Here is a 144,179-nt window from a genome sequence, read left to right on the forward strand (position 1 = left end):
CACATTAGTTATGAAGTGGATATGATTCTTCCTAATCATAGCTAGGTAGTAGCTACTAAGTAGCTCATCATATTATACAACCCTAATTATTTAATTAATCGTATAATCTATCTAATTAATTAATTAGTGTCTAAACCATAAAATAATTAACCCCGGTAGTTCCTAACCAGCCCATTGTTTGTTTGGGCGTGCATGAAATACTCCATAGTAGAGCTGTAACCATGGGTGTTTGTGACGTGTGTTGGGAGGTGAGCTGGGGAGTCTATCAAATTTTGTGCAAATCCAACCAAACAACCCCTTAACCCTCTAAACCCTCTAAACTATGATCTCATTGCCGGGTGTTTGTTCCCTTACCACTCTACCTCTCCTTTCTTTTTTATAAACATCTCTCCTTTTCTTATGCCTCCTTTGCCAACTTTCTAATCTTTCTTCCCGAAATTACCATATCAAATAAAACAATAACCTTTCCTCAAATACCCATAATGTAACTTCTTTATATACACTCGGGAATAAGATGCATCTTCTTACACAAAGTTTTTACGTGCTCGTGTGCAAAGCATTTTATCAAGAAAATATCGAAAAGAAAATATATATAAGGGCTACATATATAGTACTTCGAATCTTCGATGCTCTATGAAAATAAATATGTTTTTACTAACCAAGATAAATGACACTAATCCACTATAATATTTTACTAATATAAATTTTAAAAAAGTAGCACAAATATTTATTGGTGAAATGTTATTAAATTACAATTAATATTCAAATTTCATAATATCATTTTTTATAATTTTTAAAAGTACTTGTATATTTAACTACGATATACTCATATACATAGTTTATAGTAGTATTAACGGTCAAATATATCGATAATGTATTGGCAAGAAAACTCAATCAAACTGTGTTTATTAATTATTATTTTGTACTACAAGAGAAATACAAATTACAAACGAGGGAGGAAATTTCAACCATGTGATATATTATAGACAAGACCTTGTTGGTAACTGCGTATATTATTCTGAAACAGAGGGTAGTAAATTATTTTTAAGTTGATGCCCACGTTCACTCCCCCTCCCCCAACTTGAAAACTACGTCGTTGTATTTCTTTACATATCCCACTATTCTCGATACGAGTCATGTTCACCTCCCTTAAATTACCTCATATTTCTTGTCAACTTATTGGCGTATATATATAAGCACCACATTCTCTGTTATTCTCTCATATTTTTTTGTGGAGTAACATACTCTCTTTCCTTCTTGTTCATTCTCTCAACATTATTTTGTTCATCACTTCAAAAAAAAAAAAAATCAATTACTCATGGCTGAAATCCAGCAATACAAGAACATTTCATATGTATCTTCTAAGAGAAAGGGGAGTGGATTCTCAAGGAAGTGTGCCTCTTTGGTTAAAGAGCAACGCGCTCGAATCTATATCCTTAGAAGATGTGCTACAATGCTTCTTTGTTGGTACATTCAGGGTGACGAGTAAAGAATATCCTTCTGTCTTAATCAAGTTCGTGTTCTGATGTAATCCGGTGCATATCAGTATTAGCTAAATATACGTAACTATAACCTTTTTCAAGGGTACTACGGCTGGCCGGGCCCACTGGCTAGCTAGTCGTAGTACCTTTTCTCCACCCCATTTTCAGTGCTCTTTCACTCCAATGTTCTTCACTAGGCGGGTCGAGTTTGATTGCTCAAGTAGTAGTGCCACTTCTTTTTCATCACCTTCTCTTATATCATCCAAGATTTTTGACCCATTTAGCAAAAATTGCATTGGGTTTTTCTGTTTTTTTGTTTTGGATGATGTTGTACAAGAGAGTTTATGGGTGCATTACTGCTTTTTGGCGAACCAGCATTCGAAATTGCTGAAGAGGCTTCCAAACATCAACTCGGCGTTGCTAGCTCGGAGGATTGGATTGAAGATGGCTGAAATAGGGGATAAATATATATATACTCACACTTGTGTTGAATGGATGTAACTTGTAAGAGTTTTGTCCAAGGGACTAATATATTAACTAATATGTATGTATTTCGGTCGTTGTCTGATTCCTTATGTTATGAGATATACTAATACTACATGAAGAAATGAATCTGAGTTTGAATGTTGTGTACTTGTATGTACTTGAACATTCCATTTCATATTCTAATAAAACTTATACAAGAATGAAGTTATAATATTCATGTCAAAGTATTCTAGTTTCTTGTGATAACAAATCGAGTAGTAGGCGTTTTTGGTCACACACTCACAGACTGTCAGCAATAGTGCCTCAATTAGGACAGTTTTTGTTCTATAACCAATTCAGTAGTCAAGAGCGCCATTCGACTAGAAACATGATCAAATTACCCTTTCAATGGAAATTTTTATAACTCAAATGCATCAAGGTTAGGATAATCTTGAAGATTGATGCATTCATTTGAAGATCAATCAAATTCCAATAAAAACAAATTGAGCTGCAAAAGACCAAAATCCGGCAATTGAACCAAATTTGATAGCAAAAGTATAGTACAAAATTTGTCCAAATCTTTTGTTACAACAAACAACCCAAATTAGTAACCCCACCCTAGCAACAATGAGACCAAATGCTATTGCAATTAGAACAATCTCTTGTCAAAATACAATCAAAACTCATGCTTAAATAAATCAAATCAAGCATATGAAAAATCTAACAATTTGATTTTCAATTCGATTCATTAATCACAAAATCAACAATAATTTAAAACCTAAATCAATTAGAACTCACTATAACCTCCAGATTCAGCATCAAGAAGACCACTGTAAGGATCCTGATCTCCAATCGGAACCCTAAGAACGCCGTGCAAACCAACAACTACCGCAGAAATTACAAACGACACCAGCAAATTCATCCACGCGTGAGCAAAAACGAAGGCTACAATCGTAATTACAGAGAGCACGCTGACGACGATTCGATCGTCGACGACGAATCCTAGGATTTCGAGAGGCGAAGTGCGGGAGGCGAAGTAGAGGAAGTACCATCCGAGAGCGGCGGCGAAGACAAGGAGGAGAGAGAGTGGACGTAAAGCGAGGGTAAGAAAGAGGATGATAAGGAAGACGTTGATGTAGTTGACTCGGTAGTGATTTAGGTTTGAGTTGAGCCGAGTTGTGGCGTCGGAGAGGGAAACTGGGAGGGAGAGGGAACGGATGTCAAAGAATTCTGGCCATGGTTGGGAGGTCATTGCGGCGGCGGAGTCACCGGCAAGGGGCGGTGAAGACATTGTTGAGAGTCAGGGCGTTTTGAAGGTGTAAGAAATGGGGCAGATTTAACGTAAATTTGGATCGTGGAATTGGGCGAATTTTTGGTTAACAATTGCTGGTAAAGGAGCGTGTTGCCTTGTTGGAATTCGGCCGTGTCTCAAGTAACATCTTGTTAGAATTGTACGGAAATAGATTTTTTATTACTACCTCCGTCTCGGATTACTTGAACCGATTTGACCGGCATAGAGTTTTATACAAAGTAATTGACTTAATTGATGGTACTCCAGTTGATAGTGGGGCATTTTTTAATATAGATAGGGATATGTGTCCACTTTTTAAATGGAACAAGGGATAGGGATGGTATTGGGTCCAAGACCCGACCCAGATCCGATTAGACCCGGTCCATTTTTAAGGGTATGGGTCCAAAAAAATTAGACCCTGTGGATCTGGGGCGGATCTGGGTCTTTGTTTAATGGGGCGGATCTGGGTCTGGGTCCGGGTCCAAGAATTAAAGATCCAGATCCGGTCCAAATCCGACCCACAGACCCATATATATAATTTTTTTTTTAATTATTCAAATTTAAATATAATTCAATCTTTACGTGCTAAACTTTATTCAGTTCTTATGATACTAAACTATTTAAATATTGTTTGACGTGACATATAAATAATAATATTAGAAACTTTAAATACTTATTGTATTACACTTTACAAGGCTAATATAAATTTTTTTCCTAAACAAAATTAACGAATATTTCATACTTAGTGGTTTTATTGAAGCAACATTACGTTTATATAAAAAAATATGGGCGAAAAAATTATGTAATATAAGAAAAATGAGGGACAATTTTTTTTGGAAAACACGCTTATACCCATTTAAGACCCAGATCCGACCCTAGACCCACTAGACCCAGTGGATCTGGGTCTGGATCTGATTTTTTTGGACCCAACGGATCCGAGTCGGATCTGGATCCACCTCTTAAAAAGCGGGTCTGGGTCTGGATCCTGTCGGACTCGGTCCAGATCCGACCCATTGCCATCCCTAGTAGGGGATGGTGTTTGTGACCACAAAATGATATGTGAAGGGGTAGTTGATATAATATTTATAAAAGTTTACAATTTATAAAAACGGTGTAAGTATTCGGGACGGCTTTATAAAAAAAGCGATGCAAATATTCTGGGACGGAGGGAATAGTTCGATATTCTTGATCTTATTTGATTCGTGTTTTGTACTCTCAATTTATCAATGTTTTATCAAAAAAAAAAAAAAAATTAACAAAATTACACCTTTACACTTTAATAAACATTATGCATTAAACAGTTTAAAAGTAAAACGGAGTATACATGCAATTGTAAATTTTGATAGGTACGACCACCTTTCAAGAAGATTGAACATATGTTACAGAGGAATATTAGTTCAAAGTCAAAGGTAGAGAAATTGAATTTCTACTTGAATTAATCATAATAAGATAGATTTTCTTTTCAAACTTGGAAATATATTTCCAATTTTCAAATAAAATTTTTCAGAATCTCCAGAAGCCTTCATTCTATAGGTATATTTTTCTATTTTATACTTTGGTCGAGTTTCACATTCCCCTTCCGACAAGGACCTCACAAATCCCATTCCATCGAATTAGTGGATACTCTTTTTTCTATTTAAATTTCGAAAGAAATGTTCCTATCACATTTATATGGATTAAATGTTGCTTTTTTCATATTCCCACTAACTTAAAATTCCCAACTTATGTTTTTAGATTCAATGATTTATTATTTAATTATTAAGAAATTAAAATTATAAATGTTTGATAGTTTTGAAGATATATATTGAGAAAATCTAACCATATTCCAATTATAGGGTAGCGGAGATGTAGAGATTAAGATTAAATAAGAAGAAAATATGACAAGATTACAAACATAAAAGGCGTATGTAGAGATTCAGAATATTGAAAATAAGTAATTATAGAAATATCTAGACAAGAAAAAAATTGGACTCAATTAAATATAGGTAAGATAGTTGACATAGAGATTGTGTGTATAACGGTATTCAATCCTTCTTTTCTTAAAGAACCATAGTTCTCAAATAAGGGGCCAATCCGTCAATAGTAACCCCGATGTGGAGTGTGCTTGAGGATTTGTAGTTGGGATATATTTATAAAAGGGAAATGGTGGTTATTGAGGTAGCATTGTGTAGAATTATCTTCATTACATTGTTTCAAATTTGCCAAAATTCTAGAAGTCGCATATGATTCATTATCCACTTCTAGTAGCTTCCAATTTTTGCATATAATTAAATTGCTTCAATATGCACACATAGCCGTGCTTGGGCCATTTGGGCTCGGCCCATAAATGTTTATTCAGACTATCAGGGTCCGCCTCAGTGCGGCGGAGGGGTACGTGATTGAGGATGATGGTTTGTTTGGTGTGTCAACTCTTGTAGTCTTACTTCATTCATTTTTTTTTCTTACACTCATTCGTCTTTTTACACTTTTCTATTACTTTATCCATATTTTATTATATTCAACCTACTTTTTCATTTTTGTCTTAATATCTGTACAAATAGTAACCGTAAAGATATTTATGGAATGGAGTAGTAAGTGGGCAGCGGAGATATAGAGACTAAGAATATTAAATAAAAAGGAGATATGAAAAAACTTCAAATATAAAAGAGGTAGAGATAGAGAAGATTAAATAAGTGGAAACCAGTGGCGGATCTAGGAATTGTGAGATGGGATGCGATTCTACTAATGTAAGTTTCAATATGCTATTAAAAAAAAATTGGTGCAATTAATTTCCCTAAAAAATTGTGTAGTGCATAATTATATCAAAATCATTCGCTTCAATTACATTATTTGACTCTGTACATCTCTGACAACAACGAAGTACTCCATATATCTAACTAGACTATGTAACTGATTAATTTTTTAAGGTTCAATTCATTTATCAATGTTTTAAAAAAAAATTAATCGTACAGTTAGAAAATGTTACATTTTTTAAAAAATGGTTAACTATATTTAACTATACTACTATGAATTTTTCAAATATTAATAGTAAATATTGTGTTTGCAAACAGTGAAACGACTAATTTTTTATAGATATTAATTACTTTTATGTAAAATATATGTAAATTTTGTGAAAAATGGAAAGATACTATATTAAGAATAATTAGAATGGAAAAATACTCGATACATGGCACCAAAACTAAACAAGTGAAGAGGATGAGTTAAAAAAAACAAAACAGGGAATTCTCCTTCTACCAAGGATTGAACCCAAATAATATTTACACAAGTACGAACTGGGACAAACATCATTTCATGACAACATATAATACATTAAATAGATATACGGTTTTTCTGATTATCAGCTTTACATCAACTTCGATTTTCTTTTTCTCGGGGAATGGGGGCAAGTGTACCCCCTTGTACCCCTAAATCCTCCCCTGGTGGAAACACAGTAAGCTGAGAAATAGACAAAATTTAATGTTTATGGAAATATACTCAAAAAGGTAAATATCACACACACTATAAGAGAGAAATGACGGTGATGGAGTAGAATTGTGTTGAATTATCTTCATTACATTGTTTCAAATTTGCCAAAGTGTAGAAATCTCATATGATTCATTAACTTCTAGTAGCTTCCAAATTTTGTCAACAGCGTAATCGAAATGCCAGAGTTTACTTGGCTTCGGCGGTGTTACTTTTAAGAGTTGGGTTTATATTGCCCCCACTTCACATTGTCTCGTTGAGCTCATTGAAGCTTTCTTCCTTGTGATCACTCTACGTGATATCGAAGTAGTCATCTTCGCATTGTTTCGTTGAGCTCATATCACTTTGAGTGAGATCGAGGTAGTAATCCTCGAGAGGATATGACTTAGGAACAACGTAATTGAAATGCCAGAGTTTACTTGGCTTCGGCGGTGTTACTTTTAAGAGTTGGGTTTATATTGCCCCCACTTCACATTGTCTCGTTGAGCTCATTGAAGCTTTCTTCCTTGTGATCACTCTACGTGATATCGAGGTAGTCATCTTCGCATTGTTTCGTTGAGCTCATATGACTTTGAGTGAGATCGAGGTAGTAATCCTCGAGAGGATATGACTTAGGCAGAAGAGCTTCGACTTGACCACTGTATTCAAAGAATTAAACATGTTCCAAATTAATTAATACCATCCCTATTGCTTCTCTAGAAAATATAAAAAAGAATTGTTGGACAGTATTCATATCAAATTTTACGAGAGCAGAGGAATCTACATTGACATACCATTTTGAAGAATAGTTAGTTCAAAATGATTAAAAAGTTAGCCTATATAGATAAAAGTTATCTATTTTTAGTAATAAAAGTTTTCGCTTTAATAAAAATTATTTTTTCAAAATCACTAATAATGTATAAAATTAATCATCTAACCCATTAAAATATTTATCTATCAACTTTTTTTACTAATATAAAAATTAATCAAAATTAAATTAAAGTTACAAAAAAAACTAGGTTACCATTATAAAAAAAAAAAATAAAAAAAAAAAAACTGGGTTAAAATTATCATGGTGTATAATAAATTTATTATACACGGACATGGTGGGTGGGAATTCTTGAATATGGATGCGAAGAAGATGAAGAGAGCAAGAAGAGGGCATCCTTTGAGTGATGTTGGTGGATATGTACAAAAGAATGTCAACTCCACGTATTTATAAAAAGAAAGGGCGGTGATTGAGTTGCGTTGTGTAGAATTATCTTCATTGCATTGTTTCAAATTTGCCAAAGTGTACAAATATCTCATATGATTCATTAATTCCCAGTAGCTTCCAAATTTTGCCACATAATTAAATTGCTTCAATATGCACACACGTTGATTTTCTTGGCTTATAGTGAATAGGTTGTCCCTCGTACGAGCCAAAAGTGGAACATCTTAGGTTATTTTGGTAAATGTACTTTTAGTGTTCCCTATAAAAAAGAACTAATATGTCCCTACTAAACATGAATTATATTACGGAGTAACAAATAAGTATTAAATACAATAAAAAGGAAAAGAGAAAATAGTCAATAGCACAATAAACAACATCATACAGAGAAAAGGTCAAAAATAACACCATTTTTTAAATGGACCCGATCCATATTAAATTTATTGTGAACTATGCCAAGATAAGGTCAACAACTTGTTGTTAATTTATTTTGGCATGTTTATTAGAATTATTATTGGAAAAAAAATATCAATTGGTGCGGTTGATACATGTTGTGTTTGTCACACTTCGATTTTAAAAACATAGGTTACTATGATTGAAAAAATGGTTACTATATCTAAGAATTTTGGTGTTTAATTTATTATAGCCACTATATGAACAATAAAAGTCTCTATGTATGTAAAAACGATGCTAGAGAAAATTATTCGTTTTGGATCTACACTAATATTATTGTGGACCAGGTCCACGCAAGAATAATCCAAAAAATAAATAAGGAAAAATTTATAGTAAAGATCGCGTAGGCCCAACCACAAATTATGACACTAATGAAAAAACAAATAACAACGGGCAAAAAAGTCAAAATTAAAAAAAGATTTTTTTTACCAAATACTTAATTACAACTCACTTAAACCAATAAAATCAGGGCCAAGAATTAAAAAATGATTTTTTTTTTACCAAATACTTACTTACAGCAAACTAACACACGGTAATGACAAAAAAATCCTATAAAAGTAAAAAAGTCAATCAATTACCCCTTTATTTTCTCCTTCATAATGTATGTTTGTTAATGTTCAATTGATAACAACTTGAGAAAAGATGACAATTCCCTTATTTCTCTTCATTTTAATTTATAACCCTTTAATTCTCTCAATTTTAATCCATGTACTACCTCCGTTTCAAAATGATTTTTATAGTTACTGTTACTTTATAAAGTATGGTAGATGGGTAAAAATGTGGGTGGGTGTAAGAAAAAAAATGAATAAAGTAATAGAATGTGAGTGGAAATTAGTAAATGTTGTGGGGTAAGAGGAGTAAAATAGTGAATTTTCATGTCCAAAAATAGAATAAAGCAACGTGTAAAGAACATTATGAAACGGACTAAAACGAAAAGTGTAAAGATCATTTTAAAATGGAGGTAGTAATAAATTGAAAAGCATGTACCTCAATACATGAAAAACCTCTAAGTAGAGGTTGATCATCAGCTAAATATATAGTCCATCAAATTCCAAAGCGGAAGTCGTATTTTATATTCCAATATTTTTTCCATACGTAAATAATTTTAAAAAAGAGGATAGAAAATTAAAAAGAAATAAAGTAGGTATATTTTTAGGTAAATATTTTCGGGGGTAAATTTTTGCATCAGAAAGTGTCACGTGTCACTTCTGGTGTCTATTCTAGTATAATATATATAATAGATTGGACATGAAGTGATGAAATCATGATAAACATGCTTGACAAAATTTATGTGTTTTTTTAATGAAAGAATCTTGATGTGTTACATACTACTTGTATGTATAATCTATAATGTATTAGAACTCTTTGAACAAGAGCATCATGTATAGTGGGACGATTATAACAATCATAAAAGTAGTGCCAACAAGAGGTCATTCCACACATCAATAGGACCAGGCATGCACCAATGCACACAATCATTGAACCCTTTCTTCTTCTTCTTGTCACGCCAGTATGAACCCGGGTGCGCGTCCGGTCTCATCAACATAGCCATAGTGATGTCCATGGCTCGAAATATTGGTTGTCCTTCTTTCTTTGTTGCTTTCTCGATTTCTTCCATTTGAACACCTCTAACATCCCATTCATCATTGTTTTTGCTACTTACCAAAGTGTTTACTACTTGTGTTTTGTTGTAAGGCTTTAATCTTTCACAATGGCCTCCGGTATTCCACGTCCCATTCTCGAAATGTGTTGGTGAGATTGTTCTCACCAATGTCACCATGCCCTTGCATTCCTGGCAACTATTAATGTAGCTACATGTATTTCATGTTCTGGTCAGAATCGATCTCAATTAACTTTACCATTATACAAGTACATAGCGTATTTTGATCTAGCAATATGACAACTAAATCCGGGCAGAGAGAATAAGGAGTTACGTAGTAACTAGTTGTGGTAAAGAACCAATTGCTTGTTGGTTCAGTTGTGAATGAGGCTGAACTTGGTAGGGAGAAACCTGTGTTCGATCCCCCGCGACAACAATTGGGAGGGAACTGAAACCTATCCACTCATCGCCCTAAATCCGGATTAGTCCTATGGCTGAACTTGGTAGGGAGACTAGTGGTTTTTTTTTTTTTTTTTGGTGTGTTAGCACCCGGTTCACCCTTAGGGCTAATCCGGATTCGGGGCGAGTTCTGGGTGGATAGGTTCCAGTCTCATCTCAATTGTTGTTGCGGGGGATCGAACACGGGTCCTTCCTACCAAGTTCAGCATCAATCACCAATGAACCAACAGATAATTGATAGTTGTGGTAAAGTAGTTGATTGCTCCATGTGATTAATTATTCATATTAACCTTAATTATTTAGGTTCTTTTTTCATTAAAAGTGGTAGTTTCGTGCAATCTATCTATCTACAATTATAGTTCATGTCAGATGGTTAATCAATTGTACAAAAATATAAATTCTCAACCAATATCACAGCAATTAAGGACATTAATACATTGTCTAATGACATTCCACTAATTCACATTTCACGATGTTTGGGTATGACAACTAATTTAGTTGGTGTTAAAACCAATGAAGTCTTAGTCTAGTGGTTAACATTGAGGATATGTGCGTGTACATTATGTCTCATGCTCAAATCTCCGCCTCCATTTGTTATTTATTTGCCCTTATGGTTAATTTACACACACAAAAAATCAAATTTTACCTACATCAATATAAGTTCGAAATTGCGCATAACTATATAAAAACGAGCCAATTAATTAATTCTGTAAACATAAGTCGATCTAAAGCTTACCTGAGTGCAGTTTGAAAGGCCTTCCCAATAGCAAAACTCACTTTAAATTGAGTCAAATTGGATTCATTGCAATAGAGACATCCAATTAATTTCCCTCCTTGAAACAAATAATTCTTCCTAAAATACCATTGAGCACTTGAAACAATGGCATAATCAACTAATCCTTGATTAACATTATAACCCCAAATTTCATCCACTTGATCAAGGTGCAAATCATAAACACCACCCTCTCTTTCAACACCCTTAACCAAAAACCTTGTCCATAACACCATTAGGGTGAAATTGTTCCTAGGAAAGAACCATGTTCGAGACCGATCTTTGGCATCCTTGTACACATCAATTGGAGCTTCTTCTTGAGATAAGATGCATAAAAGGGACTCCATTTGGTTTCTAGCAACTGAATCTCCTATAAATGCAAGCCTCTTATCGCGCATTATTTGAAAGAAGGTCTTGGGTTCGAACCTTGGTAGCTCACATTTGTCTGGCTTCCATTTCCAATATAAGAACTCCTTGTCATTCCTCCCATGCAAGAAACAATCTTTTGATATTGGAATTGTGGAGCAAGTTGCATTTGTGTAGGGAGGGTTCTTTGTGTGGTCTTCAACCCATTTCCCCTTAAACAAATCACATTTTCCATAATTACCTGAAAAATCATATACAAATTCTTGTCAAATATTGTCTAATTAAGCAGTTTACTAACTATCAGATCACATGTCATGTCACCCATCTCCTACCCAGTTAATAACACAAAGTGTAAGACATCTAATAGGATACTCTCCTAGCTAGCTTAAAATCATTAAATTAATTGATACCACATAAACACTAGTGGTAGATTAATGATAATTACAACAACACCCTCAAGATTATACATATGATGCGTATATATAGTAATGAAATATAGGTAGATATATACCCTTTGGAGGATGAATAAGATGATATCTTGGATAGTTATAATGTAATGTTTTGGCAATAGTGAAGACAGAAAGAGGAGAGGAGGGAGATAAGATGTTAAAGAGGGTGTAGGTGAAAAGTATAGAGTACACCACCAATGAAGCAAGTCCACTGATTTTGGTATTTTCTTGGACATCTCTCATACTTTTTTTTTTTGTGATTAATTGTAGCAAATATGAGGGGATACATAAAATTAGGAAAAATGAAAGGTTGTCCGAGTTTTCAGAGAAAGATATGTATGGAGTTTCCTCTCTTCACGCCCCCCGCCTCCTTATAATTTGTTGTTAGTGTAACAAACTCTTAGTGTACGTAATCCAATAAAATAATTAATTTTATGGTACGGATGAGGCAGGTCTTGGTCTAATGGTGAAGAGTATGTGAAAGACGTGACTTATACGTTATGCAGTACGTATAAGTCACGCCGTTCTGAATTCACCCTGAAAGATTTAAACCAATTAAACAAGTTGACATCTAAAAAAAGTCTAGGAAATTTTTGTGGTTGATAAAATTAAAGGAAAATGGGGGAAGTGCAACATATGTGATGGAAGTAAATTGTAGCTAGTTACTTGCTCATTGTTGTTAGTTCGGTGTTGCCACATGTTTCATAAATTGTTTCATGCCATACAAATGTTTATCCAAAATTAAAGAAACCTTGCATGCATCACATACTCAATCTTTACACCAATAAATAAAACTTTTTCCAAAAAAATTACAAAAAATCTAGCATATATATATGTAGTTGATGAAGTTATATATGGAGTATCTTGAACATCATCGCAAAATATGATTGATATGATGTGTGTGGGTGTAAATTGGATGGACTGGATTGGACTTTATAAAATAGCGTCGAAGTTGAAAATTTGTCCGTTAAGGGACAGACGGTGTGTAACAATTTGACTCTCATCAGTCATGATCATATCCGCTAGTTGCTGGGATATATAGGCATTGTTTTGGTGGTTGTACTATTTTTTGTTCTGAATTTTTGCATGCAAATGACGGAAAAAAACAACGGAACTTCACGTGATCCTGAGCACCAATTGCTTTCAAAATTTCACGAGATATCATATGATCAGCTTATTACTAGAATTCTACATTTAATTTATAGTACTTCTCCTACTACTAACTAACGTACGTAGTAGAATATTATGAAGTGACTGCTGCTTGAACTCATAACACGTACTCGTGTCCGATTATCCGACCTAAAACTTCCAACTCGTATCAAAATTGTACCCTAACTTAGATAATTCAACTTCGAACCTCAACTTATCTAGTTTATAAATTGATAACTATACTTGTATTATTGTGATTACAAGCTAGTGATATTCGTATCGATCTTGTTCTCTTCGAATTTCTCACCCTGCCAAGCTATCGCCGCTCCCCACTCCTTTCGTTTTCTTGATGTCATCCCTTTCCACGCCGCATTAACTACGATAGTTATATGGTCTAAGGAGATTGGCCTACCATACACCCAGACTAACTTCTTAATCGGTCTGTTATGACTTATGAGCCATGGAGTCCAAAGCTTTTGCTGCCCCTTGGAGAAGCCTCGCTGCATTACTCCGGCCCACTTTTTCTTACCTTCCTCTATCAGTGCCAAAATCCTTGCAGGGGAGCAAGTGACATTCCTAAACACGACCTCATTTCTATGAAGCCAGAGAGCCCATAGGGTAGAAAAGGAAACAAATTGTCACTCGTAGAGGGAAGATAATCAACTCAGTTAAACATTCCCATCAAAAAAAGAGTTCATGCTCTCATAAGCGGAGTGTTTTTTTTTTTTTGGTGTTAGCACCCGATTCACCCTTAGGGCTAATGCGGATTTGGGGCAAGTATTAGGTGGATAAGTTTCAGTCCCCTCCCAATTGTTGTTGAGGGGGATTGAACACGAGTCCTCCCTACCAAGTTCAGCCCCAATCACCACTGAACCAACAGATAATTGGTTCATTGACAATTTTCACAAAATTCATGTCTCATTACAAGGTACTTTTTTGACAAATCTGCCGTATTATAATAATAGCCTTCTTATAGAAAAAACTAAAATGAAAATACTAATAATACTACGGAAATATAAGTTTGTTACAAGCTAAGTACTACTTCAGTACAACAGGAGATGTGCGTTCTTCCACTACAAGAGCGCGCTATACCAGACATTACAAGTTACAACCATTTTAATGTTACATTAATTATTACAACATTCATTCTGGATTTACAGTTAACTCTAACCTTGTAAAAGTTACATGAATATTACAACAAAGCCCCTCACCGGACTGTATCATTGTTCGCCCCAATCTTTGAACAAGAGCATCATGTATAGTGGGACATTCACCACAGCAATTACCAAAACCATCCCAACCACCCGATTACATCGTTGCACCATTACCCTCGTAAATGGTTTGCTTGATCTTGGCAAGTTTTTCACATCAGATTCACCATTAATGTCCACTTTCGTTGCACTCTCTTGCTCCTGAACCATCTGTTTCCTAGCAGCACGTATCACAGCATTGCCTCTGTACAACAACATGCCGTTAGTACGTTGAGTCGTTGAATTACATTTTGACATAAGACCTGTCAAATATCGACCCGACCAGAAAATATTGGGTCTTGAACAAGATTTTTTTGACCTGTAACCCGAACAACCCCAAAAGTAATGGGTCAAAACCCGACCGAACCCGTTTTAGGCCCGACTAATTAGAAAACGTTGTATTTATAGTAATAAATGAGATTACGAAGAATTTCAAACACATTAAACACGTTGTTGTTACTATTGTTGGGTGTAATATGATTTTGATTTGAATTATACATCATTTCATGGTTGAACTTGACTAAACGTAAACTTGTGTGAAAATTTGTTAATTTATACAGATATTTTGTATATTTATTACCCAAACTAATGAAAATATAATACGAGTTTTAAAATCTCTCAGCACTTTGGTCGACCCGAACCCGAAAGTTATGGGTTTTGGACAAACATTTTTAAACCCGAACTCGAAAGTGACCAATCAAACCAACCCGAACCCGAAAGTTTTTTTACAACCCGACCCGTTGACAGGTCTAGGACTAACACATAAAAGGAACGAAAAGCCAATAAGAAAGTCACAAAAGTCAGTGAAATGAAGGTAGAATGATCAACCAACCTTTCTGCAGAACTCATCTCCTTTGACACAACCAAAGGGGCTTTACTATGCTTCTTGATAAGATGCAAGCCTCCTTCTGCATCCCACATCATATCATACTCACAATTTTCGTCTTCATTTTTCTCTTTTCTACCACTTGAAAAAAGATCGTCTTTGACGAATTTATTTATCTTTGTCATCAGATGCCCGAAATGGAACTGAATGTCATACGTAGGCAAAATAGACAAGGCAACGATGGTTACAACAAAAAGTATGATATACCTGGAATCATTAAAATTGGAAGTCAATAACATAACACATTGACTTTTTATTTTAACTATCAGCGAAAGGTACCAAGAATTACCATATATATATGAATAATTGCTTAGGAAGAAAGCACAATTGAGTAAGTACGACTGGTTCCGAAGAAGATCCATTCGTATGTGTAAAATTGCTAACAGATAGAAGCATGAACGATGGATACAAGTTCCCTTGTTGCCAACTTAACGTCCCAAGAGTATGCTGGCGGGAGTAAACATATAATTAGCTTGAAATCATCCAACATATCAACTACGAGAGCGCGAATACGTTTCAGTGATTACCTCCTTGACGGAACCATATTTTGTCTTGTGGTTGACCGTACACTGGTCATGATCATGACCAGAGAGGACAAGTACCTGATAAAACCCCCCAAAAAAAATGAAGTTATTAATAATAGCAAATTAAGTCTAGTTTCATTCTTTTTCTAACAAATTGAGGAAAAGCCAGAGAGCATACAGGCTGAATGGAGTCCAATATATGCTTTGCAGACTCCTCAGTGACATAGTTCTGGTATCTGCAGCATCATTTATACAATAGAATAATAAATATTTACCATTAACAAAATAGTGAGAAAAGAAATGTTCACACATTGATGAGAAATTTGCTGAGATATGAATGAAACTTACAGTATCCTTTGATCATAAGCAGAACGAGTAATCCTCTGAACACAAAGGGAAAAAACCCTGTGAGTTTAATTGCCAAACGGTTAGGTATATATATGATAGTCATACAGGTATTTTAGCACCACAAAACCCAAGTCAAAAGGAAGACATTGATACCTGATTGATGACTTCTGAAGAACGGTACGGGCAAGGAGTCCAATCAGGTCGGTACAGCGGGATATGAGTCAATAGCACCCTTGGATTTGTTCCTACACCTGAGGAAGACCATAACTTAATCTTTTGTCATACAACATAAATTTTTCTCCTAATTTTATACTTTAGGGAATTTTTATAGGTTTTGAACCTATGACCTCTCATTTGGTAAACACATACTTTAACCACTATGCCACAACTCATTTTGATATTCTTTATACGTTCAAAATTATATTAACTCAATATAATTAGAAAAATGGTATGAATCATTTTTTAATAGTCTCACATCACTAATTAGTCATTAATTTTACCAGTTACTAATCCTTACCTAATAAAATCATTTTATGATAAAATTTATTAAAGCATACTCAAAACAAGATATATTGTAATGTAAAAATTAAATAAGACTCAAAACGACTTATATAATAATCTTATTGATCCATATTTCTACTATCCCGGGTCATCGCCCGGGACACTAACTAGTTTTACTTTAAAAAGTTACATATTGTAGGACTCTCCATATATTTTTAATTAATGCTTTTTACAAACATAACAGCCTAATTCATGAATGCTGGAATACTTTATCAATTCATTGCCCCTTCAACTTCTATATCAACGTACACCATTAGGTAGATTTGATTACAACATAAAATCACATCAAAAAAAGGCTTATGAAAATAAATATTGTAATTCAAATTTTTATGGTCAAACAAATGGACGAACAAGATTATTCCTAAATATTTAAACATGAACGAAAATAGAAACAAACACTTTTTTTAGTCTAGAAGTTGCTGGGTTTTTATGCGTTTATTACAGTTGGGTTTTTAAGAAACTTAGATTTTCATTTCTACACACAATTGCAACTCCTTGTCATTGGGATTGAACGAGTGGCTTCTTCCAGGACGGGGAGAAATATCACACAAGTCCAAGTAAGACCAAACTCCTAATAGAGACAAACTGAAATTGACTTACCCGTAGAGACACCATCCAAAAACGACCAAGTAGAGGAAGTTGTATGATCTTCCAAGTTACCTGCAGTAAAAAAAGAATCCCCTTGGTAAAACTGACTCACAAACATATCAAATAAAATGATTTTACAAGTAATTCTGACTCTGTGAACCACCACACCAACATAACATGCGTTTGGGTACTTGGAATTGATTTTGAAAGAAAACTCACTTGGATGTTGAAAAACAGGCAATAGTCTAGAAAACTACAGATTTTTAAACACTACTGCGTAAAATGGGAAACGTGGGAATGTTAGAAAATCTAAAAATTCAGTTGCTAATGCTTGCATCCATTTATACCAACCAATAAATGGAAATTATGTAAATCTCTTACTTTTTATTTCTATAACTCTCAGATTGAACAACCAATCAGGTAAGCAATAGTGATTTCACAATTTTTTCCTTGGTTTTACTTTGTGCAAATACACTCATAGATAGGATTTCAAAAGTATGAATCACGACTAACAAGGAACCAAATATTTTCAAAGAATCAAACAGCTTACAACTGACCCTATATGCAATACAAGGCCACATCAAACATAACAAGAAAACATGTGACTTTGAAAAGAAAATTTTACGAGAACTAAAAATATCCAACGAGAATTTGAACAACCACCCTAAAACCAAATCGAATCTCTTTGCAACCAGATACTGTGGTAAATGATGTTTACTTTACCATCAATGGTTTGGGCATCAATAGCAACAAAGTCTACTTTTCCAATAGTAAAATTATAATTTCTTTTGCCAAAGGTGCCTTCATAACGTTCCATAACCTGCAGCAAAAGGGAAATTAAAATAAAATGAAGGCATAACCAGAGACATTAATTATGTGTTTCCCTTCCCTGTTCGTTTTACAGACCATGCAACAACATGATCAGATTTGGTCATAGGGTGAAGCATAGTAAGTACGAAAAATAAAATAAAAATTGCAATACAACCCTTTGTGGAAGAACATATTTTCAGTGTATATAGAACAATGAATAAACTTCTGCTAGCAAGGTTGTAATTTGATTGAGAAATGTTGAAGGCTATAAGAAAACAAATTCACCCAAGTACAATAGGTAACAGCTGTAACCCGCTATATACCTCTGGCTTATGGAAAATATGACCTGCATAGCCAACGTCGTGATTTCCAGGAATGTAGTAAACTGGAATATCTTTGGTTTTTCCTCGTTCGCCCAGATCAAAGATATGCTTGAACCGGCTCAAAGATTCCTGCCATCTATTGGCTAAGAGAATGTAAGTGGTTCTTGAACATGAATCTATACTATATATTAAAAGGCGTCTATAAGAAAGTATGTGTCTGTTTTTGGGTGGTTTGTGTAAGGTTTGAACCCTTAACCTTGAGTTTAAACAATAAATCTTTTACCACTAAGCTATTACATGTTTCATGTTATCATTGCAAAAAAAAAAAAAAAGTAAATGTGAATGTTATTAATGTAGTAACCCGGGGCATCGCCCGGGCCTAAAAACTAGTTTATAATTAAGAAAAGCTTTAACATATTACATTTGATGATTCATCTACACTACTACCCAGAGTTGGACAACGGCATCTATCTACAGATTCGGTTAGAAAGTTGCATAAGACTCCAGAGTTATGAGACTCATGACTGTGATATTCATGATTCAGAGTGATGGAAATTTGAACAACCATTCGAGATGATTTCTCTTGAAGAAAGTAAGAATACGGTCTCAGCAGAGAATTTCTGCCACAATGATCATAACTCATACGTATATTATTTATAAAATCACATGAAGATCAAGCAGAATAAAGAATTAATAGGCTGCACAAGGATTCAATTGTGAATGGAACACTAGCATTTTGAAGTCCATAATAAATTTTAGAAATGCATCCAGAAACATGAAATCACTCAACAGATGACATTATCATCTCTCTTCCAAATCCTTTTTTCTCAAATAAACGGGTGGCTAAATTCTCTCATTAGCCACACTATACACTATCCTTACTATCATGACCCTATGGACCCAAACCAAACTCTACACATCAAACATCCAAAGTGAAACTCTCTCCCCTCTATTTCTCTTACGATAATGTACTACATGATCAGTTTTCTTCCAGTCTTTCCGATGGTGAGTTTAAAAAAAATATGGCAAAGGATGAAAGCATTTAATAAGGTTTCAATGAAGATTTCACGATGGCCAAGTCAAGAGATGTTGAATTTGTGAGTTTAAGAGGAAAGAAGAAAGCAAGAACAGAGAAGGAAAGCCATTGACGAGCTTGGAGCTCGTGGCTTGGAGAGATAAAACAAGAGTCTACATTTTATTAATGTTGTAATAATGTGAGATAGTACAAAACTAAAGTATTTATACCAAGTATTTACAAGCTAGTTACAAGCTAATGTTCTATACTCCAATAAGAGATAAGCGGAATTTAGAGACTGACTAGGACTCTAACATAGAACAGGAGCCAAGAAGTTTAGATGATTAAAAGCATTAAATTATCTTGTGAAGGATGAAAAATATATTTTGGAGGTCACCAATTGATAATAGGTGATACTCAAGGTACCAAGAACAAAAAATAATGCGTTCGGTGACAATGCCTATGAAGTCATTGTGAATGCCTTGATGATGATTAACTCGTCAGCTTTTTGAACAATTGAGGTCAAGGGAGGTTTGTTAGGTGTAAACCAAGATTTGGGCTCTAAGAATCCAGCAACTCGGCAAGCAAGGTTGGACAACACTAAATGGTTGGACTTTGCACCACTAAATGGATTAATTTATTCAAAGGAGGAACATTGACACATTGATCACAGAAACAGGCTGCAGCACATAGTCAAATTTCCGTGTTTGATTCAGGCAATACTGTTGGTAGATTTGCTATATACTTTTCTAGGAAATAATAGTTAGAATAATTATTTAAGTAAGAGTTGTATTCAGAAATAAGTTGTAAACAACTAGCATTTCTTAGCTATTTAATTTTCTCCTTAATTGTATGCAAACAATATCGTACATCCTCAACTAATAGAACCCGGTTAAGAAGATTAAGATCTAAAAAAGTATAACCCTTTGTCTGCATGAGCATGACCATTATTAGTGTGATATATACATATATTTCAGACTTCAAACTGATATAATTTGAGACAAACAGCAATGAGGTTGGACTGTATTGTTAAAATTATTATGTGTGTTATGCTAGTTTGAAAATTGATTTAACTTCCACATCTATAACCAGATAGTTAAATGCATAAAGATATCTTGTAAGGAACATGTAGTACACCAGTAACAACATGAATCCCCGTTGACATCAATGACATGTAACTGTGCCTATTTACAAGAATTAAATATTAGATAGCAGGAATATTAATTCAACATTTTATTGTGCTTCAATCTATTAGCAATCACCATGTCTGCAGTAACTATCTAGCTTTTTGACATTTCCTAAGTTCAATAAGATATCGTCAAAAAAAAGGTTCAACAAGAAGATAGGGCATCCATTAATACAATAAGTGCACAACCAAAACCATAAAATGTCAATTAAAAAGCCAAATGGCAATGATCTTGATTAATGTGAAAGCCAATTTTTATCTTAAACATGAAATGCAGCAAATGTTAGCAACTTCTTTTACTTGTAGAGTTGTACTTGTAGCACAAGCATACACAACCCGACTCTACGATTCATACAGTCAAAACATCAGTAAAAATTGCATAGAATCAGGTCTTACTCTTTATTTGACAGTTGTGGACCACCATCAAAGTAGTCACCCAAGAATAAAATTGCATCAGGCTTGAAAGGCAAAATGGTAGAAAGAAATGCTCTGCGCATGTACAAATCTGAGTAAAATGTAGCAATCTCCAAAGCAACTGATTTGGGACCAAAATCATGGGAGGTTCTGTCCATCAGCTGTTAAACATTATGCATGAATTAGGATCACAGAAACTCCGAAAAGAGGCACTAACAAAGAACAAAACTCACCTGTGGGTCAGTGAGGACAGCTACTTTCACGAAATCACCTGACATATCTCCTCCCTACACATAAATTTGAAAAAGAAAAAAAAATACACTGTCAAAATTGTGAAGCCTTCCATCATGCAAGCACACTGCACAATTTATAGGTATTGAATTTTAATTTCTTTTCATATATTTACATTGCCCGAACTTTTGTTCCTTCGTCACAATTTACTTCCTCAATTGTTTTTTGTTATCAGTACCATAGTAGGTTAGGCGAGAAAAGGACATTATGTTGCTCATAGTATTGATAAACTCCAACAGGCAGATGACATTGTTTGGCTACTCTATTCTCTAGAGGAAAGAAATCTCAGACTTAGACCATAAGTACATGAATTTAATCATCTTTGTGCTCTCAATTTCATTGCATTTGTAGCCATGGTAAAGAGACTTATGCTGAATCAATGCACATGATAATATGCTGACCATTTCTCTTCATTTATGTTCACAATGTTATCAAAGTATTGATTTTATAATTGTCATTCAAGGATCAAGCTTAAATTTTTGCCTGAAATGATACATTTATTATGTGAATAACATTACAATCATGTTGCATAATCACTGAACTAACCAAATGATTTAGTTAAAATAGCTCAAATCATCACAATAAACAGAAAAATATATCCAAATCCAAACCAAAAAGACCCATAAATAGAAGAAAAAAATCCCTCTTTCTTCTTCAAAACGCATACATGAATACATGATTGAGTAAAACAGGAAAACCCCACATTTAAAAATCAAAACAACACTCCCCACTACCAGTTTCCTAATCCCACCTATCAAACGGGCCGTCAGAGTTCACTCACATCCAAATTCATACTAATCAATAAACACCCCATCTTCTTAACAAGATGAGTAGCTATAAAATCAATCATAAAACAATCATGAATCCAAATCCTAATCAATAAATTGGTAAAAGATACCAATAAACAAGCACAAAAATTGCTAAAAAAGATGGAGGAAGATGGGGAAGTTACCAAAGAAGAGGAGGAGTGAAGATGAGGCCAAGAATAAGACCAGAGAAAAGGAAGCCAGTAAGCAAACATCTCGCCATATAAGATGGTGAGTGCCCAGATCAAGCAGAAGAAGAAGGTCAACTTCCATGATTTCTCTCTCATCATCGCCATTTTCGGAGCACCACAATCTATCTCCGAACTAATACACTAAACTGTTTTACTGAATAACTACAACTTCACCTTCATTTGTACTTGTCTGCTGCTTCTGTGTTGAGGAAGTCTTTGAAGATAGTCCATCTTCTTCCCAGCTTTGTTTCCTCTTTGGTCTTGCCTTTTCCTTAATTTTTGGGGTATTGTAGTAATAGACTAATCTCTTTTTTAAGTAAATTGCCTAATATCTTTTCTAAGGGTTGATTTTGGTGTCCATGTAAAAAACTAAAACACCCTGGTTAATACCAAGTAAATTGCATAATATCTAAAATTTCTTATATATTGTTTTATTTTAAAATTATTTATGTAATAATAAAGAGATTTCTGTGGTAAATGCTAAGAGACGTCAAAATTCGTACAATACACCACATTTTACCTAAATTCATAATCTATTGTCCATATCATTTTATTAAAAAAAACAGTATAAAACCGTTAATTGAACGTTGGGTAAACTGCAAATTGAATTGGTGATTTTGTTAAATGGTCGAATGAAATGGCAATTTTGGGTTAAGCAACCCGCCAATTGGGTTGTTCTCAAGCATCCCGCCAATTCAATTGGCGGTTTAAAAGTTAATCTAAAACAAAATTATATTCCAAAAGACTAACTGACGTGGACGATACATTGAGAATTTTGTAAAATATGGCGTATTTAGAGAATTCGGCATCTTTTAGCATTATTTACAGAAATTGCTCATAATAATAAAGTTTAATTGATAAAATAACCTTACTATATTTAATATGCATGCAGTTTAACAAATATAACCATTGATAATACCCCAATTTAGGGGGAAAAGTTAAACTCATACATTCAAACTCCATAACAAATTTTAAGATTTAAGATAATTTACACACGCAACGCATACACATATGACTAGTAATAGTAACTAGAAATAAGTGCCTGAGTGGTCATTTACCTAACATAAAAAATTGTCTAAGTGGTCGTCTGGTTGATCATAGGAATTGAAGTAAAAATCCATAGTAGTGATACGAAGTACGTAGTACTATTCTTCATTTATTGGTGAAAACTTAGTTTCGGAATAACACTTGGAGCATACGGATTAACATTATGCGAATTCGTACAAATTATAAAGTGTTCTGACTTTTAAGTATACTCATGTCGTTCATAGAAGCAATTAATTTGACTCAACAAAGGAGCCATGACTCCACTTCTTTCACCGAAAATAAAAAATTAATTTGACTCAACATAGATTGTGTAAAAATAAAGTCTATGTACTAATCACAAAATAGTTTAATTAGTATGTACTCCCTCCGTCCCGGAATACTTGACTTGTTTTCCTTATCGGGCCGTCCCTTAATACTTGACCTGTTTCTAAAAATGGAAATATTCTAACAATTTTATATTATTTCTCACTCCACCCCTATTAACCCACATACCCCTACTCCATACAAAAAATAATTAAAAATTCAACCCCTACTCTCCCCCAACCCCACCTCTTAACCCACCTCCCACTAACTACATGAATACCCCACTATCAACTACTACCTATTAAATTAAATAAGTCAATTCAAATCCCTTAAACTCTGTGCCGGTCAAACCGGATCGAGTATTCCGGGACGGAGGGAGTAGCTTGGATGGTGTCCCATTGCAATTTGCAATACACGTATTAAACTATTAATAGACGAATTTAACAGTTTCATTGTGTTCTTTTGGAAATACTTTTTTATACATTTAATTTCCTTTTTCACCCTTTATTTATACGGAGTAACTCACAACATTAATACATACATTAATGTTGATACTAGCTACGAATTTTTGTCTCGCTTTTAATGAAATTTAAGGCCTGGTGACGTTCAATTCTTCTCAAAGAATGGAAGAAATGATATCTATTGAATGGCAAGGCCCAATACCTAAAAAGTATACAAGAGAACACCTTTATAAGACTTAAAAATGTGAGCTACCAAAACTAGATATCAAGCATAACATGTGTACATTCCTGCCTAATTGAGGGTTGTGCATAATTTAAGCATCATATATCTGAGAACAAAATTGTCTCCTAGTATTTAAAAACTAAACATTCAGCTGTAACTGTAAGCACTTTGTTGAACAGGAAGTAAAAAACTTCAAATTTCTCACAGATGGGAAATTTCATCTGTCAAATACAATCAACTAAACCAGATATTCACTGAAACTGCAACCTCATGTCTGAATTCTTGTATAATGATGTATAATTCAGCATTCAGATACCAATTCTGTCATCCTCGGACTGTAATTCAGTTGAAATGATCTCAACTTTGTTAAAGTCTCAGATCATTCTAATGGAGCTTGGCAGTGATTTTACAGCATAACTCTGAACAACCAAGCCAAAAAGACTAACACATCGGCATTCTTGCTGTATCGCCTATTCGTCATTCTTGCTGAATCACACAAATTTTGTAGAACTTTTATTAATGGATTAGTTTCTGTGCAGATTTAACGGGCTCAAAAACTAGTGCAGAAGCATACACTAGTACAAGTTCGCGGTAGCAATACCAATAACCTCTCATAGTCTTGTAAAGCCAAACGTCTTTACTATTTTCTTAACACCACTACCAATTCTTTTACTAACATCATAGTGGTTATTAGTTCTTTGGCAGGGAAGAAAACACCTCCATGCTCACACCCCCCCTTGCCCGAGTAACTTCTACACACACCTCAAAAAAAAAAGTAAAAAAAATTGATGTTTAAGCATTAATCAAGCTATCTGTTTCACCGACCTGGACTCCTGATGTTGCTGCAATTCATACAGAAGACAGAAAACTCTGTTATTACTCGCTCTCAAGCCTCACTATATTGTCAACTTTCAATTTTCCTAGATCAATCCCAGTAGTTCAGTTTGATGAAGTACATATACAGAAGTCTTACGCCAGGCAACGATTGTCTGTAATTTCTTTATGTAAATATATATTGTCATAAACAAAATATACCTTGTTGATAAAGCTGTTTGTGTGCAGCATAATCAGACTATTACAAATGTCAAACTGTGTGAACATAAGATCCATGGTTCCCAAGAATAGATTATGAAGAATTGAATATCAAAAAAACTTTCAGAATATAAGAAAAAGATGTTGAAATTAATGTCATATACTCCTACAAGCACTTGTTTTCATCCAATTCAACAAAATTAAAAGAATCTGATGGGAAAGTTAGCTTCTTAAAATTGAATTGAATCATTGACTAAATCAAATGTCTCATCGAACATTCCTTACTTCTTACAGAATACTTGTGAAATAGAAGTCAGTCAATTCCCTTTATTTGGATCGAGGATTGGCAAACACGCTTATGAGGAAGATGATTAGCTATAGTTTGGCAAAACTAGAACTTTCCAAAGCCATTTCCCCATAAAGGTTCTCTGACCCTCAAAAATTCTAGTAACAAATTCTAGCTAGACTGTGTATTTTAGCTCTTTCTGCTTTTAGTAAGTCTATTCCTCACTTGTCTCTCTCAATTATTTTCCACACTCAACTAATATTACTTTCTGCTAGTAATGCCTACAATGACAACAACGAATTACGTGGACTCGTTCGGTATCGTTTTTTGTTTTCAGTTTTCTGTTTTTTTACAAAACTAAAAACCAAAATATGAAAACCACAAAAAGTAGTTTTCAGTTTTTTGTTGACAGTTATCAAAATTAACATGATTACAATAGATATGACTATTTTTTAGTTCATAATTCAATTTAAATCATATGACTTATAGAACCAAAAAAACCAAAAAAATGAAACTGGCATTGATACCGAAGGGGAATAGCTACTATGCTTTCGCTACTAGTCGATAACCTTTAGCTTCTTATTCAAAGTGACTTCACACTGTAGTTTTTTTCTTAAACAACCTCTCGGAATTCCATAGAGACCTTGATCTTTCTAAACTCACCCTTAGAAGGATAAAATCTAGGTGGTCATTACTGTTGTTTCTATGCCCAGAACTCCATGATTGTGCAATCAGAAACACAAGCAAACAATTAGGATTATACATAAATTGAATCTACACCAATAACAATAACCACAACTTCACAATAAGATCAACATGCAAACAGTCTAATGAATCATTACAATATCACTCCAAATATTATTGAAATGTCTATTTCTCTAAACTTCTTGTGATTTTTGAACCAGAAGTTAATTCAGAAAACTTTGACTACAACAATAGTTTCTGATGCAAGAGTTTTTCATACCTATCCATTTTTTACACACCTGGAAGATTAACTATTCTTTAGTTCCGGTTCATAAAGGATTGAATCTAAACGGTTTATGAGCTTTCAAAAACGTAACAGAGTCAAACACCGATATAAAACCCAGAAACACAAGGAAATCTTAGGGCTTGTTTGGTTGACATGGAAATTTAAAATATGGGAATTAGAAATTCCCATGAACTTTGATTGACCAAGAGGAGGCTAGGTAATTTACTTCCCGTGTTTTGTAGGAATTCAAACTTCTCATGAATTTCAATTTCCTCCATTTTTTATTTTTTATGTCAACCAAACAACTGGTCAAATAGACATATTTTAAGCAAAGTTGGCTCTTGTAGTGGCATGAAATCATACCAACTTTCTTTCAACTATATAAACAATAAACCCACTTGAATTGATGATCAATATGAGTGACCAACAAATTGTTGTTATTCCCATCTTAACTTATAAAAACTGCAACTATCAGCCATAAGCATGCAAGGTTATGCATGATGATTAAAAATAATTCGAATTAATTAGTAGCATTTGTTCCCACTTGTAGTTTTTTGAGAACAAATATACTCTCATCAGTAACTTCTAACAGTGGAGAATCATAACAAAGACCACACAACAACTGATTAACAACAAAATTATCATACTAATTAAATATTCAGCCAATGAACAACATTTCTTTCCTTAATTCGGACGAAAAACACAATCAATCAATAAACTACACCCCCCTTGACTTAATTCTAACCCCTAAATCAAGCTCCTAATTTACGGAAATTACTATTAATTATCAGTTTTTTTTTTTGAGGGAACTATTAATTATCAGTAGTCACATTAACTTTACAGAACACCAAATCAAAAATAAGAATCCTTAAACAACATTAAATAGGAAAATTTATAAATTAATACAAGAACCCTACCAAATTGGCACCTTTTTCCTTACCTTTTTCTCTTTCTTATCCCATTATCACTCCAAAATCAATCTTCTAATTCACTACTAGTCTACTAGTACTACATACACTAATTAAATAAGTGTGTTTTGTTTTTTATGGTATGAGATTATGAGAAGAGACAAAATCAATGATGTTAGACGGAATTTGATCTTAAGGATGGATTTTGACTCTCAGGCCAACTAAGTTACTAAGTTAGTTTTTTTTGATGCAAAAATTACTAAGTTAATTGACATACATCGAACGGCACTAAACGAGCTAAGTGATGGGCAACATAGTTCTTTTCACTTTTAACATGAGACCAAGCTATGAAATCAAAATAGGTGCTTAAAGAAAAAATATCCTCAAGGATGGCCATTATATTTTGATGGACAATTTGTCCCATAATTAATGCACTAAGCGCTTGCTTTCCCTTAAAAAAAAGTTAATTGACATACATATGTAAATCGTAACGTATTTAACAACAAAATAGACCAATTTATTAAAATTCCCACCAATTTCCAAAGCTCTGTTTTTGTGAATAATCAATAAATATTTCAGCTGACCCACCTGCCCCAAAATCCCATCATTATTAGTTCAAAAAAAAAGTCAAAACTTCACTAGTTTAGGAAAAATAATTAAACCCTAAAATCAGAAAATATTAGGGGACAAAAGAAATTAGAAAATTAGGTCACTTAGAATATAGTCTAGCGTAGAATTTATTAGCCATTGAATATTATTGTGAATAGCTGATTGATCGGGGCAGAATAATAGTCAATTTGAAATCCTTTGATGCAAAGAAAACAACATTGGAAATTTCTTTAATTATCCACGTCTGTTTTTTTCATTTATGGGTGGAGGATTACACATTTACACATCTGGGCATTCAATTTAATTGATTATCTTGACTGAATCAACCGATCAGAAATAACAGAGGGTTGATTTGACAATTTGGGAACTGAATTTAGAACAGAATTGTCGCGTCAAAGACGTTATGAGTATTGTGATCATGTTCATAAAAAATGACACTGATTGCCCGAGCTTTCCACCGAACTCAAAAATTGATTTAAATGGGCTAAAGAAGAAACGGTCTTTGTTCATAAGTGTAGACAAAGTTAACAAAGTTTGATTTAATTGAAACTGTCTTGTTCATAAGCGTACACAAACGAGTTCATAAACATTTATGAACGAGTATTCACATATTCATGTCCAGTTCAGTTATAAAATGAGACTTAAAATCTGTTCAAGATCATGCATCAAAATAAGGGAGTTTTATCCAAATTCGGGCAAAAGACGTTCACTAAAAGTCCTCGACTCAATTATATTTAATAATATTATAAAAACTTTAATTTGCCTATATGGCATCTCAGGCGGCGTGAAAGCATGACACGTGTAGCTAAATATGAATATATTGGGTCATGGTGAGTTGTCAATGGATTTTGTTTTAAGTACTCCATATAACAAATATGTCTCTATTAACCCCCAATTTAAAAAAAAGGCATTATCTATAAGTCTATGTAAGACTATAACGTTAAAGGAGAAAAGGTACTCCCTCCGTCCCGGAATACTTGACCTGTTTTCCTTATCGGGGCGTCCCTTAATACTTGACCTGTTTCTAAAAATGGAAATATTCTAACAATATTATATTATTTCTCACTCCACCCCTATTAACCCACCTACCCCCTACTCCATACAAAAAATAATTAAAAATTCAACCCCTACTCTCCCCCAACCCCACCCTTTACACATTTCCCACTAACTACATTAAAATAATAACCACTATCAACTACTACCTATTAAATTAAATAAGTCAATTCAAGTCCCTTAAACTCTGTGCCGATCAAACCGGGTCGAGTATTCCGGGACGAAGGGAGTATACCTTTATGTGCGCAATTATTCGTTCAGCCACAAAATTTCCACAGGCATATCAAATAATGAAATAAGTGTCTAACAAAGTGGTGCCAAAAGAAACACCAACTATCTAAAATTAACCGATTTAAGCCAGGAAGAAGTTTTTGTAATTAAATAACAAAAGGTAAAACACCACTAGAGAACTTAAAAAAAAACACTAAAAATATAATTTATGATAACGATTTTCAATTGTAAAGCACAACCACTAGGCTTGGCCATAATAGGCATTGTCTAAAAAAAATATTGGATCACTAAACCAAACATTTATGGTACTACTTCTAACTATTTTGCTACTCCGCATGAATTTTAAAACGGAATATAGTGCAAACATTGTATAGTTTTTTGGTTGAGAGAGAGACACCAAGGAAAAAACGACAAATAATGTAAACAGGATTCGATCTCAGGTGTTTATCTTTTTAAAATTTTACCAACTAAGCTAATTGACATAATGACATTCACATTATATAACTTACATGACACAACCGATTACTTACGCCAGAAAAATATCACAAGTTTTATGTACGGAGTTATATTGTATAGTAATCCAACCCTGAAAACCCCATTTTTTAAATAGTGTGAAATCATTAAAAACTGGCGATGTGACACAATTATCTTACTTATCTAATCAGGAAGACTATTATCCTTAAGCGTAATTTAGAGAAATAGAGTGGTAAGGAGAAGTCTAATGTCAAGCATGTGATAAAGAATGATGCATTATAATTTATAATGATTAAGTTGCATGGTTATAATTTCTAAAGAATAGCGATTGCTAGAAGCTATTAAGGCTTTGACTTCATAATTCTTCAGACACTCTTCTAGTTTAAGTTGAGAAAAAAGTTACATGTACTCTATATGTGTTAAAGCGTTTAATAAGTATAATTTATACATCAGATTGTACGTAGCTTTGTCATAAATCCTCAACCTCGTACCATTTTGAGGAAAATCTACGACTTTTTCAATGTTGATATACTAACTGATACCAAATGTGGAGTACTCCCCCCGTCCCGGAATACTCGCAACGTTTTGACTTTTTACACTATTCACATAATTCACTTTGACTCTATTTTATTTCAAGTATATGAAAACAAATGTTGGTATATAATATATTGTTGGCTTCATCTTAATATATATTTTCAAAATATTAATATTTTATAAGTTTTTATAATATGTAGTTGAAGATATTGGTGATCAAAGTTGTACATTAACGAGCGTGTCCAATCAAAACGTTACGAGTGTTCAGGATGGAGGGAGTACTACGTACGAAGTACTCGTATAATTTTAGGTCACTAGGAGAGGAAGGGAGGGAGCATAAATAGGATCCTATAAAGATGAGGTTTTCACACAAAAATAAGAGAGTCAATATTGGCTATGATTTAGTAGCCCACAAGCTACCAAAAACGTGTGTATGATGGTAATGAAAGGTGGGGGTGGAAAAGGAGAAGTGGGGGTCCAAAATGGGAAACAAACAAAGATGGTAGACTTCAAAAAGAATATTATTAAGAGGAGCACTCTCTCTCTCTTTCTCTCAAAGTATGCCATTACAATTGCAACCAATTAAGTCATTCCAATATCAATATCATCAATAATTATACTATATAGTTATATACAATGTCACATTTGTTATTATGATAACCATCAATATTAACAACCATAATTAAATAAAGCCCCACTATACATAATCTAATCAATCTTCATCACTACTAATTCTATATCATTAGTCACCACAATGAGTGCTTCTCTCTCTATTTTCTCACTCTACTAATCTTCCAAATCCATCATTTTTAAACAAAGTCCACTCTCCTCCACATATAGCCGCCCCAAAAGTAAACGCTTTCTTCAGACTTCAGACCTCATAATCTCATACTCCCCCTTTTTTTGGTACAAATATTAATATCTTTTATCAAAAATTAAAAAAACAAAAAAAATAAGATATCCACATCAACAATTCAACATTATTTTGTATTTTTTTTAAAAAATAAAAAATAAATCCCATTATTTTCTCTGACCTTTGAGCAATGGGTTGAAGATGGGTATGCATACAAACAGGGGAAGTGGAAGCCCACATGACTGGACCAAGCACCAATCTTCACGTCCTCTTCTTCTGGTTCCTGATCAATCACAGCAAAAATAAACCAAACTAAACAAAACAAAAAAACTGCCCCCTACTTGAGAAGGTAATTACAACCAACAACAACATTAATCACACATACCGGGAATTTAATTCTTTAAACCATGCTTGTTGAGCTTCATCAGCCTTCATTTTCTCAAACCAGTCTTCTCTTCATCTTACTGTTATATTCCTTCACATTCTCTCACCAGCAGCAAGTGTGCCACCCCGACGATCAGCAATCACTCCTTAGATTTTCTGATTCTGTATCCTCTTCTTTGGGTCCACTGAATTGGAGTTCTGACTCTGATTGCTGCTCCTGGGAAGGGATTCGTTGCGATGGTACAGGCCGGGTTATCCGTTTGTCGCTGTCGAAGAGAGGATTAACAGGGAATATATCTTCTTCATTTGAGAGCCTTACAAGTCTTTCTTACCTTAATATATCTCATAATTCCCTTTCTGGGTTTCTCCCAAAAGGACTTTTTAGTTCATTGAATAGCCTTGAAATCATTGATGTAAGCTCTAACCGTTTAGATGGTAACTTCTCAACATCTTTTTCCCTGAATGGTAGTTTCCCTTCCACAATTCAGGTTGTAGATATTTCTAGCAATCAAATACATGGCAAGATTGAGCCTGCTTGGTTTATCTTGGGATCAAATTTGACCATTTTCAATGCCAGCAATAATGGCTTATCTGGTCAGATTCCTTCATCCATATGTACCATTTCTCCTCTGCTCATAACCCTTGATTTTTCCAACAACCATTTTGGTGGAAATATTCCTGCTGGACTAGGCAGGTGTACCAGACTCCAAGTTTTCCGGGCAGGTTTCAATGTTCTAACCGGGTTACTTCCTGATGACGTTTACAGCTTGCAGTCACTGGTTGAGTTATCGGTGCCTGCAAACCACATACGCGGAACAATTGGAGAAAGTATGCTTAATCTTACCAACCTCAGGGTCATCGAGTTGTACTCAAATGAGTTTTCAGGGATGATTCCTCTGGATGTTGGGAGGCTCTCGAACTTGGAGGAATTGCAGCTTCACATAAACAATTTCAGTGGTTCTGTACCAGCATCCTTGATGAACTGTACAAAACTGGTAAAGCTTATTTTACGAGTAAATTCTCTGCAAGGTAACATCTCTACACTTGATTTCTCAAGACTTGTCCAGCTCCAAATACTTGACCTTGGTAACAATAAATTCACGGGAAATTTGCCAGAGAGCTTGTTCTCATGCAAATCACTAATGGCAGTCAGATTAGCCACCAACCACTTAACAGGACAAATTTCTCCTAATGTAGTGACTTTACCATCTCTAACTTTCATCTCTCTCTCTAACAATAGCTTCACCAATGTATCGAATGCAATCAAGATTTTCAGGGGTTGCAAGAGCCTCACCACCCTCATCCTGTCAAAAAACTTTTATAATGAAGTTATACCTGGTGAAAAGAGCTTTATACAGCCAGACGATTTCAAAAACCTGCAAGTTCTTGCATTTGGAGGATGTCAAATGAAGGGGAAAGTTCCAGAATGGCTTGTACATATTAAGAGTCTAGAGGTTCTTGACTTGTCATTCAATCAAGTCACAGGACAAATTCCAGAATGGTTTGGAACTCTGCCAAACTTCTTCTACTTGGATTTGTCAAAGAACCGCCTAACAGGAGAATATCCAAAGCAACTCAACAAACTGCCAGCTTTGTTGTCAGAGAAGGTTGCCGAAAAATTGAATCGAAGTTATCTTGAGCTCCCAGTCTTTGTAGCACCCAACAATGCAAGTACACAGCAATACAACCAGCTTGCAAACCTGCCTCCGGCAATATACCTCAGAGGCAATAATATCAGTGGTTCTATCCCAGTTGAAATAAGTCAACTACAGAATCTTCATATACTGGATCTCAGCGAAAACCAATTCACAGGAAGCATCCCACCAGAATTGTCAAATCTCATAAACCTAGAACAGCTAGACCTCTCTCAAAATCATTTGAGTGGAGAAATTCCAACATCAATACAAAGCTTAAATTTCCTATCAAAGTTCAATGTCTCCTATAACAACCTAGAGGGATCAATACCGACAGGAGGTCAGTTTGACACTTTCACAGAATCCAGCTTTATCGGTAATCAAGGGTTATGTGGTCGAGTCCTGCAGCATCATCCTTGTTCAGCTCAATCGGTCCCAGGAACAGCGCGTCAGTCTCTCCACGGAAAAAGCCTAAACAAGAAACTGTTGTTGGGGGTTGCCCTTGGTGTCTGCTTAGGATTTGCATGCATTTTCGTGATTCTGGTGTACTGGATAATGTCCAAGAGAAGGATCCTTCCAGGGGGTGACAATGACAAGTTTGAAACAGAAATGGGTTACTCCAGCTCTCGAGAAGTTGGGAAAGACACCAGTCTAGTAATGGTTTTTCCAAGCTACACCGCTGAGATCAAGGATTTGACCATACTGGACATACTGAAAGCCACCAACAATTTCAACCAGGAAAACATCATTGGCTGTGGAGGCTTTGGTTTGGTTTATAAAGCAACCTTAAACAATGGAGCAAAGCTTGCTATCAAAAAGCTTTCGGGAGATATGTGTCTGATAGAACGAGAATTCAAAGCAGAGGTGGAAGTTCTATCAATGGCCCAACACGAAAACCTGGTTTCTCTGCTGGGATATTGTGTCCATGATGGTCTTCGGCTACTGATGTACTCCTATATGCAAAATGGAAGCCTTGACTACTGGTTGCATGAGAACCCTAATGGCTCATCCCAACTTGATTGGCCACTGCGGTTGAAAATAGCTCTTGGAGCAGGTAGAGGGCTGGCTTACATGCACCAAATCTGTGAACCACACATTGTGCATCGTGATATAAAGTCGAGTAACATTCTCCTCGATGAGAACTTTGAAGCACATGTTGCTGATTTTGGATTATCCAGGCTCATTCTCCCTTATGCAACTCATGTTACAACCGAGCTCGTTGGAACACTGGGGTACATTCCACCAGAGTATGGGCAGGCTTGGGTGGCCACGCTAAGGGGCGACGTATACAGTTTTGGGGTTGTAATGCTTGAACTACTTACAGGAAAGAGGCCTATGGAGGTATCCAAATCAAAGGCATCAAGGGAAATAGTTGTATGGGTGCAGCAATTGAAAAACGAAGGAAAACATGAAGAAATATTTGATTCTGTCATGAGAGGCAAAGGATATGAACAAGAGATGTTGCAGGTTCTCGATGTGGCCTGCAAGTGCGTCAACCAGAACCCTCAGGTAAGACCAACTATCAAGGAAGTTGTTGATCAGCTCAAGAATGTAAGATCCTCTCAGCAGACACCCAGGTCCGAGCAAGATTGCCTTGCAGAAATGAGATAATAGTCCTCAGTGCAGTGTAATCGACCAGGAACTTTGGGGTCCTATTATATTTGAGTGTTACGCAAGATTTTTGCTTGACTTGATCGAGCTGCATACTGGCTGGTTGTGCCAGAAGCCAGATATCTCTTGTACAAACTACAAAATCTCTTTCTTGTGATTATAAATTGTATACAATCAAAAACTCTCAGACACATTGTTCAAATGCAGACGCACATTATGTAGAGAAATAAATGAGTTTAGCAGGTAACCCCTAGAAAAGGTTTACATGTCATTAGTTGCCTATATATATTTACGGATATACCTTCACAATATAAGTTTGTCCAGGTCAAGATATTTTTTAACAGGTAAATAAAATGAAAGTATGCCCACATGATACATCTTAGAAGTTTTGAGCAGATTATAAGGATGCAAAATTACATGCTTCAAGTTTGAGTGTAGCTCTGCTGGACCAAAAACGGAAAAATCTCACACAATCAACAGAGCTTGCTACCTTTCTCTTTTCACGTGTAAACTACTGAAATATCTTCTATCAACTGGATAAGTAGCTGAAACAGCTTGAACCAAAAATAGAATAGAAGATAAACTATAGAACTTTAGGAGCACAAGCAAATAAAAAAAAGTTCTATGAAGCTCCAATATTCAAGCTATAAGGTGCAGGTAGACTATGCCATAAGTGTCAGCAACGGAAAGCATCAAAGCCAGTTATCCCTCGACTTGGAGAACTGTCCATAAAGAATCAACCTAACCGTAACTAGGGCCAAAGTGAAGTCAGGGGCAGAGATTAGCACGAAGCCATTTGGACTTCTACCCTCCCAGTCGGAATTTGTAGAACGAAAGTCAAATTATATAGAAATTTTAACCAAAGTCAAAGATACTGGATACCCCTTACAAAACCTTACAAGCATCTGCCTTTAGAATTTCACCGAGATTATTATCATGCAAGGCCTGTCAAACTGGATAATGAGCTTATTTAAAATTTACTTAAAAGAACTTTGGATAAAAACCTTAAGAGTCAAAGTATTTCAAGTTGAGAAGAACTAAAAAGAGAATACTTGGAAGTGAAAGTTCAGGAAAAGGCAAGATACCATGGACCTTCAGACTAAGATTGAAAGAGATGCTATACCAAAAGGATAGCATTTCAAAATATTTGGAAAAGTCATTCAAGGTAATGACAAGATTGATAAAGGAATTATTCACATATCCATGTTGGGTGCTTAGATGGAGGATTGACTTAGAAGTTATGTAAGCTAAGAATATTCCACTAAAATGTAAGGCGAAATTTTATAGTGTAGAAATTAGGTCGGCCGTCCTCCGGAATGTTAACTAACTAACTAAGTGACCTGAAGCCCATGACATTATGGTAGCGGAATTGCCTTTACTTAGGATGTGTTCTATTCGCCTGATTTTGACTTAGCTAAACTTATTTTACTTGAAAATTGCCTTATTTCCTTTTCTGCCTTACTTCTTCTGTGTGTTAATCTGATAGACATTGCTACATTTCCAATTAGTATACTGTGATTGATATTTTAGTGGGAAATTACCTTATTATTACCTGTGTTTCTACTATTAGTATTTCGGGACCGTGCAAGGTAGAAATGTGAATTAATGATCTTAAGGGAAAAGAGAGTAATACTTTTGTGTTGACCTCTGATCCCTTATCACATTAATTGTTTTACAAGGAAAAGAAAATTCAAAATATTTACAGTAACGATCCAGCATTACAATTTAGGGGTTTGATTAAAGTCCGTACATTCAAAGCTTGTTCAAAAATCAGTCCCTTGCGGTTCTAACCTAATAGTTCTTAAAGGTGCGATTATACTCAAATGCAGCCCTAAATTGCAATATCTAACCAAATCAATGGAATATCAATATCACGCCATAAAATTCCAAGGAAATACCAAAACAACAACATTTTAAACATCAAATGATCAAAAATATAAAATCAAACCCTATCAATTTATCAAATAAAATGTATTGAAACTCAGAAGATACAATAAGAGATGAAAATACAGATAAATCGAGAATTTGGAGTATAATACTCGCAATTCAGCAGCAGCAGCAGCAGCAAATGTGAGAATTTCTTAAGCATGAAAATAAATTGAATGCGTTCATATTTCACCATTTATGAAGCGGAAACGGGAAACAGCAAGAGAGAGAGAAACGTACCGCCATGCGCAGGAAGCCAGGAAAGCGCGCGAGCATCCACCGCTTCAGGTGATGCGACTATGTGAGAGAGACTGAATACAATGAAGGTGGATTTGGTATTACTCCGTACTGTCTAAATTAACGGAGGTATTGGCCTATTGGGCCATTGGCTTGTCAAAAAATATAGAAATAGGTCTATAACCGGTCCGGTCTGGTTTTTTACCGATATTTCCGGTACAGTTCGGGTCCAATCCAAATATAATTGATCTGATCTTCGGGTCTTAAATTATCAAAATTTCGATCTATGGTCCGGTCCGGGTTTGGACCAATGAACACCCTGAACCATAAGTACCCTTCCATTTGTCCATAACTACAACATGCTTTATTAATTCAAAAGGCGTTTGTAAGAAAGTATGCAATACCACGTGGCGCCCTCCTCTTTCAACTTGACACATTTGTTTTTAATAGGTAAGAAGAAGGGACCCTAACTGAACCAGCACCTAGCACAGGTGAACCAGCCCAGCTCCGCAGGTCATCGCTTGAGCCACTCCCAAGCACTTCGCAGTTGATGGGGCTCGAACTTGTGACCTCCAAGTCACAAGGTGAGTTCAATTTGACACATGTCATTATGTGTCATCCAATATTATTCAAAAATTACATATACAAGATTTGAATCCATAACTTGGTGATTGGAACCACTAATGACTTATCCACTTGGCTATGCAAATTTACGTGTTATATTTTGCAAACGATATATAATAAAGTGATAGCAAAGAAAGAAAAATGATTTTAATAAAAATATGAGTTAATTATGATTTGTTTTTATTTTTTTACAGAAAAATAGGCATAGTTACAATTATTCAAGTGATGACTCGGCCCGAGCCCAAAATCTAGTTTTTCTTTTAAATTAAAGTTGGAGTACTACTTTCCTAATCCGTAGTGTTATGTTAGACGATTCACGGATATTTGGCTTTGTTTGTACAATACCAAGTATGTTAGTAAAGGGATAGGAGGCAAATGAAGGGAAGAGAAAGGAAAGGAAGGGAGAAAAAACTTAATTTATTTTTCGTTGTTTGATTTGATAGAAAGATGTGAGGGGAAAAAAAATAACAGATTTTAATTTTCTCTTTCCTTTCAAATTTCCCCCATCTTGGGAAGGAAAGGAAAATAAAGATGTGTTAGTGATGTTTCCTTTATTTCCCCTTCTTTCCCATTAAATCCCATGTTTTCTCCGTTCTTTTTAGTTGTAACTTTTAGATTTTTATGCTGGCCAATGCACATATTTAACTCTTTTTATATCTCTAATTAAAAATATATGAAAATTATAAAAATTTGATATTGTCATAATAAAAAAAAACTGAATTTAACAAGATCACACATGACTATATATTTTAGCCACCAAATAAAGTCAAACGCAAGTTTATAAATGGTGTAAAGTCAAACAGTTACAACTAATAGTGAACTGAAGAAGTATGATTTATGGAACTAAACGAGCGATTTCCGATAATAATGTTCAAAGATATCAAAATTCCCAAAATAGCATCGCTTTCGATTAATTCTCAATCCACCGTCCAAGTCACCAACAAAATCGATCACACAAACTTTTCAGAAAGGCCGATCTACGATAATATATTGTGTGGCGGCCTAAAAGAGGAATGTTATCCGCAAATGTTATGTTCTTTTAGTTACCCTTATTGATGTTATAAGTTTTATTTATTGTAGTTATAAGTTACCTTATTTGCAAGGCTATTAACTCAAATGGTAGAGCAATGTACAAAATTGTACATGGTGTGGGGTGAAGCTCCATCTAGCCAACTACCTATATTACATTTGTGTATTGATGTATATTTTCATTTGTGGTGTTTATTGGTCATAGTTATAACTTTTACAAGCATATCACTTTTGATTAGGGTCACTTCATTGTTTATTGTTAGGGTCGCATTTTTCAATGGTTAAGGTCACATTTATCATAGAGTAAGGTAACTTTAATCCTCGAATAAGATCACTTATATATTTTATATGGTTTACTTTTATACTTAGATGTACAGTAAAATACTATAAATCGGGGGCACATTTTTTTTTTTGAATCGGTCAACTTTTTTTTACGAGTCAACTCTAAATGGTCATTTACCCACACACGCCGATTCAAATGCCAACTTAGTACTTTATACTGTAATTCAGTAAGTAAAACTTCTCAACTCACATTTTATCGTGAAAGAAAATTAGACCCAAACACAAAACCCTTTCGTCGCCGTACCTTCCTCCGTTGGCTCCAACACCCTTCACTGCCCTCGCCGGAGTCTCTGCCCCTCGCCGTAGTCGAAGCCCATCACCGTAGTCACAGCCCCTCGCCGTAGTCGAAGCCCATCACCGTAGTCACAGCCCCTCGCCGGAGTCTTTGTACCTCTGCCCGTCTTCACCTCTCGCGGCCGGCAACGGTGGCTAAACGGTATGTGGGAAGCCCAAATACAAATGATTTCATTGACTCAAATTTGAAAGTAGAGTTCGCTCATTCGTATCCGATATCATAATTGCCACATTAAATAGTTATTTATTTCACTGATTCTTGTTCAAGAAATTTGTTGTTTGGAAATTTTATGATTGTGTAGTTAACTTTGGCACTTAGCTTTTCTGGGTTTTGTTTTGTTAGGCAGCATGAGGGAAGTTGTTACAATTCAAGTTGGTGGTTTTGCCAATTTCATTGGCTCCCATTTCTGGAACTTCCAGGTACACTTCACTTGTTATCTGCAGTATTGGTATATTTGTTTTGATGGGAAAAGGATTTTAGATCGAAGCTGAGTTTATTTTTGTGGGTTGAAGTGCTAAATCATATTGTGAAATAGAGTTTATATGACTAGTTTATCCCCATGAACTTATGTTCTGAATTCTAACAATTGAGTGTCCTTTCATCAACATAAATTAAGTTTGCTATTACTGCTAGACCACGGAAGTACGGAGGTACGAGGTTTCATCGCAAGAGACTAGCTTGTTTGATCCTACAATGCCTTTGTCTTTTGGCGAATTTTAAAACATTGCTCTGCTTTTGTAAATACATGCTCTATTAATAAGTACTTCGTAGAATGCTAGTTTTCTTAGTTATTACTGCCTTATTTTGATATTCTGATGCTTGCATGTGGGTCTTCAAATCATTCTCTATGAATGACTGTGCATGGAAAATAAAAACCTAGATATATAATTTCAAGTTTGTTATACGAATTATTCATTAGGTGATGCTTTTATGAACCTCTTTGTCTTTTTAATCGTTTATTTCTTGGACCATGGTGTGATTTGAGTATTTTGAAGATGATTTATTTTTGCAGTATGCTTTTGAAACTCTATGAATGAGAGGGGGAACAAAGAATAACACTTTGTATCTTCTTTTGACTTGATCCTTTTTTGAAGGATGAGTTGCTTGGTTTGGCTAGCGACCATGATATGGATCCAGTGTTCCAGAATCCTGGCGTTAACATGGATGTGCTTTATCGCTCTGGAGAGACTCAGGAGGTAAGATATGTTGTGTGATGGTTTCTTATAATTCTCCATATTTTTCTATGTTTTTTTAGGTTACAAAGCTTTTCAATTCTTCCACAAGATAGCCTTATATGATTGATTTAGTTGGTGAGCTTTATGAGTTAACTTCTGTGTGCTTTTGTGGGTAGTAGGAGTTAGATGCCGTTGATCTATAACATCTATTATGTACTGACCTCTTAACATGTATGACTTTGAAACTTCCATTTTGTGCCAAACCCCTTTGTGAAACATGGTAGTTTTAAGGCACTCGTGAGGTAGCCTACTAATTTCCTGTAAGTCAAGTTCTTATACTCTGGTCAATATGGTTCTTATTATCAAGTTTCTATAATTAGCACTTTGACTATTTGCGAATGCTGATATTTTCTGAGTGGAAGATAGATATGTTCCACATAGTTGAAAAATAGATTTTATTTGCGTTTCTTGAGCCAACTGTATGAGACAAATAGTTCAGGTGGATTGGTATTTTAGCTAAGAGTGCGAGACAAATCAATGAAATTGTTAGCTTATGACTCTTCTTCAGTAAGGAATTGCTGAGGAATCTTATTGGAGAAATTGATTTGCATCAAGGCTTCTCCGTGTAGGTAGTTGCATATGCTAGCTCTGCTTATTTGAGGCATATTTCTACTGTGTTGGAAATGTAAGAAGTATGCTGCACTTGGGATGCTTAAAAAGAGTGATCCTAGTTATTGATATGTTGGCTGATTGTGATTTGCACGTTCTGATCATGATTACTTGAACTTGAGGCACTTAAAAAGAGTGATCATAGTTAATAATATGTTGGCTCGATGTGATTTGCACGATCTGATCTTGATTACTAGAACTTTATGCACGGGATGCATGCGGATTTTATCAAAATTCTATTTATATGCAAGCAATGTTCCAACATTTTACAAATACTTTTTACAATTCAAACCACAAGTAAGGGTATTATGTATGTGGACACCAAAGTGCTTAAGAGTTGACAGAGTTTATATGCAAGCAATGCTCCAATTTTTTTATAAACATTTTTGTACATTTGAACCCCAAATAGGGTATTATGGTTATTTTACGCGAACACGAAAGTGATCAAGAGTTGGTTTATATAATTGAGATACTCTCCATGACCTTCTCCAACAATCTAAGATTATGCCATTTGAGGTTGGATATCTAAGAAAAATGCAAATAATTGTCTTTTGTGTCTGCAGGGTGTTCTTACCTATACGCCTCGATTACTTTCAGTTAATTATCAAGGTATGTTCTCCTTTCATGTGTACATTAATCTGGTCTTGCTTCCTTTTGTCTTCCGCAGCAATGTACATTTTACTTACGGTGTTAATTGTAGTCTGTTTAATGGACTAGTTGTCCTTCTGTTGTATGATTGCTGCTGTGTCAAACTGCGGTTTTATGTAATTATGGAATGATGGAACTCTCTGAAGTGGAAATCATCAGTCATTTCCCCCTACAGCTTGTCTTGATATGTGTGTGCGCGCGCGTTAGGGGGGGAGGGGGTTGTATTTAAATGTCATTGTACAAAACTACCCTTAGGTAATACAGTTTCCCGTATGTATGGAATCACTCCGCTATTGAAGTTCAGTAAACTACAGCTATCAATCTTATTGCTTCGTTTATGTTTGTATGTTTATGTATATATGTATGTGTGTGTGTGTTCGTACTATGTAGCCATGTAGGTACATATGTGTATGTAAATAAATGTATGCATGTACGTGATTGTGGGAACGTATCCAGTCTAATTTTTTGTTGGGTTTGTTACTAGCTTGAGTTACAATTGAAGCCGGAGGTTATCTAACAATTCCCTTTTGTATTCTAAGCAGGATCCCTTGGATCAATGAGCTCACATGGTACATTGTATAATCAGACTCCAGAATTGCCTTCCCCTGTGGCCACATGGTGAGGGTTTAACATTTCATTTTTTTTTACTATGTTGGGAAGCGAAATTTATTGAGAATTTTTATGTATCACTATTTCACACAGTAGTATTTTGGTGTTATCTGTTATTTGCTTTGAATGGAATACAAGTTTCTGTTGGACAGGAATTAAGTGTTAAGGTAAACTTCATGAAAAATGGCATTTGCCCATGCATGCTTGGTTGTCAGTATAGGAAGCACACCTTCTCTAGCTGATTTGTTAAGTTTTATGCGGTCAATGATAATTTCTCATGAAATATTTTCTATTGCCTATGTATGATGACTACAAATTATAATGTTAAAAAAAAAGCACTAGCTTACAGAAATGCTTACTGTACATGTCACCAAAATAATAAAACCCTTTCTGTTTTTGTAGTATAATCTTTCTATCACCATCCGTTAATTATTCAGTTTTGACTTTCTAAAATCTGACTGTAATTTTTTTATCATTAAATAATAGCGAAAGCTACAAAATGATAATAAAGTAGAAATATTCTTTTAACACCATAACTCAATTATTTATGACGGGGGTAGTGTATGATCAGGATGCTCAAGTGCAAGACTGACATAATCAATCTTCTGTTAAGATTGTTGGAAGTGTGAAACTCTCCCCCCTTCGCTTCCCTCGGAAACTATCTGGAATCTTGTGTCCTTTTTTGTATATCAATTAGACAATTAGGGAATGGAGAAAATAATGGACATCTGTGATCAAATGCATTACATGCTCCTCATAACAATATTACATTGTGGCTTTAATGCTTTGAAAATGTTTACTTTTGGAGAATGAGAACACAAACACAGAAGTTGAGCAGGATATTTGTTCTTTTTTCTTTTGATATATGTCAGATGACTGGGAACTAAAGTGAATGCTGAATCTGGGATTACAAAAGGATGTTTTAATATAGTTGTCACCAGAGAAAATGAAGAGCTACTTGGTTTTTGGGTGGGGGCAGTAGTGTAAGATATTTTTCATTAGTTCATTATACTCACTTATTCCCAATCAAGCTTCAAATAGCCCATGGCATATGTCTGTGAGCTACTAGGGTTACAAGGCTGTTTGGCATCACTATAGTTATACAATACTTACTGAACTAGTAAATAATGAAGATTTGAATACATTTTCACCTTTTCCAACATCAAATGATTTACTGTCATGTTGCATAGCTATACTCCTGTCATTTCAATATTTTAAATATTTTCTATGAGTATCTTATGTTTTTTCTGACCATGAAGTGGTCAAAGTGTCATTACTCTATTGTTTTGAGTATCTACAAGTCTACAACTAATCTTAATTCGCGCTTTATATGTATCTGTTATCTGTTCTTTAATGCTGGTTTCTAAAACTAAGGTCTTGAGTTCGACTTGCAGGAAAGGTAGTATATCTACCCAACGTTCTGAGTCTCTCAATAGAAACTTATTCTTGCAAAGTTTATATAAGGAGGAGCAGAAGGAATCAGTTGGTAAAGACAGCAAACATGCTGATTCACCGGATAATATTGGAGACCAGGAAATAATGGAAAGTTTGGAAAATGGTACCCAGTTCTGGACTGACTTCTCGAAAGTCCATTATCATCCACATAGCCTATATGAAATAAATGGGTTGTGGATGGATGTTGAGGGGTTCGATAATTATGGTGCGGGAAAGGACGTTTTTGCTGAAAGTTCCCGGGGAGAGGAGATGACTGAAAGACTTCGTTTCTTCGTTGAAGAGTGTGATCATGTACAGGTATCTATCAAATTTCATATTAATCCTTAAGAATGTGTTTTTTAAGCCAATGAAGTGCTTGTTTTGGTTGGTGGGGGCTAGCCCAGACAGAATGTTCCCTTCCTAATAAAATGCAAGACATAACTCAGGTTTCTCTTACACTTCCGCAAGTTTCACCCCCTTATTTCTCTCTTGTGGATTTCTTACCATGTAAAAGGGGAAAAAGTGACATAAAAGGCTCTCCCTTCAACAAAACATGGTTTTGTTTATGTTGTACCATGCTTTTAAAATTTTGTTCTCTATTATCTTGATTCTTGACCCTAGTTTTTATGGGATTTTTTTTCATCTTTTTTATGTCATTCTTCAATTTCCAGAGTATTTTCTGCTAATCCTCTCACTTGCCTAATGGCTGAATGACACAAGTTTTTGTGCTTCAAATTTTTCATGTTCATGCAATACGAATCAAATTTCGCCCATTCTTATTATTTGTTTGTGCTAAGTTAAATGTAATGGATTTTGCTTTCTGGATCATCTTCTTCACTAGAAGTTATGCATAACCTCTGGTCTCAAACATTGCCATTTAGATGGTCTAGCTTAAGAAAGTTACTGAAAGTTATTTTCCTTTTTAATTGTTGGTTGAAGGAACTTCTCTAAGATCGCTTTTTTAACCTATTTTACATAGTCAGAAATTTTCTGACAGGGAATTCAATGTGTGGTGGATGATTCGGGGGGCTTTTCCAGTGTAGCAGCAGACTTCCTGCAGAACATTGCCGATGAATACACCAATACTCCGGTGTTGCTTTATACTGCTCGTGATCCTGGCTCATTTATGAGCTCTAAAAGTCGAAAAAGGAACATTTCTCGGAATCTTAATGATGCAGTTTCATTTGCAAAACTGTCTCCTTTCTGCAAACTAATTGTACCAGTTGGTTTACCCTTTCTGGGTGGAAGTAAGTTTTATACTTTCTGACTTGCATAGTTTGTTGCACTTATGCTGACTAGTCCTGCTATGGTAAACTTCCCCTTATGTTTCTAAGATCCTTCTTTTTGCAGGCAAAGCTTCAACTTATCTGCGTGTGAATGATGAAAAGCCTTATCATTGCAGTGCAGTCTATGCTGCTGCTCTGCACGCTCTCAGCCTGCCCTTTCGGATGGACTCGCTTGGGCCTACTGCGACTTCAGATTGTACTTTAGGTGCATTGGATTTCAACAGCATTGTACAAATGCTGTCTGGCCAGTCTCGACAGAATATGGTTGCCATATTAGACACTACCATGCCAGCACCTACTATTGGTATTTCCTAATTCAATTGTCTTGGCTTCAGTGGGCTTATAAAACTATGCATATCTCATATGCTCTTTATTATTATTTTTATTTACTGTGTTTGTGTTTAATTATGTGACACTCAGGGGAGCAATTGTTGAGTAAATTGCAGACATTGACTCCAGAAATATCAGATGACATGGAAGACTTGCATTCTGTAGAAACATTAGTGATACATGGAGCTCTTAAATCAGGTATTCTGTATCTGCATGCTTGTTTTATGCTCTTAAGTTCCATCACCTTGAATTTAATGATGTCACATGGCTTCACCTTAATACACTTTTGTGACTTCCAAGTTCCAACCTCAGCCTGATCTTGAACCCCTTTGTGATAGAAAAACAATGCTGCAATTTAGATCTGATATTGACCTTTGATCTGATATTGATTTAGCATATGCTACTTCACAATACCAGATTCAGGTAGTTTAGTGAGTCATTGTAATCTAACACTCAATGAATAATAAATATTTGATTTCAATGAAAATGGATAGACTTTACGTGCTTCTGTTCATTTGAGAATTCAGTAGTCAGTGATGATTTGACCCTTGTGTTTTGAAGTATGGATACAACAATGCATTTGTATTCCGCTTTCTGGTCATGTTGGATGGGATCTCTGCAGTTTTGTTGAATTCATGGAAAATTTTAAAATGCTGAAACCTGATTTTATAAAAATAATTGGTAACTAATTATTATTTCCAGATATCTGGTAAAATAGTAAGAATTCCTATATTTTCTATTTTAGACGAAGAGGGTTCTTCTTTTCGCAGGCAGGGATTCTTTGGCATCTGTTTGGTTCAATAACATGGTGAAAACTTAATCTCTCTCTACTAATCTACTTTGAGTAATGTTCAGCACACATTTTCCATGAACAAACTTTGGTGGTATGTTGATATTGATATTGCTTAGATATTGGTTGCTCTTGAATGAAGTCTTAGAGTTCGACTGTTTGAGTATATTTGGCAAAAGCCCAACCATTTGTTTTTGCTTCAACTCGTGCTTATAACTAAGCCGCATCATTCCTAGCTTTCTTCATCAAAATATTACTTGTGTTGAGTTGTTGACTATACATCTTTCCACTTTGAAATTGTGGATAAGAACAAGGTTGTTTGATGGCTCGTCATCTAAAATGCACCATATTTTCCTACTCAGATGAGCAACGAGCATCTGTATTTGAAGTCCAAGATGCTATTTCTGCTGCATATGAACAGGCATCATCGAGACCTAGATTCTGTCATCTGTCTGCAGCAACATGTCCTCTTCCAATACCATTACCATTTCCATCGATATTCTCACAAACTGTCGGTCGTTGTGGACAACTACTTAGCAATCCCAGTTCAAGTTCAGCTTCAAAGGGATCACTCGACGTCCATTCTATCCCTATGGCTGCGAGACTTCGCTCGAGCAGTGCTGTATTACCTTTCCTGACGAATAGGTTGGAAAACCTTCGGAAATTTGGTATTCAACATGGTGCTATGGGAGGAGAATTACTCAAAAGTTGGGGTTTTGGAAAGGAGGAACTCGAGGAAATGGGAGAGACACTGTCAAACATGGTCAGAACTTTGGCTCCTTACTCTGATTTAACCTCTGACTCGGATTAGTTTTTACCAATAGACTTGTTGTAAATACAGTTTGAGAAGTTTTGGCAGTTGTTTTCTTGTTTACTTTTAAAGAACTATTGGACCAACTCAAGTATAAGTTTCTCTTAATAGATTCTTAACCGGTTTATGAAGCGCCTTGATCTAATCGTGTAGTTGATCGGATTTCTTATTTCCGACTTATGTAGTTCTGTCACTTTTCCTGATGATGAGACTAAGCTCTTGATAAGACTAGTTCTGGACTCCTGATGTATTATATATTCCATCCGTCCCTTAATACTCGCACCACTTTTCTTTTCGGGTCGTCCTTTAATACTTGCACCGCTTCTATAAATGGAAATTTTACCGATATATATTATTTCTCACACTTACATACTAACCCACTTCCTACAAAAAATAATTTAAAAATTCACACTCCTACTACCCCTTTACACATTTTCCACTCACTATATTAAAAAAAAATCTCATTATCAACTATCACCCATTAAATTAATAAGTCAATTCAAGTGTCTTAAACTCTGTAACGGTCAAAACGATGCGAGTATTTAGGAATGGAGGGAGTACAAGTTAGAGGGAGCGGTATCCTAAAATGTGTTTTTTTTTCCTTCTTCTGTATAGGACATTTTGTCCGCTGGGCAACAACGGTCTATAACTTCTCGTTGTTTATGAACACTAATTCTTGAATGATTTTCTGAAAAAACTTATATATTTTTGTTTTGAACCTTATATTATCTGAACTTAACTGAACTCTGAAATAAGTCAAAATAAGTCGAACAGAAAACAACCTAATAATCCATCATGTGGTGGTGGGGTGGAGCGATAAAAACGTAAGGATAATTTTAGAATTAAAAAAAAGGGGGGTAAAAACTACAAGACTACTTTTTATGTTTACTAGTTGTTGGACGCCATGTTAGACCCGAGTTAGCGAAAAATTGTGATAATTGTGGAATTAAGAATGGGATAATCTGTGAAAGTAACTACATTTGTAGTTGCAAGAGAAAATGCTTATGAAAAAAAGTACACTTAAATATATCATTTTATAATGACGAGGATGCTGATGAGCTATGAAAATTGATTTAAAAAGATGAGAATCTGATGACTGAAAGAGGGAAAAGAATATTAGGCAAAGAGAATAGAGAACAATGGAGGGGCGTGCGCCGTGCGGGACGGACGAGACAGAGGAAGCTATGTTTGAACACAAATTCTTATTTACATGGGGTGTACGATAAATATTGTACACAGAAGTTAAAGTTGACGTAAAATGCTTCAAAGTTACCCTTATATATGTAAAAGTTATCTACTCCGTATTTTTTATTAACAATTTTTTTCATTTTAATAAAAACTATTTCTTCAAAACCATTAAGAATATATAAAATTAATCATTTAACACTTTAAAATGTTTATCTATTAATTTTTTTTTAATAATATAAAAGTTAGGGAAATCTGAGTAAAAGTTAGAGAAAACTGAGTAAGAGTTATGTTGGTGCACAATAAATTTATTGTACACCTTTTGCATCCAAGACCTTTTGATGTTTGAAACTTTAAAGAAACATAAAAGAAAAAGAAAATAGATCCGGCGGAAGAAAATGAAGGAAAAATATTAATAAAAAGAAAGAAAAGTAAGAAGAAGAAGAAGAAGAAGAAGAAAGAAGGGAGAATATGCTTGGGATGAGATTTGAATCTTAGACCTTGTTGGTGCATTTCAAAGGTTAGAGATCTAAGCTATACTTCATCCGTCTTTTAATACTCGCAACGTTTGGACTTTTGCCACTATTCATATAATCTACTTTGACTATTCTTAGTGCTTTTTATATAAGATAAAACATAGTCATGTGGGATCTTGTTAGATTCGTCTCAATGTGTATTTTCAAAATATTAACTTTTTATAATTTTTGCATAAAGAGAATTTAAGATATAAATGATCAAAGTTGTGCATCAACATGCGTGAAACTAACAAACGTTGCGAGTATTAAAAGACGGAGGAAGTATTATATTGACTTTTTCACATGAATATTTTTAAATTTATCGTACAATATATTTCCAAAACACGAACTTATATAAAATTGAAAAGTATAGAACAAAAGGTGGGTTGTGAAAATCATGCAATACGATTACACATGTTATAAAAATATACCGAATGGACGACTATTGACAGTCATTTCTTCTACTTTAACATGATTGTATTTTTTTTTTCCATTATTTTATAAAACATAAAGTTTTTGACTTTAGTGGTAGTTTGGTTGACCATGGAAAGTAGAATTTCCTAGGAAGAAGTTTTTCCCATGTATTAGCATTTTCTAGGATGTATCCATCCGTCCCAGAATACTTGAACCGGTTTGATCGACACAAACTTATTATTTAATTAGATGTAGTTGATAGTGGAATATTTTTAAATATAGATAGGGGATATGTGTCAACTTTTTAAAGGGATGTAGGGGGCTAGCGGAGAGGGTGCTTGGGCCCAAAAAATGACATGGGAAAGGGGTAGTTGATATAATATTAAAAATTTACCATTTATAGAAATGATACAAGTAATCCATGACCGCTTTATAAGGAAAGCGGTGCAAGTATTACGGGACAGAGGGAGTAGATGATATTGTTTGGTTAAACATGGGAAATAAATTCTCAGGGGAAGTTCCACTTATTTAGGGGAACCTAGATAAACAACTTCCTCCATTTTGTATGAAGTGGAACTTCTTAGGAAGTGTGATTTCCCATGTTTTTGTCAAACAAACAACCCTACATCTTTCACTTCCTAGGAAGTCATAATTCCCATTATATTTCATATCAACCAAACATTACCTTAATATCTCAAATCGGCCGCAAACTTTTTTTTTTTTTTTTTTTTTTTATGTTCCATTTTTTTACGGTAAGACATTTAGGTTAATATCTCAAGTCGGCCACAAACTTTTCTTTTTACCTACTTCCATTTTTTTTACGGTAAGACATTTAGGAATAGGGGGGAGGTAAGTGAATATCCACCACAAGATCCTCACTTGGTAATTAAGATTTAGACCTTAAATCTCTAAAATGTAACGTAGGACTCTTACAAAGTTACAAGTGAATCAATTTTTTTTTCCTCCAATGCATACATTTTAAAGTTGTATGCGGTTATATGGTGAATAGTGAATACTTTGAACTCGACCCATATTTCTGGAACCACAATCAAATAATCCGGATATTTGAACCCAAACCCAATAGAAGACCCAAAACCCTTCTTAACCCCTCTAGTTTTCCTTAACCCTTTTCTTTCTTCTTCCCCACCCTTTTTCTTTCTCTCTCCTCCCAAAACCCTTTACCTCGATCTCTAATTTATAGGGGGAGATATTTTTTGATTGCTAATTTGTTGATTTGCCAAGCAATTGCATCACTCACCAAATATTTAATTTGATAGAATAAGGCAGAAATGGCAGGAATTCCTCCCACAGCTCCATCAATGGAGGCTAAACCTACTGTACTTCCCAAGATTGAAGAAGTCGTTGATTACAGCAATCTCCCTTGCCCTCTTCCTTATGAAGAAATTCACCGTGAATCTATGAGTTTGTATTCTCAACTCACCCACTTTTGATTTTTTTTTTTGGTATTTTTTTGGGGTATTTTCTAGGTTAATTTCATTTGGTAATAATAATGTTTTGTCTAAGATGCCGTACTTTCTCTGGTGTTTTCTTTTTGGGGTTCGTTGGGGGTGTTATTTTAGAACACATTGATGTTGTGTTTTGAATGCTTAATCTTGTTTTTGATATTTTTGTTCAACTTTATTTGGAGCTTATATGTTTGATTTCGTGCTCAATGGAGCTTGATTGTTGCTCATCAGCTGAATTTGATGTTTAATGGATATCTAGATTCTAATTTGGTATGTGGGTTGAATCCTATGAATGCTCCTTCAGAATAGCAAATCGGGTAAATGGTGGCTGATTGAGATAATGTAGTTCTTTAGTGTGTCTGTAACTGTAATGCATCATGAACTGTTAGTGTTTAGTGCAAAAGGAGCTGATTGCTGATAGTCATCATGAAGAACTTTCTTTGATTTGTGTCCCATGGTTGTTGACAGTGTCACTGAAGCCGGAAGTTTTTGAAGGGATGCGCTTTGATTTTACTAAAGCCCTCGGCCCAAAATTCTTTCTTAGTCACAGGTGCTGCACGCTATACATCTCTTTTATGCTTACTTTAGTTGATTTTTATGCCAGTGCATATAAGTTTCTTTGATTTTTACGACTCCAGTAAACATAATGCCTGCTTTGTGAACTATTCGCAGTGTGACAATGGGGCCGATTGAAGTTCCCTCTCAAAATCCAGAGCCTATTAAAATCCCAACCGCCAACTATGAGTTTGGTGCTAACTTTATTGACCCGAAGGTTAGCTAAACCTGATCATTTAATTTTGAGAATGACAAGTTCAATCCTGCAGCAATGGCTTACTTTAAGCAATGCAGTAACCTGTAGTTAAATTTATTGCTTTTTACAGTTGATGCTCATCGGAAGGGTTTCACATGATGGTAGATTAAATGCAAGGCTCAAGTGTGATTTGACAGATAATTTAGTTTTAAAGGGAAATGCTATGGTAATCTTCAGTTTTATTTATGTTTTCTGTAAACCTTAATTTTGACACTTGATAAGTTTTTGAGATTGATGGATAAGGCTTGGTGTTCTTTTCTCAGCTGACAAGTGAGCCTCATTCGTCTCAAGGGATGGGTACTTTTGATTACAAGGTAAGACCTTTGTACTTTGCTTTCTTAAGGTTCTTTAGCCTTAATATAGGAATTTTCTATTTGCTTAAATGTGATAGAAGATCCTTCTTGATGAATGTTAAATTTGCACCATCCTCAAATGTTAATTACTTTTAAGTTGGAGTTTCCCCTTGACTTTTCCACACTATTTACAATGAATTGCTCATGTAAGATTTCAACTCTTTTATGCATGTACCCTTTGTTTACATTTTATTTGTGTTTGACTGCATTTTTATGAATCCCTCATGTTGCACATAATAAATTGTTTCTGTTTGAATCATATTTTCTCCTACATTAATTTGAAATTGAAGCTAAAAATTCGCAGGGTATATATTCTTTTTCCTTTTGTCTTTCAATCCAGAATTAACAAATTCTGAGCAAACTCTGATTTAATCAACATGGAGAAGTTTCAATCATTCATGTCACAAATTAATTCTTATTTCATTTATTTTCTGGTCATGATTGCCCATGGCAGGGGAAAGACTACAGGGCTCAGTTTCAGCTAGGCAGTGGGACACTTGTTGGGGCAAATTACATACAGGTAAAAAGGTCAAGCTGGTTTTGCTTTTGAAATACTTCCTATATTGGGGCAACTACATACAGATAACGCTATCAGGTTTCTGAAGTGGTATCTTGGCCTTGAGTTGTGCTTTTACCTTAATGTTGCTTGATGTTTCTTTCCTCTCTTTTGAATTTGTTTATGTGGGATGCAAATACTTCTGTACTTTCTCGTATTTACTTTTCCTCTTGACTGTTGGGTGGTGCAGAGTGTTACCCCACATCTCTCTGTAGGTGGTGAAATGTTCTGGACTGGTCAGCATAGAAAGTCTGGCGTTGGTTATGCTGCTCGGTACAACAATGATAAGATGGTATTGACTTGACTTTCCCGCTTTTTACATGATTAATTTTGTAGTAGTCCTTGTTGAGTTGGTATCTTGGCCTGTAAAACTTGTGGGTAATGATTTCATTTTCTGGCCCTCCACTTTGTTCTCGTATCTCTTCAGTTTGGTCTATTCCACATGAACTTCTCAAAACATTTAGTCAGGAATCAGGATTCAAGAAGTATGTTACTCTAGCACTGAGCAACATGCAAATGATGGATCCTCGATAAGACTGTGTCACGGTCCGAGTGTTTTGACACCGGATCGTGCGGCGCGCTCTTGTCTATGGGGCGGCAAGGGCGCAAACCTTGTGCGGAAAGTGTATCTCAAGGGAGCACGAACGGGTGCTTGATTCGGAATGGGCACTCTTGCATATCGGCGACAAGAGCGAGGCTCGAGTGTCGATTGGGGCGCTTGTGTGCGCTCAGCCGCCACAAACACCGACGACGAAAATGTATCTGTTTGGGAAGACTTTGTTGAGTCTTGAAAAGCTTAAAAACATGAGACAACATAATATCTATAAATGCTAACAACAATGCAACACGCAAATGATGGATCCTCGATAAGACTATGGGTGTCTAAAGTGTCTTGTAGAGTATCAGCACTGATATTGGGGAATGGGGAAAAAGGAGCTTTAATCACTAATTGAAAGTTCGATTAGTCATGCCTTCGGGCTTGTTCTTTTCTTCCGAATCTTCTGGAATTTTTTTTGAATTGAATTGATTAGTCTTAACTTAAACTTATCAGTCATCAGCCTTGAATTTCTTTATGAAAACGTACTGGTTTTGAACTGGACTTATCCGAACATATAAACTATTTCGTGAAGGTGAAAACAACTATGCTATACCTATGAATCTAGAGTAAATGGGAAAATGAAAAAGTGAGAAAATAATTTATGGAATACTATTTATCGTTTAATTAACATAAGTGTTGGGTGATCTTATTGCATTGGTTTATTTTTTTTTTAAATGCATGAGGGTAGGATTGAGTAAGGGCCTTGCATGAGGTAGGAGCATCATCTGGAGGATAAAATATTGTCAAAGCTCTTTAATGTAATAAATAGATTGGCAGTAAAGTTACACTGTATAGTAGGGTTAGGCAAGAGGATTGGAAATATTTGTGTGGCATTGTTAGGGTGTTACGTTATCCATCTATACATCACCCCTTTGTAGATTTAAGATGGCTTTGAAAAATTGGATGCAAATTTGCCTGATTGCAAGTTAAGAAGAAAGTTTCAGAAGCTGATTCATCTGTTTTTTTAGTCTTGGGGCTCAACGGGCACTATGCCATCTTTCCCTCTTTCTATCTGTGTTTACTTGTGGAAAATTCCTCTAAGCTTTCCATTTGGTTAAATAGACAACCAACACTTCTTATATACCGTTTCTTCAAATCAAAGTACCACCACATATCATCCATGTTTTCATCAACCATCAAGTGCCAGCTTAAGCCGACAAATTTCTCTTTTGATTTGATTTACTATATAGGGGGCCGGGGTAATAAGGTTGACTTACTACATATTCTCTAAGCTCTTAAATGTTTCTTTTTTCCTTGATTAATAAGGTTATAATTCTAAATGGAAAATATTTAGGAAGGTACATCTTTCTCATGTACTTTATGTGAGGTATTTTGAAACCAATTAATTAGCTGATGTACATGTGCTAGTCAGTTTTTTGTCATGTTGGTTTTATTGTTCAGTTGATTTCCGCTCTACTAGATTTCTCTCTGCTTACTTATCACCTTGGTTGCCTTTTTTGTTCCTGTTTTTTCATCGTTATTGCAGACATAATGTATCTAACACTTTTAGATTGGATGGACTATGCATGATGTAGAAGAGTACTTATATTAACCTTTTTTTTAATGTTTTCTGCTGCATATTCAGGTTGCGACTGGACAAGTCGCTAGTACGGGAATGGTTGCGCTTAGTTATGTTCAGAAGGTATCCGAGAAGGTAAGCACATTGGTCCAACCGTTGTATCATCTTTAGTTAAGCTGCTACAAGTTCCCTGAAGCCTGATGCCAAAAATATGTTGCAGCTTTCGTTCGCAACAGAACTCCAATATAATCATATGTCAAAAGATGTTTCAGCTACCGTAGGCTATGATGCAGTGCTACGCACGGTAATTCTTGCCCCGATTTCTTTATTTAGTACTACGTAGTTCTTTCCACAATAGCTTTATGTTTCCAAATATTTATTACATAAGTTATCTCGCAAAGTTGCAATATTTTTACAAGTTCCGATTTTTTTTCCTGTTATCTCACTTTGTCACTAATCTTAGATGATTTTGTTTAACTTATGAAATTAGTGGAAGGCTCAATGGAAAATTACAATTTGTTGCGATCAAACTTTTTCGTCCTAGAGTCTTGTGTTTATGATTGTTGTTACTCTTGCTTATTGCTAGCTTGTTTCAGGTTTGAGCCTTGTTAGCTTATGATAATAATAATAGTGTTTTCATTCTGTTTAATCCAACTCGTGTTCTGTGTTAGAAGGTATAGCTTATTCCATTTACATATTATTCCATACTTCGTCTGCAGGCACGTGTTAGAGGGAAGATAGACTCCAACGGTTGTGTAACTGGTTTTCTTGAAGAGAGGCTTAACATGGGTCTCACTTTCTTACTATCTGCAGAGGTGAGATTTTAAATTTATTTGCCTAAGTTGCCACTTTGTTGGTGTGCAACCTTTTTAATCTGTTATGTTTAAAAATTGCTCTTTGGTGCCAAATTCATAGTATTGGGAAAAACTTGGAGGCATTATTACATGTAGTCTAGAACTAAAAAGAAATTTAGTTGTTCCTTGGAGGTTATTACCCCTCGACCCAGAATTAGTTCTCATATTTTTCCAACCTTTAATGATAGATTATATATATACCCCACATATATAATAGTTGTCTCTTCTCCTTAGTCTCCACCATTCCATTTAAATAGGGGTATGTTTGGAAATAGTTAGGTTCCGTTCTATTTGACTTATTTTATCTGAACTTATATTATCTGAGCTTATTTTATCTGTTAAAAACTTATTTATGTATGAAATTGTTTGGAAAAATGTTATTTTTTCTGAACTTAACTTATCTGAACTTATATTATCTGAACTCATATGAACTTATTTTATCTGAAAACAACTTAGTTTGTCAACAGAACAAACAAAGTCTGGACTGAAACAAGTCGAACAGAACAAAATCTTACCAAAATATACTATACTCGAGGAAATGTGACATTTTTGTCATCCCAAAATAGTTTACGCTACTATGTGTTTGTATGGAGGGAGCTCTAATTTTTCTATAATTATCATGTTCTCTAATGCATTGCATTTGGGAGTAAATAATTCTTTTCTTTCACCAATTTTAGTGGACTTTGTGAAGGAGGTAATATGTTTTCATAATTTTGACTGACATCCATTTTCTGGCAGCTCGATCACCAGAAGAAAGATTACAAATTTGGTTTTGGTTTTACTGTTGGGGACTAAAACATTGAGGTCCAGTTCGAAGAGGCTTACTACTTGTAGGAGCAATATCCGATTTTGAAGGATGGATTTTTTTTGTTCTGTTTTCTTGGTCGAAATCAGTTCTGTACTCTTATATTCAAAGATATTGATTCATAGGACATTATATTCGTCTCATTTTACAGTTTTTTGGGTTGAGAATACTGTTTGATAAATTCTCACTCTTTTTTTTTTGTTCAAGTAGAGCTATTTTAGAATTCCAGATAGTCAAGAATCCCTTCTCCCATGGCCTCATCGTTTGCAAACAATTGAAGTTCTACTGATGTTGGCTAATAAAATACTTGCGGAGTTGGGACTAGTTTTACCTTATCATCACTTTGTAACATTTCTTGTTAATTCTTTATTTCGTTTTCCTAATACGGATATGCAGATGCACCATTGAAGAATATTTCATTCCTCCCCCCCTCCCCTCCCCCCAGGCTGCAAATATCTGTACATAGAACTTCTACTGTTAGTTTTCAGCAGCATTTCTTGAAATTTCAAGAATCATTCTGACTAATAGAAACACTAATGTAAGTATGTACTCCGTTGGCATAGGAACAACAATGACTTTGACGGCTCGTTAGGTAGCCGGTAATAAACAGTGGGAATGATAATAAATTCTAGTGTTATTTGACAAGAAATTAACATCATAATGTCTATGGTAATGGAATTTTGTCTCAAGCTTTGTTTTTTTCTTCATGAATTTGCATTCCCGCCTAATACCATTCCCAAATGATAATGTATATCATAAAGAAAAATAGATAATTTTGAGTGAATTAACATTACCATGAGAATAGATATTGATTTTCCTTGTAAATTACATATAAATTCATTCACATTGACACCATTTATGACAAACTACCAAATGGGCCGCGAGATCCTTTTCAGACATGACGGTTGGATACAGGCCACTTTAGACTAGTTCTACTTTAATTAGCAATCTATACATTTAACTTTCATTTTTTTTTTGATTAAAAACAATAAAACACAAATTCTTATTTAAAGGTGGTGTACGATAAATTTTGTACACCAGGTAAAAGTTATGTTAAAATGTGTAAAAATTATACCGGTATAATGTAAATGTTATATCTATTTTTTAGTGATAAATTTTTTCGCTTTAATAAATATTATCTTCTCAAAACCACTAATAATGTATAAAATTAATCATTTAACTCTTTAAAATGTTTAAAAGTCAAAAAATTATAATATAAAAATTAATCAAAACATGTTACTACCAAAAATTGGATAAAAGTTTACCTCGATGCACAATAAATTTATTGTACACCTTGTGAATGTAAAACCTATTGGAAATAAAATAAAATGTCGAGACTAGAGATTAGATGTGCAAAGTTGAGCTTTCAGGCATAAACTAGATGAAAGATGACAAAATGCGCAACAAATGGGCTGATACCTACAAAAGGTTACTGAATAATTGATGTTTTTTATACTGCTGGCTATGATTATTGCCGCAAAATTTGCCAGGCTTGCAAAGAGCTATGCAGCTCGTGTAACTGTGCAAGCACACTAAAATAAGATGAATAACACCAAAGTCCACCTCTTTCAAAAAATGCAATCAAAGAATAGCACTAGATTTTATAATCAAATTGCATGTAATTACAAACTTGTTTCCAGATGAAAGAATTTCTAACTTGAAGGCTTTGATACTGATCTACAAAATTACGAGTATCATATACCAAAATTATGCGAAGCAAAGATTGATTGAATGAGAAAAAAGAAACAAGGAGGGATAAGTTTGAACCATTTACTATGAACAAAGATTTGCTGGAAAATTCTGCGGCCTTCCATTTCGAGTCTAATGTACAAATGAACAACATACTGCTGTTAAGAACTCCCATGAGATCTGTATGATGAAACTGAATGAGCAGAAACGGAAGCAGTTGGGCTATTCGGTTCGCGTTCTCCGTTGATTTCTCTTGGCTTCCCGCTCAGTAGCTCAATTGCATCTTGGCAGATGTCATTAAACCAATTGTCTTCAGGCAGTACACTGAGCATAATGATAAAAAAAAAAAGATCAGAATAAATCAATGATTCAGAATCAATATGTATTAAAAATATACAGAGAGCTATTAGAAACGGAATTTACCTATATGGATCTCTGCCAGTTGCTTCAAATGCTGCTATTGCTTTAGATATTATGTCATTGATAACACGAACTAAATTGCGAGACAAGTAACGGCCTTGGGAAGCAAAGCAGATGACAAATTTCATATCTAAGTAAATCTGCGATGTTAAACCGGGGATTTATTTGTCACAAAATTATCTTATGAAAACAAAGGGGATAAAATCATAACAGTTCAAAAAGCCATGAGATAAGTCAAAAACAAACTTCGTAACAGTCCAAAAAGAAGAAGAAGCAAGAAACTACTATCTGTCCCAAGACATGCATTAAATTTGAATCAGAATTCTAGCGAGATTTTCAAAAGGCAGCGCAAAGAAACATGACATTCTATTTGACATTCTATTTGAAACGGTAGAATATGACATTCAATTTGAAATAGAAAACGAAGAACACAAGTTCTTATGGGAAGAAGCTTCAAAGTTGAACATCCATACCTGTTGAAGGGCAAGAGGGCCTAAAGGTTTAGGACCATCCTCAATATCATCCCAGAAGCTCTGATCTTGAGAAAGCCATAAGATGACAGTCTCGGTGAGTTTCATCAACAGCAGCGTAGCAAATCTTTCTTTGCCCGCAAACATCTCTGTCGCAATACTAGCCATAGTATTGAGTTTGAAGAAAAGTTCCTAAAACCATTAAAATCAGAGTAAGAAATAAAATATAGCTCTTATTTTAACATTTCCACAGAAAAGCTCAATTAAATGCAATCAGAAGAGGTTAAATCGTCAAAGGAGTTCAATGACACTAAGGCTTTTCACAACATAGAGAAAACAAAATGCACAGACATCCGAAAGGTAGGAAATTAAGACACGTCGCCACTAAAATACTTTACAAAAAGCTGAAAAAAGAGTCCCAGCCAGTAACAGGCGAAAGGGGAAACAAAACAAAAAATGGCAGACTGAACAGGCGTTGTGTCTGTATATTCAGATATATGAAACATAGAAGAAGTTATTGAAAGTACCCGGAATATTGGCGAGGGGAACCATTCGTTATCTTCTGCACTTCCATCCATACTTATGTACATATCAGCAGAAAGATTGCTGTCACCCTCTTCTGTAAAAATAAGATCCAGAGCATGGAACTGACAGAAACTATTTTTGAGTCTATCAACTGAACTTAAAAGTCTCTTTTTCCATTCTCTGAGTTCGGGATTGCGATTTTGCCTATCAGCTTGATTACTTTGAGAAAATTTCATGGCTGCACGAGGAAGTAGCTCGTCAGCCAACAATGATGCATTTGCCAGTAATGCAATTTGCTGGGCTTCATTCTCAGCCATTCTAACAATTTTGCTTCCAGCTCCTTCAAAACTTGCTTCTTCCTCTAAGGAGTTTGGTAATGCTTTGACGAGCATATTAACATATGAGTCAAATACCTGATAAACACCTTCTAATGTTTTACTTCCCAACTGCATACTCTGAAGGGGCCCCACGTCGTCAAAAAAGTCCTGCAAACGTGCAAAATGTAGCACTCAGAATTGCGCTAGCCCTTCCAGGCTAATTATATGATGTGAACAGCAAAAACATTTTAGACAGTTGACAAGAGAAGTAACATTCAACAAGATATCAACCACCCAATGCAAATCACATCCATGGTAACAGTAGACGCCTATACAAAAAGTGAAAAGAATATATTGAGAAGACACACTGAATAATGAATAGAGCCACACACAAAAGATGAAGACCAAACTTATCAAAAAGTGTCAGTACTCAGCAAGTCAGCAGTGGGTGGCATCTTTTTTCTTTCAGGACACAGAGGTTCGGGTAAATCAAGTTATTCCATCATCAATTTTAGTGCATAACACAAGGAAATGGCTTTACTTGCCCATGGTTGGGAACTAACAAATGCCTCAATCTAAAGATTTTGGATCAGCTCGTAATGATCAAACTAGATTAACTCTTGTTTCCAATTTACCAGTCATTTGGGATGAAAATTTGACACAGTCCTCAAGAGTCCACATGAACACGAAGGTTGGACACCTCAATTTTAGCTCATCACATCACTACCTTTGTTTCTAATATATCCAAGGTCTGGGGTCCTCCTTTTGAAGGAATTCATGACTCGTCACTCATGAGGTAGTTAAGTGCATAAGCGGATGTTGAAATATTGAGAGAACCTTTTCCTAGTAGGCAAAAACCAAATGATGGGAGGGACGCTGGGAAGACTGAAAAGGTGAAATCAAGTTTCTCACTTAACAAAATAAAAATATATAAATTCCAAGAAAACCTAAATGGATATACTCTGAAGTAACAGTAGAGGGAATGGAGGTTAAGAATATGGAATCACGAAATTTATACAATTTGCAGCTAAAAAAAGTTTGGCAAGATACTCAAGACTTTACTAAAAGGCGTAGAGCGGAGAATGGTGCCTAAGTGTATAATAAGGAAGATCTGGTTTGCACGCAGTTCAGAATGGCTTAGCTATCAAGAATAATTAGTGGAAACGAGGCTGACGATTAAGGATCAAAACAGTCAAATACATGATAAATAAGGTACATGAATACATGCTTTCCCAAATCAGACAGAGAGATTCTAATCAAGACTGAATAATATAAAATTTAGTATCATTTAGGAAGATTTGTAATTTTTTAGCAGAGATGGATTCAAGTTTAAGGGGATTCAAGAGTTGATTAGACAGTTTTCACAAAAAAATAGTCAAAGCACAATTATCTGCAAAAATCTGAATCAGCCAAGTCGTTCTAAACGTTAAGATTCAAGCGAGACTGGGAAAACAATTATTTGAGGAGGAGCATCACACCCTACCATACCATTAATGTTCACACCTATACCTTGCAGAGATGCACTTTCAGTAACATTTGACAAGACAAGATCAACTCCTCACTACAGTGAAGACATTGACACTTAAATGAGAAGTTTGACTTTATTATAATATAATCTACAAATTGCCCAATGCAGACTCTTCTGACATCACTGAGATGTTTTTAGACCACTGAAACAATTATCAGCGGGATAATAAAACGGAAAGAAGTACAACTAATGGGTTCCCAAATGGAGCAAAAGGGGCTTCAACAAAAAACCGGGGGGAAAAAGGGGTAGCAAAGTGGAGAGGTATGAAGTTTTATCAGCTTCTGCTTCCCCCTTTCAATAAAAAATTGGATCCTAATACTGGATTTTAAGGGATGCAATTTACTTCTTCAATAAGAAAGAAGATACAAAAATACAAGCACATTGACAACAATTGAATCCCATAGCGAGACGTTTCCATTACAAGGAGACATTTACTGACTTAAGTCTTGAACTATCATGTTGTTCCAATCACGTACACTTATTTTGTCTTTTGCAATATGCTCAATTGTCCGGTACATTTAGCCATATAATTTAAAACATTGAAACCACTAACATGCCCATCAGTCCATCATACCGCCCACCCCCTCAACCTCAAAATGATTTCGATAGGAAGCAATCAGATGAATTAAGTGGATTAAATTTGGTAAAAGATTCAGCAAAAATCGGGCAGATAGGGCACTAGACCCCATAGTCAATTATGAAAAAAAGTCAGTAATGGGATGGCATGTTCATTGATGGACAGTAGCAATGTAGTAGTATATACCAAAGAGGCAAAGACAAACCCGGTAGGAGGTGAGGAGGGCAAATGGTTAGAGATTTTTTCGTAACCTGTTCAACTAATCATCACTACTAGAAGTCTAGCACTCAAGGCCAATGGTTCTTTGTGTAATGTAAATATTGACTGTTGTTCAAGTTCAGGTCTTCAGTATTTTCCCTTTCTTCATGATTTAAGTAATCTAAGTTTAATCAGGACAACAAGACTTCTAGCTTCCCGAAATATGATATACAGACTGAGCAATAGCAAATAACCTCTTACATTCAAATTGAAAATATCTCCCATCATTATATAAAAAGACAGGAACGGAATATATGTTCAAATCACTAGTCATGCAACTCATTACATACAGATTGAAAATATCTCCCATCATTATATAAAAAGACATGAATGGATTATATGTTCAAATCACTAGTCATGCAACTCATTACAAACGAATTGAAAATATCTCCATCAATATATAAAAGTCATGGATACAGTATGTTCAAATCACTACCCATGTCACTTAGATACCAATCTATAGTCAGAATGGGATTTATAGCAGAACCAAAGAAGAGAGATGAGGAGAGAGAGATAAAAAGATGGACCCAAGTGATGGGGGGAGGAAGCTTTCTAAAAAGGAAAGTGTTGCAATTAAATATAACATTTCACCTCTTTCCTAATAATTTGAAACATGCAAATTTATATATTTCTACATTTCCCCGTTTCTGCGTTTCCCTTTGCATTCTCCATTTATGTGCAAGATAGTCATACAAACTGACCCATAAACCAATAATACCGAACTGTGTCAAAGATCATGTCAAAGTTTTCCTTCAAATATACATAATTGAATGGGAAAATCAAGGAGTTTTAGACACCAAATGAGAGGCTCTAGCAGTCCAGCCTAATATCGTTGGGACTAATCAAACAACAGAAATCACTAACCTGGACCATCAAGATGAAACGATGAGCACTACTAGTAAGCTTATACTGGTATCCTGCCATGCCAGCTGTGCTCAAAGGCCTTCCAGACTGACGTCCAACAGTAGGTGGATATGTCAAAATCCAATCATCAGCAGCAGCTAAGGCAGCAGTACTCTCCTCTATCCTTTTAAAATTAGCATCAACTGCTTGTTCAACACTAGGCCTGAAGAGTTTCATTAGTGTTGGACAAAGTGACAGACCACGACCTTCCAATAGTGAACAATGGCCTAAAGCTATCTGAACACACTCAGCAGCTGCTCTTAGACCTCCTGCAGCTGCTGATGAAGCTAATGCATGCCTTTTAACAAGGTGAGCAAATGCTTCTATTTGCTGGGTAGCCCATGTAACCAACTCAGAAGTGTAGGCTGGTTCGCCACCAAAGATGGTTAAAGAATCACTAGCTGCCTGAGCAATAGCAGAAAAAACTAGCTGGGAAAGAGCAGCTGTGTAGGCTCCACCGTACGAGCTACTTGATGGACGGACACTTAGCATGTTATACTGGTAGCGTTGTAAATGTGCACTGAGAAGTAAAGTATGAGCACGAGGACCATCGCCGAGTTTTTTAAGAGCTGATACAGAAGCACGAAGCTCAGTACCACGAGTAGTAGGTTGGCATGCAGCTTCTACTAGCTGATCAGCAAACTTCTGTCTCCTTTCTCTAATAGCATATTCAAGGGATGTGATCACATCTGGACTGAGTGTTTTCGTTTCCTTGGCTTCAGATGCTACGCGTTCTCCTTCATTGAGGGCAGTCAGAGCTTCATCCACTCTTCTTTCAGCTAACAATACGTCTAGGTGATCAGGGAATTCAAGCAACCATTTCTCCAGGTCTGAAGGTTCCCTTTCTTCACTGTTACTCATACCATTCATTACAGATCCTTCAGAACTAGATACCGTTGACGATTCCATGTGGACTCCCTCAGCTAGTCCATGTATAAGAGTTGCTTGAGTGGTTAAAAGGTTTCTGATGGAAAGAAGCTCCCCCTCTAGATCTGATATTTCTTTTGATGTACTGCATTAGAAAGCCCTAGCCGTTAAATATAGCAGGATGGAGATTTTTAATCCTGAGGATTCTTTCATCAGAATAAATATACAATCCACAAGGACCACAAGGTTGAAGCTGCATTAGTAAGCATGTCATGCTAAAAAATAAAGCCAGAAGATTCAATCAGGACGCCATCTATCCATGACATATACACCGAGAAAATAAAAAGACACAAATAAAAATGATAGAAACCTTCCCTGCTTATACTTCTGAACCATTCACTAAGTACTCATAGTGAGATCCTTTAGATCTTCAAAAAAATCTGTCCGATATATATTCTACCATGGTTATGCATGTATTATTATTCATGTCATAAGTTGGACAATCACAATTAGTCTAACGATTTTCCTGCCATGACATGAAATAGAACATATGGAAACCGGTTCCCCAAATCAGATACTATAATAATCTGATAAAGAAAGAGGACGATACAAACTTCAGACAACCAAAACACAAAACATGTCAGCGTACTTTTTTACTCAAACAATTTCTTAATCATCCAGATTCTACTCTTCCTTTCCAGTTCCTCTTTCTTCCCCTTTATTGGGGAGGGGATGCAGGGTGAACATATTTTTCCAATAAATTGTACAAACCAGAAGAAATCATGTCTGATAAATAAAAAAGGGTTTTCTTAATTAAGTTTAGTGAAGTCGACTGAAATCTAACAAAAACGAAGAGGCAGAATAATATGGGGATTTTATTTTGGTAATTGAACTTATGGAAAGTCACCTGCCAATTCAATAGATAATTAGACAACTAAAATTAAAGACATGTCAATCAGTTGATTGATAATGAGGCAAGCTAACACGAAATGTTAGAGAGTGGCGTATACTAGAAGTTATAACAGGTAGCAGTACAATATTCAGTAGATACAGTCCCTACCGTATAAAAGCTGTATAGTTAGCATAAACACTTCTCCGCATTTCCTCAGCAGATGCCTTCTTTAGATCCATCAGATATGAGCATAAGTGCTTTATTTCCTGTATTAAAGCGCAGAATGAGTACTCATAATCATATTGCTGACAATCAAAACCAAATTTTAGAAAAAGCACGAAATTCGAATCACAGTGTCATCAGATCTCATGATTATATTGAATCTGAAAATGCCTTCCTTCACAATGAGGAATTTACTTCTAGCTGAAGGAAACCTAGTAAACCTCTAAGATTTAGGCCAGCAGCATCTCTACTCTCAAGAAGTATATGGAAGGGCAAGCAGAACGAAATAAATCATTCTTTTTTCGGATTTCAGAACAATATCCCCTTCACATTTCTCAGTAAACTTCATGTCAAAATTTGCATCCTACGAGGATGAAAAGCATCCTAAATTTGGGTGAGATTACATGCCAACTAAAATGGTTTTACCAAGAAACTACAGTGAATTCAAAAAAATTTCCTGGAAAAAGCATAGAAGACCGTTCCTAGTAAATAGCCTACCAACACAAAAAATAAGTTGCTATCATGAAGTAATCCATATTATCCCATCATTTCATGGTCAAAAAAGTTTAACAAATAGCACATTTCGTAGCTAAGCTCAATCGAACTGCTCATCCCATGACTTTTCTACATACATACATCCTTCAATTCCGTATTAACTTGTACAAATGCCACTGTAAAAATATCTTCTTTATACATACATTCCCAATTTACGAGGGAATCAACACTTTGTTGTGTAATCCGTAATAAATCCCAAAAATAGTACTACATTGGGTTCTTCTATATGGATATGAGTATCTCTGTACTTCCATTATGATTGTCCCTCAATTTTAGACACCCCTCTCTCTAAATACTCTTAGCAACTCTACTAAAATTGGCCGATACACATTCCTCCTATATTCGGCCTGTCCCAAAAACCATCATTCAGTCATCTGTTCATCCCTCCACCACTAAACCCCAAGTAGAATATTGAATTTCTTCCCCTCTTAATAATTTTTCATCTAAGAATCAGCAGTAACAACAAGAAATACGACATTCCTAAGTCCTAACATACTTCAATTGAAATTTATAATATTCAGATAAATGACTACGAATTAAAATTAACGAATTGAAAAACAAATTAAGCTCGTGATTATCAAAAGAAGAACCAATTACCTTCTCATTAAGAGAACATTTGGACTGAACATACGACTGAGGATCAAACCTATCATTTCGAAACGCGTTTAAACTCTCTTCAAGTTTGGGCAAATTCTCCTTCGCCGGAGCACCGGAGTGACCTCGTGACCTCGGCACCTTCACCGCCGCCATTGAAACAACCCTTCCTACAGATCCGATCGCTCAAACAAAGCTGAAATTCTTCCAAAATTAGGGTTTTCACTACAGGAAAAAAAGAAAAGAAAAAGGGATGATGATCGGAATAGAAAAGACAGGAGTTGAAGAGAGAGAGAAAACAAGAGTAGACGTCCCCGAAAAGAGAAAGAGAAAAGACGGCGCGTATGAGAAGAAATTGCAGAGAAATGTTTCTCTCTCTAGAAATGGCGTGGTTTGGGGTGTTTCTCTCTCTAACAATCTCTATCCAAGGGGGGATTGCGGTTTGCTGAGGAGGAGTTGGTTGTTTGGTAGTGAAGGACAGGTCAGGTCAGGTCAGTCAGAAGAGGTGGAGGGTTGGTTTAACCGATTAAGGAGAAGTATCATTCAATTTTTTTACAGTACTTTTTTGCCTTTTGGGACATTCTTTATTTTCTCTGCTTACAAGTAGTTATACTCTCTTTTTTCTTTTTCTTTTTTTTGTGTGTTTTTTTTCTTCTAATTTAAGCTTTTCAAGGTATCTCGAAAGAATTGCACAAAATAAAGGATATTTTAGTAACTTTACGTTTAAGTTGTTGATGGGGGTTTTAGAAATGACATAATGTTACGTGCTTAACTAATTATTTCTAGTGTTTAACTAATTGATACTTAATTAATTAATTTTATTGCTTAACTTATATGATACCAAGGTGGTCTCTTGTATAATAACGCTTTATATAAAAGTTTGTAGATTTTTGAGATGACATAATGTTAGTCTTTTTTTAATTTTTAATACAAATGTCTGATGTTCAAGAACAAATATTACATAGAAAACCACAAATATTGTACATGAGATTATTTTAGCAAAAGGTCTTGCGCGCACAAGGTGTACAATAAATTTATTGTACACCAAGATAACTTTTATGCAGTTTTTTATAACTTTAACCTACTTTTTTGCAACTTTTATATCATAAAAATAAAAAGTTGATAGATAAGCATTTTAAAAGGTTAAATGATTAATTTATACATTATTAGTGATTTTGAAGAAATAATTTTTATTCAAATGGAAAAATTTATCACTAAAAAATAGATAACTTTTACATATACAAATGTAACTTTTAAGCATTGTGAGTCAACTTTTACCCCGGTGTACAATATTTATTGTACACCACTTATAAACAAGAATTTGTGTTATTTAAAAACTTGCTATTAGTTACACGTTTGTCATTGATATATACTTGCCACAATACAAGTTTGCCATTGGTTGCAAAAAGAGGTTTTTACCATGGATAAAACTAAAACCGCTAAAATAATCAAAACTGAAATCAGCTTCCTGTTTTATGAAAACAAAAAACTCAAAACAGGAAATGATGCCGAACATGCCCTCAATTAGCGAACAATGATTTACTAGAGTGAGTCGCTAACTGAACTATAAGGGGGAGCATAAACCCATTGCCATTCACCCTTAGATTACTGGATTGGTGAATCTCACAAGGGAAAACTTAAAATTCTAGTAGACAAAAACAGCAAGAACTTCACAGCTTCCATCTCCCAGAAAAAATAGAAGAGTATGATCTAAGCCCTTCTTTATAACATATATTCCACCTGCTCAAGTGCTCATACATACTCCATATATCAGTAACTTTGGAACACCATCAGCTGAGACAACTTGATCTTCGGTTAACAAAACTGATGGCAGGCAACCCCAGAAGGAAAAAAAAAATCAGGATATTTCAACAAGATTTAAGCATTAATCAATACATAATACACAGAAATAATTTCCATTATACCAGATTACCAGGTATGTGCAGTTTCAGCTCGGTGCAAAGACGAGCTGTATGCCTGTATCGTTAATCAACAAGATTACCAGGTATATCAGGATATTTCCATTATACCAGATTACCAGGTATATCAGGATATTTCAACAAGATTCAAGCATTAATCAACTAGATTAACAAGATTTAAGCATTAATCGACAAGATTTAAGCATTAATCAACACACAGAAATAATTTGCATTATACCAGATTAGTAGATTACCAGGTATTTGCAACTCCAGCTTTGTGCAAAGAACAGCTGCATGCCTGTATCGTTTCAGTAAAACGATTGCGTCTTGTGATTATTTAAGCAATCATTTTGCAGCACATTTCTTGCTCCCAATGGCATAATTTTCACTTCTTCATAAGAAACTCATAAAGCAAGAGGAATCGTGTGTGACAAAAAGTTCTGTTAGGAGAATGCTTCAGCTTTCATAATACTACTGCAAGGTTCACCTAGCAGAATCCTTTTCAAAGAATGCAACTTTAACCCTGTGTGTTTTCCTGTGTGTTTGATGAGAATATCCTCCATCTGTATATAATTCTACATGGTATCAGTAGAAAGACAAACGAATAACTGTAAATGGCCATCCTATGCAAGTCTGCAATCCTGACTCGGTGAGCACATAACTCTTAGCAATCTGAAATACTGTCCTTAACTCCTAAGGAGATTAAGCGAGTGATCTTCACTTCTTCAGTAGGGCTGTCAAAAACTGACCCGATTCAACCGATTTTTGACAAAAACCGAAGTGACCCGAAAAAAAAAGTCACACATTCAATCCGCATAAGCACAATGCACAACTACATTATCCGATTATACCCGAACCGATTATACCCGACCGATGACCCGATTTGACACCCCTATTCTCCAGTACTACCAATAATCCCTGCAAGAGCAAGAACCATTTTGAAAATGATGGAAACGATTTGTATCCCTCACAACAATTTCTCTTTCAATTACAATTGATGCAAATTTAAATGCTGAATGACAATCACCACATACTCGAATGTTCTTCTTAATTCGGATAGTGGATTTAGGCGGCGTGTTCAGACAAGCAAATGCCAAGGCAAGCTTTTCGCTGTGATGTTGCAATTTCACTTCTCTCTCATGCTCCTCTACAAACAAGAGAACATGACTTATATCTGGTACATAACCAATTCCTTTGATCTTTGCACATATACAATCCCACATCTCATAAATCTCTTTGCTTTGAGGATGAGTATCATCATCAGCAACAAACACATGAACTGAATTCCCAATCTCAACCCAGCTACAAGCAGGTTCCTTCCTTACCCTGCAATCTTTCATCATCTTTCTCACCTTAGCAACATCATTTCTTCTACCAGCCAAAGCATACATATTAGCAAGTATCACATACGGGCCTGAATCGTAAGGGTCAAGCTCAAAAACTCGTTCAGCTGCATAAACACCTAATTCCATGTTTCTGTGCATCCTACATGCACCCAACAGACATTTCCATATCTCTGCAACAGGATCCATGGGAATATCCGTAATAAATCTCAGAGCTTGATCGAGTTTTCCCGCTCGTCCTAGTAAATCAACTATTGTGACGTAATGCTCAATTTTTGGGTCTAAACCATATGTTTTTTTCATCATCTTGAAGTAATACAGTCCTTGTTTCACAAACCCAGCATGGCTACAAGAAGTAAGCAAGCAAAGAAATGTTACCGCGTTAGGTTGTATTCCAGTCTTTAGCATATTGTCAAATTGCTCCAATGATCTGTGCACAAGACCATGTTGGGCATATCCAGTTAACAATGAATTCCATGAAACAACATCTCGCACCATCAATCTAGTAAATACCTTTTCTGCTTCCTCAACACTCCCACATTTAGCATACATATGAAGAAGAGTGTGCCCAACAAAAGCAATAAGCTTCACCCCATATTTTATCACATGAGCATGTATACACTTCCCTTGCTCCAAGACTCCTGTGTTGGCACATGCATTGAGTACAGTTGAATATGTGAAATCATTGGGCTCAAAATCTTCCCTTTTCATCCTTTGGAACAAACTAAGAGTTTCCTCTCCTCTTTCCTTTCGAGCATGGCCAGCCATTAGGGCATTCCAAGAAACCTCATTTTTGCTCACAAGTCCATCAAATACTGATTGCGCTTCATTCATAAGGCCACACCTTGCATACAAATCTACAAGAGAAGTTCCGACATAGACACTTGAATCACAACCATATTTGATACAAAGGGTGTGTATATGCATACCATGCTTAGCACTACGTATTGTGTTGGAGGCCTTAAGGAGGCTAGAGAAGGTGAACTTGTTTGGTTTGAAACCAAGACAAAGCATCTTTGGAAATAAAGAAAGACCTTCCTCGGGCCTACCATTATGCGTATAAGCAATAATCATACTAGTCCAGGTGAATGTGTCCTTATACGGCATCTCATTAAAACATTTCCTAGCCTCATCTAAATTGCCACACTTAACATACATTTGTATGATGTTATTGAGAATAATAGTATCATCCTTAAACTCAGATGCAAGGACATTGGCATGAACTATTCTGCCTTCTCTGATATCACCCAACTCCATACATCTCTTCAACCCTCGTTCAACAACAAGTGCTCGTTGATTTTTTGTCCCAGAATCACTACTCTTGAGGAGAAGATCTTGATCGTGTGTTTGAAACGCGTCAAGAAGTCTTTCTTCTTCACATTCCAAAACATTGGGTTTGGTTGACAGGCGGCACACAGCCCGAGTTCCAAAGGAAGTTGAAATGTGTTCATGACATTCCCTCACAGAAATGAACCCTTTTAAATCGTTATAAGACAATTTCCTCAAACAAAATGGTGTACTTCTTCTCATGTATCACAAGAACAATAAAATAGCCAGAAAGTGTTGAACCCAGTAAATAGCTAGAGACTACACAATACTAAACAAGCAGCATCATGAAATAAACAGCAGGCTATCTCTGACATTCTCCTACACCCCTGTAAGCATAAATGATGCAGAAAATTAGGAAAATCCAGTGAATCGGCACACTCTTGGACCATTTTAACAGAACTAGACAGTGAATTTGCACAACATTTTCTAAACTAAATCAATTGCGGAGTACACCCATGTTTTGGCTAGTGTTGTATAGGAATTTTTTGGATATTTTTAGCAATTTCAAACTAGTTCACCAGTAAATAATCTATCAAATGCAATTTGAACTATGTTTTTCTCCAATCACTTGTCTTAATCGCCAGTGGTCCAGTATCTAACAAAAATTGAGCAGAATTGAAGAAATAAGAATGAACAAAGACGACCCCAGAAAATGAAATAGTCAATTTCCATGACCCAAGTTCAAATTTCCAGATACATATGTCAGAAGTAACATACAAACACCTAATCAACTAAAACACAGATACCCAAATTTGAGAAATGTTAAATTGAAGAAAGATGAAGAACAGAATAAGAAAGAAAAAGAACAAAACTTTACCTTTTTTTTTAGAACTGAGCTGTTGTTTTGGTTCAACAATCAGAGGGAGCACTCGAGTTGAACAAGGAAAGGCGGAAAGAGGAGAGCTTTTGCAATTCATTCACTAAGCGAGGTTAAAAAAAAAAAGTCAAATGGAAAAAAACAAAAAGGATGCGTCTGCCGGGAGTCGAACCCGGGTCTATTGCTTGGAAGGCAATTATCCTAACCGTTGGACTACAGACGCTTTGATGTTAATGTCATTCCCTTTAATTATTAAAAATAAACACCTAGTTTTTTTTATTTTACAACTTTTCCCTCCAAAGATCCAAGAATGAAGAATCATCCATCATGAATTACAGATCAAACACTAACCAAACTATGAAATATGCTATAGTTGATTCCGAAATATCGAATTTCGATTTACGGAGTATGTTCAAAAGTCTAGTACGTAAATACTCGATCGAGAACATTAATTGTCATTGTCACTTTTAGACAGATGCAAAAAAGGTTGAATAACTCTAACCTAGAAGTATCTTAATTTCGGTTATGTGTTAAATCGTTCGAAAGATACTTAACCGATTCAATTCATAATTCTAACAAAGGCAACAACAATGATGTGGGGATTATGAACATTCACACATGACATCTATATATGACCCATATTCAAATTTAACAAAATTAAAAGAAACAAATGTGCATGATAGATGATGCAATATTGATGAATAAAACCATAGAGTTTTGAACTAGATTTTCTTTATTTTAATTTTTTTAGTGGCTATATGCTGAGTCAGAATATTGCTAAATCATAATTAAGGATATTTTTTTTAATATAAAGAAACTGGGCCAAAGCATAATACTTTTTCTCCATATTTTGTTTCGTTTTCTTAAATTTGACTTTGATTAAGAAGTGTATTAAGTGTAATTGTATGTCTTACCAATCTATTACGTCAGTGGCTACCCACTAATTGCAATACAGATTGTTAAGCTGGGAATTAGCTGTTTTTAGATCTCCACATTGTTAATATTTTGGCAATGTAGATTTTTACATGGGAAATAAATTATACAATCAGATGTACTTTGTGATGAAGCATAATACAATCAAACTAAAATCGGCTATATAATACCACATTGATAGTGTAACTCGAATAGTTGAATCGTACCTTAGTAGGTATAAACTCTTAGAAAGTTCTAATAGGCCACGGATCACATTAATTAATTTCTTTAAAGTTTTTTCCTCTTTTTCTGAAGATAAATTTCCATAAATTTAATTATGAATTTCAGAATTTATGAAATAAACAAAAAAAACAAAAAAAAACAAAAAAAAACATAAAAGAAAGAGGAGCCGTCATTCAATAAATCAATGTACACGGGCCTTATTAAAAAGTTTAAAAATATGAAAACTCTTCAAAAATAAAATCTCAAATACAACAAAAATAAAATTGCATATATTTGAACCTCTCGAGATCCCAAACCCTACTTCGACTCAGATTAATATTGGTTGTAACCTATAAGTTGGAAGGATACTGTTACTTGTTTTTAAATTTTATTGATTTTGAAAGTTTCTTTTAATGGAAAATCTTACACCCACCCCATGATTTTTTGTTTAACAATAAATACCTCAATTTTTCAAAACATTATTATTTGTAATTTTCGTTGAACAAATTAGTTCTAATAAATCCACAATTTCGCATACAATAAACATGGGGGGTGATTTCTCAGACTTTATATTCAAAGTGGATGATGAATCTGATAACGATGAAATTATTGATATAATTGATGATCATGAAGATTCTTCGAGCATCAACGATGGAGAAAGTATTAGTCGTACTCATTATGGTAGCAGCGTCGTTGCTGATGGTAGCAGAGTCGTTGCTGATGGTCACTCCTATTCAGAACAATGGCCGCGGAGTTACAAGTACTAATACTACCTTTTTACATAACTTTGATTTATTTTTGTTTCCCTCTTATGTTTTTGCTAATTAATTTGGATATTAAAGAATAATGTTGTTCTGTTTCGAAATAATTGTGAAATATACATACCAGTACTTAATTAATTCCAATTCAGGTGTTGAAAATCGTATAAATTGATACAATGTAGTCTGATTTTAGTCATGAAAACCTCGAAAAAAAAGTCCTTATGTATGTCAAGAATATCAAAGAAAACATGTAATATGTCATTTTGTTGCGCATGTAGTCTGATTTTAGTCCTGAAAACCTCGAAAAATGTCTGTGTATGTCAAGAATATCAATGAAAACCTGTAACTATGATTTTTTTTTGTTTTGTTTCCTTCTTATGTTTTTGCTAATTAATTTGGATATGATAGAATAATGTTGTTCTGTTTCTAAAAAATTGTGAAATATACATAGCAGTACTTAATTAATTCGAATTCAGGTGTTGAAATTGAGAAATTGTATAAATTGATACAATGTAGTCTGATTTTAGTCATGAAAACCTCGAAAAAAGCCTTATGTAGGTCAAGAATATCAAAGAAAACATGTAATATGTCATATTGTTGCGCGTGTATTGTGATTTCAGTCATAAAACCTCGAAAAATGTCTGTGTATGTCAAGAGTATCAGGATAACCTGTAACATGTGACTCAATTTGTTGCGGATGGATTTATCAGGCTATAAATTTGATACCATGTAGTCTGATTTCAGTCATAAAAACCTCGAAAAATGTCTGTGTATGTCAAGAATATCAGGATAACCTGTAACATGTTACTTAATTTGTCGTTGATGGATTTATCATATGTCAAGAATATCAGGAAAACCTGTAACATGTGACTTAATTTGTTGCTGATGGATTTATCAGGTTATAAATTGATACAATGTAGTCTGATTTTGGTCATAAAACCTCGAAAAATATCTATGTGTATGTCAAGACAAGAAAACTTGTCACGTTGGACATTGTTGCACAAGTTAGAGATGGATTTTATCATCCAATTCCTCAGGTTGCATTAGCTAGCAGTAGTTAACATGATAATGTAGTCTTATTTCAGTCATAAAACCTCGAAAAATGTCTGTGTGTGTTAAGAATATCAAAGAAAACCTGTAACCTGTGACTTAATTTGTTGCTGATGGATTTATCAGGATATAAATTGATAACCATATAGTCTGATTTTGGTCATAAAACCTTAAAAAATGTATGTGTATGTCAAGAATATCAAGAAAAAACTCGTCACACATATTAGAGATGGACTTTATCATCCAATGTAGTTAACATGATATTGTAGTCTGATTTCAATCATAAAACCTCGAAAATTTTCTGTGTATGTCAAGAAAAAACTTGTATGATAGTGATTTTGCTTAATCTTTTTGGTTCCCTGATGTAATGCAGAGAAACAACAGACTCGCTCTCAATTGCTGCATCACCAAATGGCATTAACTTTCTTAAACAAGCACAAAACATAACTCAAAACATTACACAAAGCATAACCAATATTACTTCGAGCCATCAAGATCTCGGTGCCAAGGCGCCTTTGCTTACTCCTAATGATAAATCCAAAGAACAGTTTGACAAACTTTCTAGCACTTTAACATGGTCAACAATAGGGAAATCATCTTTCTTTCATACTTCAGGGGAACAGATTACTCATGGATGCAATGTCACACAAACTGTTTTTAATGGTAAAAACCTAAAATTCTGTTCCTTTAATCTGTTCTTTTTATTAGTTACATAGTCGTTTGATTCAATCTTGGTTTATATATGCATATCAGGGTTCAGTTTATTTGTTGGCATCGGACTTCTATCAGTGCCATCTACAATACAACAAGGAGGTTGGGCAAGTGTAGGATTATTACTTCTGTATGCAGGAATTTGCTATTTTACAGGCTATCTTCTGAGGAGATGTATGGAAATCAACAAAGACATCGTTACTTTTCCTGACCTTGGAGAAGCCGCTTTTGGAAACTTTGGCCGTGTTTTTGTATCTGTGAGTTTCACAGTCGTCTATCTGAATGTTTATGTTTTGAAATCTATTATGATCGTCTTCTAACAAACTTGTTTTTTTTGTTTTTTATTTTATGAATGTTATTTGCAGATCCTCTTCTATTGGGAGTTATATGTAAGTATGAATTGAATATCATGGTCTAGGAAGATTTTCGGGTATATTCTGCTATATTCTGCACTTGTTTACTGATAATTTTTTTTAATGCAGTTCAGTCTTGTGGAATTCGTTACGTTAGAATCATCTAATCTTGCTAAACTATTCCCAAATGTCTCCTTACAATGGGGTGGGATTTACCTTGGCCCGGTTTACTCTCTTGGAATAATTTCTGCTCTCATTGTTCTACCAATATGCTACCTCAGAGATTTTCGCAAAATCTCCTTCATTTCTGGTATACTGACATCAAACAATTCACCAACACTTAAAATTTCTATGGCTATCATAATGTAATCTCATCAATAAACTGTATAAACTCGACTTTTTGCAGCTGGTGGCGTACTTGGAGTAGTATGCATAGCACTTTCACTACTTTTAGTCGGTACAACAACTGAAAACATTGGATTTCATCAAACTGGGCCTTTAGTGAAGTGGAATGGCCTTCCCTATGCTTTTGGTGTGTTCGGTTTTTGCTACTCCGGACATTCTATCCTTCCAAACCTGTATCATTCAATGTCAGACAAGAAGAAATTTCACAAGGCACTGACAATAATGTATGGATGATTTGATTTGTGTTCTCTTCATTCTGAAAGTTGGAAATTTCAGTTCACTTCTTAGCTAGTCTTAAATTAATTCTGATAAGTTGAAATGCAGTTTTGCATTGTCTATCTCAGTGTACCTCCTCGTGGCAATTTCGGGGTTTCTCATGTTTGGTGAAGACACAGACTCTCAAATCACACTTAATCTACCAGCGAACTCTGTTGCTACAACAATTACTCTGTGGATGACGGTAAGTATTTATGTATGATTTTAATTATATCTTTAAACTATATGTCAAAATTTGTTCTGCTTGCAACTTATTACTTCATTCATCTGTTTTTCAGGTTCTGAGTCCCTTCTTCAAATATCCTTTTCGAGTTTTCATATTTTTACCATTCTAATACACTTCTTTATAGTTATGTTACGTTCCTATCTGTTTATGTTCCCTTAACGAGTGCATACATATCCCTTACTGTTAAACCCTTTGGCTAGGAGTCTAGAAGAGTTGTTACCACCACATTTATCCAACAATTGGTGGTGCATAATTCCTCTAAGAACTGCTCTTGTAGTTTCGAGTGTCTGTGTTGCGTTCCTGGTACCCTTTTTCGGTATGTTATAGAGTTTAGACACTAACCGAAACATATATAAATATAACTTTTACTAACATTATGAATTGCAGGTTATGTGATGGCCTTTGTAGGATCGTTGGTGTGCTTACTAGCGGTAGGGTGACTAAAATATTGCTTAGCATCATTTGTTAACTTTCCAGACTATCTGACTTAAATCTTACCCTATATGTTTGTAAATGCAGTCTATTGTAGTACCAGCTCTCGGCTATGTAAAAATAGCGAAAAATTTGTCATCCATACAGGTATTCCACATACTGCAGTGTTTCAGACACACCAAATGCTTTCTGATACAATTTGTGTAAGAAAAAAAGAAAGAACTAACACTTTACTACAACTTTTGTGTGTATTTACAGATTATCATGTGCTATGCAGTCGCGGTGATGGGACTCACAGTGGCGGTTCTTGGGACGTATTCTTCAATCTACAACATCATCCACAGTTATTGACACACTGATACACAACATCTGACTCATTACGTAGATTAGATTTTCAATTGAGAGATTTAATTATGACTAATTCCTTACAAAACCATATGTAATTATCCAATTTTGTACCATTTTTTCTGTTTTTTTCCCGTTTGTGTGTGAGCCCCATAACAACCTACTGCATGATTTGCATCTAGTACTACCTATAACCCATGCCCCCATGTTGGTTACGTGAACCAACACTTCTCATCAGAAGTTGTCTTTGCTTTATAGACATACTCTTACAATTTTTGTTTTTATTTCATCTAGATAATTCTAGTTACTTGCTTAGTAGGTTTTTCTAGATCATATTCTACTAGATTTTTTCCAACACTATGCTATAAGTTGTAAATTTTTCTACACAATATTTTTAAAGTTATAATAGATAATATTTAGATTTTTCTAGATTAACCTTTTAACAAGTGTTCGATCAGGGCTCGCGTAACTCTCTTGTTGCCAATAAACAAGAGTGCCCCTTCCAGAAACCCGTGTTCATGAGCTCCCCACACTCACCCACGTCCCGGACATCGTACCATATAAAGATTGTACGCTCTTGGGGTCTGTTTTAGCACCTTTTATTATTGAGATTTCATTCATTCATTAACTAAAATTATTAACCAAATGTAACGAGACAGTGTACCTCACATCCACACCATGATTGGAGGTTGATGAGATTGCAATGTAGGTAAAATTCCCTGGTGGGATGCCAAGTATTGTCACTATTTTATTTTAATAATATAATAACTGTAAACATAATTTAGTTACTGTCATTAATTCCTAATTTAGTAATTTAATTTCAACTTCCAACCTATATCATGCAATCAACATCAAGATTCAAGATACATTATTTTATCTTTTTTTCCATTGACCAATTTTGTATCCTCATTTCCTCTATCCTTGTAATCCAATCACACATACCAAACTCTCCATCAAGAAAAGACTTTTTGTTAGAATATTTTTTATCCTCCACACCAAAACAAATTATTAAAGAAAGTGAGAATGTGCCAAGAAAAACTATGAACAAAAATAACCCAACTTTATTAAGGGGTTGCATTAAACCCTTCATTCCACATTCTTAGAGTTAATTGAATAATTTTCTGCAACAAAATTCAATTTTCTGAAATTAATTATATAACTAATTTCAGAAGTTGATATTCAGAAGATGTTTTCATGCCAGCGCATAACTGGGACTTATTCTTTGAGTTTTCCTCCTTCCTTCACAAGTTTCTTATTGCCAGCTCCTTTGCCTACCTGGCCTCAAGGTATGATTTTTCAATTCAATCTCTGAAATTGTTTGGTTTTTTTGAAGAATGAATTAATAATAGTGGGTTTTTGGTTGTAATTGGGTTTACGTTGAAAATATGTAATTTGATCAACTTTGAGTTATTTTTGTTAGACACTAGTGTACCCTCCTGAACTTGATGGATATGTAACATTCTACATTCACCAACCATTTTGATAGACAACAATAAATGGAGTTTATAATAATTGACTAATTTTGTATGTATGTTGGAGAAAGTCGATATCCATTTTTCCTCAACATATGGAAATGGAATCTCTATGTCATTGGCGAAACTTGGCCAATAAAATAAGGGGCCAAGGTTTGAAACTTCAACCTTTTGTCGAATATTCAATCAATATGTCATAATATTTTATATACATATTAGCCCTGATGGAAGATCTTCCTCTGTATATTGAACACTTGTTTTCTTATTATAAATCTCCTTACCACTCAAATGCTACAATCAAAGTGGTGTTGAATAAAATTGAAATGTTACGAAGAAAACGAGACAATTTAATATGGGGTTGTACAAGCATTACCATAGATTTTGAGGAGAGATTCATCGTACTACATGTGGTATATATTAAGAATCACAATCATGGGCGAATCTACCAAGGACGCGTCTATCCTCTTTAGAATATTATTACTATGATTAATATCAAAAATAAAGTTTTAGCTTGGTGGTATGTGTTAATGTGTTATTCCATATAAAGCTTATTTTCCTTAAAAGAAAATAAAATATATGAAACACTCATGTTGTCCATTTCAATAATTACGTAATTTAAGTACTTATATCTACCAATGTATCATATTCTAAATTCGTGGATCCGCCACTGATCACAATTTCCCTCTTTTGTGTTGATTTTATTTTTACAAGGACGAGGATTTGCAACAGGAACAATAAACCTCGGAGACTTAGAGGTTACAGAAATAAGCAGATTCGAGTTTGTATGGGGATCTCATCTTTCACATGACAAACGAAAAAGTGTTTCATTCTACAAACCTTTAGGAATACCTGAAGGATTTTTCTGCCTTGGTCATTACTGTCAACCAAATGGCAAACCTTTAAATGGTTATGTTCTTGTAGCCAAAGATTTAGTGTCACAAAATCGCGGTATTACTGACTCTGACAATGAACCAGTATCAGTGTATTCACCAGCACTTTCAAAGCCTCTTGACTATACTCTAGTTTGGAATTCAGATGATGGCATGGCAATTCGCGACCAACCTTCTTTCTTTTGGGTACCGAAACCACCTCGTGGGTATAAAGCCCTAGGTTTTGTTGTTCTAACACGGCGAGGTAAACCTCATTTGGATGAAGTAAGATGTGTTAGAGAAGATCTTGTTGATGATTGTGAGACTTCTGGTTTACTGTTTGAAACACTTTCAAAATTCAGAAAAATCTCTTTCAAAGTTTTTGAAACTAGGCCTTGTAATGGAGGTATGTTAGGGAAAGGTGTTTCAGTAGGAACCTTCTTCTGTAACAGTCAATTTACTGGTGGAGAAGAACCTTCTATTGTTTGTTTAAAGAATAAGAACTCAAAATGGCAACATGGATTACCTAATCTTGATCAAATCCATGCACTTATTCAGCATTATGGTCCAACCATTTTCTTTCACCCTAAAGAGGTTTACTTCCCATCTTCTGTCCCATGGTTCTTTGAACATGGAGCTTTGTTGTTCAAAACGGGTCAATCCACGGGCGAATCCGTCAATTCTGACGGGTCAAACCTTCCTAACAGTGGAACAAATGATGGGGAATTCTGGTTAGATTTTCCATCAGATCATGATAAAAGAAAAGCTCTAAAGAGTGGTAGCCTTGAAAATGCTCAACTTTATGTTCATGTAAAACCAGCTTTAGGTGGTACTTTTATTGACATAGCAATGTGGTTGTTTTCACCTTTCAATGGACCATCAACCCTTAAAATTGGACCAACTAACATTTCATTGAGAAAAACAAGTGAACATATTGTTGATTGGGAACATTTTACACTTCGTATAAGCAACTTCACTGGTGAGCTACATTGTATGTATTTCTCGCAACATAATGATGGTCTTTGGATAAGTGCCTGTGATTTGGAGTTCATCGAAGGGAACCGACCTGTTCTTTACTCGTCTAAGAGCGGTCACGCTACGTTCGCTCACCCGGGGACTTACCTTCAAGGGTCCTCAATTTTGGGGATAGGTATAAGAGATGATTGTTGTAGAAGTGACTTCTGTTTGGATTCTAGTACACAATACCAAATTGTTGCTGCTGAATATCTAGGAAATGAAGTTGTTGAGCCTTCTTGGCTGCAATTTATGAGAGAATTGGTACCAAAGGTCATCTTTGACCAAGAAACTGTTTGATCAAATAATCAAAGAATACTAACTTTTTTTTTAAAATATTGTGCACCCTTATCCATCATCTAAATCACGGGTTAAATAGCTTCTTTTTGTTATACTGAAAATGGTTAAATAAATAGCTTTTTAGCTGCCTTATTAGAGCATCTCCAATTGTAGTTAGAAAATTGCTTAAAATGTATAAAAGTTTCAAGATAATAGCTAGACCATTGGAGTGGAAATAATAAATTAGCTTGGCCAAGCAAATTAGCATAAACAAGCTAATCTGTTTGACAACTAGCTCCCAAAAGTTACTAAATAATTAATTGACTAGTGAGATCAATTTAAATAACAAGCTAGTTGTTAGCCATTGGAGCACAAATTAGCTAGACAAAAAAAGCTTGAAATCTTATGTGATATAACAAGCTCATTGTCAAATTAGCTTGTCATTGGAGATGCTCTTAAAAGCCAACTTCTCCATCTTTGATTAAAATATTAAAAAAAAATCAAAGAATACTAACTTTTTTTAAAATACTGTGCACCCTTTTCCACAGTCTAAATCACGGGTTAATAGCTTCTTTTTTTTTTTTTACTGAAAATGGTTATATATTACTACGTAAAAGCCAACTTCTCCATCTTTGATTAAAAATCAAAAATAAAAGCTTAAACGTACAAGGAAAAGAAACATCTTATAAATGAGCTAACTTTCATTGTAGACATTTCTGTCAATGTTAGCAAGTGTTAGTTCACCACAACCTAGAAAGATATTATACTCCTCTATTCAATAGGAACAATGGGTAAGCCATTTCAAAATTTTTAAGGCTTGATCCTTTGCCTAAAGGGGAAAAAATTACAGAAAGAGCAAGATCTTTCTTGATAATGGCACTATATAATTAGCTGCAGTACAAAATCAAGGATATTTGACAAGTCAAGTAAGAATTGCAGCAGAAGTTACTAGTTTGTTTGTTCACTTGGACAAATTTGTATCTTGACATCATTGTCCCCAATCCTTTTCTGCTGCAGAAGATATTGATCAATCTGTGAATTCAGCAAGCTTTTATTATTGAAACAGATTAAACATAAACAGGTCTTGAGAGTTAAAAAAAAAAAAAAAAAAAAGAAAAAAAAGACAGGTTAAAAGAAATTAAATACCTTTTTATGTATCCTTAAGTACTAAATTATTTATCTGTTTTTCGTCGAGAAGATTTTTGCACCTCCCTTTGAGCTCCTTAAATCTGTCAACATCAAATTGGTACTTCTTGAACAGCTTCCTCTGCCTTGAAAGGAAGAGTGTCTTCATCAAGTCTTGGTATGTTGGATCTTTTGAGGTGATCATAAAGTAACCATAACCGATCACTAAACCGGTGGCTGTTGTGAAAAATGCAATCGGCTCCATCACATCCCACGAGAATTCCCAGAAAGTAAGACGGAAGAAAAGCCCAACCTGCATTACAGCAACACCAAGGCCTGACCATAGTATCAAACGAACTTGCCTGTGTGCCTGCCTGTCAATTTCTTCCTTTCTTTCTTGTAACCTCTGCAGCTCCGCTCTCCTAGGATCGTCTTCTGGAGTTAAGGCAAGTGGGACCGAGCTCCTAACCAGTTCAACCACCTAGGGTACAAAAGAGGAAGGAAGACATAAATGAGATGGCGGGTGTGACCAGAAATCATGTCTACGATTGTGCGAAAATATCAGAGGGGATTTAGTGCTTTGAGAGCTGAAAACAAGAGTGACTATGGTTTAAGGACAGAAATGTGCTTTGAATTAGCAAAAGAAATACAACATAGTTCTTTGATTCACTGTCTTATACCCTAAAAGTGACGTGAACACATTTAGGGAGCGTGTGATTCCCATTTTTCTTTGCTTAGTTTGTAAGGAAAATTGTTTCCAAGTGGTGGCATACAACTCTATCAAGGTGGAAAATATTTTCCTTTTGAAAGTAAGGGGAAACACATTTTCCTCCCTCCTCCTTACCTCTCATCCTCCTCCCATCAACCCCACCCTTCTGTTTCCATTTTCCTTTTCTCTATAACTTTTCTTGTAATGAAACAAACAAAGGAAAAGTAGTTTGGAATTGTGTTTTCCGTCAAACCAAACGGAGCCTTTCTCTCGAAGATACAGAAAAAGACACAGAGCACTTATCATTGTCAAACATACCCTCCAAAAAACAAAAACAAATCCAGCACCAGAAGCTCTAACATCTACCTATCACTATCCAAAGCTTTCAATTAAGAAGGCCTGTATATATACTTGGAACAAAGAAAATTTACAGAATATTTGCTAGGAAAAAGCTAATAGTCAAGTTGTAAGAGGACAATAACCACAAATAAGAATGCAAATCTTAATTGGACGAGGGAATCTGATTCCTCTTCAGAAACATCCAAAGGGAAAGTCTCCCAACCTGTTGCTGCTCAGAAGTGCTGATCCAAAATCAGCTTCGAAACTCCTCCTTTCACCTCAAAGGCTCAAACTACTTAGAAAAAGGTTGCTAAGCATTAAACAAGAATATAAATCCTAAATTCCTAATTAGATACTGAACCTGATTCCTCTTCAAAAAGATCCAAATGAACAATCTGTTGGTATTCTTAAGAGCGGAATTACAGTAACCATTAGAGCTCCGTTTCTTTCCTCTTTTATTAGCCTTAACCTACAAAACCCTAGCAAGAACATCTAACATACTAGTTCATCAGTCATCATCACTATTTCAAGAAAAGATTATGGGTATTTCAGAAATCATCCTAACTGCAACTTACCTACAACACAATTCAATCTATATATGACATCCCTTCCCTTCCCTCTCCCCGTCCCACTCCCACCCCACGTCCCCACCAAATCCCAAAAAAAAAAAGGAAGTAACAACAAAAACTTAAGAAAGCCGCATTCCTTTATAATCCTGCAAACAGCAAGCAAGATCACATGGGAACGGGCGGAGAGAGAGCAAAGCAAGTTCCTAACAAGTTGACAAGCGTTATGAGCCTAACATAACAATTGTGCATACTGCAGACAATCTCTTCATATGACATTTAGATTCCTCTATTAGTCTATATGATTAATCTCCGTGAATGACTTGTCAGAATCCTTTTAGACCCACCACCTTGAATTCCTCAAATACTACTCAAGGCTAATCATAAACAGTAAAATAAACTAACAATACAACTTACTTATATTATACTGAACCAGTATCTAGATATTCACCTAGATTTTGTCTGACTGTGAAACCCTCCCATGGGCTTACCACTCAGCACTAGATAGAGAAGCTCAAATTTCTTGTTCTCGTCCCCCAAAATATGTCTTGATATGACCACTTTCAAGTTGACAAAGTGTCAAACATGAGGTATCATGCTCAGAATTGCAAATAAATGGGTAAAAAAGAACCGTCTTCCGATTAGAGAGTGGATTAAGTATAGTCATAGCATTTAATCAGCTAGATCCCGCAATTTATAATCTCAACCCTCAATCCATTCCCCGGTTTTAGAAAGCATTTGACTGTTTGATCTTAATTACCAAAAACAGAGCAGCTTTTGCCCAGTTTCTCTAGGGTCTTGCTATTAAAGAAAGTTTAAGGATTAGTTTATGCAAGGCTCTACATGAAAGAAACTATCTAGATCAGATGGTATCCTGAGAGTGCTGGTTGGATGCTTAAAGAACGTTTGGTAATACACAAATAACATCAGCTGTGACTCCTATGATTCAGTATGATTGGAAAATCCTCTATCAAGATGAATGTATACTAAATCGAAAGGTTCTAAGAAAGGGGTTAATAACAGCATTGCTCCTGAAATTGCTTTCATCCTTTGGTGACCCATACAAACTAGTGATTGGATCTTTGAAAATGGGGACTTAACATACATCAAAGATGAACACTGCACTCTACAACACACTATAACCACCTTTCCTTAGGATGTGAATCGCATGTGATTATGCTAGCAATCTTCCATACAAAAGAGCCCCTAGATAAGACATATACTCCATCTATCCCTTTTGTTTTCCCAAATTTCCTTGTTGGGATGTCCCCAATAATTGCCCCGTACTAAAAACGACCATGGGAACCACAACTCTACGCTCATAACCCTATTCAACCAAAATTATATTAAAAAAAATAGCTTGGGGCAAACAATTGGGGCGGAGGGAGAAACTGAGGTAGGCTAGCATCATAAATTAGGGTTAAATTTATTCAAGCTTGGTTGTTGAGGACTATGTATGAAAGAACTGGATTATGCAATTCGCACCAGGGGAATATTTTCGAACTTTTAAAAATAAACAGTTATGATATATGCAACCCTTAGGGGTCGTCCAAACATTAAATACACTCCTAAAGTGGTATTAAAAATAGGAATGCATGACAAAGTCACTCAGCAGTCGGTGTTATTAATGTTTCATTTATGCTTAATATTTCCACATTTAACTCCATATATATATATATGCACCCGTGAATACATCATTTTCCAAAAATCAAAGCATAATCAACATCCTCAGTTGAGTTGTATTGGAATCATTATTTTGGCAGCATCATTTGTAATTGACGTAGGTGTACACAGGGGCACCTAGATGTTGTTGTTTGATATACATGTTCTTTCCGTTCTTGTTAAGCTTAAGCAGATGTCTTTCTTCTTTTTCCATGAAATTGATTTCTTCTTGTACTATGAAAACCTCAATCACCAACACAAATATCTTTACCATCTTAATGGCTTAATGGCCAAAATATTGTAATTCAGAATCTTGATTACAATCCTCAAAAACTTGACAAGCAACTACTCCAAAGTTCATACGATATAACACTAGAACCCTCACAAAATAGCAGTGTTCGACCCTTCGATCCAAATCCAACCCATGGACAATCAAAATATTTGAATCCAAATTAGCTTTCTATATGTTTATTGTTTAGAACAACCACAAACTCAATCATACTCCGGTTCCATCACAACAGTCAAAAAAAATATTCACATAGTTAAAATCCAACAAATATAATTCGGTCCCCTCCACAAACTTACATTTAAATCCCTTCAAATTCACACGTTATCGTCCTCCCCCTCAAACTACATCATAACATCACAAACCTAACCTACCAAAACACACACAATTCCATTGTATCATCATTAACAAGTAACCACCATATTATTACTCATATATCTGACCAAATTACATATTACCACTAGAATTAGCATCCTTCCATCATAAAATTAACACACCGAAACGCACAAATTTTCAATGTATAACCATCAACCAAAACACAATTACTAATGTTTCCTACAAATTTCCACATTACCACAAATAACAACAACAATAAACACGAACAAAAGAAGAAATCAACAAAATATTCAAAATTAACCACAAAATTATACCTTATCGGGATGAAGATAAACTTTATCGCGAAAAAGCAGAACAACACCAGCATCATCCAGAACCTTCGCGAACGCAGCAGCTTCATCAACAGATCTCACAACACCCATACTCTCACAAGTTTTCAAAAGCTCCGAGTATCCAATCACCTCTTTACCTTGTTCTCCAAGCTTATTCTTCAACGCTTCTACATTCACCAATCGCATCAGTTTCTTCACTTCTCCTAGCGAAATCCCCGCTTCATTCTCTCTTCCGCCTCTCGCCGTCGCCATCACCGTATGATCTTCTCCGTGTTCGTCCGCCGAAGCCGTTGAAAACGCCGGAAACATCGGAAACCGCGACGGAGGAGGCAGAAAGTGGCGACTACGATGAGTCGCCGCCAATGTTAAGGTTCGTTGAAAATACGACCTCCACATTTTTTTTGTCTCTCTGTGGTTAACTTTCGCTCTCTAGAGTTTGTTAGAAGGTTTTCTCGTTCAATCTGCCATGGAGAGGAGGAGAACGTGGTGTAGCAATGGATGGTAGTTGCAAATAATTGAGGGAAAATGACGGAAAATGTCAAGAAGTTGGGCGAATGTTTAATTGAGGAATTAATGCCTTTAATTTGTGGGGTTATTTTTCTTTTTAAGTAAAGTAGATTTTTTCTTTAATTTACTTTCTTTATTTAGTGGTTTGTTTTAAATTTTTGTGATGAGGTTATTAGTTTTGGGAGTTAAGCACATGAATGAGCCCCAAACTATCACTTTTTTCACCACTTGGGACTTGTTAACTTTTTTTTCACCCTTTGGGACCTGTGGTTGAGATTCCGGCCAGTTAACCCAACGTTAACCCACCTGAGAGAATTTACACTTTAAAAAAAATGAAGAATATTTAAAATGAAAAAGAAGTTGTTGGAAGCTGTGGGAACAATCAATTAATAGTTGATTACATTGTCTTTGTTCAACTATAAACCCCAAAAAAGACAGAGAAACAACTTCATTTGCCAAAACTCCAAAAATATTCAAGCATTTGCTGCAACTACAAAATCCAAAAAGACAACATTGTTTTGTTGCAAGCCCAAAACTCAAAAAATGACAGGAGTTATAAAATTCTTCAGATTGCATCCAACATTTCCCTTAGTTCCAAACATTCCTCCAACAACAAGCTGCATAGTTGAACATGAACAACAATGAGATAATTTGTGATTGTCATAAAATTGCAAAGAAAAGAATTTCATGGCTGGGACAAAACAATAGCAGAATCCTCTAGTTTATTTTTTGGACTTTGCTGGCTTCTAAATAGTTTCAAAGCATGGTTAATGGTAGAGGTTTGAAAAATGTAAAATAAGTGCATGAAGAGGTTTTCCAAACCACTGTAAACTAAATAAGTAAAATATTGTATCATTGCGGTTTTGTGGACTTGATATTTACTATCTTACAATGTACCTTCGATTATTGGAATTGCAACTCAGAAAAATAAGACAGCAGAGTTCCGATATTTAAATCAGTTGAACAATATTGTTCAATGCTCAAATGATCCGAGAGCATGACAGTAATCCTAGTCTAGAAACAATACACACTTTAAAATAAAGAATATCCAGAACTTAGAAAGGGAAGCAATTTAGCTAGAAATTAACACGTAGTTGATCTCTTAGTTTATGTGGCTTACGTCCAAGTTTAGCTTGTATGAATGAAAAGACATAGGAACAAATGCCATGAACAACTACCCACATTCCAATCGAGAGCTAGACTGCTAAATTCAGAAAAAACTACATTTATTTGCAGATTCTCATGAGTTTTTTTTATTTCCAACTAAATAATTTTTTAAAAATAAAACTATGTAAGAGTATTATTTCAACGTAGTTTATTATTTTTTCATATCTTTTAGAAATAAAACTATAAAAACATGGCACTCATAAAGGCTTCGTAGTCTTCCGTATCTAGGCGTTAGACCACCTACGGTATTATGTTGTCTTTTTCAAGAAAAGTAATTTAAATTAAAATATTGGAAATAAATTGAAATTTCTTACCTTGTAATGGACTTAGAATAATTTTGTTGGTCCCTTATATAATGAGTCAAATACTGTGATACTTGTTCTGTTTGTTGTGTTGCTTACTTGACTTTCATTGAAGTTCAACATCTGCATCCACAAATCACATTAGTATCTTCAATTTGTAAATGAAAATGAAAATATTAGTAATTTATATAATCATAGAAAGCACATTACATTGGTTGCTTGTCTTTGGAATCCATTTGAGTATGAGAAAACACCAACACCCCCGTTGTGCATAGGGACAGTGTGGTGGGACTGTTGAGTTGATGTAGCAACACTTGCATCCCGCTTCTTCTGCTTAGGTGCATTCTGCTTTGGCTGCTTAGGTGCCTTAGGTGGTTGATCTGCCTTTAGTGGTGCAGAACACTTTCTCTTGTTGTGTCCTGCTTCACCACAGTTGCTGCACCTCATTGTAATCCCTTTTTTGGTCAACCTTGTACCAGTAACTTCTCCAACAGATGGCTTTCTTTTGACTGTAGGCCTATTGTGAATCTTTTTCACTGGAGGTGCGACTATGGAGGCATAGGGTGACTGAGGCCAATCTTGAGGGCCATTAAGTGGCTCTAATGGGAATTCGTATGCCTTCAGATATGTGTTCTTTGAGAAGTAGTGTGATAAATAGTGTTCAGGCATTTCCTTAGCTTTCCATATCGCAGCAACTGCATGATTACATGGCACTCCACTTAGTTGCCAAGCATTGCAACTACATGTTCTTTCAAGCAAGCTCACCACATATCTTGTTTGAGATAAACCTTCTCTGACCCCATAACAGAAGTGACCATCCCAAAATGCAAGCCAACCCCTAGCATCAACCTTTGATTTCTCCAACTTTGCTTTTATCCTTGGGCATATGTCAACTTCTTTATTTGCAATGAAGTCCCTTTTTTTGTGTAGCCTCTCCATTAACCCTTCCCTAATGTCTTCAAGCATTGTTATGATTGGTTTATGCCTTGATGATAAGATATAGGCATTGAACACCTCATTCATGTTATTGTCAATGCAATCACAATGAGAAGTTGTAGTAAAAAAGGCCCTCACCCACTTTTTATAGTTTCTCTTCTTTAAATCTGATGCAGCTTCTTTAGATATGTTAGCAAAGAGTTGCATGTTGGAATCATACTCAGCTTCTGTGGTGCTTTTTGCAATCTTCCAGAAACCTCTTCTATATTGCACTCCACCACCAAACACTTGCCTGAAATTACAGTAGACATGTCTGGCACAACATCTAGTATCTGCTTTAGGCCATATCAGAGAAACAGCATTGAGCAACCCTTTTTGTTGATCAGACATGATTGTGTAACCATGACCATCACTCGTTCCAAGGTCATCCGCCAGCAACTGTAAGAACCAGCTCCAAGTCTCAGTGTCTTCAACTTCAACACAAGCCCAAGCAATAGGGAACATTTGGTTGTTTCCATCCCTACCAACTGCTACAAGAAGTTGACCACCAAAGGGACCTTTCAAAAAACATCCATCAATACCAAAAAAGGGCCTGCATCCAGCCAAAAACCCCTTCTTAATTGCATTAAAGCAAACATACAAGCTCTTAAAAACACCATTGTTCAGTTTGAACTTGATAGTGTTCATTGGATTTGTCCTTTTAATCTCTTCAGCATATCTATTTAGAAGACCATATTGCTCCTTATATTCACCAAGTATAAGTCCTTGTGCCTTTCTTCTAGCTTTCAGTGCAAGCCACAATGATGCCTTGACTCCTTTTTCAGCCCATAATGTGTCCACTATCTCTTGGCATTTGATGTAAGGGTTGATCTTGAACTTTTGATGGTATATCTTTGCAATCCAAGCTGCCCTGATCTTCTTTACTACTGGTAACCTACCACAATTGTGCTGAGGAACAAGGGTCTTGACAATTAAGTGTCCTTTTCCTCTTATAAGTGAGGTGTACACATAGAAAGGGCACTTCTCTGCTTTACATCTAGCTCCAAGCTTCTTGGCATCATTCCTTGTGAAGTATGTATCTCTCCCAACAGACAAGCAATAGTTAGTCACTGCATCTCTAAACTCAACTGCGTTCTCAAACTCTTGACCTAAGTAGAACGGACAATCTTGTTCAAGCAACCCACCATCTGAGGTAACAATTGTCTTCCTCGCCTTCTGCTTTTTCTTTGGACATGGTTGTGCTAAGAGGTAACCATAATCATCCTCATCCTCAGAATTTGGAGGGCTCTCAAATTCAGAAGATTCACCCTCATAATCAGAACTTCCTTCTTCAATATCCTTTCCCTTCCTCTCAGCTAGCCTTCTAAGTGATTTAACTTCATCCTCGAATGATTTCTCTTTCTTTTTCTCTTGTTGTATCATCATTCTTGCTTCTCTAACTTCGTCATCTTCATTGTCAGAACCCTCCTCATCATAATCAATTTCACCTATCATATTACTACCACTTGCTCTGCCACTGTGCTCAAATAGATGACTCTGAGCAGTAAGATCATCAATGAATTCAGAGTGTTCAGTGTTGAGATCTTCAATGAACTCAGCTTCTTCAGTAGTGAGATCTTCAATGAACTCGAGTTCTTCAACAAAGGCCTCAGGTTGTTCAATAGTGATATCTTCAATCAATTCTTCATCATGTTCTGTAAATACATCTAGCATCCTATACTCCTTTAGTAGACTAATGAACATTCCAAATGTAGTGTCATCATAACCTAAGAACATAATTCCTTGTTGAATGTCTTTCAAAGGGTCACAGTAGTGTGTCTTAATAATGTTATTGTAACCTAAAGAATTGATCAATGTCCTAAGGTATCTCGGACTCAAATCACTAGGAAGGTCATTGACCAACTTCACATCACCCCCGAAATAACTTAATTTTGGATTGTTAACCCACTTTCCTCCGTGATGAATGACAATACACATTGGTATATCCATATCCTGTACCAATAAAAAATGAAACAAAATAAAGTCATTATTTGGTTGAACCTAAAATAAGTGAAAGACACAATAAAAATGAAACATAATAAGGGATGATGATACTTTATTTGATCATCTAAAATGAAATGAGAAGTATTTAAACCTCACTGTTCACATCTAATCATCTTGCAATCACTAACAAGAAATTTTAGCATGAAATTTTACACAATAAAATACACTTAGTCACACTCAAAAATATTCACTAAAGTCTCCATACCTAGATAATATTATGTACAACAGAGGGAGAATGGAATTTCAAGTATAACAAAAGTGATATAGCATCATTAAGGGACTAGTTCCTTTGAGACCAACACACTGCCAATGTAACTAGCTTTCATAACTTCACAACTTCGTAAATTCCTTATTGTCTTATTCAACGAGGTAAAATCACCTTAGTAGAACAAGACTACCTTTCCACTAAAAATTGGAAGAAAAGTAAAATTACCATCTAATATGTAGTTTGTTAAAAAGAAAAAGTATGCGGCTTCTCCGAAAGTCTTTCCAGCCCTTAGCATATCACCAATTCATATATGATATTCATCAAAAATATCCTTCCCAAATCCTAACTTAAATCCAACAATTATTCATAAAACCATATTAAACACATTATAAACATAAGTATACCATATCTAAACATGTCAAGAACACAATTCAATAGCCACAACTTCATGATTATAAACCTTCCCCTGTTATACCATGAAAATACCCTTCCCAAACCCTAACTAAAACCCACAAACTAAAACAATAGAATTTCATGATGATAAGAAAAAAATATATAACCAAAATACATACCTTGATGATTGTTGTGTTTTTAATCAAACAAAAACCGAGCTTGAAGCTTTGAAGGACCTTCAATGGAGTTTGTGATGTTTTAAGGGGATGGAGTTCGCAGGAAGTGAGGAAGCAGGGAATTGTCGTTTCTTTTCTTTTTGGGTGAAACAACAATTTTTGTTTTTGGGTTACTGTACAACAAAATCAACCGACGTTTTTACGGCCCATAGTTAACCACAGTTAACAATTTCCAACTCAAACTCATTCTAGGTCCTAAACGGTGAGAAAAAAAAATATAGGTCCCAAACGGTGAAAAAAGTAATAGTTTAGGGCCCATTTGTTTGCTTAACTCTTAGTTTTGGTATGATTAGGGAGTTAAGGGGAAGGAATGAAGGATGTAGACCCAAAATCATAATAGATGAATCCAAGAATACCAATTTTTAAATAGATTTGGTTCACACTAAATTTATCGTGGACTGTGTCAAAATGAAGGTTACAAGTTGTTCCTAATTTATTTGACATGTTTATTAAGATTATTATGAAATAAAAATATATCAAATTAATGTCGTTGATACATATTGTACTTGAATAATATGATTTTAAGTCACAGTTATCTTTTAAAAACATAGGTTACTATGATACGAAAAAAAGTTACTATGGGCGTGTTCAGCGGTAGCTTTTGAGGTAGCGGGTAGTGTTTTGACCGAGTCAAGACGCTACTTGTAAAATTTGTAAGTGTTTGGCGAGGTAGCGATTTAGGTAGCGGTTAGCGGTAGAGGTAGCGGTTGAGTAGCTTTTATCAAACGTTAAAATTAGTATCGTTTAAGGTAGCGGGTAGCGTTTGATAAATTTATAATAAAGTTTTAAATAATATTTCACCTTTTATTTTATTTTATAATATCAACCGCTACTTTTACCGAACACTCATATCAGTTACCCGCTACCTTTGACAGCTAACCGTTACCCGCTACTATTGACCGCTACCCGCTACTCCAACCATTACCCACTACTGAACCGCTACCCGCTACCCGCTACCGCTACTTTTGCCGAACAGGGCCTATATCTAAGAAATTTGGTGTTTATTCATTATTGTAACCATATGAACTATAAAAGTCTCTATATATGTAAAGAGGGTGCTATAGAAATTTTTTGATTTTGGGTTCACGTTAATACTATTGTGAACCATGTCCATGCAAGAATATCAAATAAAAAACATTTTATAAGATTTTGTATTTATGTAATACATTGCATGCTTACTTGAATGATAGTGCAGCAATCCAAACTATTGATTTTTTCATTAAAAACATTTTCAAACAACATCTTTATAACATTATTCATAATATTAATATTGAATTGTTAATAGCCTTATTACATAATATTAATCAATAACTCTATTTTATGTATTATGGAATTGTTGTGACCTTTATCCTTTATTACCCAACATCATCGACTAATGACATAGACACAATTCACACAAATAAATATTATATCATTTAAATATTTATGGATTTAGATAAATTTTAGGAGAGAGAGTAAAAATAATCATCAAGAAATAGAGTAACCAAGGAATGTTATTTCATCATGACATTACTAAACATCATTATCCACTTGAATCTAGTTTTCTAATAAAAAAAAAAACGATCTACTTAGTCAAAGAATTCAGCCCCCCTAAAAAAACACAAGTCAATTGAAATATCGCACATGAGGTTGTGGGCTAGTGGGGGTTGAAGATTGGTCTTCGTTAAAAGTAATGGTGGTCCAATACTTTTGGTCTTTTACTATTTATATTTTTTGATGAAAACAAACGAAGTGTTTGGCTTCCTAATTTCTACCATTCTACATTTCTTGAATATTAGTCCTTTTATAATACGGAGTATAAGACAATCAAATAAATAAGGGGTTTAATAGGGATACAGGTTTACTTTGTAGCAAACAATTGAGCCATTTTATATTTTTGAGGGTATAATGGGAATAAATGTTGGACAAATAAGAAAAGATTCAAAAATAGCTAATAAAGAAAAACAACTCAATACAGAAAGATGACTAACATTTAAGTATATGTTATTCCATATGTTTCTAACTAAATGTCTAGTTGGACTAAGGGTGTGTTTTCTTCTCTTGAATTTTATGTATATAGTCTTGTCTTATTGGTCATGAACTTGACTTATCTTATGTTATCTTATTACCACATATCTTAAATTATTTATTTTATCTTATTAAAACTTGTCTTTTGAACTTATTGACCCTTATCTTATATTATCTTATATGAATTTATTGACCCTTATTTTATTTTATTTTATCTTATTTTATTTTATCTATTTTATTAGACCTGACATAGGTGAAAATAAGATAAAGAGAACACAGCTTAACATACTTGTCAATGCATAACTTTGATCACTATTGACTCAACTCTTATACCCTTAATACAAATGTAAACTACTATATGCAATGCATGCTCCTTCCGGGAGCTACTTTGAATACTTTGAAATCCAACATTATAAAAAATAAAAAATAATAAAAAATGGGGTAAGGGTAAGAACAAAAAGGGGTTGGGCCTTAGTGGCCTGGAAGGGTATTTCTCAAACCAAAGAGGAGGGGGTGGGGATTAGATGTGCTAATAAGCTTAATAGAGCCTACTTATTGAAAGTCTGGTGGACGTTAATAGAGCAAGAAAAGAACCTAGCAGTTAATTTGTTTAAAAGATAAATATCGTAAATCTAAAAGATAAATATTGTAAATCCAATAAATGTTTTTGTGTCTTTGCTTCGGGTTCCCACTTATGAAAGGGGATGGGAAAAGTGTGTGAGACCTTCAAAGACATTCTTCATTGGGGGATTGGTGATGGTACTTCGATCTCTTTTTGACATGGAAATTGTAATAGTATTGGAGTTCTTAGATGCCAGATTTACGACCTAGACTTTCTAACTGTCTCGTAACTTTTGAGAAAAAATGCATGGGTTTTTCTTCCCATTCCTTTTCTCTCCATGTTGTTTTGCAAAATGGTTGTGAGAGTGCTAACATCCCTGCTCAATGTAATAATCCCAAAGACTTTATGATTTTAGAATTTACTTCTACTGATAAGTTTCAATTTTCTGCTGCTCTTAAGGCTCTAAAACCTAATATTTTTGTTGAACATGCAGATTATTGAATTTGGTTGGATTTGGAAAGTTTGCACCTTGCCTAAACTTAGAGTCTTTATTTGTCTAGCTTTTCTCGACGGATTACAACACAAAATTTGAGACATAACACTCAATCAGATGCTTGTGACTATTGTAATAATACTCCCGAGGATACCTCCATATTCTTAGGGATTGCTCTCAAGCAAAATAGATTTGAAGTTTACTCAATGTTTTAAATGCTTTTCATGCAAACCCTCTTTCAGAATAGCTCTCGTCTAATCTCACCCATAATTTGACCCCTCAAACTGTTAATGTTGTCTTCCATGGCGAACTATTTTCTCATTCTCTTTGTGAAAATTTTGGCTACAAAGAAATTAGAGGTTGTTCCTTCATCGTTTTACCTTACCTGATAGATGTTTCTTGAATTCCAAGCTAAAGCTTGAGAATTCTTCCTTAAGAAAACTCTCTAATAGGGCCAATTTGCAAGTCACTACTGCCCATTTTGATTGGTCTCCTCCTCCTCCTCAAAGTTGGTGGAAATTAAATTGTGATCCTTCTTTTCATGAAAATGGGTGAATTTGTGTTAGAGTTATGGTAGATCTAGGCTTCTAGTATGTTTAGGAAGCTAGAGTTGTGTTAGTTTTGGAATCTAATAGAGTCTTAAACCCAATAGAGTTATGTTATGGTTTCCTATATAAATCAATGATGTAACCAGTTATGATTAAGCAGTTCAGTTATATTATCATCCATTAATATTATATTCTCAGTAGTTTATCATGGTATCAGAGCTGACGTTCCTGTCCCATTATCAACACCCAAAAAAGGAGGGTCTAGTGAATTGAAGAATGCAAGATGGAGAGGATTTGAAGATCTGTTTGGAGCAAGAAGCCCAACGGAATTGATTGCCCCAAGTAGGGGTCATTTGACCTCATGTTGGAAGTCCAAAGAAGGCCCAACGAGAAAGTAGTGACCTAATCCAAATTGCAAGAAATAAGATGGGCTCACATGTGAGGGGGGAGTGTTAAGAGTATAATCCACATGTGAGTTGAGACTAGTTGTCCCATATGGAAGAAATAGAGAGATATTGACTAACATACAAGATTAGTAGGTTACTCCACCTATCACCAATTGTTTTTAGGATAGAAATCCGTCAGGCTTATATGCAGTCAATCTCTTCTCTTATACGGGCTTGTGTTAGACCCGATGAGTTTATCAATTTGCGGGCCTGGCAAGGTGTTGTTAGGGACAATCAAGCCACTACTGCCCCCATTTTATTTTCGTCTGTTATTTTTACTCCGTATCTGTTTTAATTAAATGCATTTTTAAAATTTTACTCACGCTTACTTTGTTGGGTTGAATTAATTATTCAAACTAGGAAAAAAAAAAAGAATACAGATTAAAGCATAAAAAGGCGAGCAAGATTACCAAGGAGAACACTGGTTTCAAGATCTGGGTCCAAAGAAGCTGTATTTTTAAAATAGGGCCCAATGCGGATACCATTAGTCTTTTGGGCATACAACAACAAAGAGAAGTCCAAGGCTTGACTTTATAAAGCCCAACAATGAATTCCCAATAAGAGCCCAACTCAACCCATATTGGAATTTGGAAACGATATTTGCCTTTGATTTTGGATTTCATCTTTTCACATGGAGTGTTAGCAACTAAACAACGAAATTAAATTCCCAAACGAAGACAATAAAAATGGTATCTCCTGCATTTTTTTTCACTTTAGAAAAAATAAGTTTCAGTTCTAATAAATTCACATATGTTGCAATCAAATACAATTATATTATGTTAGATTAATAAGTTTCAATCAGGTTTAATAATACTCTCTCAAGTTTACTTTCTTCTATTCGGGTCTGAGGTCCAATAAGTTCCAATCAAGTTTAACCATGTTCATCACTTACTAACATTTGTTTGCATGTCATCATTAAAACGATTTCTATACGGAAATTTGAGGTAAAAAATAGAGATTTGGTTAGTCAAAACCTTTGATAAAAGTGTTTGATTAAGAGGTTTGAGCTAGGGTTAAAAAAAATCGGACAAGAAAGAAAACATCGAGCATCCATGTTAGTTGCTAGAAATAATCAAATAGGACATTTTGTGCCCATTTCTTGTTATCCAATAAATAATTGTATGTTAGCAATTGAGGTTGAGAACTTGAGATCGACTTGAAAGAAGTGCCTTATTATTATTATCCACTTTTCATATACATAAGATAGAGATTCAAATCCAATTAAAATTGAAATAATAATGCATATATATGCATCGAAATAACACTTTTAATTTCTAATAATAATGTGTGTATGTGGAAGTAACGCCTTCTCTTACACCTTCTTTGAGCCCATGCTCGAATGCTCCTCCTTGAGTTGATCATTTCCTATTTCAAAAAAAATTTATTGGGGCGTAAATGAAGAAGTGGTCATATTTTTCTATTGTTTTTATTGCATTTGAATGCAACTCATTTTTTTTAATTGTTATAATTGAAAATCAACATTTTCAAATAATAATTTTTAATTAAGGTCTAATAAGAAGTAGACTGAATGTTAAAAAAAAAAATTATAGAAATTGTGTGTTACACTGGAGCTAAGTAGTTATACATATTTCGTAAAACAATAATAACACGTTATTATTAATTATCATAAAGATCGAAATTAATATCGATCCAAGCAAAAGGATAAATAAACTTCTCAACCGAGAAAATCTAGCGAGTCGAGCTCATTCGTTTAGCTCCGAGTTATATGGACTATATAATTAAATCCCAAAGGCCCAAAGATAAGAGGGTTGTGTTAAGTAAGAAGGAGGAAGTGTAAAATATCCTTTTTAATTAGTAGAGCTGGCAAACGCATCGTGTCGGATCATGTTCGTGTCGAATATAAACGGGTTGGAAAAGTCGTAACACTAACCCGGCCCATTTAATTAAACGTGGCGTGTCATGTTAACTCGTTTAATTAAACGGGACGACCTTGACACTAACCCGCATTTTTCGTGTCAGGTTCGTGTCGTGTTATCATGTCCTGTCAGATTTTGTCGACTCTACTTTTCAGAAGAGTAGATTTTATAAAAAACGTTTTCAACCCCAACTCATTGGAATTTGGAAGGGAGGTAGTGAAAGTGAAAGATAACCCGATAATTATGATAGGGGTTAAGAATGAAGTTGCCAGGGCAAATGGTGCTGTATAAGTACAAAGACATGCTACATGCAACATGTTGCAATCTATTGCAGCACATGTTCCTTCTTTGATTTTGACATCACGTATATTTTTCGACGACCCCATCGAACGTACAACATTTTAATGCAATTTGTTTTCTGTTATTATATACCGAGAAAAGTCCATATATTTGTAATTAATTTCACCATTTTTTGTTGTTTCGCTAAAATATTACTATTAATCTTGACAAAAATAGGAAACAAGAGGATCTTAATTAGACAATATATGTTTTTATTTGGTAATATATAGTCTGGAGTAAATTATAATTAGCGTATTGTAAATTATTTTTATTTTTTGCGTGGTTGCTGAACTTGTCTTTCCTTAAAAATATAGGGCTTTCTGGTTCTCATTTTTCAGTTGATATGAGATTGTAAATATATATTAATATACGACTATACGAGTATTATAAGTTCGATTCGGGTACACAAAATGTGTGTATCCGAATTTTTGGATCTGATCGGATACTCGATATAGTCATATCCAATTGAAAAAATTAGATTTTATAAAAAGAATATACGAAGTATATTGTAATACAGGGTACTCCGTATCATTTAGCAAAACCAATGTTAGAACATGATATTGACTAGATTACTAATAAAATTACAGTTTAATCTCTGGTAAAGTGACAGTGGATTACTACTTTTCTATTTACTTTAATAGATGTACATCAGATCGTTACCAGGTACCCATTATTTGTATAATGATACCCTTAACCGTACCCAATACCTGAATTTCAGACCGGATAACCACTTTTTTGAATAAGGATATCGGGGTATCGATTTTTCGAATAGTTTTTTCTCAACGCTATTGAAATGGCATGGCATACATAGTTTATGGGCCAAAATTTCTACATTGTAAATTTTAGGTTAAACGGTGTAACTAATGTTCGATACCGTCGTAGATCCATTATAGGTACGGAGTATTGACTATTGACCATTGACTATTGAGTAATGGTTTGTTTTAGGGATACAGTATTTGAATTCCCACTCTCCAGAATGGTAGCATTCAATAAATGTGAGGGAATCTGCAGCTGCAGGAGTTTAAAGAAAGAATGATGGACGGAGAAGTAAGCACGCGCACAAACATGCAAAAATGCAATGTAAGTAAATGTAACAGTTGCTATACTTAGAAGTCAACGCTAAGCAAGTTTTTAAGTGTGATCCAAGATCCAATCCATGTACATTATGTACCCATTGGATTGAATTTAAGACCCGTTTTTATTTATTCTAAATCAAGTACAACTACTTCTTTCCATGACAAGTAAGTAAATGTTGTTTTTTTGGTTGGAGTGAAATATGCATTTATCTCCCCCCATATATATATGTCCTTTGGGGCTTTTAAAAAGATAAACTTCACATATAATCATAGTGATTAATAAAGGGTTAGGAATCCCTAGAGATGATTATGTTTCTTTACTCATGGCACGGGTCGGGCCCGTTAATGAGAAGGAACTAGGAAAACATGGAATTTGAGTTTTTTTTTTCAATAAGCAAAGAAAATCAGGTTAACATCTCAGCCTCTTAGGTTAAAAGAAAAAAAACATAATCCATGACATAGAATGATAGATTGACTTGAGTTGATCTTCGGTTTTGTCGATATAAAGTCCATCACTTGATTAGTTTTCCGACAATAATGGTTGATTATAAGGAACATTTGATGTCGAGTTGTTGTGTTATCGATCAATAAGGCCATTTTTTTTTTCCTCAAGAGACCTTGCCGCACTTGATTTATGGATCGAGTAGATTACCACCAAATTGTCCCCTTCAATGATCACCAATTTGAATTGAACTTGATTCTTGATGGTTGAAGCATCGAAATTTGTTTTATACTCTATCGTCACCCCTCACATGAATGCCCTTTGGCTTGAAGTGTTGATGCAACATGGGATCCTCATACCCAACGCTAAATATTCCACGTATTTTAAAAGGTTGAGTGGATGGGATTTGAACTCGTGACTTTTGTGTCATGCTGGTTCTGATGCTATGTCAAAAGGATGAAAGGATCAACTCAACCAAAAGGTTAAATTGATGGTCGAAGCCTCAATATTAGTTTTATACTCCATTACGGAGAAAATGGAAAGTCATGTACATATGTGCGTATTTATATAGCTTAGAACAAAACATAAGTCGAATTAACTATCCTATTAATTAAAATTAAAACTTAATCTTTGTGTTACTTAAAAATAGAAAGTTATGTATTAAGAGCAACTCCAATGGTTACAAAATGGATCTGCTCACAAAAAAAATGAGCATGTAAGCAAGTAGTCCACCATTGGTACAACAATGACATAATCAGCTGTTAAAACCTTATAGCTATGTTGGGCTACGTAGCTCAAAAAAAAATATAGCTCAAAAAAATAAATTATTTAAATTAAAAATTATAGAGAGCTACAAAGTATTGTAACCCACCAATGTGATAATTTATAGTTTTAATCAATTGTAGTTAGAAATTTGATGTGGCAAATTTAGCCACAACATCTTGTAGCTCACCATTGAAGTTGCTCTAAGTGGACGGAGGGAGCGACACCCTGCCGCCAGGGGGTGATGCCTAAAGGGCAATTAACTCAAAAACATGCAGAAGACAAACCCTTACACATCTTCATAGTTAATCGATTAAAATAACACTAGAATTAAAGGTGGACAAAAACGCAAATTATTTGACGATCAGAATTTCCAAACCATATGAATTGTTTATGATGCAAACTTAAAGAGACGTAGGAGTATTCACTATTCAAGGACTGAAGGAGCATGTGTGTATGTTCCTTTAAAAAAAATAAAAAAAAAATATTTTTAATTAGGCTCCATTTTATTGGATTTATTTTGACTGGACTTATATTATCTGAATTTATTTGAATTTATCTGAATTTAACTGTACTTATTTTATCTGAAAAAAACTTAATTTGTCTAAAATAAACTAATTATTTGTGTGTGAAAATGTCTGAAAAGAAAGCTTATTTTCGCTGAACTTATATTATCTGAACTTATCTGAATTTAACTGAAGTTATCTGAATTTAACTGAACTTATTTTGTCTGAAATAAATTAAAATATGTCAAACATAACAAAGTCTTAGTTAATTTAATCCTATTTAACCTGTCAATGAACTCGTCTGTATTAACCAGTGATGATTTCTCAGTGCTTATTCTAATTAAGACTTAAGATTAAAGGATTGTGTAAAATATAATAGGTGGCGGGTTTGAATCTTTTCCTCTCTCATTTGTAATCTCCGAATTGAAATAAATTATAAAACAAACTCGTTTATGCATGTGTATGGTAGTATCTAAAGAAAAAGTAGGCAATGAGCAAACAAATTAAAATATGGATCCAACTGTAAAACCAAAAAGTGAGGAAATTGAAAGAGTTCACTACAATCATGGGTTTCACTCTTTGTTCTTTCACTTTTTCTATATAACTCGATCTTTTGCAATAAAGTACTTTGTTAATTAGCTATAGTCCACCTTCACTATACCTAGTTAATGATTCTAATTACTCTCATCAATCATTGATTAGCTTATGTAATCTTGTCGCCTTGCAAAATATATATATATGTACTCCCTGGCCTCCATTTTTTTTTATCGATATATGTTCCTGGTTCGATTGTGCTCATTTGTTAATGTACATATTTGATCATCCATATTTTTTAATTTCGTATTAGTAAAGGTCATAAAATTTGATAATTTTAAAGCACTCAGTAAGGCGAAATTCAACAAAACCTAATATAACTATGTTTTCTCTTATATATTAGAAATAAATTAATAGATTCTCTCAGATGTTAAAGATTACAAGATTCCAAATAACAAGCTAGAATATTAAGAAATGACTAGTGTGGGAGGAGAATCAAATAAGGTCACCAACAAGACTAATATGATTTGTCGATTGCTATATACGGATCCCCTCATTAACATGGTACGTACGTACACTTACTTATCTAGAAGAAGCGCGGTAAGCAGTTGCAACAACATTTAGTTGTCGCAATCTTACGTGTCGCAGTTTAATTGGTATATATAGGCACCACGTAGGCTATGAGTCATTATAATATTTTTACTATCAATGCATTACTTTTACTATGAAAATATGTAAATAAGGTAATCGATATATAGAAGGAAACACATTAGAATATTAAGATTTTCCTACCTTTTTTTGAAACATGTATAATATGATATATAAGTTAAATATTTTAGTTTCCAATTTAAATCATGATCCATAACCATGTCATGTCATCATTGCGACACGGCTTAAAGGTCGCATATCATTTTCGATTTTAATTAGATAAAAGGAGACAACTTTCTTCGAACATCTTAAATCAGAATTAGTTGCGTATATAATTTTATTCATGAGTAAAGGATACAAACGTACACATAATGTTGTCTACACAGATCCTAACATACCAAAACTTTCTACTTATAAGGGTCATTTTCATTATTATCATTTTCACAATTATCTCTATTAATAATGAGATAAATGCTATGTGACCACGCACTCTATTTATTTCTTTTTTAGGCCAACTTTTTTTTAAATTACATTCTAATATTGGTGAACCTTTACCACATTTTTTTTAATAGAACTAATTATTTTCGTCATTTAATTTATGGGTATGAGGTTCCAAGACTTACAACACACCAAATAAAGAAGAACGACCACCAATGTTATATCCTCAAACGAAAATGATAAAGGTCGCAACATGCGACTTTTAAGCCGTGTCACAATGATGACATGACATTCTTATGTGTCATGATTAAATTGGAAACTAAAATATTTAATTTATATATCCTACTTTAAATGTTTCAAAAAAAGCTAGGAAAATCTTAATATTCTAATTTGTTTCCTTATTTATATCGACTACCTTATTTACATATTTTCATAGTAAAAATATTGCATTGATAGTAAAAATATTATTATGACTCATAGCCTACGTGTCGCCTATATGTACCAATTAAACTGCGACACGTAAGATTGCGACAACTAAATATTGTCGCAACTTGCGACCTTTATCATCACCCTTATATAATGTTGTACACTTGTTCGTGAGTTGCGACATTGTGACATGGGTAATTGCTAATTACTCCCTCCGTCTCTTTTCGTTCTTTACGTTTTCTTTTTTAGGTATTTCAAAATGTTTTTTACATTACTTTTATATTATCACATAAATGACATAGTATTCTATCAAAATTTGTATCCAATTATTATTTTAACCGATTAAATTTATTGGGTCATTTAATCTCTCACACTTTTTCAATGGGACATTAAAATTTTCTCATTTCCCAATATCAGAATTTTGATATATTCAGATTTTGTCATTGAAATTCAATAAATCTACAAGTTATTATCATAGTTTTTGCTTTTTTGTTAGTAATATTATATTTACTGGAGTTGAGTTGTTTGTGTTAAGGCTAGTACAATTTGATTTTTCATGGAGACTTATGAGATGTCGAAACAAGTATTTATCAATTCTTCCTACGAAAATCAACTTCATATATATATAAAAAGTTCGATAGATTCACTCAAGAAAGGCTATAATTCCGCCGTTTCATAATACAAGCATTTATTACTAATATGTAAAAAATTTATTTTTATTTTTAATTAATTATTGGGTGATTTTACAATGGCTACATCAATTTGGTGGCCATTATAAGCTTTTAATCTTGACCGTCTACGAAGTATCTCAATATATATTTTCAAAATATTTACTTCGTAATTTTATTGATATGCTATTAAAGATATTGATGATCAAAAATAATATATAAATAGCGTTGAAAGTTAAGATGATGCATGCATTGTAAAACAGAAGAAGTACAAAACAATTGACGATTTGCAATTTGTATTACTGTAAACCTTAATTAGCCTCCACTATAACAAGGTAGATTATGGGGGCGTATTTTTCATTTGATGAAACCTGGACTTATATGAACTGAAACTTATTGGTACTGATTAAACCTATTTGACCGGATCAAACCTGATTGACCTGATAAAACCTAATCCGACCTAATTGCAAGAGAATAAATCCGAGAGAGCCAACTTATATGACATGATAGGAATTTATAGGATCTGATTGAAACTTATTGACCAGATCGGGCTGGATTACAACTCATCTGAACATTTTGGAAAGTTGTACGTATATAATTGGTGTACTTTGTATTACAAATAGAACCTTTTTGTGTATGAAGAGCCAAATGATCGAGCATGCAATGGCAACATATATATATATATATAGCATATACGTATCCGAGACAATGTGACTAATGAGTACGGAGTACTCCTATTTAGGAACAAGTAGAGCATAATTAAAGAATAGTGTTAAAGAATTGAAAGCTCGATAAAAAGATGATACGTACTCACATGGCATTAAATGAATAGAGATATGAAAGGTTTTTGGTTAGCAAAGCCCCCACCACACTCATCACTAATTCACTGCCCCTAAAGAGAGAGAGCAACTACCGTTTGCTGGGGCTGCCGTCGTCATCGATCTTATGGAGAACGTGATCTTGTGGTGTCGGTGGGAAACTTGTTCATTTATTTTTCTTTAAATTTTTATTTTTATTATTAATTATTATTATTATAGCTTGTTCACTTGATCTTGTAACTTGTTAAGCTTGTAACGTTTTGGTGTTTTCCCATAATAATAATAATAATAATAATAATAATATTAATAATAATAATAATAATAATAATCCAACATGATCACATCAAATTATCAATGTGACTTACATTATATTAAAAATAAAAAAGAGTATTATTAGTTGCAGCATGGTCTATTTTGTGTGATTAGATTCTGTGGTCTCTACTCTTAAGAACTTGCTTCGTTGGATACTTGGATGGCCAAATCTCTACCATATGGGGTTGGTGGGTCCACTTTGTTACCAGATCCCCGTTGCTCGGAGAGACGGAAGACTCAGACTATCTGGCATATAACATTACTAATCTACTATGGAGTATGGAGTATGGAGTAGTATTATATACTTTCTCCGTATCAAAAATATGTTCCGTTTTCCATATTGCATCAGTATTTTGTTACCAAATGCTCTATTTTAATTTCCACATTGCGTGATTTACAATGCTTTGACCGTTAATACGTTTAGTTGTATGTAATTAAACATTACAAAAAAAATGATCCTGCCTGATAATTTTTGTTTCATATGTATTCTGCAATGTACTAAAGCCGGTCAAAGTTGAACACTCGAATAGTAAATTGAAACATCTTTATAAAACGGATGAATTACATCATTTGTGATTTAGTTTGATTGTTAATTTGATCTTTACCAACTCCAATTTGTGATCCGAGGTATTCTACCTTTCCTTCCTCTACACTTATTTTCAAGAGTCTGGCCTGTGCAGTTTGGTTGGTTTACATGTGAAAGATATCGGTTTTGTAGAGTTAACTAATTGAGTCGTGCTTCTTACTAACAAAAAAAAATAAAAAAATTAAAATAGTTAGTAGAGTTATTGAGATTGTACTTTGCATATTGTTACTAGACTTGGAATCATTCACTGATTGGTACTTTCCTCAGCTCCCATTTTGTTTTGTTTCACAATATATCTTGATCAACATTTCCCCTCTGCGCGCGCCAAATTCACACTATAAAATAGTTAAATAAGGATTATTTAGTTTTAAGATTTTTTTTCATATTTACTGGAGTACTTACCTTTTAAGTTTCATGTTTTTGTATTTACCATCTTATAAAATGTTATTTCATATTTATCACTTTAATTTTATGAAAAAGTTTCGTATTCACCACCTTTTACCGAAATTCATCCTATTTTTCATCCATGTAAGTTCCGCTTAACTAACTTCTTTAATTTTTCTCCTCTTTCATTAGGTTTCCAATTACATAAGTTAAATTAAATAGGGTTCAAAGGGACCGAAGGTTGGATGAAAACCGTTAAGAGGTAGTGAATTTAAAACTTTTCATAAAATAAAATTAAGGTGCAGTGGTAAATATGAAGTAGCATTTTATACGGCTGTAAATACAAAACCTAAAACTTAAAACGTGTTAAATATCAAAATATTGTTAGTTTTACTTCAATTGATCAGCCTCAATCGAAGTTTCCAATTCTCGTTACAATTTTTTTTCTTTTCTTTAGGTTGGTTAAACAAACGTTCAAGTGTGATACTTCGTATAGCGTAGGGTTGGCTCCGTGGTAGTAGTATGGCCATAGTAAACCCTACGAGTATAAAATTTATACTTTCTCCGTTTATTTTTACTCGCAACGTTCGTCATTTTTACGAATGTCAATGCACAACTTTGATCATTATTATCTTTAATTCTCTTTTACTAAAAATTATAAATATTTAATATTTTAAAAATACCCATTAAGACGAATCTAACAAGATCCCACATGACTATATTTTATCTTACGTATAAATCACCAATAATGATCAAAATAGAATATGTAAATAGTATAAAAATCACAAAAATTACGAGTATTAAAAATCGGAAAAAATATATGGATCAAGTTATAAAATTACACTCGGATACAAAATAAACGACGCCGTATATGTAATTAACAAATTGAATTGGGAAATTCAACTTGTGTTAAAGTCAAAAAGTTGACACATAAATAATGGTGAAATATCCCCACGAGGTAGAGACCCAAATCGGAAGAGATTGTCTATTTGTCTCATGGTGACGTTTGTGTATAAGACTATAAGCAATCAGTTAAAGAGGTTGGCAAGTCACTAACTTCTTTGTGGTTTATCCAACTGTGTTTTTCGACATAAATATATATATTAAATATATAATTAAAGGTTGATACACTTTGATGTGATTTTTCTAATGTAGTGTGTTTAATTAAAGAGAGAACAAAAAGTAGCATATAAACTAGCTACTTAGCTGTTTCATTAGTGACCTAACAAAAGTAATTAAGGAATACAGTACATTTGGATGGATAAGGAAACTACAAAGTAATTAACCTACCGAAATTTATGGGAGGTTTAAGTATTCGCTCTTCCGCGCGTCTTCTGTGAGATAAGTCACACCATCAACTTGATGGTGTGACGAGCGCGAAACCAATAGCGTACCTCCCCTAAAATTATATAAAAAAAAAAAGGTAACAGATCTAAACTATAGAAGTAACTGATAACATAACTAAACTAAAAAAGTATCTCCTTTAAAATTATATATAAAACAAAAAGTAACATGTCTAAACTATAGAAGTAACATACCTAAACTAAAAATGTATCTCCCTTAAAATTATTCCGTATAAAAAAAAAGTAACATGTCTAAACTATAGAAGTAACATACCTAAAATAAAAATGTACCTCATCTAAAATTATATATAAAAAAAAAAGTAACATGTCTAAACTATAAAAGTAACATACCTAAACTAAAAAAGATACCTCCTCTAAAATTATTAAAAAAAAAGTAACATGTCTAAACTATAGAAGTAACATACCTAAACTAAGAAGGTATCTCCCCTAAAACTACTCCGTCTAAAAAAAAGTAACACGTATAAACTATAGAAGTAACATACCTAAACTAAAAAAGTACTTTCTCTAAAATTATTAAAAAAAAAAGTAACATGTCTAAACTATAGAAGTAACATACCTAAACTAAGAAGGTATCTCCCCTAAAACTACTCCGGATAAAAAAAGTAACATGTATAAACTATAGAAGTAACATACCTAAACTAAAAAAAAGTACCTCATCTAAAATTATAAAAAAAGTAACATGTCTAAACTATAGAAGTAACATAACTAAATTCGCAAATGTGAACTGGTCTCATCATCAGTTGATGGTGAGGACAGTCTCATATAAGAATTTGGGTTAGCTCTTTGGCTTGTTAGGAAACAAGTAGAGCTGTCAATTTCAACCGAACCCGTTGAATATCCATCCACCCGGTTCAGACTATATGGACGAAAATTTAAAAATAAGCGGATGGTTGATGGATGGATCGAATATGGATGAAGGTGCATCCAACCCACCACCTGATACATCAACCTATTACTTTAGTTGTATGATTTAATTTATCATCATTTACTTTCCTAATATATTTACTATTTTGAATAAAACTATAGTAGACATAAGCGTAACACAAAATATTGCGTTCCCTTACTATGATAACAAACCGATAAAACTAAGGTGTTGTTTGGTTGCAAGTGATTAGAGTGGGAAGTGTGACTTCCTAGGAAGTGCACATTTGTCATATTGTTTGGTTGACATGAAATTAATAAGATGGGGAAAGTAGAACTTCCTTTGGATTTGGAGTTCCCATGGGACAAGAAAATGTGGTTTAAGCTATCATTAATTCGTTACAGTTGATATATACCCTAATTAAACATCGAAGATGTAGGCAATACATACTCTAGGCTTTCAAGGAAAACCCTCAAAATCCCAATAATTGGAAATCTTGTTCAAAAGCCAATCATACATGAATTTATATCATTTAACCAAATAAGTATGAAAAGTACTTCTTAAGTAGACAAAAAACAACTTAGGCTCTGTTCAGGGCCAATAAGATAAGATAAGTGAAATTCAGGTGAAAAGAACACTACCTTAGAATGCAAAACTTAACGAAAAGAACAACTTAAGTAGAAACCAAAACAAAACAAAAAAACAAAATCCGAAGCTATCTGTATTAATTTTAATTAAATAAAATCTTTGAGATACAATATGATTCATCTGTTCTATAATGATGTTACAATTTCTACTATTCACGTTTATTAATGTACATTTTGTATTATTTATATCTCTAATTATATATAAGCAAAAATTATAAAATTTGATATTATTAAAGTACTCATTTATACGAATCAAACAAGACAATATGTGATTTTTTTTTTCTTATGTATTGAAAATAATTTAGAAGATTCTGAATAGTGTCAAAATTCTATCAAGGGGAGTAGCCCCTTGGCTTATTAAGTGATTAGCTCTCTCCTCTTTTATCAATGTGGGAATCTCACACGTGATGTTTCATGGGTTAGATCTTAACACTTCCCCTCACGTGTAAGGTCCCTTTTTAGTCCGGTCACGTGTGATGTTTCATGAGTCAGAATATCTTTATCACATGTGACTAGACCTGTCAAACGGATTGGTCGGGTCGGGTTGTAAAAAATATTTTCGAGTTTGGGTTTAATCGGGTCTGTCACTTACGGGTTCGGGTCTAAAAATGCAAAACTTTCGGGTTCGGGTCGTTCCAACGGGTTGAGAGGTTTTAAAACCTGCATTATATTTTTATTAATTTAGGTAATAAATATACAAAATACGGGCACAAATTAACAAATTTTCCTACACAAGTTTATATTTAGTCAAATTCAATCACAAAATGGCGTATAATTAATCATATTACACACAACAATAGTAAATAAACGTGTTTACTATGCTTAAAGTTCCTCATAATCTCATTTATTACTATAAATACAATGATTTTCAATCGGTCGGGTTAAAAACGGGTTCGGTCGGGTTTTGACCCATTACTTTTCGGATCGCTTGGATTTGAATAAAATCGGGTTGCAGGTCATAAAATCTTGTACAAGATCCAGTATTTTCGGATCGAATTCGGGTCGATTTTTGACAGGTCTACATGTGACCCATATTGAGCAAGTATTTCCCTCATCCAATTTTGTCCAAGTAAGTAAAATTTGAATTAGTGAGAGGAGCAATTTGAGCGTATATCACGTACGTATAGAGTGGTATACAGTCTGGTGTACACATGCATGCATGTGAAAAAGACACCCGGAATTTGGACATTTTCAAGGCCCAGTTCCGATTTCGGATCATTATTGTCCCTCCTGTCTTCCAAATCCTTTAAAATCTACCTTCTTTTTGTCCTTTCACCAACCCTTTACCAATTTCATTTTGGATAATTAATCTTTCGGATTTTTCATGAAATGACCTCGAGGTTTGCGTTAATGCACCAAATACCCTTAATGTTTCCCGAATGCACCAAATACCCCTGACGTATTAAAAAATAACACAAAATGCCCATAAAGCTAACGGACGTTAAGTTGCCGTTAGCGTAGGTTTATCCTTTTGCCCTTAATCAACCATTTAATCTATTAATTATAACATTAACCCTTAATTTAAGTAATTAAACCCTTGATTATTAATTAAACCCTTAATTAATTTAATTAAACCCTTAAAAAATCAATTAACTACTCTATTATCTAAAAAAATCAATTGACCCCCAATTTTTTTGGCTTCTCCACCACTGATCTGCTTCTTCACTTCTCTCCTCGTCTTTTACCCATCCTAATCAAACCTAATCAAACCATTCATCCCAAACCAAATTCATCCGTATACCAATCAAATCCACCTTCAAATGGCACCGTTTTCGTGTCGATCTCGAAGCTCCGTTTCTCTGATACGTAACACCCACATTTTCAAGTACAAGTGATGAAAACGCCGCTGATGTGTTCGGGCACCAACGGGAGTTGTCGGGTGTCCAATCGTTGGTTGAAAGTTTGTCACCTCCGACGAGGATAGCGAGTTCATCTTTGTTTTCGTTGCTTCTGTTGCTGGGTTTGGTTTAGGGTCTCGATTTGGGGGTTCCCGGAATGTTGTGATTGGTGTCGCGGTTGCCCTTGGAGCTGTCGGTGGGGCTGCTGCTTACGGTTTAAATTCTTGTATCCCTGAGACAAAATTTGATGATGAAGGAAGCGGATGGAAGAAGGTTGGTGGTTTCCATGGCACCTACCTCCACATCACCGACCACTGCTGCCGACGGCCGACCTCCCTCCTTCTTTCTTCTTCTTTAATTTCCCCCTTTCTTCAACTATCAAACACTTCTACTACTTCTATTTTGTGATTTTGTGAAATTGATTTTTGGGAATTTAATCTTCTTCGAGTGTTTAGTGATACCAGGTATTCTCAATTTTGAAGATGATCCAATTTCAGGGGAAAGGAGGAGAGAAAAAGGAAGGCCATGGACCCATGGTGCTGCCATTGAAGATCCAAAGAAAAAGTAAAAAGGGAAAAAAAAAGGGAAAAGGGGGAAAAAACTAAAAAAAATTAAGTTTAACGGAAAAGTTAACGGAATGGACGGAAAATGCTCATTATGGGCATTTTGTGTTATTTTTTAATACGTCAGGGGTATTTGGTGCATTCGGGAGACATTAAGGTTATTTGGTGCATTAACGCAAACCTCGGAGTCATTTCATGAAAAATCCGTTAATTTAATCTTTTACCGTAAAATTTTTGTACTCCACGTCTCTTTTTGTTATTTATACTTTAAAAGTTTAAAATTTAAAGTAGTAAGAAAATAAAGCAATGAAGTGTTCGGATACATAGGTAAGAAGAATGAACATATTGAACTGCTAACTTGTATAAGTATTTACGGTCAATTTTATGAGGCCAATCTTTTATTATTGGGCAAGTCTTGCTTGGTATAGTTATTTAAATGACGATTTATCAATGCTTATATTCACCTTATAAGTTATAACATTCGAACTAAACTGATTTCGACCTGATTAAATCTGATTAACCGGTTATGATATGATTATAACTTATCCGACCTATTCAGACCTGATTTCAAGAGTAAACTTATATTACCATTGTAGAATTTAGAGATCAGTCAGAATCTGATTTTAACTTATATAAATTAAATTTATCGAATCTGGAACTATTTTTTCAAGGGTGAAGACACTCTATATTAATGAAAATATTTCAATGAGTGATCAAATAATATACTCGTACTCCCTCTGTATTTATTTAAGGGATACACTTGTCTTTTCCGTCCGTATTTATTTAAGAGACACACTTGTCATTTTTAGTAACTTATCAACTCCACTATCTAATTAAATAATATATCTACACTCCACCCCCACCTCCCACTCCCTAAAATGACATGGTCCCCATTTGTTTTTCTTATTAAAATATCTACTCAACCCCACTTGTTTTATTACTTTATTTTATTCATTTTTTTTCTCTTAATTCCCGTGCCCGATCAAGTGTATCTCTTAAATAAATACGGAGGGAGTAAAACGGAAGATGGGATCTTCTTCTTTTTATTTTACCTGCTTCTTTTTGCTAACATCACCCACCCAATTGACCAATATTTTACTCCACACTCATCCCCATCAAATCTTGCTACTAACTTCTAAGGGTAAAATTCAATAAATTTATGAAAACTAAAATTCCAGAAACCCAGAAATTCCCTTCTTACATGGCTTTTTTGTACTTTGCCACATGACCCCATTTCAGATTTCACCCATTTTTGTTACCACTAGTATAAATAGAAGTACTACACTACAACAGTAGTATTTATTGTTATCACTTCTTTTCTCTCTGTTCTTTCTTCACCATTTACAGAAATCCCAAAAGCTTCAATTCCTTCAAATCTCAACCCTTTTATGGTTAAATTATTCGATCCTTTTTTTGGTAACAAAATATTTGGTAAAGTTATTAGTGGTTTATAATTAAGGCAAATCATAGTGATTAATCCTTAATTATCCCACAAATAAGGTAGAACAGAATCAGTGCTTCAAAGAACTTTCCTCCTATTTTGGTAATTTCCATGCTAGAGGGCCTTCCCCTTCTCTCTCTTATAGCCCCTTCTACAAGCTTTTTCAGAGTAGCCCAAGTAAACCTCTGTTTCTCTCTCTACTTTTCTCTCTCTACATTCTCTCTCTAGATTCTCTCTCTTCTGTCTTCTTCTATTGGCTTCTTTGCCTCTTTTTGCTGCAATTGTTGTGGAATGTTGTAGTGAATTGAAGTTTTTGTTTGTTTTTAAAACAATTTCTGCAATATTTTTGCTCTGTTTTTGGTGGATCTGCTAGTGTAATCTTCTGGGTAGTTGTGCAATTGAAAGAATCTTGCACACAAATGGCTGAAACTGGTGTGAAATTGTGAAAAAAAATCCTGATTTTAGGATCTGGGGTTTTCTGGGTTTTTTCTAATTTGAAGGAAAAATCAAAACTTCATAAATTATTGTAAGAAAAAAAAAGCCCCCCAAAAAATGGTGCCTGGTATAGATATGAGTAAATGGTGGGCAAAAGAAGAGAGAAAGGGAACACCAGTGATAGTAAAAATGGAGAATCCAAATTACTCATTGCTAGAAATTGAGTCACCAGATTCAGCATTTAGGGCAGTTGATAAAGATAGAGGTAAAAATGCAAAGCAATTGACATGGGTTATACTGCTTAGGGCCCACAAAGCAGCAGGTTGTGTAGCTTGGCTTGGAAATGGGGTTTGGTCATTGCTAAGTACAATTAAAAAGAGGTTGATTTTAGGTGAAGGTGTTAAAATGGAGAATGACAAATCTGGCAAGGGGAAGTTATTGTACAGAATAATTCTGGGTTTTCTTATTACTGCACTTGCATTCTTGGCATTTGAGTTGTTTGCACATTTCAATGGCTGGCATTATTACCTTCAATCAACCAGTTTACAACACATGATACCTCGAACAATCGAGATTCAAGGGTTGCTCCATGAGGTGTATGTAGGTTGGGTCAATTTTCGGGTCGGGTATATTGCCCCTTTGATCCAGTCTCTATCCACCTTCTGTGTGGTTCTTTTCATGATTCAGTCCCTTGATAGGTTGGTGCTTTGTTTTGGGTGTTTTTGGATTAAGATGAAAAAGATTAAGCCTCAGTTTCAAGCTGAACCTTTTAAGTCTGATGATGCTGAGAATCCTGGCTCCTTTCATCCTATGGTTCTTGTTCAGATTCCAATGTGTAATGAAAGAGAGGTACACTCACTCACTTTCTCATAAATCTTTAATTTGTTCTTATTATATAATCTTGTCCCACAATTTATACTGTATAATCATGTATTATGATTAGGATTGTGTAGTGTATAATTGTAATTTGAATTATTGGTGATTTAGTAATGATGGGGGGTTTTTGATTTTTTTTTTTGGTCAATTATTGTTTGTTTTTGTTTGATAGGTCTATGAACAATCAATTTCAGCAGTTTGTCAACTTGATTGGCCAAAAGACAGGATTCTTATACAAGTTCTAGATGATTCTGATGATGAAACTATCCAATGGTTGATTAAGAGTGAAGTCTCAAAGTGGAGTCAAAAGGGTGTTAACATTATCTACCGACATCGTTTGGTTAGGACTGGTTATAAAGCTGGTAATCTTAAGTCTGCTATGAACTGTGATTATGTTAAAGATTATGAGTTTGTTGCCATTTTCGATGCTGATTTCCAGCCTAATCCCGATTTCCTTGAGCAAACTGTCCCACATTTTAAGGTGATTAGTATGGATGATTATGTGTTTTTGTTGTTGTTGTTGTTAAAAAACTGTAAAAAATAAAACTTGTTTCTGCTGGTGTTTTGAATGTATTGCAGGGAAATCCAGAAATTGGATTGGTTCAAGCAAGGTGGACATTTGTGAACAAAGATGAGAACTTGCTAACTAGGCTTCAGAATGTTAATCTTTGCTTTCACTTTGAAGTGGAGCAACAGGTTAATGGCATGTACCTCAACTTCTTCGGATTTAATGGAACAGCCGGAGTTTGGAGGATCAAAGCGTTGGAGGAGTCCGGTGGATGGCTCGAGAGGACGACTGTTGAAGATATGGACATTGCTGTTCGTGCTCATCTCCATGGCTGGAAATTCATCTACCTTGATGATGTCAGGGTAAGTTGACCTCAGTTTTCCTCATCAATGGTGAAACAGTGTGCCAAACATATCAGAAAGTTTCAGAATTATACAGATTTTGATGTACTTTTCCTGAATTTTGTGTCAATTTTCAGGTTTTGTGTGAACTTCCTGAATCTTATGAAGCATACAGAAAACAGCAACACAGGTGGCATTCCGGTCCAATGCAGCTCTTCCGTTTATGTCTTCCGGCCATCTTAAGCTCTAAGGTAGTTTTCAATTTACCTTCGCATCATAATCAGTAAAAATTGTTTTTTACCAATTAAAAAAATCGATAAATTATTTTTTACCACCTAAAAAATTAAAACTTATTTTTTTTACCACCTGTAAATGTATAAAAAAATAAATTGTTATGTGGGGCTCACAATTTCAATTTTCCTCCCATTTTAAACACTCAGTCTGAATTTTTTGAAAAGAATGAAGTATTGGAAGAGAAGGGAGTTAAATACATGAATTTGTATAATAAGAGAAAATATAAGATAATATTACCGTTATTGTGGCCTTCCACACAACGGTTTCATTTTTTTTTTTTCATTTTTCACGCAGTAAAAAAAGTTTTAATTCTTTTTTCAGGTGGTAAAATACAAGTTTTAGTTTTTGAGGTGGTAAAAAAACATTTTCCTCATAATTAACAGCTTAATAATATTGGTTGTTGCTTAAAAATGCATCTTAATATTTGCAGTTATCATCATTGAAGAAAGCAAACCTGATCCTACTATTCTTTCTTCTAAGAAAACTGATCCTGCCATTCTATTCCTTCACATTGTTCTGCATCATTCTTCCCTTAACCATGTTCGTCCCAGAAGCCGAGCTACCAATCTGGGTCATCTGCTACATACCCGTTTTCATGTCATTCCTAAACATACTTCCTGCACCAGGATCATTCCCCTTCATCGTCCCATACCTACTATTCGAGAACACAATGTCCGTAACCAAATTCAATGCCATGATTTCCGGGTTATTCCAATTGGGTAGTTCGTATGAGTGGATCGTTACCAAAAAAGCAGGCCGAGCCTCAGAACCCGACCTATTAGCCATGGAAGAAAGGGAAACAAAGGCAATGAATCAACCACAATTGTTCAGAGGTGCTTCCGATAGCGGACTTTCTGAACTGACAAAACTGAAAGAACATCAAGAATCAACCCCTAAACCCGATAAGAAGAAAACGAACAAAATATACAAGAAAGAGCTTACATTAGCCTTCTTATTACTCACTGCTGCTCTTAGGAGTCTGTTATCTGCACAAGGTGTGCATTTCTATTTCCTACTATTCCAAGGTGTTACTTTCCTCCTTGTTGGGTTGGATTTGATCGGCGAGCAAATGAGCTGAGAAAAATAACAGATCATATATGGAATACAGATCATCTACACAATGCAGTTCAGTTCAGTTCATCTAATTTTCGCGATCAAAGACCGAGTTCATAGATGCAAATCGACTGCTAACGAGTACAGCTATGATTCAGAACAAGAGAATCATTTTCTCCTATAGATTTTTTTTTTTTCCTTATAAGTTTTTTTTTTTCAACATAGAAATTACTGTGTCAAATTAATTTATCAACTTATTATAGTGCTGTGAATTTGTTTTCTTGGAGGGGGGGGGGGGGGGTTAAAAATTGGTGAAATAGGTAAATTATGGGGGGATGAAAAAGAAAACCCATATAAAAGTCACCAAAGTAAAAAAAAAAAAAGTCATTCTTTTGCTTTTGGATCATATAAAGATACTGGAGTTTGTTATTATTTGGTTACCAAAATATTCTACCATCAGAAATTGTATGTAAGAACATTGTAGATTTTGAGTGATGCTGAAGTTCAGTTCAGATGCATAAATTATAATGTATTATGTAAATCATGATACGGCTTATTCTAATACGAGTGTCTGACTCTCTCTATATATATATATACATTTACGGCAATGTCCTTACGTATATAATAATAATATATTATGTGTATTCAAGAGGCTAAATCGGTGGATCTTTTGCTTTCTCTCTCCTTTACTTATCATGTGTAGTGTGTTCTTGCATAATAATGATTGTTGTAATTGTTAATTAATCCATGATTAATGTATTAATTATGATGGTTGGGAAATGATTAGTCTACTGTGTCGGCAGGGTAGTGTAGAATAAATAGGGGGATATGTTATAACTTATATGTTAGTGTTTATCACTTTTGTGTCCGCATCTTTGATCATGATCTTGTTGCCCTCCGTTATTAGGACCGCTTTCTGAATTATGTCTTTTGAGTTGTGACATTGTTAAGAGAGGTCCATGAGTACATAACAAATATACTTTCGTTTTAAAGTCCAGATATTTAATAATCGAAAAATACCCGAAGGTTAATTTTGACTCTAAAGTTGTCTTATTATTATATTCAGAAAACTAATTGTTCTTCTAATTGTTCATACGTATCTACTTTAATTTGTTTTGATTATAAAAGTCAAATTTTATTGTTTGATCATTTGCTGTATTGAGACCGATCTAATAAAAATCTAACAACAATTTAATGTGAAATATGAATCAAATAGATACAAAGGTGACATAATATATTGACTACTATTATGTACAAATCTTTTTGTTTGTTTCAAATGATTTGGTAATTTTCATTGAATAATTATGATTCATGATCATATCATATCAAATCTAACTACTCTATTTTATTCATAAATTGAATCAAATTACTCCATAAATCAAGCTGATTGACAACTACTACTACAACTAAGCAAATTGTTAAAATAAAAACAAGTGATAATAGTAGAAAATTAAGGTGATAGTCTCTTCGATCTTCACCTTATTCTTATTGTTTATTCAGTATTTCATAAGACCCTACAAAAAAAATTCAGATCATGTCTTTTTTTTTCTTTTTCTTTTTCTTTTTCGACATAGAAATCGGATCATGTCCGAAAAAGCAAAAATATATAATACCAAAAATCATACAGACCAAGACCAGAAACTAAAAGAATTTAGATCAAACTTGACCAGACAAGCAAAAAGTCACTCTTTTTATTATTTTGTAAATAATTAAATTGGAATATTGAATGAGTGGGACATTGATAACAATACCCCAACTAGCGGCAATTCTTATGGCAAATGTTGTTCCACTGGATCTTTGGTTAATCTCCGTAGCATATTCCCCTTGTTGCTCCACCTATTTTACAACTAACTCATGCCTACTTATTCAGCAAGGCATCTTGCCAAATACTTTTCCTCCCTTAAAAGTCATAGCCGAAGCTTCAAAAGAACACAAGCGCATATGTAAATGAATATGAAATCAATACAATTACGTATATTAAAGGTCGATCTGTATCAATGTACGTATGTATGGATCAAGATAGTTGAGGTAGCAAACATTTTATTATGGGACATACTCCTTATTGACTTTTCAATATCAAATTCACAAATTGGATTATTCTCAAATTGACAAAAATATAACTATCAAAACTCAAAAATGGAAAAGATTACGCGGTACTAAAATCAACTAGAATTAACTTAAAATTAGGTAGCAAGTTGTTAAGAAATGACATTACAAATACAGTAGTTCATGACTGTAATAGTAATTCCACCAACAACATTTATAGAAGTGACATGTTTATATAGTTGCATGTTGTACTTTGACGTGACTGTCACATGTGCTTGTTAACTTTCAAGATTCTAACTAGACGTACATTATCATTCCTATACTTCCGTTAACATCTAACCAACACATGAAACAACGCATATTCTTTTGTGGCTATGGGAGTGTTTCGTAAATTGATTTTGGCACACCATTTTGTGAGTTAAATATGGAAAATTATACTTTATAGTAATCATAATGAAGATAAAAGTGTGTCAAAATCATTTTGATCTCGAATGTTTCACATTGATAACAAAAAGAATGTGTCACTCTATAAAGGTAACGGTTAATTATTTCTAGGGATGCTAATGAGGTGGGGTGGTATAGGTGTTGTCCCTCTGTCCTGAACTCCGCCTAAAAGTTTCATCCTATTAGGTATAATTTTCATCCTCATCTCCGCCTGAACGGATACAATTCCCGCCCATCAACTGCCTGGATATCCTTCACAACTAGGGATGGCAACGGGTAGGATTTGGACCGGATCCTCTAAGATCGAGATCCAGATCCGTTTTTTGGGCAAGGATCCAGATCCTACCCGGATCCGCTGGGTAATGAAATTGAGGATCCAGATCCAGATCCGACGGATCCTACGGATTCGGGTCCAAAACGGATCCAAAACGGATCCTAACTTATTTTTTCATCAAACGACCTTAATTTTCATTTTAACCTTAAAACATAGTTTAATAAAACTTCAATAACAAAGCTATTTTTCCATACAAGCATTTACTAAAATAAAATTTAACAAATCCAACATAAATAATATTAAAAGTTCAAAAACTTCAATAATACTACAAGTCTTAAGTCTTTACTTTTATATTTTTATATAAAAACGGGTAAACGGATCTGGATCCGGGTAATGACTTAGGACCCGATCCAGATCCGTTTTTAAAACCAAGGATCCATATCCTACCCGGATCCGTCGGGTCCAAAAATTGAGGATCCAGATCCGTTGAAAACGGATCTGGATCCACGGATCCGGGTCGGTTCCATTACCCACTGCCATCCCTATTCACAACCCATACCCGCCTAATTTTTCTTATTTAGCAAACACCTTACAACATATATACCAGGGAAAAGTACCCCCATAACAAAAAAAATCCAAACTAACACATTTAAAAGATAACCTTATTTCATATTATCACATACATACAAATCCAAACAAATGAAAAAAACGTTTTCAATTTTATATCTTCTTTAAAAATTTCAATTCACATAGGAAAGGATAATCGGATAGGATTAACGGGTATGAAGCGTGGCTGGCGGGCATGGGGCGGGTCCAACACAAAATACACACTGCCCCTTGACCCCCATCGCCTATCAGTCTGTCACCCATATAGCGAATACGATTTTTGTACCCATTCTCAGCCCCATCGCCCGCCTAGTTGGGGAGGACGCGAGGCGGGTCTCCCATGAAATCGACCTCACTGACATCCCTAGTTACTTCCCCTAGTAGTGCTACGTACTCCCTCCATTTCGAAATAATTGGGACAATTTACCTTTTCACGCTTGCAAATGTAAATGTTTGGAAATTAATATCTCTAATTTTCTATTCGTAAATTAGCTGATATTTCGAAAGTATATATACGAAAAAAAACAAGACATAATACGACTATGTTTTTTCTTGCACATAAATCCCAAATGCTGATCAAATTGAAATTTGTGAGTAGTATCAAAAGTCAAAGTGTCCATATTATTTCGAAACGGGAGAAGTATGTTGTTAAGGCAGAACCCTTTTATTCTTGTAAATGGACTCTCTAAAACATACCATAACCCAAGCCCGTATGTAACGCTAATATATGGATCACAAGATCGAATAAAACTTGCTTCTACGCATTAGCAAATATTAATGGGGGTACATGTACACTTATACAATCAATATGAAAGGAGAACAAAATGGTTAACAATCAGAGCACGTACATTGGTTGGCTCTTCAAAAGAGTTATTTGAGGGCTCTCCATTCTCTCTCTACCATTATCTCTCTACAAGATACACTCAAAATCCATTCCTAAAAACACCCAACATTGATCGGCAACTTTTGTGTAAGACCGCCTTACCGGAAAGACCACTTTGATTGCTTAACTAATTTATTTCCTTGCTTAACTAATTAGTTTTAGTGCTTAACTAACTAGTTCAAGTGTTTAACTAAATAGTTCCAGTGTTTAACTAATTAGTTTCAGTGCTTAACTAATTGATTTCATTGCTTAACTTATATGACAACAAGGTGGTATTTTTTGTAAGACCGCCTTATGTAAAAGTTAAACTTTTATATAAGGCGGTCTTATACAAAAGACTACCTTGGTGTCGTATAAGTTAAGCACTGGAACTAATTAGTTAAGCATTGAAATCAATTAGTTAAGCAATGAAACTAATTAGTTAAGCACTAAAATTAATTAGTTAAGCAATAGAACTAATTAGTTAAGCAATTAAAGTGGTCTTTCCGGTAAGGCGGTCTTACACAAAAGTTTCCGAACATTGATTGGTTCTTCAAATGAGCTCTCCAATATTTTTTACCATTTGGTGGTCCCATGTCAATTCTTCATTTATTTTATATATATCAAACAATGTTAATATTTATTGGTAATAATAATAAGTTAAGTAATTATGATAGAAAATTTTAGGTTACTGCAATATTAACAATAATTAGATTTCATTTTCAACCAATGGGTTAAAAAGAAGAAGACAAAATAATTTTAGTTGCAAATAAATAGCCCAATATTAGGCTTGTTAAATAGGGAAGGAAAAAAGAAAAAGTAACCATTATTGTAGATTTTCCGTAAAAGAAAATTAAACATATTAGTTTTTCATTTTATTGAATCATAAATATAAAATGTAAAAAAGTTACTACTTAATTGTATTTTTACCCAAACTTACTATCTACTTTAAAAAAGTTACTCCTCATTTTTCAACAAGAACCAACTCTTGGAGGGCTCTTGGGCAAGAGCTATCTTGAAGTAGCTCTCCATGAAGAGCTACTGAAGAGCCCCTCAAGAACCACTCAAGAGCCCCAATGTTGGCCAAGAGTTAGTTCTTGTTGGAGAGCTACTTGGAGAGCCACTCCAAGAGCCCCAATGTACATGCTCTCAGTTTACAATCAATACGATGAAGAACAAAATGGTTACCAAATCAATTTAGAATTGCTTGATTTAGATTATAGGTGTTTGGTTGATGGGAGAGAGGAGAAAAAAAAATAAGATTTTAAAGGTGAATTAGAGGTTTGAGTATTTCAAAAACCTAATGAAAATGTTTGGTCAAGAAATATCTGAAAGCGAGTTTTGGGATGAAAAACTAATTTTAAAAAAGCTTAATATTAAATTTTTACCTTTGAAGAAATGGGTGTCAACTGACAATTTTGTCGTAATATTGTCTAAAATTACAATATTTATCAACCTTAGGTCAATGTTCTTAAAGGTCACTTTACACCTTAACAACAAACGAACAGTTAATATACCAAGGCTCTGCTCTCTCCATATTATTTTCACTTATTTCGGGTCTAATAAGGTAAGATAAAATAAAGACTAATAAGTTCAGATAAGATAAGGTAATTATTACATAAGGTAATTCTATAAGTTCCAATAAGATAAGATCGATAAGATAAAATAAGATAAGATAAGGGTCAATAAATTCTGATAAAATAAGATAAGTTAAGGATAGATAAGTTCAGGATCAATAAGATAAATAAAATTCAGGTGAACAGAACACTGCGCAAATCCACTTTATAAAATCAGCTAATTTAACCAACTAATCTAACCTAGTTAAAAGAAACAACTACAACTACTCCGTAATTATCAAACATGACCATAAGTACTTTTAAGGTTGTTTGGAATAGTTTATGTACTTTGTGATTATTCGAAAATTCTACAACGAACCAAATTGGGATTTTGACAAAATTATACCGAATGACTATTGTTAAGTTCTACTCCGTAATTCATAAATTAGTTAAAATTTTGTCTTTTGATGCAAAGATCATCGAGCCACTTTAATAGGGTTTTTTTTTTTTTTTCTTTTCCGGTGTGAACCGGTCTGGTGTTTTTATCTTTACTAAATTAGTAGGCTAACATTTATTTTTTTGGTGCAATTAGTGGGCTAATATATTAACATCGGTGGGAAACTCCGATGATCGACCAACTGATTTTAAGTTTGTATGTCAAAATCTCCTTCGATATGGGATTGTAACGGCCCGGCCCCGGTGGGATTTATTATTAACGCAGCAATTTAGGATTGCATGAATATTTAATTTAAGCTTTTTCGGAAATAGAATGCGTACTTTATAATTACTCCCTGCGTTCTAAAATATTCTTTATATTTAGTATTATTTGACGGTAGTATTATGTGCATTGAGATTCCTCTATTTTTTTTTTATAAAAGAAGGCAAATTAACTTATAATATAGCTAGGATATAAATAATAGGGGAAAAAAACTTATAATATAGCTAGTATAAATAATAGGAAAAAAAGTTAATTTATGAGATTTAATTGGATTCCATTCTACGTAAATTTTCTAAATATCATTTTTTTTAATTACTAATTTAAAACTAAAACTATTAATGGTTAAATTAGTACAGTAAATAGTACAGTAAATTAAGACACACAAATAATGGCAAAGTGATGAACATTATGAAAAACAAATAAAAACAATATGGTCACACATAGAAAGGTCCTGTTCTTTTTGGCTTAACTATAGTTTCAAGACTTATTTCGCAGTTCAGTTAATTTCAGTTTAGTTTAGTCAAATTCGTTTCAGTTCAGTTCAGTTCAATTGAACTCTAAAGAACATGACCTAAAGGTAAGAAAGAGATGAGGACTCCGTATAATCGAGTCATATCGAAAATAAAACAATGGGAAAAGCTAGGAGCAACACACATGTGTAATGTGTTACAAAAGATTCTTTTTTACCGACACTTAATTATTAGCTTAGAAATTGAACGTACTCATTGAGAGTATCATGGAATGACAACCTCATTAGTCATGAAATACAAACAAATTAAATTGCCAATTTTGACTTATTATTTTAACTAATTCAACTAATTATAAGGTGTAATCACTACAAAAACGAGTGGAATATGTGAATTGTGGTTATAATTTATAATAATTAAGATCGTCTTTTACACCAACTTCATTAGTTTATTATTACAAAATCGTCAATACTGAGTGAGGATATGATAAAGGAGGATTTAATGATGTTAATGTTAATGTTAATGATGTGCCAAAGAAGGAAAAACTTTGAGGATTAGGGATAAAAGTTGAACTCTTTTCTTCCTTTTTATTACTACTAGCCAATTTTGGTCAATGCACCTATGTTAGGTTTTCGGTTTACATACTATATATCCTCGTTTACCAATTGTCTGTTGATTTAGTGGTAATTGGGGTTGAATTTGGTAGGGAGGACCCGTGTTCGATCATCCGCATCAACAATTGGGAGGGAACTGGAACATATTCACCCAGAACTCCGAATTAGCCATAAAGATAAACCGGGTGCTAACACACAAAAAAAATACTATATATCCTCGTTCGAATTTAATTATCAGATACGAAGTACTGACTCTCCCGTTTGATTAATACGGAGTATAATTTTCACATACTAGCTAGTTTGAAATATACTACGAAGTACTTCGTATGTGTCATGTGAAATTAATTTGTCATAGTACTATTAGTTTAAGTAATTGTTTGCTTTTAGCTTGATCAAATTAAATATTGGTACAAGTATATACGCAGTATGAATATAAAGTTTTTTTTTTTTTGAAATAATGAATATAAAGTTTTTTTATATCAAACTAATATGGTAGAAAATCATAAAAGACTATCAATTCCTTGTATTCCATTACAAAAATTGCATCTTTGCATATGTAATTTATGAAATTTGTTATTCGATCAAATGCTAGTTTGCATAGTACATGCATACTAATCAACAAACGGAAACTTTTGTGTAAGATTGTGTTACCGGAAAGACAGCCGGTTTCAGTGCTTAACTAATTGTTTCTATTGCTTAACTAGTGCTTAACTAATTAGTTTTAATGCTTAACTAATTGGTTTCAGTGCTTAACTAATTAGTTCTAATGCTTAACTAATTGGTTTCATTGCTTAACTCATTGATTCCATTGTTTAACTAATTGATTCCATTGCTTAACCTATACGACACCAACGCGATCTTTTGTGTATAATCGCCTTATATAAAAGTTTGTAATCAACAAAAAAATATTTTAAATTAAATTATATAAACTCAGCATGACCAATGTCTCAAAAGATTCACAATTATATCTTATTATAAAATAATAAATATAGCCGTTTGTTATGTCAAATCATATCATATCTAATTTAAGCGCTCCTTTCCTTTTCACTACGCCTTGTCTTTTTTTCGATCCCTTAATGTTTATTGATGTTAATTTAGTCCATCCAATTTGAATCACAACATGTGATAATATTGACTTAACTTTATAAAATTAACCCTAATAATTGAATTTAGAATCCTTAATAAATTGGCATAATAAAATGTCCAAGTCAAAGGCATATAAATCACCGGCAATTGCATGATGCAGGCTAATTGCTCTTTAAATATGTCTTCTTGCTGTCCTTCCTATTTAATTAACTTGTCCCAAAACATTATCGACTCACCATTCACCAAGGCCGGAAGGCCCTAGCTACCTATTTATTTCTTGATTAAAGTTATCGTTATCCAAAAATTATGAACTATTACTATTAACTATTTATAAAAGAAGAAATTTATAATTATTGATCAACTTTTTATGGTTTTTGTTGCCTTTTTGGTGCATTATATATAACTTTGGAAGCCTTAATGGTTTACTCCTTTTCTTTTCTTTTTCAAAAAAAAAAATATCCACAATTATTTGACAAAAAAAAGGAAAATACTAATGTTAAATCACAGAGTTAATGATAAAAAAAACTATTAAGTACTATGTATGACATATGTTGTGTAGTATTAAGCTCGTGTGATGCACGATAAACATTTTTGTGATTGGTGATTGACAAAGGTAAAATTAAATTTAATGTCGATTTGTAACAATAGAGATCGAATCAAAATCCAAAAAAATACTACCTTGTATAGTCTGTTGTTTTGAGTTAATGTCAATTTATTTTATTTTACGGGACCGCTTAATTATGAGAATTCCCATGTCTTCTCCCATGGTCATTGAAAACAAACATTATGTCATATATATAGCTAATGTCTAAAATTGTACGTAGAAGTTTACATATAGAGACATGATAGTACAATTATGTGTTTCTATGGGAACTCCATCCAATTTTATTTCTTAGATGTCGATTTGTTTTTTTTGGTGCGAATGAGCCACAAGGGCAATATAAATTACAAATGGGGGCAGGGGGATTCGAACCTGAGACCTATTGTACACAGGCCCTCAGTCTTAACCACTATGCAACACCCCGACAATTCTCTCTTTTCTAAAATAATCTTTTAATATAAAACGTAGAGAATTACCAAGGCATTATCGCCCGTGTGAAAACGTAACGGCTTATTCAGAATTTTGCAGCGGAAAACATAAAACTAACTTTAGGTTTATAAATAATCGAATACAGATTTAGTCCCCAAAAATCAACCAACGAAAATAAGGAAATATAAATAGTACGACAAGTTTAAAGTCCCAATTAACAAACCCAAGTTAACTTAGCAAATCAAAACTAAATACAAGCTCTCTATTCCCGATCCCAATGATGCAACATCTTCAAACCTGCAGATGGACAATGCTTATTGATCCTTAGAGACTGCTCACCAAAGATTTGGTCATCACAGGATCAATAAGGCATAGCCATGATCAACATGCACAAGCAAAAGCACGTAATCAGCAAAGCTGAGTACTACATACTAAATCAATAATAATCCTAACATGATACTATTAAACGATCAATCCTAACATGACACTAATGAACATAAATAAGGGCAGACAAATCATGATAATCTGAAGACCATACTTGACTAGACTAGGCTAGACTGGACTAGACTTTTATAACAATAATATTATTTTAATTGAAATAGGCAATGGACCGAGTTTTCTAGCTAGACGAGGTACGGGCGCGACTCCGTAACCTCAGTGACCTGCGATATCGAGGAACGTTTGACTGAAAATAGGACGCGGTGATCAATCCGGTCCGAATGAAAGGCCATGGGCTACCACCATGAACCCCAACTCCTGTTTGTCCGTCACTTTAGACGTGCACAGTCTAAAGCTATTGCTACTCAGTTTCACTTTACATGATTTACAAATTGACACCCAGTTATGACTCAACAATCACATAAGGCATACAACTCACATTTATTTACAACTGCTTTTATCCTGGAATTAAGTAAGTGATCACAAAGGCATCAAACAAGACTCATTCCAATTAACTCCAATCTTTTCTTTAATACTGATCAACCCCTGAATATGGGTATAAGGTTTCAACTTACTAAATGAGGTCCTCCGCCCTCATAAAGTAGTGAAAAGCTAAAAAGGGAACAACAATTAACTGATCTGAATTGTATACTAAATACTCTAGTGTTCCCAATCAAACATGTTTGCATCAATCTTCCATACTAACATGTTATAATCCTCAAAATGCAATAAAGGTTTAATATGTTCATCCAACAGTATCAAACATGCAATTTCAACCTGACTAAGTTCATCAACAACATTAACATAACCAAGTTTATCAACAATTCAACATGGTTTCAACAATTGGCACGCATTCCAAGCACACAGGTATGTACGTACCTTGTGTAAACAAACTGATAGGCCACTTTAACGAATTCAAAAGTCGCCCACAAAGAATTCTCCGCCTAAAATAATCAAGAAACGTACCCAAATCAATTCCTAATAATTTACAGCAACACTAACGTACTCTAAACACATCCTAAACATATTTAGAACATTCCCCAATATCGAAACTTAATTAATTAACTTCCTAGAATAGTGATTAATTCCCTAACGATCCCTAATTATCATAAACTCCAACAAACGTTCCTTTTTAAATTTCCAGCAACATTAGGGTGCTTCAAACCCTTCCTAAACATAATTAGATCCTTTCCCAATATCAAAACTTGAGTATTTGATTTCCTAGCATAATAATTATTGAATCAATGATTGAAATTCGTTGAAAACTCTTCGCAAACATCATACTTTAAATTTTCAGCAATACGAAATCGTTTAAAGCTTTCCCAAAACCAAATTATCATGCTTAGAACATAAAATAATAATTTTAATAATTCACAACCATTCTATCATGATTTTAAATCTATTAAAACCTTAAAAATTCATGTTTTAATAATTAAAATCCTTATTTTAATTCAATTATATAAATCTGAAAATTAATGATTCAATTTTGCGAAACATGAAATCTGGAATTCATAATTGGATAATAAAAACTAAACATTTAATTTAATAGAACATAAATTACATAATTAAAACATAATTTAAAACATTTAATTAACTTAGGGTTTAAGAAATTAACCAAATAAAGGTTTAAGGAGATGCTGGCCGGCGGCATGGGAGGCGCGGCAGCGAGCGGTGGTTCTGGTGGTTGATGCGACGTGGCTGGGCGTGCGGTTGCTGTGCGACAGCATGAAAGCAAATGAGGAGAAGAGCGCAAGAAATAACAACCAAGAAAGGAGACCGAAAAAATAAAAAGGAGGGAGGAGAAGTTACCGAGCAGACCGCCGGTCAGGCGATGGAGAAGAACTCGCGGCGGCTGTGCTGGTGGCGAGCATGGTGGTCTCGCTGCGCGAAAGCAGAACAACCAAGAGGAGAAGGGTAAGAAACTGAAAGAAGAAGAAAGAGATACGAGGGGAGAGAGAGAGTACCGGACGGAGAAGAGAAGGAAGGTGAGGCTCGCGGTGGTAGGGCGGCGCGACTGAGGATGGCGGTGGTAGGGCGGCGCGACTGAGGATGGCGGCGCTGCGGTGGTGCGGCGGTTGCTTGAGGAGCAGCAGTTCCACGTGAAATTGAAGAGAAGGGTTTGGAATGGTTCACGTGAAGGAATAAGAGGGAAGGGAGTTTTGTTGTTTTTGTTTTGCTTTTTACGTGAGATTGAAAGAGAAGGGAGTAAAGAGTTTTGGATTTAATTATTTGGGCTTCATCCAATTGGGCTAGAATTATGATTTAGTTTTAGAACTTGAATCCAAAACCGTTTAGGATTGTTTTCCAATTTCGAACGTGTTTTCGTAATTCAAATTCTTTTCAACATAAAGTCTAAAATTATTTTAATTTCATACATCGTTGAAATATTTAAAACGTATAAAAATAAATATTCGTTAATTACATATTTATTTCTAAAATTCGTAAATTCTATATAAATATAAATAACTATACGTTAAAATATATTAATAAAATTTATAAAATTACGGGGGATTACAATCTACCCCTCTTAAAAGAAGTTTCGTCCCGAAACTTTACATGAAAATTCACATATTTTCCAAAAGTTATCAACTTATTCTTACTGGAGAAGTACTTGTGCCGCTCATGTGCACTCTTTTGCCAACTTAAAGTTGCTTGTGTTACTCATGAACACCTTTTTCTTATGCGGAGAATCTATTTATTTTGCACCAACATGTATAAGTTGCTAAAAATGAGCGTAAAATGCATAAAATTGCTATAAAAATAGGTAAAAGCGCGAATTTTTATCACATTCTACCCCTCTTAAAGAAAACGAGTTACGCCCTCGTAACTCATCTCAGGGAATACTTTGGATATTTCACCTTCAACGAACTCTGTCCCCAATACAATGTTTTCGCGAAAATCATTCCAGCAAGTGGGGCTTTTGCACTTCTTTCCATGGAATGCCTCAAAATGTGACATCTTAATGCTCGCATGATAACTATTGTTGCAAGAAATTCAATCGACTCTAGGTGGTTTTCCCGGTTACCCTTAAAGTAAATAACACAAGTTTTCAACATATGTTCCGTTAGTAATCTCAATCTGTCTATCGGTTGCAGGGTGGAAAACAATACTCATTTTCAATGTCGTCCCCAAGATTCATTGTACCTTTTTGCCAAAATTTCAGAATTTTATGGTCGGTAAATATCTTAGTTTCATAAGCTTCATAAGGATCTTAGTTCCAAATCTTCAAAGCGGACACAATAAAGTTAGCTCTAGATCATGGGTAGGGTGACTAGCCTCATAAGGTTTCAATTGACACGACAACAGGTGCGGAGGTCAAACGCTCTTTTAAAATCTGGAAAGCTTCCTCACATTTCTTACTCCACTCGAATTTCGATTCCTTTTTCATCAAGTTGGTCACTGGTTTTGCTTTCTTCGAAAAGTCTTTCACAACCTCCTATAATAGTCATCTAGGCTTAGAAAACTTCAAATACCAGACACGTTCTTTGGAGTAGGTCACTCACTCACAGCTTGAATCTTAGCAGGATCTACGGAACTCCTTCTGTTCAACTTTTCCTTGTTACCGAACCTCATTACGCTTTTCATTGCTGTATAACTTTTGGGCTTAACTCTTAGCTCTTGCACCAATTCATGTATTTCTTTTCATCTTTTCCAGACAACAAATGATTTCTAACGATCCTGGACCACTCAAATCTTCTCTTAAATTTATTCCCTTACGTAACATAGTTCTCAATCAATTTAGTCCTTGACTTTTCCGTCGGTGTCACTGATACACATATGACTTCAAGATTTGTATACTTCATTTAATAAAACTAGATTCTTTCTAAGCGTCTCCAAGTATTCCTCAAGTGTTTGTCATGCTCTTTCTCATTCCTTGAATAAATCGGGATATCATCAATAACATAATAACGAACTTAATTCGGAATTCGTAGAAAATCTCATTCATCAAATCCATAATTAATGCAGGTGCATTGGTTAACCCAAAAGACGTTACTCTAAATCCATAATTAATGCAGGTGCATTGGTTCATATTCTCTTGAAATTCCCTTGGTTTTCCCCAGCATTAAACTCTTTTCTTTTCTCCCCAACAACATTTTTCTTGTCTCTTTTTGGACTACAAGCCATAAATATGAGCAGCTCTCCCATACACAATATCTAAAGACATAAAGGTTTCCCCACCTAATCCTAAGGTGGTCATGCTATAAGTCTACAGAGTATTCAGCGATGGTCATGCTCCCCATACTAAGGTTTAAGAATTCCTAAGATTTTTGCTTTCTCATAAAAAGTAGGGTAAAACTTTCCCCTTAAGGCAGTAACAATTGAATCCTAATTGAATCTCTCCGCAGCGCTAAGCCTAGCTCCAAGTACATGACAACTTAACCCACTCTCATGTTCTCAAGACAGTTCACAGCCCAAAACAATTTCTCAAACTCTCTAACATAGTTCCCTAGGAAGGTAGGTTCAGCTTGCCCCTTAAAGTAAGATGGCTTAACTTTGACTAACCTTTCAAATATGTCCCTAGCAGAATCAAGACGCTCAGTTCTTTCCAGGGTCAGTTTTTCCGACAAGAGGCGGAAAGCAGCAGTTGGGTCATTATTGTTAGTCATTCTAGAGCGCAACCTCAAATTAATATATCCTACTTTAGATTCAAAACATCATTTAATAGTATCCTATATCACGTAATATCGCTTCAACAGACAGAATTCACGTAAAACAACCAATCATTTACGAATGTGCAACAATCACCTACGAAGGTGCAACAATTATTTCAAGGTAATCTCCTTGAACATTCCTGAACGATTTTCACATAAGGGACATTCAATTGAGGAACAAGGAACGAAATTCAATCATGACGAATAATAAGGTAGAATAAAAGAAGAAAACATTCTCCATCGCGTCCCAAAATGAACTCTTGATTCTTTGAATAATCAATAATCTAACATTTATTCCTCAAAAAGGTGTTAATAACAATTTCTAAACCGTAATAACGCATTTGTCATCAAAATACAATAAATGTTCTATTACATCCTTGAAAAGAATAAAGAATAACTCAAACTCCTATTGCTTGAACTTTAAACTTTTGTAGCTTTGCTACTTATTCTTTAAAACATAAAAGAACTAACTAACTTTTACAACTTCAAATACTTGTGGCATCTTGTCTATCTGTTCTTTCCTTGGAAACTTGCGGGGTGAAATCTAGATCTTCAAGATTTGTCGAACTCTTCCTCCAGCTCCCTATTTGAATTACTAGAGATCTCAATGGTAGGCTCATGGGCCCCTGGGTTAGGGTTTTCTGCCTCAACCCCTACATTCTCATCCTCAACGGCTACATCATTTTCCTCTAGATCATTATTTACACCAACTCACATAGGTTTCTCTGTAACTGCATCCAAAACATGACTCCCTATGTCTTTACCCTCCTTGAAACCCCTTTCTACTGCCTCAATAATGATGGTCATAATCTCTGTCGTATCTCCACCTACCATCCCTAGTCCCATACTTAGTCAACTTTGGTGTTTCATCATCAGAATGTGCGTCTTTAAACCTATCTTTGAGCTCTATGTATGGAATTTTGTTAGGTAAGCAATGAACAATGGTGGATGCTATGGTATCTCTCTTATTAAGATGGGTTGGTCTTGTATCCTAGCAAAATACTCACAATCAAACACAACTTCCTTTACAAATAGACGAGGAGTATCTTCGTCGATATTCTTAACGGATCCTATGTTTGTGCACTTGGAAAGAAACATTTAATTCCTGAAGGAGACAACTTAAGGTCTTACTACCGATTTCCCACCAAAGCATAATCGGAATTCAATAAAACAATAAGTTTGGTGGAATCAAACAATTTCTATGCACATTTAAATGCAACACTTAAACATTTAACACGTTAACATAGCAATTAACATCTAATGCTAGCAATTAACTACTAATGCACATATAATTCTATCCTATATGCCCTTTCTTATACTACCCATCTCTCATAAACTAAAGCATTGAAATAATTTAAATAACAAAGTAAAAGGATGATAATATAATAAAATTATAACATAGAATAATAACATAAATAAAAATATAAAATAAATTAAGTAAAATAAATTAAGGAAATGCGTAGCGAATAAATTCGAAAATAAAGTTATTAATTCGAAAAAGATTTAAATTTCCTAAATAACGAATTCTAACTCTTGAAACAACTTTTAAAAAAAATTGAGCTCCTTTAAAAAAGTGTATTCATATTATTATTTTATTTTTTTTTGAATAATAAATAATAAGAAAAATAAAAATGTCAAAAGTATTTAACTTGAATAAATAATTTGATTTCGAACTTAAAAAAATAAATATTATATACTTTTAAACAAGATAAAAGGAAATCGGCCCCCCAAAAAAAAGTACCAATTTTTGAACACTATAATACGTAGAAGCTCGATTTTTAAGAAATTTATTTTAAATAACTAGATAGTTAGGCGCCTAAAAATTTATTAAAGTAAAACCTTGGCTCTGATACCACTTTGTAACACCCCGACAATTCTCTCTTTTCTAAAATAATCTTTTAATATAAAACGTAGAGAATTACCAAGGCATTATCGCCCGTGTGAAAACGTAACGGCTTATTCAGAATTTTGCAGCGGAAAACATAAAACTAACTTTAGGTTTATAAATAATCGAATACAGATTTAGTCCCCAAAAATCAACCAACGAAAATAAGGAAATATAAATAGTACGACAAGTTTAAAGTCCCAATTAACAAACCCAAGTTAACTTAGCAAATCAAAACTAAATACAAGCTCTCTATTCCCGATCCCAATGATGCAACATCTTCAAACCTGCAGATGGACAATGCTTATTGATCCTTAGAGACTGCTCACCAAAGATTTGGTCATCACAGGATCAATAAGGCATAGCCATGATCAACATGCACAAGCAAAAGCACGTAATCAGCAAAGCTGAGTACTACATACTAAATCAATAATAATCCTAACATGATACTATTAAACGATCAATCCTAACATGACACTAATGAACATAAATAAGGGCAGACAAATCATGATAATCTGAAGACCATACTTGACTAGACTAGGCTAGACTGGACTAGACTTTTATAACAATAATATTATTTTAATTGAAATAGGCAATGGACCGAGTTTTCTAGCTAGACGAGGTACGGGCGCGACTCCGTAACCTCAGTGACCTGCGATATCGAGGAACGTTTGACTGAAAATAGGACGCGGTGATCAATCCGGTCCGAATGAAAGGCCATGGGCTACCACCATGAACCCCAACTCCTGTTTGTCCGTCACTTTAGACGTGCACAGTCTAAAGCTATTGCTACTCAGTTTCACTTTACATGATTTACAAATTGACACCCAGTTATGACTCAACAATCACATAAGGCATACAACTCACATTTATTTACAACTGCTTTTATCCTGGAATTAAGTAAGTGATCACAAAGGCATCAAACAAGACTCATTCCAATTAACTCCAATCTTTTCTTTAATACTGATCAACCCCTGAATATGGGTATAAGGTTTCAACTTACTAAATGAGGTCCTCCGCCCTCATAAAGTAGTGAAAAGCTAAAAAGGGAACAACAATTAACTGATCTGAATTGTATACTAAATACTCTAGTGTTCCCAATCAAACATGTTTGCATCAATCTTCCATACTAACATGTTATAATCCTCAAAATGCAATAAAGGTTTAATATGTTCATCCAACAGTATCAAACATGCAATTTCAACCTGACTAAGTTCATCAACAACATTAACATAACCAAGTTTATCAACAATTCAACATGGTTTCAACAATTGGCACGCATTCCAAGCACACAGGTATGTACGTACCTTGTGTAAACAAACTGATAGGCCACTTTAACGAATTCAAAAGTCGCCCACAAAGAATTCTCCGCCTAAAATAATCAAGAAACGTACCCAAATCAATTCCTAATAATTTACAGCAACACTAACGTACTCTAAACACATCCTAAACATATTTAGAACATTCCCCAATATCGAAACTTAATTAATTAACTTCCTAGAATAGTGATTAATTCCCTAACGATCCCTAATTATCATAAACTCTAACAAACGTTCCTTTTTAAATTTCCAGCAACATTAGGGTGCTTCAAACCCTTCCTAAACATAATTAGATCCTTTCCCAATATCAAAACTTGAGTATTTGATTTCCTAGCATAATAATTATTGAATCAATGATTGAAATTCGTTGAAAACTCTTCGCAAACATCATACTTTAAATTTTCAGCAATACGAAATCGTTTAAAGCTTTCCCAAAACCAAATTATCATGCTTAGAACATAAAATAATAATTTTAATAATTCACAACCATTCTATCATGATTTTAAATCTATTAAAACCTTAAAAATTCATGTTTTAATAATTAAAATCCTTATTTTAATTCAATTATATAAATCTGAAAATTAATGATTCAATTTTGCGAAACATGAAATCTGGAATTCATAATTGGATAATAAAAACTAAACATTTAATTTAATAGAACATAAATTACATAATTAAAACATAATTTAAAACATTTAATTAACTTAGGGTTTAAGAAATTAACCAAATAAAGGTTTAAGGAGATGCTGGCCGGCGGCATGGGAGGCGCGGCAGCGAGCGGTGGTTCTGGTGGTTGATGCGACGTGGCTGGGCGTGCGGTTGCTGTGCGACAGCATGAAAGCAAATGAGGAGAAGAGCGCAAGAAATAACAACCAAGAAAGGAGACCGAAAAAATAAAAAGGAGGGAGGAGAAGTTACCGAGCAGACCGCCGGTCAGGCGATGGAGAAGAACTCGCGGCGGCTGTGCTGGTGGCGAGCATGGTGGTCTCGCTGCGCGAAAGCAGAACAACCAAGAGGAGAAGGGTAAGAAACTGAAAGAAGAAGAAAGAGATACGAGGGGAGAGAGAGAGTACCGGACGGAGAAGAGAAGGAAGGTGAGGCTCGCGGTGGTAGGGCGGCGCGACTGAGGATGGCGGTGGTAGGGCGGCGCGACTGAGGATGGCGGCGCTGCGGTGGTGCGGCGGTTGCTTGAGGAGCAGCAGTTCCACGTGAAATTGAAGAGAAGGGTTTGGAATGGTTCACGTGAAGGAATAAGAGGGAAGGGAGTTTTGTTGTTTTTGTTTTGCTTTTTACGTGAGATTGAAAGAGAAGGGAGTAAAGAGTTTTGGATTTAATTATTTGGGCTTCATCCAATTGGGCTAGAATTATGATTTAGTTTTAGAACTTGAATCCAAAACCGTTTAGGATTGTTTTCCAATTTCGAACGTGTTTTCGTAATTCAAATTCTTTTCAACATAAAGTCTAAAATTATTTTAATTTCATACATCGTTGAAATATTTAAAACGTATAAAAATAAATATTCGTTAATTACATATTTATTTCTAAAATTCGTAAATTCTATATAAATATAAATAACTATACGTTAAAATATATTAATAAAATTTATAAAATTACGGGGGATTACAATCTACCCCTCTTAAAAGAAGTTTCGTCCCGAAACTTTACATGAAAATTCACATATTTTCCAAAAGTTATCAACTTATTCTTACTGGAGAAGTACTTGTGCCGCTCATGTGCACTCTTTTGCCAACTTAAAGTTGCTTGTGTTACTCATGAACACCTTTTTCTTATGCGGAGAATCTATTTATTTTGCACCAACATGTATAAGTTGCTAAAAATGAGCGTAAAATGCATAAAATTGCTATAAAAATAGGTAAAAGCGCGAATTTTTATCACATTCTACCCCTCTTAAAGAAAACGAGTTACGCCCTCGTAACTCATCTCAGGGAATACTTTGGATATTTCACCTTCAACGAACTCTGTCCCCAATACAATGTTTTCGCGAAAATCATTCCAGCAAGTGGGGCTTTTGCACTTCTTTCCATGGAATGCCTCAAAATGTGACATCTTAATGCTCGCATGATAACTATTGTTGCAAGAAATTCAATCGACTCTAGGTGGTTTTCCCGGTTACCCTTAAAGTAAATAACACAAGTTTTCAACATATGTTCCGTTAGTAATCTCAATCTGTCTATCGGTTGCAGGGTGGAAAACAATACTCATTTTCAATGTCGTCCCCAAGATTCATTGTACCTTTTTGCCAAAATTTCAGAATTTTATGGTCGGTAAATATCTTAGTTTCATAAGCTTCATAAGGATCTTAGTTCCAAATCTTCAAAGCGGACACAATAAAGTTAGCTCTAGATCATGGGTAGGGTGACTAGCCTCATAAGGTTTCAATTGACACGACAACAGGTGCGGAGGTCAAACGCTCTTTTAAAATCTGGAAAGCTTCCTCACATTTCTTACTCCACTCGAATTTCGATTCCTTTTTCATCAAGTTGGTCACTGGTTTTGCTTTCTTCGAAAAGTCTTTCACAACCTCCTATAATAGTCATCTAGGCTTAGAAAACTTCAAATACCAGACACGTTCTTTGGAGTAGGTCACTCACTCACAGCTTGAATCTTAGCAGGATCTACGGAACTCCTTCTGTTCAACTTTTCCTTGTTACCGAACCTCATTACGCTTTTCATTGCTGTATAACTTTTGGGCTTAACTCTTAGCTCTTGCACCAATTCATGTATTTCTTTTCATCTTTTCCAGACAACAAATGATTTCTAACGATCCTGGACCACTCAAATCTTCTCTTAAATTTATTCCCTTACGTAACATAGTTCTCAATCAATTTAGTCCTTGACTTTTCCGTCGGTGTCACTGATACACATATGACTTCAAGATTTGTATACTTCATTTAATAAAACTAGATTCTTTCTAAGCGTCTCCAAGTATTCCTCAAGTGTTTGTCATGCTCTTTCTCATTCCTTGAATAAATCGGGATATCATCAATAACATAATAACGAACTTAATTCGGAATTCGTAGAAAATCTCATTCATCAAATCCATAATTAATGCAGGTGCATTGGTTAACCCAAAAGACGTTACTCTAAATCCATAATTAATGCAGGTGCATTGGTTCATATTCTCTTGAAATTCCCTTGGTTTTCCCCAGCATTAAACTCTTTTCTTTTCTCCCCAACAACATTTTTCTTGTCTCTTTTTGGACTACAAGCCATAAATATGAGCAGCTCTCCCATACACAATATCTAAAGACATAAAGGTTTCCCCACCTAATCCTAAGGTGGTCATGCTATAAGTCTACAGAGTATTCAGCGATGGTCATGCTCCCCATACTAAGGTTTAAGAATTCCTAAGATTTTTGCTTTCTCATAAAAAGTAGGGTAAAACTTTCCCCTTAAGGCAGTAACAATTGAATCCTAATTGAATCTCTCCGCAGCGCTAAGCCTAGCTCCAAGTACATGACAACTTAACCCACTCTCATGTTCTCAAGACAGTTCACAGCCCAAAACAATTTCTCAAACTCTCTAACATAGTTCCCTAGGAAGGTAGGTTCAGCTTGCCCCTTAAAGTAAGATGGCTTAACTTTGACTAACCTTTCAAATATGTCCCTAGCAGAATCAAGACGCTCAGTTCTTTCCAGGGTCAGTTTTTCCGACAAGAGGCGGAAAGCAGCAGTTGGGTCATTATTGTTAGTCATTCTAGAGCGCAACCTCAAATTAATATATCCTACTTTAGATTCAAAACATCATTTAATAGTATCCTATATCACGTAATATCGCTTCAACAGACAGAATTCACGTAAAACAACCAATCATTTACGAATGTGCAACAATCACCTACGAAGGTGCAACAATTATTTCAAGGTAATCTCCTTGAACATTCCTGAACGATTTTCACATAAGGGACATTCAATTGAGGAACAAGGAACGAAATTCAATCATGACGAATAATAAGGTAGAATAAAAGAAGAAAACATTCTCCATCGCGTCCCAAAATGAACTCTTGATTCTTTGAATAATCAATAATCTAACATTTATTCCTCAAAAAGGTGTTAATAACAATTTCTAAACCGTAATAACGCATTTGTCATCAAAATACAATAAATGTTCTATTACATCCTTGAAAAGAATAAAGAATAACTCAAACTCCTATTGCTTGAACTTTAAACTTTTGTAGCTTTGCTACTTATTCTTTAAAACATAAAAGAACTAACTAACTTTTACAACTTCAAATACTTGTGGCATCTTGTCTATCTGTTCTTTCCTTGGAAACTTGCGGGGTGAAATCTAGATCTTCAAGATTTGTCGAACTCTTCCTCCAGCTCCCTATTTGAATTACTAGAGATCTCAATGGTAGGCTCATGGGCCCCTGGGTTAGGGTTTTCTGCCTCAACCCCTACATTCTCATCCTCAACGGCTACATCATTTTCCTCTAGATCATTATTTACACCAACTCACATAGGTTTCTCTGTAACTGCATCCAAAACATGACTCCCTATGTCTTTACCCTCCTTGAAACCCCTTTCTACTGCCTCAATAATGATGGTCATAATCTCTGTCGTATCTCCACCTACCATCCCTAGTCCCATACTTAGTCAACTTTGGTGTTTCATCATCAGAATGTGCGTCTTTAAACCTATCTTTGAGCTCTATGTATGGAATTTTGTTAGGTAAGCAATGAACAATGGTGGATGCTATGGTATCTCTCTTATTAAGATGGGGTTGGTCTTGTATCCTAGCAAAATACTCACAATCAAACACAACTTCCTTTACAAATAGACGAGGAGTCTCTTCGTCGATATTCTTAACGGATCCTATGTTTGTGCACTTGGAAAGAAACATTTAATTCCTGAAGGAGACAACTTAAGGTCTTACTACCGATTTCCCACCAAAGCATAATCGGAATTCAATAAAACAATAAGTTTGGTGGAATCAAACAATTTCTATGCACATTTAAATGCAACACTTAAACATTTAACACGTTAACATAGCAATTAACATCTAATGCTAGCAATTAACTACTAATGCACATATAATTCTATCCTATATGCCCTTTCTTATACTACCCATCTCTCATAAACTAAAGCATTGAAATAATTTAAATAACAAAGTAAAAGGATGATAATATAATAAAATTATAACATAGAATAATAACATAAATAAAAATATAAAATAAATTAAGTAAAATAAATTAAGGAAATGCGTAGCGAATAAATTCGAAAATAAAGTTATTAATTCGAAAAAGATTTAAATTTCCTAAATAACGAATTCTAACTCTTGAAACAACTTTTAAAAAAAATTGAGCTCCTTTAAAAAAGTGTATTCATATTATTATTTTATTTTTTTTTGAATAATAAATAATAAGAAAAATAAAAATGTCAAAAGTATTTAACTTGAATAAATAATTTGATTTCGAACTTAAAAAAATAAATATTATATACTTTTAAACAAGATAAAAGGAAATCGGCCCCCCAAAAAAAAGTACCAATTTTTGAACACTATAATACGTAGAAGCTCGATTTTTAAGAAATTTATTTTAAATAACTAGATAGTTAGGCGCCTAAAAATTTATTAAAGTAAAACCTTGGCTCTGATACCACTTTGTAACACCCCGACAATTCTCTCTTTTCTAAAATAATCTTTTAATATAAAACGTAGAGAATTACCAAGGCATTATCGCCCGTGTGAAAACGTAACGGCTTATTCAGAATTTTGCAGCGGAAAACATAAAACTAACTTTAGGTTTATAAATAATCGAATACAGATTTAGTCCCCAAAAATCAACCAACGAAAATAAGGAAATATAAATAGTACGACAAGTTTAAAGTCCCAATTAACAAACCCAAGTTAACTTAGCAAATCAAAACTAAATACAAGCTCTCTATTCCCGATCCCAATGATGCAACATCTTCAAACCTGCAGATGGACAATGCTTATTGATCCTTAGAGACTGCTCACCAAAGATTTGGTCATCACAGGATCAATAAGGCATAGCCATGATCAACATGCACAAGCAAAAGCACGTAATCAGCAAAGCTGAGTACTACATACTAAATCAATAATAATCCTAACATGATACTATTAAACGATCAATCCTAACATGACACTAATGAACATAAATAAGGGCAGACAAATCATGATAATCTGAAGACCATACTTGACTAGACTAGGCTAGACTGGACTAGACTTTTATAACAATAATATTATTTTAATTGAAATAGGCAATGGACCGAGTTTTCTAGCTAGACGAGGTACGGGCGCGACTCCGTAACCTCAGTGACCTGCGATATCGAGGAACGTTTGACTGAAAATAGGACGCGGTGATCAATCCGGTCCGAATGAAAGGCCATGGGCTACCACCATGAACCCCAACTCCTGTTTGTCCGTCACTTTAGACGTGCACAGTCTAAAGCTATTGCTACTCAGTTTCACTTTACATGATTTACAAATTGACACCCAGTTATGACTCAACAATCACATAAGGCATACAACTCACATTTATTTACAACTGCTTTTATCCTGGAATTAAGTAAGTGATCACAAAGGCATCAAACAAGACTCATTCCAATTAACTCCAATCTTTTCTTTAATACTGATCAACCCCTGAATATGGGTATAAGGTTTCAACTTACTAAATGAGGTCCTCCGCCCTCATAAAGTAGTGAAAAGCTAAAAAGGGAACAACAATTAACTGATCTGAATTGTATACTAAATACTCTAGTGTTCCCAATCAAACATGTTTGCATCAATCTTCCATACTAACATGTTATAATCCTCAAAATGCAATAAAGGTTTAATATGTTCATCCAACAGTATCAAACATGCAATTTCAACCTGACTAAGTTCATCAACAACATTAACATAACCAAGTTTATCAACAATTCAACATGGTTTCAACAATTGGCACGCATTCCAAGCACACAGGTATGTACGTACCTTGTGTAAACAAACTGATAGGCCACTTTAACGAATTCAAAAGTCGCCCACAAAGAATTCTCCGCCTAAAATAATCAAGAAACGTACCCAAATCAATTCCTAATAATTTACAGCAACACTAACGTACTCTAAACACATCCTAAACATATTTAGAACATTCCCCAATATCGAAACTTAATTAATTAACTTCCTAGAATAGTGATTAATTCCCTAACGATCCCTAATTATCATAAACTCCAACAAACGTTCCTTTTTAAATTTCCAGCAACATTAGGGTGCTTCAAACCCTTCCTAAACATAATTAGATCCTTTCCCAATATCAAAACTTGAGTATTTGATTTCCTAGCATAATAATTATTGAATCAATGATTGAAATTCGTTGAAAACTCTTCGCAAACATCATACTTTAAATTTTCAGCAATACGAAATCGTTTAAAGCTTTCCCAAAACCAAATTATCATGCTTAGAACATAAAATAATAATTTTAATAATTCACAACCATTCTATCATGATTTTAAATCTATTAAAACCTTAAAAATTCATGTTTTAATAATTAAAATCCTTATTTTAATTCAATTATATAAATCTGAAAATTAATGATTCAATTTTGCGAAACATGAAATCTGGAATTCATAATTGGATAATAAAAACTAAACATTTAATTTAATAGAACATAAATTACATAATTAAAACATAATTTAAAACATTTAATTAACTTAGGGTTTAAGAAATTAACCAAATAAAGGTTTAAGGAGATGCTGGCCGGCGGCATGGGAGGCGCGGCAGCGAGCGGTGGTTCTGGTGGTTGATGCGACGTGGCTGGGCGTGCGGTTGCTGTGCGACAGCATGAAAGCAAATGAGGAGAAGAGCGCAAGAAATAACAACCAAGAAAGGAGACCGAAAAAATAAAAAGGAGGGAGGAGAAGTTACCGAGCAGACCGCCGGTCAGGCGATGGAGAAGAACTCGCGGCGGCTGTGCTGGTGGCGAGCATGGTGGTCTCGCTGCGCGAAAGCAGAACAACCAAGAGGAGAAGGGTAAGAAACTGAAAGAAGAAGAAAGAGATACGAGGGGAGAGAGAGAGTACCGGACGGAGAAGAGAAGGAAGGTGAGGCTCGCGGTGGTAGGGCGGCGCGACTGAGGATGGCGGTGGTAGGGCGGCGCGACTGAGGATGGCGGCGCTGCGGTGGTGCGGCGGTTGCTTGAGGAGCAGCAGTTCCACGTGAAATTGAAGAGAAGGGTTTGGAATGGTTCACGTGAAGGAATAAGAGGGAAGGGAGTTTTGTTGTTTTTGTTTTGCTTTTTACGTGAGATTGAAAGAGAAGGGAGTAAAGAGTTTTGGATTTAATTATTTGGGCTTCATCCAATTGGGCTAGAATTATGATTTAGTTTTAGAACTTGAATCCAAAACCGTTTAGGATTGTTTTCCAATTTCGAACGTGTTTTCGTAATTCAAATTCTTTTCAACATAAAGTCTAAAATTATTTTAATTTCATACATCGTTGAAATATTTAAAACGTATAAAAATAAATATTCGTTAATTACATATTTATTTCTAAAATTCGTAAATTCTATATAAATATAAATAACTATACGTTAAAATATATTAATAAAATTTATAAAATTACGGGGGATTACAATCTACCCCTCTTAAAAGAAGTTTCGTCCCGAAACTTTACATGAAAATTCACATATTTTCCAAAAGTTATCAACTTATTCTTACTGGAGAAGTACTTGTGCCGCTCATGTGCACTCTTTTGCCAACTTAAAGTTGCTTGTGTTACTCATGAACACCTTTTTCTTATGCGGAGAATCTATTTATTTTGCACCAACATGTATAAGTTGCTAAAAATGAGCGTAAAATGCATAAAATTGCTATAAAAATAGGTAAAAGCGCGAATTTTTATCACATTCTACCCCTCTTAAAGAAAACGAGTTACGCCCTCGTAACTCATCTCAGGGAATACTTTGGATATTTCACCTTCAACGAACTCTGTCCCCAATACAATGTTTTCGCGAAAATCATTCCAGCAAGTGGGGCTTTTGCACTTCTTTCCATGGAATGCCTCAAAATGTGACATCTTAATGCTCGCATGATAACTATTGTTGCAAGAAATTCAATCGACTCTAGGTGGTTTTCCCGGTTACCCTTAAAGTAAATAACACAAGTTTTCAACATATGTTCCGTTAGTAATCTCAATCTGTCTATCGGTTGCAGGGTGGAAAACAATACTCATTTTCAATGTCGTCCCCAAGATTCATTGTACCTTTTTGCCAAAATTTCAGAATTTTATGGTCGGTAAATATCTTAGTTTCATAAGCTTCATAAGGATCTTAGTTCCAAATCTTCAAAGCGGACACAATAAAGTTAGCTCTAGATCATGGGTAGGGTGACTAGCCTCATAAGGTTTCAATTGACACGACAACAGGTGCGGAGGTCAAACGCTCTTTTAAAATCTGGAAAGCTTCCTCACATTTCTTACTCCACTCGAATTTCGATTCCTTTTTCATCAAGTTGGTCACTGGTTTTGCTTTCTTCGAAAAGTCTTTCACAACCTCCTATAATAGTCATCTAGGCTTAGAAAACTTCAAATACCAGACACGTTCTTTGGAGTAGGTCACTCACTCACAGCTTGAATCTTAGCAGGATCTACGGAACTCCTTCTGTTCAACTTTTCCTTGTTACCGAACCTCATTACGCTTTTCATTGCTGTATAACTTTTGGGCTTAACTCTTAGCTCTTGCACCAATTCATGTATTTCTTTTCATCTTTTCCAGACAACAAATGATTTCTAACGATCCTGGACCACTCAAATCTTCTCTTAAATTTATTCCCTTACGTAACATAGTTCTCAATCAATTTAGTCCTTGACTTTTCCGTCGGTGTCACTGATACACATATGACTTCAAGATTTGTATACTTCATTTAATAAAACTAGATTCTTTCTAAGCGTCTCCAAGTATTCCTCAAGTGTTTGTCATGCTCTTTCTCATTCCTTGAATAAATCGGGATATCATCAATAACATAATAACGAACTTAATTCGGAATTCGTAGAAAATCTCATTCATCAAATCCATAATTAATGCAGGTGCATTGGTTAACCCAAAAGACGTTACTCTAAATCCATAATTAATGCAGGTGCATTGGTTCATATTCTCTTGAAATTCCCTTGGTTTTCCCCAGCATTAAACTCTTTTCTTTTCTCCCCAACAA

General features: G+C 34.6%; 13 protein-coding genes and 1 non-coding gene across 16 annotated transcripts; 6 read left to right on the forward strand and 8 right to left on the reverse strand.

The window, feature by feature from the left end:
* Positions 1-2,470: 2,470 nt before the first annotated feature.
* On the reverse strand, positions 2,471-3,356 carry LOC110787159 (PRA1 family protein D). The gene has a single exon (XM_021991731.2). It carries the CDS (start codon positions 3,235-3,237, stop codon positions 2,734-2,736), a length of 504 nt encoding a protein of 167 aa, XP_021847423.1. The 5' UTR covers positions 3,238-3,356; the 3' UTR covers positions 2,471-2,733.
* Positions 3,357-9,598: 6,242 nt separating this feature from the next.
* LOC110787158 (xyloglucan O-acetyltransferase 4) lies at positions 9,599-12,495 on the reverse strand. Its single transcript, XM_021991729.2, has 3 exons — positions 12,050-12,495; positions 11,137-11,779; positions 9,599-10,152 (listed from the first exon to the last, which is right to left on the reverse strand). The coding sequence occupies exons 1-3, from the start codon at positions 12,228-12,230 to the stop codon at positions 9,747-9,749; spliced, it is 1,230 nt and encodes a 409-aa protein (XP_021847421.1). The 5' UTR covers positions 12,231-12,495; the 3' UTR covers positions 9,599-9,746.
* Positions 12,496-14,119: 1,624 nt separating this feature from the next.
* On the reverse strand, positions 14,120-22,629 carry LOC110787180 (uncharacterized protein C630.12). 2 transcript variants are annotated; one of them, XM_021991754.2, is made up of 13 exons: positions 22,285-22,629; positions 21,275-21,328; positions 21,024-21,202; positions 18,427-18,562; positions 18,017-18,113; positions 17,306-17,365; positions 16,298-16,395; positions 16,145-16,179; positions 15,975-16,032; positions 15,800-15,874; positions 15,562-15,719; positions 15,219-15,479; positions 14,120-14,591 (listed from the first exon to the last, which is right to left on the reverse strand). In XM_021991754.2, the coding sequence occupies exons 1-13, from the start codon at positions 22,432-22,434 to the stop codon at positions 14,357-14,359; spliced, it is 1,596 nt and encodes a 531-aa protein (XP_021847446.1). In that variant the 5' UTR covers positions 22,435-22,629; the 3' UTR covers positions 14,120-14,356. The 2 variants fall into 2 exon arrangements, with proteins under 2 accessions (XP_021847446.1, XP_021847447.1); XM_021991755.2 differs by lacking the exons at positions 21,275-21,328; positions 22,285-22,629 and having other exon boundaries at positions 18,427-18,569; positions 21,024-21,158.
* Positions 22,630-31,091: 8,462 nt separating this feature from the next.
* On the forward strand, positions 31,092-35,317 carry LOC110787179 (tyrosine-sulfated glycopeptide receptor 1). Its single transcript, XM_021991753.2, has one exon. It carries the CDS (start codon positions 31,721-31,723, stop codon positions 34,940-34,942), a length of 3,222 nt encoding a protein of 1,073 aa, XP_021847445.1. The 5' UTR covers positions 31,092-31,720; the 3' UTR covers positions 34,943-35,317.
* Positions 35,318-39,266: 3,949 nt separating this feature from the next.
* LOC110787178 (uncharacterized) lies at positions 39,267-47,404 on the forward strand. Its single transcript, XM_021991752.2, has 10 exons — positions 39,267-39,536; positions 39,738-39,814; positions 40,490-40,591; positions 41,803-41,848; positions 42,430-42,505; positions 43,891-44,248; positions 44,928-45,177; positions 45,281-45,520; positions 45,637-45,744; positions 46,699-47,404. Exons 2-10 carry the CDS (start codon positions 39,743-39,745, stop codon positions 47,145-47,147), a joined length of 1,701 nt encoding a protein of 566 aa, XP_021847444.1. The 5' UTR covers positions 39,267-39,536; positions 39,738-39,742; the 3' UTR covers positions 47,148-47,404.
* A 2,985-nt stretch (positions 47,405-50,389) lies between these two features.
* LOC110787177 (mitochondrial import receptor subunit TOM40-1) lies at positions 50,390-56,635 on the forward strand. The gene is made up of 11 exons (XM_021991751.2): positions 50,390-50,683; positions 51,196-51,277; positions 51,400-51,499; positions 51,609-51,704; positions 51,802-51,852; positions 52,346-52,411; positions 52,638-52,739; positions 54,631-54,699; positions 54,785-54,868; positions 55,284-55,379; positions 56,157-56,635. Exons 1-11 carry the CDS (start codon positions 50,551-50,553, stop codon positions 56,211-56,213), a joined length of 936 nt encoding a protein of 311 aa, XP_021847443.1. The 5' UTR covers positions 50,390-50,550; the 3' UTR covers positions 56,214-56,635.
* Positions 56,636-57,799: 1,164 nt separating this feature from the next.
* LOC110787176 (exocyst complex component EXO84B) lies at positions 57,800-66,578 on the reverse strand. Its single transcript, XM_021991750.2, has 7 exons — positions 66,044-66,578; positions 64,838-64,935; positions 62,872-63,922; positions 59,330-59,812; positions 58,806-58,994; positions 58,336-58,472; positions 57,800-58,236 (listed from the first exon to the last, which is right to left on the reverse strand). The coding sequence occupies exons 1-7, from the start codon at positions 66,194-66,196 to the stop codon at positions 58,074-58,076; spliced, it is 2,274 nt and encodes a 757-aa protein (XP_021847442.1). The 5' UTR covers positions 66,197-66,578; the 3' UTR covers positions 57,800-58,073.
* Positions 66,579-67,452: 874 nt separating this feature from the next.
* On the reverse strand, positions 67,453-71,530 carry LOC110787174 (pentatricopeptide repeat-containing protein At3g24000, mitochondrial). 2 transcript variants are annotated; one of them, XM_021991749.2, is made up of 5 exons: positions 71,449-71,530; positions 68,994-70,957; positions 68,214-68,877; positions 67,966-68,017; positions 67,453-67,864 (listed from the first exon to the last, which is right to left on the reverse strand). In XM_021991749.2, exons 2-3 carry the CDS (start codon positions 70,830-70,832, stop codon positions 68,797-68,799), a joined length of 1,920 nt encoding a protein of 639 aa, XP_021847441.1. In that variant the 5' UTR covers positions 70,833-70,957; positions 71,449-71,530; the 3' UTR covers positions 67,453-67,864; positions 67,966-68,017; positions 68,214-68,796. The 2 variants fall into 2 exon arrangements, with proteins under 2 accessions (XP_021847441.1, XP_021847438.1); XM_021991746.2 differs by having other exon boundaries at positions 68,214-70,957.
* A 69-nt stretch (positions 71,531-71,599) lies between these two features.
* TRNAG-UCC (transfer RNA glycine (anticodon UCC)) lies at positions 71,600-71,671 on the reverse strand. Its single transcript has one exon. It is a non-coding gene; the product is annotated as a tRNA-Gly (tRNA).
* Positions 71,672-72,753: 1,082 nt separating this feature from the next.
* Positions 72,754-77,312, forward strand: LOC110787157 (amino acid transporter AVT1A-like). The gene is made up of 12 exons (XM_021991728.2): positions 72,754-73,342; positions 74,767-75,056; positions 75,147-75,361; positions 75,470-75,493; positions 75,587-75,767; positions 75,864-76,086; positions 76,187-76,322; positions 76,417-76,436; positions 76,535-76,680; positions 76,752-76,795; positions 76,884-76,943; positions 77,055-77,312. Exons 1-12 carry the CDS (start codon positions 73,128-73,130, stop codon positions 77,145-77,147), a joined length of 1,647 nt encoding a protein of 548 aa, XP_021847420.2. The 5' UTR covers positions 72,754-73,127; the 3' UTR covers positions 77,148-77,312.
* Positions 77,313-78,072: 760 nt separating this feature from the next.
* LOC110787141 (hypothetical protein At1g04090-like) lies at positions 78,073-81,108 on the forward strand. Its single transcript, XM_021991712.2, has 2 exons — positions 78,073-78,427; positions 79,325-81,108. The coding sequence occupies exons 1-2, from the start codon at positions 78,328-78,330 to the stop codon at positions 80,794-80,796; spliced, it is 1,572 nt and encodes a 523-aa protein (XP_021847404.1). The 5' UTR covers positions 78,073-78,327; the 3' UTR covers positions 80,797-81,108.
* A 331-nt stretch (positions 81,109-81,439) lies between these two features.
* LOC110787173 (calcium uniporter protein 6, mitochondrial) lies at positions 81,440-86,670 on the reverse strand. Its single transcript, XM_021991745.2, has 3 exons — positions 86,113-86,670; positions 81,922-82,381; positions 81,440-81,807 (listed from the first exon to the last, which is right to left on the reverse strand). Exons 1-2 carry the CDS (start codon positions 86,524-86,526, stop codon positions 81,926-81,928), a joined length of 870 nt encoding a protein of 289 aa, XP_021847437.1. The 5' UTR covers positions 86,527-86,670; the 3' UTR covers positions 81,440-81,807; positions 81,922-81,925.
* Positions 86,671-86,852: 182 nt separating this feature from the next.
* Positions 86,853-91,031, reverse strand: LOC130465680 (uncharacterized). The gene is made up of 2 exons (XM_056834542.1): positions 88,119-91,031; positions 86,853-87,254 (listed from the first exon to the last, which is right to left on the reverse strand). The coding sequence occupies exon 1, from the start codon at positions 91,029-91,031 to the stop codon at positions 88,299-88,301; it is 2,733 nt and encodes a 910-aa protein (XP_056690520.1). The 3' UTR covers positions 86,853-87,254; positions 88,119-88,298.
* A 21,225-nt stretch (positions 91,032-112,256) lies between these two features.
* LOC110787172 (probable xyloglucan glycosyltransferase 5) lies at positions 112,257-116,602 on the forward strand. Its single transcript, XM_021991744.2, has 5 exons — positions 112,257-113,793; positions 113,993-114,301; positions 114,400-114,690; positions 114,807-114,920; positions 115,394-116,602. Exons 1-5 carry the CDS (start codon positions 113,062-113,064, stop codon positions 116,039-116,041), a joined length of 2,094 nt encoding a protein of 697 aa, XP_021847436.1. The 5' UTR covers positions 112,257-113,061; the 3' UTR covers positions 116,042-116,602.
* The last annotated feature ends 27,577 nt before the right edge of the window (positions 116,603-144,179 follow it).

Source organism: Spinacia oleracea, chromosome 1, assembly GCF_020520425.1.
Source record: "Spinacia oleracea cultivar Varoflay chromosome 1, BTI_SOV_V1, whole genome shotgun sequence".
NCBI lineage: Eukaryota > Viridiplantae > Streptophyta > Magnoliopsida > Caryophyllales > Amaranthaceae > Spinacia > Spinacia oleracea.

Excerpts from the sequence above, each read along its gene's own strand:
- LOC110787159 (XM_021991731.2), bottom strand. The coding sequence starts at position 3,237 with ATGTCTTCACCGCCCCTTGCCGGTGACTCCGCCGCCGCAATGACCTCC.
- LOC110787158 (XM_021991729.2), bottom strand. The coding sequence starts at position 12,230 with ATGAGAGATGTCCAAGAAAATACCAAAATCAGTGGACTTGCTTCATTG. Across the intron at positions 11,780-12,049 it reads TCTTATTCATCCTCCAAAGG|GTAATTATGGAAAATGTGAT; the intron begins GTATATATCTAC and ends ATGATTTTTCAG. Across the intron at positions 10,153-11,136 it reads GCCTTTCAAACTGCACTCAG|CTACATTAATAGTTGCCAGG; the intron begins GTAAGCTTTAGA and ends AAATACATGTAG.
- LOC110787180 (XM_021991754.2), bottom strand. The coding sequence starts at position 22,434 with ATGGCGATGATGAGAGAGAAATCATGGAAGTTGACCTTCTTCTTCTGC. Across the intron at positions 21,329-22,284 it reads TTCACTCCTCCTCTTCTTTG|GGAGGAGATATGTCAGGTGA; the intron begins GTAACTTCCCCA and ends ATTTATGTGTAG. Across the intron at positions 15,720-15,799 it reads AATATGGTTCCGTCAAGGAG|CATACTCTTGGGACGTTAAG; the intron begins GTAATCACTGAA and ends TACTCCCGCCAG.
- LOC110787179 (XM_021991753.2), top strand. The coding sequence starts at position 31,721 with ATGCTTGTTGAGCTTCATCAGCCTTCATTTTCTCAAACCAGTCTTCTC.
- LOC110787178 (XM_021991752.2), top strand. The coding sequence starts at position 39,743 with ATGAGGGAAGTTGTTACAATTCAAGTTGGTGGTTTTGCCAATTTCATT. Across the intron at positions 44,249-44,927 it reads AAGAGTGTGATCATGTACAG|GGAATTCAATGTGTGGTGGA; the intron begins GTATCTATCAAA and ends ATTTTCTGACAG. Across the intron at positions 45,521-45,636 it reads CATGCCAGCACCTACTATTG|GGGAGCAATTGTTGAGTAAA; the intron begins GTATTTCCTAAT and ends TGTGACACTCAG.
- LOC110787177 (XM_021991751.2), top strand. The coding sequence starts at position 50,551 with ATGGCAGGAATTCCTCCCACAGCTCCATCAATGGAGGCTAAACCTACT. Across the intron at positions 52,740-54,630 it reads GGTACAACAATGATAAGATG|GTTGCGACTGGACAAGTCGC; the intron begins GTATTGACTTGA and ends CTGCATATTCAG. Across the intron at positions 54,869-55,283 it reads ATGATGCAGTGCTACGCACG|GCACGTGTTAGAGGGAAGAT; the intron begins GTAATTCTTGCC and ends CTTCGTCTGCAG.
- LOC110787176 (XM_021991750.2), bottom strand. The coding sequence starts at position 66,196 with ATGGCGGCGGTGAAGGTGCCGAGGTCACGAGGTCACTCCGGTGCTCCG. Across the intron at positions 63,923-64,837 it reads AACTATACAGCTTTTATACG|TACATCAAAAGAAATATCAG; the intron begins GTAGGGACTGTA and ends TTTCTAATGCAG. Across the intron at positions 58,473-58,805 it reads GCCCTCTTGCCCTTCAACAG|ATTTACTTAGATATGAAATT; the intron begins GTATGGATGTTC and ends TTAACATCGCAG.
- LOC110787174 (XM_021991746.2), bottom strand. The coding sequence starts at position 70,832 with ATGAGAAGAAGTACACCATTTTGTTTGAGGAAATTGTCTTATAACGAT.
- LOC110787157 (XM_021991728.2), top strand. The coding sequence starts at position 73,128 with ATGGGGGGTGATTTCTCAGACTTTATATTCAAAGTGGATGATGAATCT. Across the intron at positions 75,362-75,469 it reads TTGGCCGTGTTTTTGTATCT|ATCCTCTTCTATTGGGAGTT; the intron begins GTGAGTTTCACA and ends TGTTATTTGCAG. Across the intron at positions 76,944-77,054 it reads AAAATTTGTCATCCATACAG|ATTATCATGTGCTATGCAGT; the intron begins GTATTCCACATA and ends GTGTATTTACAG.
- LOC110787141 (XM_021991712.2), top strand. The coding sequence starts at position 78,328 with ATGTTTTCATGCCAGCGCATAACTGGGACTTATTCTTTGAGTTTTCCT. Across the intron at positions 78,428-79,324 it reads TTTGCCTACCTGGCCTCAAG|GACGAGGATTTGCAACAGGA; the intron begins GTATGATTTTTC and ends TATTTTTACAAG.
- LOC110787173 (XM_021991745.2), bottom strand. The coding sequence starts at position 86,526 with ATGTGGAGGTCGTATTTTCAACGAACCTTAACATTGGCGGCGACTCAT. Across the intron at positions 82,382-86,112 it reads TTTATCTTCATCCCGATAAG|GTGGTTGAACTGGTTAGGAG; the intron begins GTATAATTTTGT and ends TTTGTACCCTAG.
- LOC130465680 (XM_056834542.1), bottom strand. The coding sequence starts at position 91,031 with ATGGATATACCAATGTGTATTGTCATTCATCACGGAGGAAAGTGGGTT.
- LOC110787172 (XM_021991744.2), top strand. The coding sequence starts at position 113,062 with ATGGTGCCTGGTATAGATATGAGTAAATGGTGGGCAAAAGAAGAGAGA. Across the intron at positions 113,794-113,992 it reads CAATGTGTAATGAAAGAGAG|GTCTATGAACAATCAATTTC; the intron begins GTACACTCACTC and ends TTTGTTTGATAG. Across the intron at positions 114,691-114,806 it reads TCTACCTTGATGATGTCAGG|GTTTTGTGTGAACTTCCTGA; the intron begins GTAAGTTGACCT and ends GTCAATTTTCAG.